Genomic DNA, 144,179 nt, shown 5'->3' with positions numbered 1-144,179 from the left:
GGTGTTGTTACCTGTTCAGACTTTTGAAAAGGAAAGACACATTCATGAAAACGAACATGACGGGAGACATAGACACGACCAGACTCTAAATCAAGACACCGATAACCAAGATGAGACGAGCTATAGCCTAAAAACACACAAGGAGAAGACCGAAAATCTAATTTATGAGCATGATATGGACGTAAAAATGGAAAACAAAGACACCCAAAAGTGCGTAGAAAATTATAATCAGGAGTGCGATGAAACAGACACGCAAAAGGAGATTTATTTTGAAGAACAGGAGTAGGCATGCGATTAATAAGATAGACCGATGATTCCATAGCATAGTTCCAAAAACGCAATGGGGCATTACACTGTCCTAAGAGGGTTAGGCCAGTTTCGACAATATGTCTATGACGACATTCAACTGTGCCATTTTGTTCATGAGTATGAGGACAAATTAATCGATGATGAATACCAATTGTTTGAAAAAATGTATTTAATTTACGATATTCACCACCCCAATCAGTTTGAACAGATTTAATTTTAAGAGAAAACTGACGCTCAACAAGTGTCTGAAAACGTTGAAACGTGGAAAATACATCAGATTTCGCAACAAGCGGATAATACCAGATATATTTAGTGTGCGCATCAACAAAGATAACAAAATAACGAAAACCATCAGAAGAAAACATTGGAGCAGGGCCCCAAACATCACTAAAAATTAATTCAAGTGGGGTAGAAGTTTTGTGACCCGTCGGTCGTAATGACAAACGGGATGACTTGCCTAAAGGACATGCTTGACATTGAGTAAAAGATCGTTTAGACGTACAAATAATTTTATTATCAGAAACTAACAAATTTAGAATGCGAGGAGTTGGATGACCTAAACGACGATGCCACAAGTCGGCAGTCGCGGAAATGCAAGGAGACCAAAAAGCTTGAGGAACTGACGTAGCCGAGGACTCGGAGAGAACATAAAGACCATCATGACTCCGACCGGAAAGAAGAACTTCCTTGGTGACGAGATCCTTCACATAAAACACAGAATCGTGAAATTCAAAATAAACATGATTATCACGACAGAATTTCTGAACAGATAACAACGGTTTGGTAATGTGAGGCACACGAAGAACATTAGTTAATGTAAACAAGCGTTTGGGGGAATATAAAGTAGTATGTCCAACATGGGATATGTCAAGGGCCTTACCATCACCAACATGCAAGAAATCATTACCAAGATAAGGAGCAGAATCAGTTAGAGTTGCAAGATCAGGCGTCACATGTTGATTCGCGCCGGTGTCGGGAAACCAAGTCGTTGCAGCAGAATCATTCGCAACAGCAAGGTGAGCAGAGGGCTGCTGTGTGCTGCTGCGAAACTGATAGCATTGAAGAGCTGAATGGCCAGGAGTGGAACATAATTGGCAGCGGACATGTCCAGACCACTGCCCCTGATTTGGCTGAAAATCTGCAGCAGAGGTGCGCCTGTTCTGCCACTGATTTTGCCTCCAATCTGCAGCTGAGTGACCTCTGTTTGGGGCCTGAAATCGGTTGGTGTTTGAACGCCAATTACCTCTAGAACGTCCCCTGTTTCGGCTGTGATTAGTCATGGCATAATAAGCAGAATTCGAAGGTGTTGGCAGCAATGGTGGCTGCTGCGGCAGAGAAGAAGAAGACAGCAGTGATGAAGAGGATGAACCGACAGCCATGGAGTGAAAAGAGTTCTTGTGCAGAAACTCATGGGTAAGGAGATGGCTATGAAGATCAGCATACGATAGCGGTTCAGCCTTGGTTATGAGACTAGTTACCAAGTCTTTGAACTCACCGCGAAGTCCACGAAACACATAGAGATTGAAATCTTCAAGGGACATTGGGCGACCAGCAGCAGCCAATTCGTCAAATAACGATTTGGCTTGCTGCATATACATACTAACCGATGCATCACCTTGCCGAAGGTCTTGAAAGGAGCCATGTAGTTGCATGATCCGAGAATTAGATGGAGAGGCAAGTGCCTTCTCAAGCGTGCGCCAAACACAATGTGAAGTAGAACAATCGACGACAAGATGCAGCACATCCACGGAAAGAGAGGAGAGAAGAGCACTCAAAATAAGTTGATCTTGTTGCTTCCAACGAAGAAAAGAGGGGCTGATGGCAGAAGAAGAATCAGCCGAAGCATCAATCATATGAGATGGAGGACACGGCAAGGAGCCGTCAACAAACTGAAAAACACCTTGACCAAGGAGATATGGCTTCATCTGCATTCTCCAATAAAGATAGTTGGTGTTCGTAAGTTTCAACGACACAACATGGTGGGTGTTTGATAGAGGAACCATTGGAGATTGTGTTCCCATAAGAGGCAGAGGAACGGCAGAGCCAGCAGCAGGAAGAGGGCTGGCCGGTGATGATGCATCACCGATGGAGGGAGAGGTTGGAGCAACGGCAGTAGGAGGAGAGTCCATGGGGGAGAAAATTAGGGCCGGCTGCAAAGAGAGAAAATATTAGGAGGCTCTGATACCAAGTTGAGAAATAATTAGGAGGCTTAACCTAATAGGTTAGCCAACCCTTTCTATATATATGAGTAGGGCAATATACAATAGTAAAGGTGGAGATTACCACATAAGAATATGACTACAATATTTCCTATATAATTACATTCTATAATAGATTCAAATCGAAAAAAATCCATTATAAATTAATTAAGGCCTATTAAAGCTTACCCGAAGGTATATTAATTCAAATTATAGTTATTCGTTTCTAACAAGTTTAGAACTAAATCAAACCAAGTCAATTGGTTTAGTTAGGTTTAATATTTTGAAAAAACAATTTGTTCGGTTTGATCTTTTGTTCCGACCAAAGTGTCTGAACCGATACTGCCCCCTAACTACAATTAGAATTCACTATTTCTAAGTGCTTTCACACACAAGGATAGTTTGGATGTTCATCAAATGAATTGGATGGTTTCGTTTATTGAGATTTTCAAAAGTATTTCACTTTATACACCCGATTTTGACGAGAATGATGCCCTAATGATAGCTAATGGTGGAATGGAAGTTTGAACTACATAGAACCTCCTAATTCTAAAGTCTTTGAAGTGTAAACTCACCTAACCACCCAACATCCAACCGTCCATCAACTTTCATAGTAGTAACCTCTTCTACCTTTCCTTTTTGGTTAAATAAAGTATAAGTACATTAAGTCGTGAACCTAATCTCAAACTGCACTTTTTTGCCGAAGTTGGCTTCTAAAGTATGTATTGATATCATTATGATAATGATGGCAGTATACTACCATCTATCTTCTCTTATATGATGAAACCGTGTTGAAATTCCTCCCATAGCTTTGTTGAGCTGATGTTGAAGTCCACTATATGTGTCATGGCTTTGTTGAGCTGATGTCGAAGTCCACCATATATGTGTTTGAGTAGTTTCACTTGACAGGAAAAGAGACGCAGAGACGGATAGCCATTACTATGCATTGGAGGTAAGAACTAAGCCCATTAAAGATCTTGTATGAGCTTGTATAAAAGCCTTGATAATTGTTTGACGAAGTCCACTGGTAAGGCAAGCTACTTTTACCAGGCCATTATCAGCCTTGATCGAGAAAGAAAAGGGAGAAAAAATCCCTAGCTGGTTGTCACCACAGAAGGTGCTTCTGGTATACATAATAACTTGGCCACAGATCTAATCTCGAGCTGCATTTTTTTCCCAAGTTGGTTGTTAAGCAAGTTAATAGCATAATTGTTTCTCACAGTTGAATATATGCAGCATGCAATGATATAGAAGCTCTGTTGAAGTCCTTTTCTCACAGTTTTGTTAGGTCGGTGTTTGGAGCCCACTGCCACTTCGCAATTATTCTGAAAGCTTTGCTGGATTGATGTTAAAGCCCACTGCATGTATGAATAGTTTGATTTGCAAGGACAAGAGAAATTGCCGGCACTACTATATATGGACTAGAGGTACAAAAGTTTGCCTTCCGAAAGATCAGCTAGATGAAAGCCAGGTATGGCGATGATACCAGCTGACGATACAAGAAAAAAAAGAAAAAGAAAACAAGCTTTTCCAAAATAAATAAATAAATAAAAATCTCTGCCTAGACGGCTGGAATTCTTTCAGCTATTCAATTCAAAACTGTCATTTCAAGATTTAAAATAAAATTATTTTATAAAAAATCGAATAGAATTTTGATTAGGTTACTGTTTAACGTGCTGAGTCCATTGAGTTTGCCCATATTATCTTCTTCTCTGTTTAACTTGAAACCTAACATCGCTCGACAAAGTCCTGGAATAACCCATCAAGCGGAGCTTAGTTTAATAACACTGCTAATGAGATATAATTCGTCCCCACATAATTGTTAGCCCAACTTAATTTATGTTTAATTTTCAAGAGAAAAGTTAATTTTCTGGAAACAAGTATCATTGCTTTATTGATAATTTATTTTATCGAATAGTGTTTAAAATTAGTCAAACCCTAAATGGGTTGTGGAGAAAGAAAAGCAAAAGGGAGTCTTGAAGTGGGCTTAAACATGTTCACCAACGTACCTGACAGACCATGATACATAGGCCAGTGGGTCGTGTTTTCCCGACCAAAGATACTTTGGGTTTAACCAAGCACCAACAAAGGTAGTCGGGAGGTTCCAAGTTCCAACCATATTGTCTGTCAATTGAGCTTAAAGAGTGAGCCCCAACTGGTGGCCTTCACCCGACCCATTCTCGAGCCACCAATGGGGCCAGCTGAATTTTAAGGCAACAATCCACAATGGATTGGTCTTTGGAGCTGAAATGAAGAAGGAAGACAGAATGGAATTTTTTTTTTTATTATTTACATGGGTGTCCGGGCCAGCTTGCGCGCACCACACCAATCCCATGGCTCGCTGAACATCCTACAAACCCAGTGAACATGTAAGGCACCGCGAGGGTGATAAGCGTATACGCTGAGACTTAAACCCAGGATGCAGAGGCAAGAAAACCCTTGCCACCGCTGTGCTACAAGCCTCGGTGTAAGACGGAATGGAATTTTGTTGTAACTGGTTAGGGTGTTGCTGCTTTCATTTGATTTTAGCCACACAAATAAATTTGGCTTTGCAATGAAATAATAATGAAGCTTGAGATTGTGTTGATATAGGACTCTTGGATTCGAAACTCTATTTCTAACACAATTTTGTTTACTAATACATGTTTGTTCTAGGTTGTGACTTGAATAAAAATAATTGAACGCAAAAAAAAATCAATTAATAGAAAAATATTTGATATTATTAGTAAATCCGATCTAATAGATCAACCTTGAAACCTTTTAATCTAATTTTTTGCCTAACACAGGTTTAAAATTAAATTATATGGAAGTTACTCTGACATGACCTAGTCAATTTGAAAGATTGGAAGACAACTGAGATGACTGATAAAAAGCATGATTTAGCTTTAAAAAAAAAAATCTAAATGACCTTTTTTCAATATTAAAATGTCAATGTATTTAATTGATTCAAGTTTCACAGCTAAACCTACTAAATTTGTTATACGGGTAATAAAACTCCACTATGTTTAAGATTATTTTTTAAAAACTATTATTTACTTATAATTATAAGATAACAAAAATATATACAAAACTAGATGTTGAGACATTTGTTTGAAAACGCAATATCCTGAAAAAAGATAAGCCAAAATAATTTATAAATACAAATTTAAAATCAAACAAATATTAAAAAATAAAAATGAGATAAAATAAAAAACATTAAAGAAAGAAAAACGAGGGGAGAAATGTTAAAAAAACATAGGGGGAATGTAATTAAAAAAATGCTATATTTTTCATTGTTTCACATGAATAGTTAAAGTAAATTGAAACACCATCTCTTCTATGTATACATGTGTGTGTGGAAACGTGTCAAACTCTGCAAGATACATGAAATAAGAAATTCACCATATTATTTTGTAATTATTGAATATCCTTTTTTATCTTAATTTTTTTAGTTTTTTTATGTATTATAACATATATGGGAATTTGAGAGGAAGAACAAGAGAAGATTAAAAAAAACATGTAAAATCGTTATTTGTTTTTAGTACTAAAAGGAAAATCTGAAAGATTTTGAAATCTTTAAGAATAACAATGAAAAACTTAGAGTTGTCGTGGTAAAAGTAGAATATTGATAATAGCTATTTATGCATTTGTCAGAAAGGATTTGCCATTTTCCAGCAACAGTAGTTCTGTCAGACAGAAATCTACTATCTTGTTTTCTTTTCAGCACTGTCACGCTTCATGTGGCATGCCAATAATGCTATTCTGCTTTGTGTTTCATGCAGGAATATTTTTGGACTCTAGCATGAAAAAAAATAGAGTGAAAAAAAAAAGTAAAAATAATATTTTAAAAAATAATATAACTTAAGTTTAAAAAGTAAAAGTTCTCGTAACCATATTAAAATTCTAATTATAGCACTATATATACCATTAAAATTTTTTTAATGAGATTAATCTAATAATATTAAAAAAATTTATCAATAATAACTGAAATAGTTCATATAAACAACCTAAAAACAAGTGAACTTTGAAATCTTTGGATGACTTGTATACCAATTTCTTTTATTATTTGTGATTTTTTTTTGTGTTATTAGACTCGTCTAGTCGATATCTTTCTAATGATATTGGTGTTGTCATCATGGAAGTTTCAGCATATTTCATGAGTATTTTTAATTTTTAATTTTTAATTTTTTTAATTTTTTTTATTCATAAATTACAATGAAAAAAGAGAAAATGATATTTTTAATAGTTTGTGGAAGATGAACAATGAGATGTTGAAACTTAGATGCCACTGAGCTTAAGTTTTGACATTTTATCTAAAGAATAATGATAAGGTTATGTCGTCACTAAGTTATGTTGTCACCAAGTAATTAATAAATAATATATATAAATATATATTATTTAAAAAGCAATGAGATGTTTTTTTGAAAAACTTTCTCGATGTAAAATTACTTACCAAACGGACCCCATATGATGTGCTTGTTTAATATTATTATAATTATTTATTTTTTATCCACCGACTAATTAAGATTTTGGTTATGCTTTGCTTGACTGACTCTTTCTTGGCTTTATCAATTGACGAAAGCTTTGATGAGCATCAGATGATAGAGACACAACAACCTTTTTTTAATTTAGCTCGTAACTTTTTCCCTCCTTCTTTCTGCTCCTAGTTTGATATCAAGTTCCACATAAAACTAATATTTGTTTAGAGTAATTCAAGTTCCAAACAGTAAAACCATTAATTTACATAATACAATCATAATTTTTGATGATGGATTTGGTTCTTTAGAATAGGACGCAGAAAATGTAAAACAAACCATCAAATCATGAAAAAGATTGCAAAGGCATCAGATTTTTACCCTTTGATTAGCGCTCTAACAATCTTAATTATGAAAGTTAAAAGTTGTTTTGTGCTGAAGTTTCGCAGCAATCCTTTCCCTATTGAGACCTACAGAAAGTCTAGCGGTGGTATCCATTTGGAAAAGGATTTGGAGCCATTGTTTAGAATTTAAAAAACTTTAAGCTTTTTGCTGATTTGGCAGCCTTTTGATCATCCTCTTGAAGAAACAATTGGAAATCTTTGTACTTTACGAAGCCCCGTGATCATTTTATGACTTGAATAATCGTAACATGTCAAGGATTGCAGGCAGGTGTCCAATTTCTTTCCCTGCACTCCATCTTCTCATACTGGTTGGTCCTAGCACTCTCATGTTTGGAGTAGGTAATAGATAGCTCGATATTATATAGAGGAAGCAAGGTGAGGAAGGTTACTGAATTTGGAAGAGGTTCCATGTGTAGAACAGATCATACTTTAAAATAGGTTAAACTAATCCTCTGTTATCATTTCCTTGTGCACTTTATCAAGGTTTGTCTTTGTATGATTGGAGGTTCGTTACTTGGATTTGCAAAAATCCTCCATGGCGACTCCCTTTTTGTCAGTTTGTAGCCCCTACAGGAAGCAAGGCATGAAGGGGTTAATTAATTTATCAGCAAGCATTATACTTTTTTCCATTTAGAACAGCTGACAGTCCAAGACAATGATTTACAGCATCGAGGGAGGGAGAAAAGGGGTTTGTAAATTGTAACGTTCTTGAAATAGGGCAGTGAAGCAAGTATACAGATCCCCCTTCATCTTGGAAGTGAAAAGGCCTGGAAACCGAGTAACCATACAGAATGGCAAATGTGTACAGCAGAATACAAGACAGAAGAGATTAATAGCAATAATCAACTACCGTGCTAACCCCATTTATTTCCTGCTTGAACTGAATGTGAGACACAGACAGTAGGGGTTGCTGAAGAAATCTAAATACATCAAAGAATGGAGGAGATAGCAAACCACCTGGAGATAAATCCAAAACAATCCACACAATGAGAAAACAACAACTACGTGGAATACAGTTTAGTTGACGAAATCCCAAGGGAACTGCGGCTGATGGGATGAAGTTTTGGTGGCTGTGGAGGATGTAGATATTGAAGGGACCGGCTCTAAAGCTGGAGTAGAATCAAATGTTTCCCATTGCGTGGTTACAACAACTTCCCCAGACGCTGAACGCCTTGATGGCTGCTGTTGTTGATGGATCGATAAATGTTCGAATGGGTGCCGCTGTTCTTCTTCTTCTTCTATTGGTATCAATGCGTGTCCATTGGTATACCTTGGTTGCCGCTTTTGAATTGAGGCTATTTTCTGTCCATTAGAATGTTTGTGTTGCTGCTGCGTTGGGGCGTGGTTTCCATTACCAATAGGCATGGAGGCCTTGATTTCGTCGGAGTTACCAGTAGGCATGGAATTCTTGATCTTCAACATATCGAGAGTCTCCACATACTTTTGCACCCTTTGAACCTTGGAAAATATTAAAGTTCAGCACCATGAAAAAAAATGTGTTTTATGCAGTAATCAATTACTGAAACCAGTATCTACTTTGAATTCAAGATCAAAGTTAATTACCTGTATTTTCCTTTGCAATTTGACATCGCCATCAGCCATAATTCCATCCAATTTCAACAATTGATTCATCAATAACTCGATCAAATTGAGCACACTTTTCTCTGCTACTTTCCCACCTTTAGTGATTACTGATTCAAAGGCTGAAACCTAACCAATTTGCAATGAAAAGATCAGTATCCACTAAACAAGAACTACCACTACATTTTCAGATCAAGCTGCGAGGCATAATTTCAAAGAATACCTGGCCGGCAAGCCGGTCAACTTCCAAGCTGATTTCTGATATGGATTTTGACGCCTTCTCCATCTTTGCATTCTTTCTCATCTCAAGAAACCTCTTCTCCTGACTAATCGGGTCCTCAACTAGCACCATTTTGGACCTGTCCTTAACTCCAGAAATATCAAGAAATGCTTTTGAATCCCTCTCTTTATCTTTGTAAATCAGCTTCTGATCTTGGTGATGCAATCCTGTGGGTGCTGACAACATTTTCTTCAACTCCCCTGCGTCCCAAAAGAACCAGAAAGAAACAAAAAAAAAAATCATCATTGAATCAATCTCTCTAACTACTGCAGACACCAAAATTCTGACCAACAACAGTTACAAAACCTAAATTCCCATCTGAAGTGTTACAAAAAGAACAAAAATTTAAGACTCTAAACAAGTCAAAAAAATGAAAAGAACAAGGAAAAAGGAAGGAAGAAAACTTACCAAATGTAGCCTGTGAGCTAATATTGATTTCATGATAAGCTGACCCATATTTAACCTTGATTCTAATTGTCGGTGGAGGGAAAGAGGTCCGATCAGAATCCGGGTCTCTCTTCTGTACTAACATTCCTCCTGGTCTAACCTCCAACTCACCACCACCACCGGCTGAGCCACCATTCATGTGTGACAGCCCAGTAGTTGCCTTAGCAGTCTTCATCTTCATCATTTTTTCTTCTACCTTTCTGTACCCGTCACAAAAAAATATGAAACTTTGAGACACAGAGAGAACACTAGCTAGATCTCTGAAAACAGTGAACCCTGACAACCTTTGCTAGAAACCAAAGCAACCCAATCGAGACAGAGGTTGCTAGACCTTGTTTCAGAAAGCTGTAACCCCAGCATTACACGAGGCCAATTCTAACAGCCACGCGTAGAGTTGTAAAACACTAACTAAGCTTGTGTGTGGGTGTAATTTCTACTCCAATGGCGTCTCTCAAAAGACAAAAAAAAAAAACAAGGGAGAAGAATCTCTAACAATTCTTGCAATTCAAGAAAATCAAGAATCTAAACAACAACCTTTGAAAGCAAGAAAGCTAAATGCAACCCCTCCCGGTCAGATCCCTCTTCAACAAAAATGGAACCAGATATTTTCAAGAAACACTTAAAAAAATATTGAAACAAGCCAGAGAAAAATGAATTCAAGAAATGGGATTCTTTCCTTCTCTCTAGAGATTTCGAGAAGACAAAAATTATACTACTACAAGCAAAGAAAATGGAAATAATGTAGAGAAAATTTATTAAAAAGAAATGAGTGGACAGCTAACTAAGCTGTTGTTGTCACCAGAGAAAGTGTATTTATATATAGAGAGAGAGAGAGAGGTTATAAATAAATATTAATCTATGTATTTTTTGATGATTATAAAACTACAAAAAGCCGCCAAAGTTTACTGTTTATGGTTTAAAGGTAAAAATCTTTTACAAAATTTTGGCCCCATTTCTTTTTACCAAATATTTTTTTTCACCAGATTTTAGAAGGCCGGCGTGTTATTATTCTGAATTCGAATTTAAGACTAATTAATTGTATGATTTTCTTTAAATATATTGATTTTTTTAGTAATAGAGAATCTATTAATTGAAATGTAAGATTACTTGCATAATAATTTATTAGAAAAAAAAAACTTAAATTCGATTCATAACAAAGATTCATTGAATCTTTAAATTAATTAAATGATTTGGTTAAAAAGTTATTAGTAAAAAAAAATAATTCCAAAATGTTATAATTAAAAGAAAACTATATACGAAAAGGGCAATGTCAAGAAACACGATGATAAAGTTAAGATTTAATGGGTTTTTTCCTTTGAAGCACACGTGTTTTTTAGTGGTATTAAGTACAATTATATGATAGAATCTCAAAATTTATGCAGATTTAGGTTTTCTGTTTATTTTTATATTTTAAAAAAAATATATTTTTTTTATTTATTTCAAATTAATATTTTTTTTCAATATTTTCTAATTATTTTGATGTGCTGATGTTAAAAATTATTTTTTAAAAAAATAAAAAATATTATTTTGATGTATTTTCGAGTGAAAAATACTTTAAAAAGTAACAACAACCACAATCTCAAAAATAAGATTTTGGTCGTTTATTGAACAGATTTACCATTATTTATATAAGTTTTTAAAAAAATAAAATAAAATAAAATTATATTTTAAAAAAAATATGATTGTTCTTATAACCTAGCCTGGCAAAGCCTCTAGTTAGTAAGGTATTGGGTTGACCTAATATCTCATTTGATATCAAAATGAAATATATGTAAAAAAAAATATAACTAGAAAAGGATAAGTTGTTATCTAGTTTTATAATAACTAAAAACCATGGTTATTTTTTAAAGATTCTAGGTGATGAATAATTATATAATATGAAAAACAACAATCATCATATATGTTATTTCTAAAATAAGTTGCATTATTAATTGTTTTTAATGTGTGTTCACATGCTAAGTTTTTCAATATAATATATGTTTGTTTGTTTTTTTATTAAAAGTAAAAAAGGTAAAATATAAGGTTATGATTCCAAACTTATATTTAATAACAAAACTTAACATGACTTTTAAAATATAAGTATTGAACCTGAAATAATGGTGAACAAAGAATAGGTATAAGCATATTAAATGTTATATTGATTGAAATTGACTTAAAAATCATAACATACATTCAATGGACCTATATGGGATCGCATTGATCTTGTTTTTAATTTGCTCGAATTATCACAAAAAAATATATTTAGATACACATTTAAATATAAAAATAAAAAATTCAAAAAACAAATAAAAAATAAATATTTACAATTAAAAATAAATGCTAAGTTTTATTGTAAATATTACATTTTATAATTAAAAAAAATTGTCTAGACAACTCCGCTTAGGGCAACTAAATAGATAATTAGAAAAGTAGTTCAAAGGAATATTGTCAGAAGCACCGTTAAACCCACATGTCTATATTCACACAAGACAGAAGAAAAAAAATCTTTGTTATTTATTTATGTATTATTTATTAAATAAAAAATTATGTACTAATTGCTTCTATAGACAGGGTCCGATATTATGATTAGAGCCGGTGACGTTTCACTGTTGCTTAATGTCCATGTATCAAGCACGATGTGTAATGCTCATTAATTAAGAAGGTAATTAAGAATAATTATCTTTTCATTATTCACTGCTTGTAGTGATTCTTCTGTGGTCCCTCCCTGACTCAATTAATAGGGTTTGAAATCAGTTGGGTTAACCGACTGGTGGCTTTTATTATATTAAAGAATCTAGAAATGCCACGACAAGAGCAATTCTTGAAACGCCGTCGTTTTTTATTCATTCATTCATCCAGACGCCATTTACTATTGTTCTTGTTCTTTTATTATATAAGTGAGAAGACTTTGGTGCAAAGAATTCAATTCTAGGATCAAACTAGATCATTAGCACGTCCGATGCGATAAATTAGATGAAAAAAAAAAATTTATTCAAGTATTGTTATCATTTTAAAAAAATAATAATTATGAATTTAAAATCTGATATATATTATATGCTATTATTTTAAAATATTAAAATAATAATATATTATTCAAAAAAATCATATTATTTATGATGAAAAATTAAGGAAAAATCAGCTAAAATGGATGACGTGGTTTTTTTTTTTTTTTAATAAAATGAATGGATGATGCCTTCGTCTCCAAGCCGAAGCCCTTATACCTATTTTTTTCTTTTAAAAAATTCAAGTTTACTATGTGAGGTTTTTTTTTTTAAAAATAATAAATAGTTATATTTTCACCTAAACAAACAATACGTCATCAAACAGGAAATCGAGGTACAAGATTTGGACTCTAAAATCCAAGAATTTTCTTTTTTTTCCTTCTAAAAACCCTTAATCAATATTCTAAAAATTTCAATATCCTTATTTCTAAGCAGAAAACCACCCTTTCTTGAAATTCAAAATCAAACAAGCGAAAAATAAACTTTACGAGTTTCAATCTATTTTTGTTATGATTTAAATATTTAAATTACCTTCATTGAATTTTTATTTTAAAAACAAACTCATTAATATCAAAATTGATTTTTTTATGGTTAGAATATGACCAACCAAAACTTAATAAATTTTTAATAAATCATACCAATGCATTAAAAGAAATTTAATAATTTTTTCTAAATATTAATTCCAAATTTTGAACCTAAAAAGTCAAACAAAATAACATTCTCCCTTAATGATAAAATCAATCCCTTAAATTTAACTTAATTTAAAAAGAAACCTCATCTTAGTCCACCAAAATTGACTCAAAATAGCAGCATAAAGTTTTTTTTTTCATATAAAGTGCATAAAAAGGACTATAATAAATAATAATAGTACAAACGTGGACCGTGTCAATATTCTCCGTGGAAACCAAGTTAAAAAACATGGTGCTTACGTCACACATAAGTAAATCACACGTGTCAATCATCGGTACAATCAAAACACCGTCCCAGAATCCAGGTTACTCTACGCCCTTTATTTTTCACTTGTCTCTCTTTTGACTTCATTGCCTGCCACCGACGCTTTTACACGTGAGAGTCACACGTTCGTGAATGTACAAGTGTCGATTTACTGATTTGTGATTTGTGTGACGGGAATAGATTCGGTGCATACGTATATGATTTTGACAATGTAACCTACTTATGCCTGCATTTAATTTGGAAGTGATGGAGGGTCTGTTTGGATTTGTCTTAATTTGTCAATATTAATTAATATTTGTCCATCAAAATCACTCTTAGTTTTAAAATTTTCAATTTTTTCCTAATAATTATGCATTTAGCCCTTTTAAAAATAAAATATTTGCTCTTTAACCTTATATTTTTTCATGATGGCACCCCCAATTAGAAGATTTCTAGTTCTACCCATGAATATACATGCATGCATGAATCATAAATAATAAAATATAATCTTGCTTTCGAGATTTATTTCCGCGATACTTCTTCATGCGTTAGTGATTAGTTAGTGAGTCGCTCATTTGATTAACAATGGGATTATGAAATGTCTTATTAGCTCTCTCTCTCTTTTGTTTTTAATATTGTAGATATATTTTTGGATATAATTTATAGATAGGTGGTCACTTTCAAGAATTAATTAATATCGATGCATTGTTTTAGGGTTTCGAGCAACTGGGTTTGAAGGCATGTTTGATTCGGGACAAGATGCCGACCAATTGGCATATAAAAACACGGTTTATCGGAAAATGCTCTGCTAGCTATCGGTTTTCATGGAATTTCTGTGGGGGGTATGGTAGAAAAATATATGCAGCACGTGACAGGGGAACAGAGACACTTTTTCTGTACTTTACAGAAACAAAAATGGTGACAAATATATGGTTAAGTTCCAGCCAAGCCACTTCCCTTTTTCATCAAGGCAGCGAAACTTGGAGCCATTGTGTTGGAATCTCTACCAAAGGAGTTAGGACGAAGAATTAGTGCATGTTGAATTATTCTTTCTTCAATTGACCATTTTAAACGTGATTCTTAAATCAGAATTTTGTTTGATTAATGAAAATCAAACTCCATGATTGATTATCTTTTCCAGATATAAAAAAAAATAAAATAATTGGGATATGTCCCTATATCTTTTTTATTTTGAATTTTCAGAAATTTACTTAATTTTTATATCTTTGTTTTTATTTTTCTAACCATAATTGACATGTTTTTATTTATTTTTATTTTTTTATTTAATTTGTCCCATGACACTGACCACATACAATCTAAAAGAAGTTATAAAATAGAAAATAGAATCTGAAAAATCCCATACGTTGGATTAGCTTTGAAGTCCACCGACAAAACTATATATTAGGATAACAATCTTGGAAACCCATTTTGTGTAAATTATATATTCTAGTTACTGCTGTAAATTAATGAAAAATCAAAACAACATAATAAGTTAGAAGATTAAAGGTTGATGATTTTTCTTGTTTTTTTTTTTTTTTAGGTTTTAAACTTTTGACAACGTGAAAAGGTTGATAAATATTTGTTAGAGAATAATATAAATCATATCTTGAGACCTCACCTAATAGTTTAAGTTATTGGGTTGAGATGGTTCTTTAACATTGTATCAAAGCTTTCATGATCAAATGGTCATGGGTTCGAATTTCACCATCCTCATTTATTTGATAAAAAATTGAAGTACAAGCTAATGTGAGTATGTGGAAGTTTCAAGCCCAAAAAAACTTTTATTTAAGGAAATGTGTTATGGAATAATTTAAATCATATATTAAAACCTTACCTAACAGTTTAAGCTATTGGTTTTAAATGGTTCTTTGACAATATTAACGTTAAAAATCTCAATTTATATATTTATTAGTATATTCACAAATTAATTCCAAAAGAAAGAAAGAATTTAGACAAAATATGGTCATAATTAACAAGTATTCTTAGACATTATTATTAAAAAAAGTAATTTTGTTAGACATTATTAACATTAATACCCTTTGATAAATCAAATGTTGAATGTTATGTAGAAATTTATATGACTGTATATAGCTCGTAGATTAATTATATCTGTTGGTATGTAGCCTTCTCTTGATTAGGTGGCTGGGTAAAGTTGTTGTCACTTGTTTAATAAATTATTTGATCTCGAGGACTTCAACGAATTTGGTTCTTTGATTTGGACCTTTAAACGACAATTAATAATTGGAAAATGTCAATTGAACTTCATGCTAAAAGTGGTTTTTTTTTTTTTTGTGTTACAAATTACATTTTGGTATAAAAATATTGAATTGATATTTTTTAGTATTTTTTTATGATTTTGATATATTGATATAACATAAAATTATTTAATTAAATGTATTTTTAAACGAAAAAACATTTTTTAATCTTGTTTATTTATGCAGTCATGAAGCACTTTTCAAAAAATATTGAATTTTATTTTTGCTTCAAATTAATTTTTTTAATGTTTTTGAATAGTTTTCATGTCAAAAATAAATTTTAAAAAATAAAAAATTATTTTGAATGATTTCCAAGCAAAAAATACTTTGATAAACAAATATTACCACAATATCAAACATAACATGTATCACAGTACAAAACACGCATTAAATGAATGTTTAGAATTGTATTTGCTTTTTTTTTTAAAGTATTTTTTAAATTATTTCTCTTTTAAAAAATATTAAATTAATGTTTTTTTAGTTTTTTTTATGATTTTTATGTCTTGATATCAAACAAAATATAAAAATATTATTTTAATATATTTTTAATTAAAAAACACTTTTGAATAATATTATATATCTCAATATCAAACACACACTAACTTGTAAAAGTTACTTTTGCGAACAAATAAATCTTAAAGACTTGACTCAGATAATAAACAATAGTTTTTTTTTTCTTTTATTACAAGCATTCAAATTGAAAATAATTTTATGATAAATAAAAAACTGCCTGCCGACTTTCATAAATGGCTCCCATTTGCCTATTGACATATATTTTCTGTTCCGGCAAGGGATGCTGGTTCTATCCCATTATTTTCACATAAAAAAATTAATTTATATTTAGATTTTGTTTAATATTATATTAATAGTTGTTTTTTAAATTATTTTTTATTTAAAAATTTATCAAAATAATATTTTAAAAAAATATTTTTTTTAACATCAACACAGCAAAACGATCTTAATAAATTTAAAAAATTATTTAAAATAAAAAAATTTATTATTTTAAAAACTTTTAAAATATAAAAACAAACACCCTCTTAATTATTTGCTTCATGATTGTTATGAACTGGTCTGAATATATTAGTCAAAAACCTCTATCGGAGGGTTAGATACTTCATTAGCGAAAATTAATTAAATTGGAAAATGATAATCCAACCACCAATTGAAGAACAAAAGACAAGATGTCAAAATAAGGAGCTAGTAAGGAATTTCGACAAGCTGGTAGGTGAACCGACAGCCAAAAGTTCGAAATAATGTAAAATCTGGCTCCATGAAATCTCTCGTTAAGCTATGAGTGATATATACGGAACACACACGTATCCGAATAAGAATCCGAACGGGGACTACTCTTCTCCACAGGATCGCCATGGGAGAGCATCAACTATGGGTCCGAAGGGGAGGAGCAAAACATTCTATTCCGAGCTGTCTATTTAAAATAGTCCGAGAAAGATAGAGTTGAGCAGCGAGTTAAAGGTCAACCCGACTTACCCTCATCCTTTCCGAGGATAACTCGTGATCCAGGCTTCTTCTCTCTCTCTTTGTTTTTTTTTTTTTCCTTTTAATTCAAATCATTTTTAACTCAAGATTAGTCAAGTTCTGTATCGATTTACTGAGCTATTTGAGAATGCATACATTCTTAGAACACATGAAAAGCTTTGAATTGTTTAGAAATTTGGTTGAAGTTAATTTTTAAAGTTTTTTTTTTTGTTTAAGAATGCAATAAAATAATATTTATTTATTATTTTTAACATCAATTCATCCAAATAATTTAAAAATTAAAAAAAATTTAAAAAAATCGAAATCTACTGTATAGACATAGTCTTCAAGCTGTCCTTGTCAAATGAACAGTGTCGGTAACCTTAACATCAGTTTTTAACAGTGATTCACCGATCTTTAACGATGATGACTCCGGTGGGCAAATTTGACCCAATCTTCTTGCAAGTTGGTAAGGCTTAGGGATCAGATATGAAGCCATAAGCATTACGGCAAAGGGCTCTAAACTTCACGTTCTTCAACCTTCATCTTCATCCAGACTCCAGAGCATACAACCCCACCATCTTATTACACAGAGGCTAAAACCTACGGATTTCAAAATTCGACACGGTCATGAATACATGTTTAAAAGGAAAATCGATCCAGAAATAAAAATATCTTGAATGATTAAAGTTCAGGAATATTTTTCGTGGCAAAGCACTCAAACTTGAATGGCCACTGAAAATTTCTGCTGCCGCATGCACCAGCAGCCATGGAAAGCTAGTTTTTATTGCCAATTAATGGGGTCATCAAATGAAAGAAGCGAAATGGAAATGATGCATCACATCATGTATGACAAGCACATGAACACTATTGTCGATAGGGGACATGTATGAACTATCCAGCAAAGTATAAGCTGTATAGCTGCCATGCACAACATTACTGTCTCATAAGTCAAATCAATAGTATTGGATAATCCTGGCTTGTCGAAGAGTGTTTATTTTTAATGTTTTAAAATATATTTTTTAAACAAATTAATATATATTAAATCTCAATAATAAGATATTTTTAATAAATTTTTATAAACTAAAACTAATCCGTTCTTAGTTCTGTTTTAAATAAATCATCTAAATTTGAATTAACATATTTATATATAAAACAAATAGGAATTTCAAACTTTGAGAATAACATGAAAAACATACTCATTTAACAACTAAATTAAACCTTAAAAAATTGATTTTTAAGTATCATAATTTAAAATAAATATGATATATTTCTATCAAAATACATTTGATTCTCAACATCTTACCAAAGAACTTCCTCAATAAAAATTGAATTATTCTATAATGGACACTATTATAGACAAGATTATTGTGTCATGATTTTTGGTATTTCGAGATGGTGATAGTGATTTATATGTTGATGTTAAATTAGTAGCAACATGGGGCCAATCTAACATGAATAATCATAGTCTAAATAATAATAATAATAATAATAATAAAAACCAAAATCATAATGGTATCATTTCATGTCGTTTATGGCATTTTCAATGGAGGTGGGATCAGTTCCTCTACTGTCCAGTCTAACTTGTTGGACTTGGTGCAAGTGGGTTATCATTGCCCCTGTCTGATCACCAAAATCTGTCGTTATATACCAGTCTGACCTGCGAGCCTTTGGATCTGCTGACTTTTTGTTTGACTGAAATATTCATGCATAATAGTTAAATTTGGATAGTCCAATAATAATAAATCTCCCAAGGTAAAAAAAAAAAAACGGATGCAAATTATTATTATTATTATTATTTCAAGCAATACTCTTACATTTCTTCCGTATTTTTATGTTCAGAGTTTATGCATGCTATCTTTCACAAGTCAAAAGCGTAGCTCCTCTCTAATCGAGTTTTTGCATTATTAAGATTAGATATTTCATTGAAATTAAGATTAGTATATTCATAACAAATACTTTTATTATTACATTTGAACCCCCTTGCTAGTTATTAAAATGTAGCCGTTTTAGAGATTGAAGATTCTGGGTAATAATTATATTGAGATCTTTTCAAAATAAATGAGGTTAATGACTTAACAAATATTTTTATAATGTAGTGAAATAAGTCTAAGTTCAAAGAAGGTTTAATCACATTAAATAAGAATAGTGGCTAAAAAAATTATAATAAAAAACTTGATTGTTAGATCAGGTTCAAGTTTATACAGAGGTTTTTAAGATTCAGTTTTGCACGGGTTCTCATAAAATTAAATTAGGAAGATTCTATTTGAGTTGATTTTATTATTTTCCCTCAAAATTTCATAGATTTTATGTGTTATTTTAGATTTTATATTATTTTTCTTTATATATAGGGATTATGATATTATTAGGTTGATTTTTCTACCATATAAAATGCATTAAAAACCTTTTTAACGTATTAATATTTCAAAAATAAAAAAAAGTTTTAGAAAATTTTATATTTTAAACCTATTTTATCTCACTTTCTGAAAATAATTTATTGAAAAAATATATTAAAAAATAATATAAATTATATTTTAAGATTTTATTTAACTACTAAGTTATTACGTTCAATATACAATGTAATGAGATTAAATTATAAGATTTACGGGTGATGAGGAATCTTGTCCCGAATTGAATTTAACAGCTATTAAAAGTCAATCTCATTTAACTATAAATTCAGATTTGCATTACTATTTGTCATTTACTTGTCCTTTCCATGGAATTTATTCGCAGGCTTCGCAATGCATTTCAGGCTACCTACTCCATTTCATGAGAGCAAAATCCTTTCTCAAATGGCTAGAGACAGGGCCCTGTGATATATTCTACTAGCTAGATTTGGCTCGAAGCCTAGAACCCACCCGACATCGATCATTGCTTTATTATTTTTGGGCTGTCTAAGATGCCATAGCTTTCAATAATTGGAGCATCAGTCTTCGAACACCATCTTCTTGGATTATTTGCAGAATCTTTAAATCAACACTGTCTCGAACTAACGAGAGTAATGGAGGTGGCATGTGCTGTGGATTCCCATTTTGTAGGAGATGATATTGGAACTGTTCCCTGTTCCTTCTCTTCTCTCGAGCCATAATTGCTCCATAATTTACTTTATGCTTAATGATTAATCCTTCTCTCTTCTTCGTCAAATGAAATATCAATAATAAATGATCTAATTATGGTATTTAGGCTCCATATCTCTGGTAATTATATGATTAAACTCATCAATTAATCTCTTATTCAACATGAATATAAAGCAAAAGGCTCATCAATTGAGCAATTTGTGATATCTTGCCAGTGCAGTCAAAAGAAACAGGCGTGGCAGTTGATTTTGCTGATCCTTCCATAGTTTATGACAAGGTGAAATAGGTTCATTTCCTTTCCATCTTGAATTTTTTTTCACATTATCATCAATAATTACTACTAATCATAGGCCTTTTTCTGTTTGGTAATTCTCATTGGGCAACAACATTTTGCATTCAAAGTAAGGTGTTCAGGAATTAAAAGTATGGTTGTGGTTCAAACTTTGAAAATGCAATAAAATAATATATTTTTTAATTTTTTAAAAATTATTTTTGATATTACACATCAAAAAAATTTAAAAACATAAAAAAATTTAATTTTAAAAAAAAATATTTTCCAAGTTTTGGTAAGCTAGAGACAGTAGGAGCGTTGTCTGCATTCTGTGACAAAGCCAGTATGCTGAGCAGAGGGTGAGCTAGAAACCATATAATTACTGTTGGAATTTGTTGATTGCTAGAATCTTAAGACCGGCTTTTTTTCTGATTTTTCGAGCAATTATTTCGTACCATGAAGATGCCTGTAGGGTTGTCTGATCGCACCAACTGTGTCCATTGTTTCTTTACTCCTTCAGCAAGCTGCCATTGCAGCTTCCTTCCATTACAACAATGCCGAAATTGTTGAATCAAGGTCAAATCCAATAGTAAGTGATAGAAAAAAGATGTTGGTGTATTGGTATCAAATCAAGTTACCAAGAAACCAAACCTTATGCATTAAGCATTATCTTTTGAATGTCTTTGACACACAGGATTTTCCATCAATGGATGCTATTCAAATTTCAAAGAACCTCTCTAACATGGGTCAAATTTATGAAGATATTGTGCTAAGTTTTTCCTCATCAATTATGAAGGATTAAGAATTTAAACCTTTCATATTTTGAGGAATTGATAAGATGCCACATTGTATAAATTCTGATACTGTAAGGCAAGAGGTCAAGTTCTAGGAGAAGATGGGGATAGGGTATACAGCATGGTCCTGCCAGGGCTTCCCTATAGTGCAGCCATTTACTTCTCTGGCCCAGGAGTGGTATGATTTCTGCTTCAATTTTCCCATTTTCTGTAATCTGTAAAGAAGGAATCCAACCGTTGTTCTGATGGCCTCAGGTTTACTCTATTAAACACGATATCAGTGATCTGAAGTGCCTCAAGCCTGGCCTAATCCTAGCTATTAGAAAGGTCATCCGACTGAAGGTCAACCAATCCAATAATATTCAATCCTTTCTTTTGAGAAATTATTGCATGAACCTCTATATACCGAAACAATGTGGCCGAATGGCGCTTCCAATGCCATTGTTTTGACTCAGCTTTTTGCCTCAGCCCATATCAAAGTACGGCCATTAATCTATGTCTTTGTTATCATGGAAGAATCTAGTGTATGGCTTGGAGAAACTCTTGTAAGCAGCCAACATCTTTCCCTGGCTTCTGCACCCTCCTTTGGCATAGCTTACAGAGTAGATAAAGAAACATGTCATCATGTGGGAAACATGCACATTCCACCTTGCTATCGACAATAATCAAAACACTAGCCAATAAAAAATATATATAGTAGAAAGGAAGCTTTATCTGGAAAACGAACAAAAAAAAAGGGGGGGGGGGGGGGGGGGAAAGAATAGTGGTTCAAAATTCTACAAGATTCCATGAAAAAATAAAGTCTAGATTGGAGCTCAAAAGCAACTAACATAGTGGTGCTCCTCTTATGGGGTCAGAAACCCATAGCCTTCTAAACTGCGAAACCCAGAAGCCCGAAACAGAGTCCTCTTCTTATCAATGCACTTCTATCAAGCTAGGTTTGTTTGAAGAGACCAAACCAACTTGTGTTCTTGCAAGAACCAAAATAAATTTAATGTTCTGGGTGGTTGGATTAGGTGGTAAGGAGAAAACTTATATAATCTGAAAGTTTCAAGTTTCAGTCCCGCTGCTATTTTTATTTTTTTAAAATAGTATGTCTGTCTGATTAATCGAAGATATTTAAGTTTTTGTCTTAACGTATATGCATAAATGTTTTGTGTGTTCGGGGGGCGTCCAAACACCTGTTTCTTTCCTTTTCTTTTAAGAAAAAAGAATTAGTAACCAATAAATGCAAGTTTCCATAACAATTCCATCCCTTTCCTCTTTTTGTTTCAGCAACGTTGACACTTTGTTGGTGTATTTAGGTTGACCTTCGAGAAAGCATCATGGGAATTTCTCTCCACAAAGTAAAACCCGTCCGAGGCCGACTAGTTTGTTTTCCAATCCAGCCTGTGTGATGGTGAAGTAACCAAAGGTGCTAAAGACAGGATTTAAATATATTTTACTTTGCATTGTAAAAAGAGGTGACGATAATCGCAAACAAGGACTTAGTTGAGGTGATTAGCTCCAAAAATTTGTATATAATAAGGACCTGCTAATCACATGATTTCACATTGCAACATACAGTTCTGAAACTTAGCTCCATGGACAAGTTGTTGAACCTCTCTATTTTCTTTCTTGCAGCATTGGTGCTGCAATGCCACTGCGCTGAAGACGACAGGAAGGTGAAAATCCTATCTTATTGCAGTTTAACACGAGTCAAGCTTTGATTTATAGGTTTACATTCTTGATGGAGATTATAATGCATTATGATTTATGCGTGCAGTCTCATGTTGTGTACATGGGAGATCGTCCCAAGGATGCTTCATCAGTCGCGTCGACACACCACAATATGCTAGCAGAAGTACTTGGCAGGTTTGTTATCATCATAGCGGACTAAGTTCTGAAGATATTCCGTGTGTGGAATTGAAACACAGATTAAAGTTTAATGTGGTTGATTTTATCACATGCAGTTCATCAGAGGCTAGAGAGTCACTAATTTATAGTTACGGGAAGAGTTTCAATGGATTTGTAGCCAAACTATCAGACAAAGAAGTTGCCAGGATCAAAGGTAATCACGTCTTAATGTTACAGGTCATGTCTGCATTTCATACTCATGTTTCTGAATGTGTCACAGAAATGGAGGGAGTGGTTTCTGTGTTCCCTAATGCCCAACTGCAAGTGCACACTACAAGATCATGGGATTTCATGGGCCTCCCTGAATCTCATCCCAGGTTGTCTGCTGAGGGAGATGTTATTGTTGGGTTGCTGGATACAGGTGACTTGTCAAACTCAGAATGAAACAGAAAAGTCCCTTAAAAATCCTAAAATTCAGCTTTAGTGAAAAATGGATCCGTTTCTGTGATTTTTGCAGGAGTTTGGCCTGATCACCAGAAAAATGGAAGGGTATCTGCCAGGGTGCAAACAATTTCACCTGCAACAAGTATAATCTGTCTTCCATTTTCTTTCTGTACTAATGTTTAATAGGTCAGATGCTGAAAAACGTTCCTTGAATTCACAGAAAGGTCATTGGAGCCCGTTTCTATGATCTGGAGAATATCTTTGATCCTAGGTATGATATCAAATCCCCGAGGGACACGTTAGGACATGGAAGCCATACTGCTTCAACTGCAGCAGGGATAGCTACGAGTGGAAGCTACTTCGGATTAGCTGGGGGTGTGGCTAGAGGAGGAGTTCCGAATGCAAGAATTGCTGTCTACAAAGTATGTTGGGCAAGTGGCTGTACCTCTGCGGATATCTTAGCAGCTTTTGAAGATGCAATAGCAAATCCTATCTGTTTCACTAGGGAGTGATTTCCCAGCTCCGTATTGTAATTTTTTCCAGTATTTGCAAGCACCATTGACAGGAGTTTTTCCACTAAAGTCGTGCTCGGAAACGGACAGATCTTCCTTGTAAGCGTTGCTTGATCCCATTTCTGACACATTAAATTCAACCTGTACTGCCATTTTTTTTTTTTCGTAATTCTTCTTTACGATATTTAATTCTTTCCTTCAACTCGTATTTGTAAAATTCAAGGGAAATTCACTCAACATTTTCGATCTCCACGGAAAAACATTCCCATTGATCTATTCTGGAGACTCCGCAAACTACACTGCTGGAGCTGATCCTGAAATAGCAGCGTGGTGCGTGCCTGGAACTCTAGCCCCTCTAATAACCAAAGGAGGAGTGGTCATGTGCGATATTCCTAACGCACTTGCCTTAGTGCACGGGTCAGCGGGTGCTATAATGCCCGTGTCCATAGATGAATCTATACCTTTTCCCTTCCCTCTTTCTCTGATCAGTCCTGAGGACTACTCTCAGCTTCTGGACTACATGAGATCCACACAGTAAGTCACTAAAAATCTTCAGTACCTTGAAGTACTAAACTGGTTTTTGTCAGGACTTTACGGATTCTTATCGAGATTTTATTCCTTTTCCTAGGACTCCTACAGCAACCATTTTGATGACAGAGCCAGTGAAGGATGTCATGGCTCCCTCAGTAGTCTCTTTCTCATCAAGAGGTCCAAGCCCCATTACTCCTGATATCCTCAAGGTATCTATTATTTCTCCAGTCTCTCACTAAAGAATATTTCTCAACAATGAAACACTAACTCTTGCTGTTTCCGGTGTTGAGAATGAAACTTTTCTGCTGAACAAAACACTGAAATTTTTACCTTTGTTTTCCATCGATGTTGAGATAGCTCCTCAACACAATAATGGTCACTTAATTCTGATTATTTTGCAATGGTACTCCTTGAGAAGCTGTCTAACTTAAGCATCTTGATTCCTGAATGCAAAAACAGCCTGACCTTGCTGCCCCTGGTCTGAACATCCTTGCTGCCTGGTCTCCCCTAGGAGGTGCTTCGATATCCCCCTGGGATGATAGGACAGTAGACTACTTTGTAATCTCTGGTACATCCATGTCTTGCCCACATGTTACTGGTGTTGCAGCATTTGTTAAAGCAGCTCACCCATCATGGTCTCCTGCTGCTATCATGTCTGCCCTCATGACCACAGGTAAATGAAAACTGACACTGAAAACAGTATAAAGAATTGGTGTTACCATATCCTGCGTGCGCGGTTTATTTGTCAGTAGGAACCTCTCATCTGACTTCTTTTATATAGCTACAATTATGGATTCAAGGAAGAATGCAGATGCCAAATTTGCCTACGGATCTGGACAGATCGATCCATTGAAGACACTAAACCCAGGGCTAATCTATAATGCAAGTGAAGCAGATTATGTCAATTTCCCACGCAAGGAGGGTGACAACACTACCCTTGCAAGAATAATCAGGGGAGACAATAGCACTTGTCCAAGCAACGAACTAGGCAAAGCATGGGATCTTAACTACCCAACATTTGCACTCTCATTGTTAGATGGAGAGACTGTCATGGCTACATTCCCAAGAACTGTCACCAATGTGGGCACTCCAAAGTCCAAACAGCACTTACTATGCAAAGGTTTCAATGCCATCCCAATTCACTGTTACTGTACAACCATCAGTTCTTTCCTTCTCACGGGTTGGAGAGGAGAAATCATTCACTGTTAAGATCACAGGAGCACCTATAGTTAACATTCCTTCAATTTTTTCATCCATCGATGAGCAGCCACAATCAAAACCCAAGTTTAAAGGACCATGGGAGGGTTCCACTTCCACCATCTATCACAAGAAGGGCACCTTTAAGAGCATGCAGAGGACAGATCGTACTGATGGCTTCGGCGGCTTGGTATCCAATAACAGGTTGGGTTATCACAAGCACTAAGGAATCTGAATTCCTTGCCAATCATTCAAAGAACGCATCATTATTCACCGTGACTTCCCCTCATGAAAAATGGTTTTGTCACCATAATAATATAAAGCTAATCCTCAAGAAGTGGTATAAATCCATCTGTACCAGGGTTCTCCATGGATCTCCATCAATAGATCTTGCATCTGTTTGACTACAAGTTTTCTAAGCTGTGAAATGTGTTGCATGGTTATGGTATTATTTCACTAGCTTTCTTGTTTTACTCAACAATTCAAAAGTTTTAGCCAGCTATCATGCTCTCCAGAAGAAACGGCATGACATAATTTTTAAAGAATCATATATCCTACTAAATTGGATGCAATATGAGCAACTGGCTAAGTTACATTCATCCACATGCAGTTTTGCACTTAAAAGAATCTCACTTCCATTGATATACAGAGGAGATCCAGCAAATGTTCTGTTGAAGTCAATCACTTTAGATTAGACAATGCTTCAATCTCGGGTTTGAAGCTTTAGCTAGGTAACTATCACCCTGTCAATACTAAGAAAGAGATTTTTGATGCATGGACAAGATATTCAAATCACAATCCAGTAATGACAAATCTCCAACAGACTGCCTTTCAGAAAAGGAGAAGGCAAAGTCAACAGACTAATGTGCATTCTACAACACCATTGTTCAGCAGCAGCATACAGAAAGAACAAAGGAATCCACAAACTTCTCTTGGATAAATGATCCTGGCATTACAAGAGCTACACCCAGGCCGGCTCATTTTACATCTTGAGTTACCTCCACAATACCAAAATTGGGTTTGTCTAAGAAGAATAGTAAATTACAACAAGATGTGCCAAAATTTCAAATGTAATCCCCAGATGAACCCAAGAAAAATTAAAAAAATTACAAGAAGTCGGGATCCTGTTTTAACACGGGAAAATATAAAACAGTATAAGTTGAGGGACCTAAAGTGAAAAGCTTACAGAGATTGCTTGATATAAAAAAGATCGTAGAGATTCAAGCAAAACATGCATCTGAATGGAAAATGTATTTCACACCCTTAGTAACATTCCATGCTTCAAGCAGCGTACACTTGTCCCCATGAATATGTAGAACCATCCCTTCAGCAGGAGCCACCTACAGAGTACAGATGGGAACAGTAAGAGTCAAGACAGTGTACATTTGATTAAATAAAAACTTAAACACATTCATAAGGCAAAGAATAATAAAAAAGATTGTTGAAGAAACACAGATGAAAGGCACGAGAGGAGAAAAACAGATTTATAAAGATAAAATGAAGGGAATTTACATCAGCCAAAACACTATTCCTTGAGCCATAGAAGACAGTCTCTCCTCCAACTAGAGGCTCTGAGGAAGAATCCATCTGGCTGTTTGGATCAGTTTTAGTTTTGGCTTTATTCGCACCACTTAAATATATTAAAAGAGTATAATGAGTGCACTTCCCATCACCCAGATTAACACTTCCATCAACATGTCATCCAAAGTGCTGACCAACCTTGTACCTGAAAAAGTAGCATGAAATCCCAAAGTAAACAGGAGGAACAAAGACTTGGTCTTTACTTCTTATAAAGCAATCAAAGTACAATAGAAGCATGCAGGCAATACAGATATTTCTACGCATAAAACTCAACTGGACAGCAACTAAACTCAATTAATTTTTAATTCTAAACTAGCAGGCTCATCATGTGAATGATAATCTTCCCTAAGACAATAAAGTTACAGCATTTTTTTAGATTGCTTGCAACTCATTAATAAGCCCCACATACAAAGTGATATTCCGTAAACAAATTCATAGCCCGTAAAAGTTTTATAACCTAGCTAGCAATGCGCAACAAAATATATATATATATATATATATATAGAAATAGCATAGGAACTACCATATATCTCTATAAGATTTGAAAAAGAAGAAATCTTGCAGCAGAATTTACTACACGAATTATAACTATTTCAATAATAAAATGGTCAAAAAAAGCAAGAAAGAAAAATTGCTTCTACAACCATATCCAGGACTTACCCTTCACGCCAGGATCAAATAATTCAAATATTCCTCACTTCATACAGCTGAACAAAGATTTGTTATTTTTAACGAGCACTGCAGATATCCAGTCCAGGCATGTGCTTCAGATAGAGACTATATTTGCTTACGGATTTTTCCTCTTTTCTCGAAATTTTCATGACATAACTCTTACCTTGTAATCTCAATTCACATCAAACCTGATCTTCAAGAGATCCAAAATCTATTACTTCTGATTGCACATCACCATGCAACCCAAGGGGAAACCTTCATTAATCACTCGAAAGGAAACTATGAACACCAAACAACATACCTTTTGAGCTCAGCTAGTCAAACTAACATCATATCCAAGCTCTTAAAACAACCAATAGAAACAAGTCCAAACTAAGATTATTAATCATATAATCATTCAACAAACTTAAACCCCACACAATTCATCTCAAAAATGAAGAAAATGGCTCTCAATTCTCAAAACCAGCTTCATATTTAATCCCTTCAACACAATCAAAGCTCAAAGATTTAAACTTTAACTAAGCCCCCTCTTTCTCATATCCCTTTCAATTTCACCCCTTTACAGTCAATTCCCTACCCCAACTACAAGAACCCATGTCAAAAAACCACTCAAAGAACAGAAATTTAAACAAAAAATCATTCAAACACTTAAAAAAACAAAGTGGGCATGATTGCAATTTCTAAATCTTGACCGTAAATAACAGAAATTTGTCCAAAAGAAACGATAAAACTTACAGTAAAGAGATCGTTCTCTTTGAGACGAGTAATTTGGAGATTCTTCTTGTGTTTAATGAGAGGCCACTTCGACTTTGATGATGTTTTGTTTTCTGCTTCTTTTCTATCTCCCATCTTTCCCTTTATTGTATTTCTTCCAGTTTTCTCTGCTTCTGCCATTGAAGGGCAGCTCCAGTTTTATGTACTACATTTGTTTTTCTATTTTGGGCTAAATCTTCATCAAAATGGATCTGTATTGGGCCACTCCACATTTTGAATGTCCAATAACCAAGCCCACAATAAGAACATTTTCCTTTTCCTTTTCTTTTTTCTTTTTTAACTATACAGAATAATTCAATTTCTATTTTTCCCTTTTAACCTTTTACTAGAACCATCTTATTAATAATTGATATTATCTAGAAAAATCATTCTATTTTTATGATAATGCTTAATGGTAAAGGTTTTTTTTTATTTGACAGCAGGGATATCCTTAAACTAGCTGGTGTTAATCAAAATTAAATATCATCCTCGGATGATCTTACAAATACCTCCTTACAATGATTAGTTATATTAAAAAAAAAACTAGTAAAATATTAGAGATACTAATTCTAAAGTTTGAACCCAAAACATTAATGAAAAAAGCATATCTTATAGGGAGTGTTTCGAGATGTGGTGCAAATCACGTTTCTAAAAGTTTTGAATTCATTTTTTTAAAATAAAAAAAAATTATATTTTCAAATCGATTTGATATGCTGATTGTCAAAAATAATTTTTTTTTTAAAAAAATTTTATTTTGATGCATTTATAAGTTAAAAGCATTTTGAACTGCCACCGTTACCATAATCTCAAACAGTAAATCAATCATCCATCACACCAAAATATTGATGAAAGATCAAATACAAGATAAATGTCTGCGTTATGCTACAGGCTGGGCTAATTCTTTGTCAACATAAAAAAAAGATGTTCATGCGATATAAATGTTTTAAAATAAGTAAGAAAATTTAAGAATTTGGTAATTGAAAGAAGTCAGCAATAACTTAAAAAGCAAACAAAAACAAAACACCATGAATCAAGCATTTCATGCTTACTCTCACACAATTAATTTAATTTAATTAAAAAATAAATTTTATTTTTAAAAAGCTAGATTCAACAAAGGTCGAAAAAACAATCTAAGTTAACCATTGTTACTTTCAAAACCACAAAAAAATCAAATAGAGAAAAAAAATTGATGGAAGAAACAAAAAAAAATGAACTTAAAAAAAAGAAGGAAAAAAAAAGAGCAAGTATAGGTGAATCCTTGTAAACCTGGAGATTAATTTCTCAAATTCGTAGCCTTTAAAATTATAGACTTGGGCTAAATTAAGAAGCTCAACACTCGCCAAATTAAATGTTATAGGATAAAATCAATAAATTTAATTTGATTGATAAAAAATAATTTCTTTTTAAAAAGATAAATTTAACAAACACCGAAAAAAAAAGCCCCAAGGCAACCCTTGTTATTTTTAAAAGAAAGATAAACCTCATAAAAAGTGAATAAAAAGAACATTGGAGGATGAGATCGCAAAAAAAAAAAAAAAGATTAAAAAAAAAAGAAAAAAAAAAAGCAAGCTCGAATGAACCTTTTAAACTCGAGTTAAACTCTCAAATCCACAATTCGTTAAATTCTTAATCCGAGATCAACCCAAAAGCTCAACACCTGAAGAATTAAATATTGGTGGATGAAGTCAAATAATTAATTTTTTAAAAAAAAAATCCTTTAAAGAAACCAAATTTAACAAAGACAAAAAAATAAAATACCATGGCAACCGATATTATTTTCAAAACGACTCAAAATCCCATAAAACAACCTAAAAATCCCATATAAAGTGAATAAAAATAACAAAATGTTGTACGATGAAAGAATGCTTTATGTACAACATTTTGTTATCTTTAAAATACTCAATTAAAAGCTACACACCTGATCAATTAAAAGTTAAATGATGAAATAAAAAAAAATTAATCTAAAAAACCCTTATGAGTTAAAAAGAAGAAGAAGAAGTAGCAATAAAGAAAATGATTGGATTTGATAGGAAAAGAAAACTTAAGAAGGATATAATTGTAAAAAAAAAATTGAAAACCATTTAAAATAAAACAAATAATAATTAAAAGAATGAGAATCAAATCTGACATATGAAAAAATCTATTGGGATGAAATTGAAAAAAAAAATCTTTAATTTCATAATTATTCTAAATAAAAAAAAAATAGTAATAAAGAGAATAGAAATGAAATCTTAGTGACAACAAATCTCAACGGTTGATTTGATTTTTTTGATGGCCAACACGAAAATTGAGTAGTGAAGAGGGAAAAAGAAAACAAAAGGCCACACGTGCTGAACCAGCAACAACTAAACCACACACACCCTTGTATATGGAGGGGATGCCAGTACACTTCAGTCGCCATCCTGAAAGCAATATTTTGGCCACAGGACGATGTCACACACATCGTCCGAATCTGGTAAACATTGTTCATTTGCTTCCTTCTTTTTTTTTTTTTTTATGAAATTACTTTGCTTCCCCTAATAATACCCATTAACTACTAAATAACCAAATGAAAAGCACAAAATAACCCCAAAATTAATGACTAAAAAATTCCTTGACCAAAGTTTTTTTTTTTTGTTATCAAGAATAATAAAATAATTATATTATGTAATAAAAATGCAAAAAAAACTATTTATAGTCATTTTTTCTTGTAATGGCTAGTGGGTTTCATGAAAAAAGACCCCCTTTCCTTAAAACAAAAGTTTAATGATTTTGCTTACTAAGGGCAAAAATAGTAGTTTCATTATGAAAAATATAAAGTAAAACCCTAATTTCTTTTAGCTTTTGTTATAATGGTTAACAAGCTAATATATTAATATATTCATTATGATTAATATGTTAACCTATTTATAACTTGACAACAAATATTAATCTATTGATGACTTGACAGCAGAAATATTAATATGTTAATTTCATGAATTGATGATTCAAGTAAATATATTACAATCAATATTAATTATATAATAAAATAGATAGGTGATTCAACATTAAAACATTATTCAAACATTCACATTTCACTTTTCATTATCCACCCTCTTGTTTATTGCTATTTTTTTTAGATCTCTTAAAACTTATTATTTGCATTTCAGTTATTAAACTTTATTCCCTTTAAATTCTATCCTTCTAAATTATTTTGGCATTATTTTATGTGTTTGGATATGTTTCTATTTGCATACTTTCGTGTACCTAATGTATAATTGAACATTCTAACGTTAGCTTAAAAATCAATATTTCAAATTGAAAGCTTAGGTTATGGTTTAAAAAATTGATAAAAAAGGATGAAAATTAACATAAAAAGAAAAACATAGCCTTTTAAATTTCACCATCCAAAAGGACACATAAAACTTCAAATTGATACCCTAAAGTTTCAAATTATTATTCTTTGGCCCCTATTATTTTAAGTTTTAATGTTTCAATCTAAACTTTTATTTTTATCATGTTTTAGTCTATGAATGATTATGGAGAGAGGAAAGTTATTGGAAAAAAAAGGATAAAGTGTTCATCCAACTATATTCTTACCACAAAAAAGCCAAACTTTTTGTCAATAAATTTATCTTTAATATAGGATTTTAATAGTTGTAGTTTTGCCCTTTAACATGCTCGATAAAGGTATATTAAGACATATAAATGCTATTTTAATTTAATTTGATTTTGTGTTTTTAAATTAATTAAAAGGTGGTTTATGATTGAAATATCTTTATTGAAGTTTTTAGAATGCTTTTAAAGGGTTTTTAGGTGAAAACAAGTTGCAAATTAGGTTTTTAATTATTAGACTCGGACTCTAATATTTTGATCATCGAAGGTGATTGGAAAATGCTCCAATGAAAGATTGTCATCTATTAATAAAAAAAAAGTCAGAGTGGATGACACATAGTCTATTTTTTTTTTTTAAAAAAAAAAAAAAACTCAATTAGGCACATATAAACTTCTTTATTTTAGGTTAAGCATGCAGTCTACCCCCTCTCTTTTATATTTTCATTAATTTTTTTAATTGAAATTTCTATTAATACCCTCTTTTATTTTTAAAATTATTTAGTTTAATTTTATTAAATAGTAATTAATCTTTTGAATTGTTTCTATAACTTCATAATACTTCAAAGAGATTATTATAAATTATTTTAGATAGATTAGTTGTAAATACATGATACATTTATAAAAATAAAAAATATTTATGCATAGAAATATAAATTAACCTGCTCTAAGATAAATTAAAAAAATATAAAATAAACAAGATAATCAAAGTAAAATATTTTCATTTGCATATATATTTTATTCCTTACATTTACTTTTCATTGAATTATTTTTATAATTTAAATTTTGATTAATACACTCTCTCTCATTTTTAAATTATTTAGTTTAAATTTATTTTTAAAAATAGTAATTAATATTTTGAATTGTTTATGTATTTTCATAGTACTTAAAATAAGTTGTTTTAATTTATCTTAAAATTTTTTTTTTTAGGTTTTAGTTAGATAAGTTGTATTTGCATGATTCATTTATTTAAATAGCAATTAATTTTTTAACATAAATAAAAAAGTAAAAAAGAAAACTAAAGTAAAATATTTGCATTTACATTAATCTTTTGCTTCTTATAAGGAATATTAATTTCATGTTTTAATATTTAATTAACATTAAATTTTTTTATTTATTTATCAATTTATATAGTTTTCATTTCATTTTATTAAGCGTAAAAAAATATATTTTTTATTTTTAAAACTTAAAAAAAAAACATGATATTGGAAAATATATATAGTCATAACATCAACACCTTTTTCTCTTACATTAAAAACTAACTTAAAATCCTACTTTTAACATAACAAGTGTGTCAACTATTGACATATCAGATTTCATTGTGTTTATTAATTATTATTTTTTTTGAAGAATTCATCAAAGAGAGAATATGATGAGATTGATAGACAATGGATGACATATACGAGAGAAGGGTGAAAAGAACTCCCTCATAGTGACATAGGCTCTATACAAAACTATAGTCTTTATTTAGATATCCGTCAAGGTATGCAAACTAAAACCTAATGTCCCTCCTCCTATATACTAAGATCAAAGGGCGTTGTGGATGAATTATTTCAGCTTCACACTTTCTTTGTACTATGTTAATTATAGCATTTTAAGAATTTCTCTTATAATCTTGTCCAAAGATTGGTAAACCTATTGTTGATTGAAACGTTTTATTTTGTCTAGTGAGTGCGAATCCAACAAAGATTGGAAAACCTATGGTTGATCAAAACGTTTTGTTTTGTCTGGTGGTGCAAATCCAACATTAGATGATAGGGCCAGTGGATAAAGTGGGCAATTAGCATGGCAAAATAAAAACAGAAGCAAAAATTTTGAGAAATAGTACACTTTTAAAAGTTATTGCTGAGAATCATTATAAAATTTTAATTAATATCATGGATTATAATTATAATATTTATTTAAATTTTTGATTAACTTGTTTATCAGTTTGGAAAGAAAATCACAAAATTATCAAAACTAGAGTTCTGAGAAAAGATTTTTAAAATGTAAAAATCCAATGGTCAGGGTAGTGATTTCATAATCACTCTAAGAAAAACAACATTCAGAAACTCCAATAAAAATCTAAGAGCGATTCAACGATTAGATTAAAAGTTCTGATTTTTTGAACTATCATTTTAATCTAGCGTGACCAAACCTTCTATTAGGTTTAGACATGTCCCATTCATTTATAAATACATTTACTAAGTTATCAACATAATCTATTTGTGGTGGATTCTCATCTAGTTATAGTAGATTCACACCTGAATACTCAGAATTACCTGTGAGAATTACTCTGTAAACAAAAACTTTTTAAGATTTTAATTGGAGTATGTTTTTAAATCTACAAGTTTGATAAAGATTTATATTTTTATTCAAAAAACATATTTGAAATAAAAAAAATTATAAAATCATAATTTTTATGTGAAATGATCAATTAGTTATATATTTGTATCCAACCAATTGATCGCGTTTTGAAAATGTGACATATTTAAATATTGTTATTTTAAAATACAACAATTATCTTATTATATTTAAAAATAATAATATTTATTAAATATCATATTTCAAAATCAAGATGAGATAAAAATGCGATAATTGATTCCTTTTTGTTCAAAAAAAAAAATTCTGATCAAATTTTTAATTTACTAAGCTAATTTAAATAAAAAATCCAACATCAAAAGCTGCAAGGTCCCAGACAACTCCTCCTACCTAATGGGAAATGTAGAGTGTAGACCCTACCCCACACAGACCAACCGGTCTGCGGTCAGCCACAGGTAATCATCATCATCATTAATCATCTTCTTACGTAACTTTAAGACAATCAAGTCTCTTCCTCCCTAATTCTCATTTACCAACCTCAATTTGGTCTTGACGAGGGCTAGATTAACGCTAGTTTTTCACCAAAACTATGATGGAATTAACTTGTTGACTCTAATCAAGTTTAATAATATTTATTTTTACTTCTTTTTAAACATAACCAATTATCCATATATATTAACTTAATCTTTAATTATAAGAAGTTATTCTGAAATATTGGATAAATAAACAACGAAACTGTTTTTTACCCCTATTTTAGATAATTTTTAATTCAAAATTTCATGTTTTACTATTTTAATACACTCTCTTGATTATTATATATATATATAAAATCAATGTTGGAAATGTTTGTTCATCTAACAGTCAATAAATTAATTAATATTTTAGTAATTACATTAGCAGATATGCCAAAGTTATACGTTGAATGCTATGTTGGGATTGCTAATATGTGGCCATGGGATACATTTATATATAGCAATGATACATTTGCAATTGAGTGTTATCAGTTTTCATAAAGGTGGATGTGCACCTATTACCCTCTTGAATCCCTATCCAAAAAAATTGAGAAATTTTCTTCTTAAATACATTAATTAGGTGTAAATGTCTAGTTAAATTTAAATAAAATAAGAAAATTTCTTTAGCCCATCATTCATTTATTAATGAATAAAAATATTTATATTTCAGTTAATGTTATACCTAATAAAGCTATTGTATGAATAAATTTAAATGCTAATAAATATAGTTACCTGATCTGATCTAAGATCTAAATTATAATTTGGGTGAGCCAATTCTCATGTTGGTGAGTTAATCTAAGTTTATTGTTTTTTAAAATTTTTTTGTTTAAAATAATGTTGTATTGCACAGAATTAGAATAAAAAATTGAAGCTATATCATTTGGATAAAAAATTAAAATGTTGTTTTCAGTTTTTATCTTGACAATTTTTCAAGTGATTTAAAATCAAACACTGCTCAAACCAAGTTTTAAATCAATTAATTAAGATAATCTTTGTATTATAATAACTTTTGTTTTTTGTCCAAACACATAGAAAAAAACCATTTGGTTAGTTAAATAGCTTTTATTTTTGCATTAGATCTCACATATAATTGTGTTTTAAACATTAGTTTTATAAAAACTAAAATAATATTTTTTTATTTATTTATTATGACCTAATTTGTATTTATTTTATATATGCAAAACCCATCTCCCAGTGGTTTTAATAATATATATATATATATATATATATATATATTTTAAATTACAACTAAAAGTTTTTTATTTTAATTTTTTTTAAAATTATAATTACAAAAATGACTGTAACATGAAAAAGACACTTAAAGATCAATTCATTGAAGAATGTTGAGTTTGATAAATATAAATGCTCAGCAAATATCCAATATTTATGTAGATTTTAAAAACAACCTTTACTTGTTTATAGCTCTTAATTTGAAAAATATGTTTGTTTTTCTGGAAAGTGGTTTCCGGAAAACAACTTTCCAAACTTTCTTGTATTTGTTTGTCATTAGAAAACTTGATTAATGAAAAATACTTTCTAGTCAAAGAAAATTTTGGCTTAGTTTACAGGAAAGCATTTTCCTGGAAATTTTGGGCGGAAAATACTTTTTAAAAGTTATGAAAAATTTAGAAATGTCATATTATTTGCTGATTATATCAAATTTGATCCTCAAACTTTTAATTGTTATATATATATATATATATATATATATTTTTTTTTTTTTGAATATATATTTTTCAATTTCATCTCTTAAAATTTAATTTTTATATTAACTTTGCTCTTCATTTTTATTTGCTTTTCCCTTATCTTTTTTTTTTTATTGAAATTTTTTATCTATCAAATTTGATCATAATTCTTTTGATTGTTACTTATTTTATTTGAAATAATTTATGAAATGTTAATTATAATTATTTTAATTTCTTCATTTTTTTTTATATTTTAGATTTGATATTATTTTGATTATTATTTATTTTTTTGAGATAATTTATAAAATTATATATTTTTTTTCAATTTCATTCTCATTTAAATTTTTAATTTGTAAGATTTGTTCCTCATTATTTTAATAAACTTGAGAAAAATAAAATATTAATAAGTTATTTTTCAGCTTATTTTTTATGATATAAAAAAAAATAAAAAATATTTTTCAATTTATTTTTCATTACATTACCAAATAGAAAATAATTTATTTTTTTAAAAAAGTATTTTTCAAAAAACAAACCGTCTAAGTGTTCATTTGTTTTCTTTAATCGATTGCTAATTCCAACTGTTTATTTTCACCAAAAAGAAATTCCAATTGTTTCTCAATGATAAAAAAGCAGAAACATTGTACAGGCAGAAGACCCACGTGACACAGTCTTTGCTCATTGGTCGATGTGACTATCTTTTAACGTGTCAAGATGTTATGGATCCTTTGCATAAATCATGGTACGATGATAGAGACATGTCAATTGTTAATGTCTACTTTCCATATTTCCTTTTTGTTTTTTAATTTAATTTTATGTGTTTCTAAACTTTAAAATATTTTAGTCACTAAGAATTTTTCCTTCTTTCCTTATCTATCGTTGATTTTTCCTTAATTTTACCAAATAAGGTTAGACAAGGCGATGAGGCTTCTAAATTTCTTAATGCATTCTTAATTAGTTTAGAATTTTTTTGTTTGTTTTGGAAACATATATGCCTTGAAGATTGATGAAAGATTAGAGAATTTGTGGTCATAGAATAAAGAGATCCATCCATCTATCTATCCATCCATTCATCAATCTTCAACCCACCAATCTGAATATCCTCTGCCGTTATGTGAATCTTACTATTCTAGGGTTTTTCACCTTCTTTGATTCTTTCCCGTTACACCGTTTTGATAACATATACCTCCTCCTTCTGTCCCTTCTCTCTCTATATGTATATAGGAAACACCTTCATGAATTTATTTCTTAACCATAGGACTTTAGACTGAATTTCGGTGTGCTTTTTCATGTTTTTAATCATCCCTAGCGTCCATTCTGTAATTATTTTCTTTGGAGTTTTGTTGATTGTTGTAAAATTTTCTTGAGCTCAAACACAAGATTTCTGGGATTTGGTGAGATATTGTATCATTTAAAAAATGATACCAGCTCTTTTTTTTTTTTTTAATTCTAACTTTAGGGTTTCATTGAGAATCCTTTATAACTTGGTTTAGATTTTCTATGACTATGTGAACTAGGAGGACATGGCGAGAGGAAAGGTTCAGCTGAAAAGGATAGAGAATGCAACTAGCAGGCAAGTGACCTTCTCCAAGAGAAAAAATGGGTTATTGAAGAAAGCTTATGAGCTATCAATTCTGTGCGATGCTGAAGTTGCAGTGATCATATTTTCACAGAAAGGAACACTCTTTAAGTTTGCAAGCACTGATCAGTATGTTTCCTTTTCTTTCTCCTTCCTTTATTGCTTTGACCTTGTTCTTGATGATGCATAATGTATAGAAAAGATCAGTATTATTAGCTAAAGAAATGTCTTTAGAGAAGCTAATGATCTGGCAGATGGATTAGCTAAGGAAGCTTTAGGGAGAGATGCAGAGTGCATATTGTATTAATTAAGATGGCTGTAAGCTCTATTGTTTTATTTGGCTCTCTAAGTACATGCCTAGAGGAGACTGACTTCAAATACTTAATAGAGTTGAAAATGGCATGAAAACTTTGCTGCAGCCTCCATGGCCTGTCACCTGCAGAATCTGTCATCCCATGTTTCGTTAGCTAGGTTCAATGGTGAAGACAGATGTATGTACGATATTGTAGGGGTCTTATATCGAGGGAAGCGATGACGTTTCAACTCATTAAATTGTACCATATAGATTTTACAGTGGTCCTTTCAGAAATGCATATCAAAAGGAAATGCTTTGAGTGCAAATCAGATGGATAGATAGAAAATTTTAGTCATCACTGACCCTCGATTTGTTTAACCTCTTCCTTTCTGATTTTTGGCATCTAGGGCTAAAATTAATGCTTTCTTGAGAAATGGACCATGGCTATTTGTTTGTTCTGAGAAAAAAGATAAGAAAAAAAGAAGATGGGTGCTAGCAACTGTACTTCTGGTTTTAGCCAATTGGTTTTAGTTCTATAAAAATTCATGTACTAAAGAAAATTCTTTTACATACATTTAATTTGTAGTTTAAATAAAAAAGAAATGTTCTTCTTGGAGTGTAGATAAAAATGGACAATAATTCAGGGAGAGATTTGTGTATTGAATAGTCTTATTATTGTATTTAAGGCTTGTTTAGTATTGTTTTGCAACCTACTTTTAGTTTGTTTTTTTATTCAAAAAACAGGTCGAAAATTAATACTAAACATGTCCTAAGTTCTAGATGGAAACCAAAGTGTAAATTGTGGAAAACTAACTTCATTTTACAATTGCAGCATGAACTCCAAAACAAAACTAACTTCATTATATACCTGTAATTTGTAGTTTAGTTGATGGTTTCTTTGGTTTTAGCAACATCTTATGCTGTGAAAGAATTTTGATGTCTTTGCTTTGTACTGTACTTTGTCTTGTGTGCTATAGCTAGTTCTTGTTTGTGTCATTGTGTGTGATATTGAAATGCTTGTAAGAGACCTAATCTAGTTGTCAACGTGTGTGTGGGAGGCACTACAATCTCTGAGCTAAAAGAATCTTCTTGTTTTCATCCATCGATCAGCTACTAGAGGCATGCTTTGTTGCAAAATTTTCTTCATGTGGAGCATCTATATGTGTTCGTACTAATTAATTATGTTGTGTTGAAGAACATTAATAAAAAAAAAAATATAAACCAATTGAAAATTGAAATAAGAAATTAATTATTTGTTAGAAATATTCAAGCTTGATGTGAGTTTAAAGGTATATTTAGCTATTATCACCGGCCAACTCTACAAGAAAGGTCTGGTCCTGTATAGGAAATTGTGGATCGAAGCTGTTAAGCTACAAAAAAGAGGCTTTGAAAAATGCTTGGTGGTGGCTCCACACGTTGTACCTCTCTTTGTTTGCTGCTGTTCTTGTTGCCTTTTCAACTTGAGAACCTGTTACTACAAGCTGCCTTGAGAATGCTAGTCATGATCCTCTCTGAATCGATTGTTGAAGAGGCCACTGGTTCTTGTGTTAGAATTTTCTGACCCTTACACTATAGTATTTCTTTTTCCTTGTAAGCTTTTGTTTTTGTTCTCATTTCTCTGTTCTCTTCTCCCATTGGGTTTAGATCCTTGAGCTACCAAATATACACTATCACACACACAACTTCTGCCCCTTCGATATTTGTTCATAAAAAAGTTTTGGTTCCATTTTTTTGAGTAATGCTAAATCTTATCAGATTTTCCTTCTAAAATCACTTCATAAAGGGTTTAATATATCGAATGAGTGGATCCTATATATACATCTAGCCATATATTATCGAGGTATATACTTTAGTGGTAAGTTGTTACGTTAGAAAGGAGGAGAGCTGAGATAAATACTAAGTTACAACGTGAAATAATCTGATCATCACAATAAAGATTAGCTTTTACATGGAAAGTAAATAAGTTTAATGTTCAATATTTATTAAAAATTGATCCCCTGATTTCTTAGAATACACCAAGAGTACATTACCACTTGCTAATATCTTTTATGTTTTCTGCAACGTAGGGACTTGGATGATATGCATAGGGAGGTTATCCTTGTAAAATTTAACAAGGAAACATAAACAATATGTGATATTCAAGTTATAGTCAAGATTTACTAGCATTATAGAGTGGTTCTTCTAGTTTTCTTGCCCCTTATTCCCTTAGAGATAAAGGAAACCTTCATGACTTGATGCTCACTTATATGTTTGGGATGCTTCAGGATACAAAAGACGATTGATCGGTACCGTAAAAATGCAAAGCAATTGCACACTGTCAGGATTGACGTGGAACAATATTCTAAGGAGGTTAGGCCTTTTATCACATGAATCTTTATATGTAATTAGATTGTTAAGACTGTGTGACTGTCTAGTTCGAGATATTGCCTCTTCCTTTGTCAATCACTATTTCTTCACCGTAAGTAATTCGACATGCAGCAATTAAGACAAGAATCAGCAAACATGGCCAAGAAGATTGAGATAATCGAGATTTTGCAACGGTGAATAACTTAGTTTGATTCTTCTTCTCCAAATTTTCTACATAGCGATTATGCCTGGTGTGTGTACTACTGGGTCTCACTGAACTTCTGAAATTTGTTTCTTAGAAAGCTTTTAGGGCAAGATTTAGATTCATGCTCTCCCGAAGAGCTCCATGACATTGGCAATCAGCTTGAGATCAGTTTAAGCAATATCAGGGCTAGAAAGGTATGTGTTTCTCTGAAGAAACTGTGTCAAATGTGGCAGACAAAAGATTGTTGGATAGCTTTGGACTGCTAATTAGGAGTTCTGGGTTTAATCAATAAACTCAAATGCTAACAAGTTTTTATATTGGTTATAATTCAGACTCAGTTATTCAAGGAGCAGATAGAACAGCTGCAAGCAAAGGTAATTAGAGGTGTTGGTTTAGCTTTACAGTTGTATTACAGCAATTTCTTCTAATTGTTTTCTCATTCCTATTTCAGGAAAGATTGTTGTTAATGGAGAATGCAAGGTTAACTAAACAGGTAAACGCTTGCTTTTCGGTATAAATATTGAAATCCCCCCATGTTGATTTCTCAACCCTTTGGCTACTAAGAAACCTCTAATGGGTCTTCTTGTCATCTGTCAGAAATTCTAATGGTTTTGTTTGAAAGTTTTGTTGATATTTTTGTCTTGGTGTTGGTTTAGCGTGATGCACAGCCATTGCAGCAATCAACTCAATCGAACCAGGTAGTGTCATACTTGAGCTCATGCAGCAAGAGTTCAGATATCGTGGAGACTGATCTGTACATTGGACAGCCACAGATGCGCTGGTTGTAGTTTTTCTCGTGCTTTTACAGATTTATAATTAAATATGATTGATTTTCATGTCGGAATGCTATTGTTGGCAACATCAAACAATTGTTCTTCCCTGTAATTTAGTGTATGGTATGCAATAAGGGGGACTTATATAATGCAATAAAATAACAACGATATATTGTCCTCATATATTCAAATTCTATTTACACTTGCTAGGCTCCAATTAAGAGGGAATTGTGGGCTCTATGTAAATGAAAACATCGCAATTAATCCAAATTCTTATTATAATTATTAAATTAATTAATTAATTTGTCTTTAAAATTCTTGAAAGATAAAATTTCACAGATAGTATTAAGATTTTAGGAACGATTACTGATTTTTAAAGAAAAATTCCGATAGTTAAAGCTTAAAATTTTTATTTTGAGGTTTCAAACTCAAATTTAAGGACAAGTGATAAAGACTTCCTTCTTAATTAATTGTGTAATTATTTACGATTAGAGATAATCAATGAAATTTTAAAAAATATTAGGATATCACTAAAGAAATCATTTGATGATCAATATGGGTTTGTTTTTACTGTTATTTTTTCTTGATTTATTAATTAGAAGGTCTGTTGACTTCCTCTATTATATAATAATTAAATAAATTATAATTATTAAGATCCAAACATATTTTATTGAATAAAGCTATTAATAAGACTGTCTCTCACTAATTGATTTGCATGATTTAGGCATGTAGACCATTAGCCCATCTGTACCCGATCGACCTCTTCTCTTCAATAATGGCTCCCTTCTGTAATCTATACCGAAGACTAAACATATCCTCTTCCACTCTAAAACCCTAGCCTATGTCCAGCAGCTCCAGCTACTTAGGCCCTAACCAGCACACATGTTTTATGGAGATAGAAAGGTCCATAATTCGGCCAATTATTTGGTGCATTTAATCGATGAACATACAAGACTTTTTGACATGCTACTGGAAAAACATGTATATATTTCTCCAGAGACTGGTATAAGACATAGATCTAGCTACATGATTCAGTAAAAATTACTTTTTAATTTGTAATATCATGTCTCGAGATAAAATCAAAATCTAGTATCATATTGGCAATTTCTCCGGATATCCAACGTCATCTAATCTAATAAAATGAATTTTTATCATGTTAATTTAACCTGAATTAATATGAAGATGGGTAAGGAGTTTATTTGATTCATCAGGATTCGACTTGACTTGTCGCACTTAGTTTTTAATATATATATATATTTCTAATTTTATTTTCCAATAACATATATGAAATCTTATAGTTTTATGCATGAATTTACAGTTGAGATTCTATTTTATGATTCATGTGGTTTATTTTTTAAGATTTAAATTATTCTTAAAACTTGATTATTTTTTTTAAAGGTTAGGTTGGGCAAATTCCCCACCTAACCCTAAATTAAAAATGCAAACGGTTGTAGTTTTAAAATACTCTAAGTTGGAAAAAGTTGGAACACTATCCCTAGATGATATACTTTTCTCCAACACAAATCAGTGTACAAATTTCTCCTTTTTTCTTTTTACCATAATCATATGATACTCACTCAAATATATGATACAAAATATAAAAGGATATTTAAAAGTGTGGAATTAGTTATTTTTTAAAATGTTTTTTACTCGGATATATATCAAAATAATATATTTTATAAAAATTATTTTTAAGATTAAAACATCAAAATAATCTGAAAACATTAAAAAATTAATATAAAACAAAAAAAACAAAAAAAATTGAATTTTTTTTTAAAATACTATTAAAATATTAAAATAAACATGCTTTGGACACATATGAATTAGGATTAATACTATAGTCGTTGTGGCCCTCAAAGCTGGACCACTTTGATTTTGGAAAATGTATTCTTCTCTCCCTCTTCGTTTTCTATCTTCCAATAAAATTAGATTTCAGAGATAGTGAGGAATATGATGCAGGGGAATCTGCCAAGTTTTGCGCAAAATTGACTCATCCCTTAAAGCATACTATAATATTGCATAGGGGGGGAAAGAACGGTGATATTTGGCAGCATTTGAAAAAATAAATCATTTAATTAAGTTTGTGCCTGCATGAAACTTTTTACTATAGGAAAATAAATCTACAATCGAGTAATAATTTTAATATAAAATTTTTTAAAAAATTATTTTAATTAATATATTTAAAAAAACTATTTTAAAAATTACTCTACCGTTGTAATATGATATAAAAGGTGACAGCCAAGGATTAACCTTATTAGAAACTATTTTAAAAACTAATTTCCAATTATAATATCATATAGAAGGTGACAGCCAAGGATTACCTTTGCTAGGAACAGCTCCAAAATCATTCAAGGGACCAATTGGTCAACCAACCATAGAAGTTTCCATCAATGACTCTCTCTCTCTCTCTCTCTCTCTCTCTCTCTCTCACACACACACACACACACACACACATCACATCAATCATCATACATGCAAATTTGATTTTAATTTTTTTTATTTTATTTTAAAATTTCATTTGAATTCTACATGTACATGACTGCATTTGCATATCTATATTAACTAGCACAGCAGGGAAAGTTTTTTCCCAGGCTAACATCTGAAAATATTAACAAAGCTAAAACTAGTGTGAAAAATATTTTAGTTGTAGACTAGTTACATTGTTCACTGTAATAATTTAGTGATATTTTTGTCTCTCCCATTAAAAAATTTACACCCAGCTATAGAAGGGATTAAGATCTATTCACATGTATATTAATCATTTTCAAACTGACTAGAGGTAAATATTTAAATACCATTTAAAGAAAGAATTTAAATAGTGGCATCAAGAAGCAATTTAGTACTTCTCAAATTGGTTTTTTTTTTTATTATTATCATATAAGTGTAGGGTAATTTTGTATTTGTCCAAAACATAATGAATAAAAAAAAAAATTAAAAGCACAACGAAAAAGAAAACAATCCAAATGGCATTGGAAGTCAAAAAATTTAAAATTGACAATGAGGGTTTTTTCATCCTTTCTCAAAGGTTTTTTATTTACATGTTTGATCAATAGCAATTTGGTATTTTGTCTAAAATACTTAGAAAAAAAGTAGGGTGCGTGTATAGCACCGAGAGGTTTATGGGAGGTGCCAATGTTGTGCGGCGCCTTCTAGCATCCAAAAATATTCTTTTATCGTGTTGTTGAAATTGTTAATGTATCATCTTTTTGTTAATGCGACGTGTGTCGCCAATGTTGATCTGGTTTGTAATTTGTTGTAACCCATTTTTGGGTCCCCCTGAAAAAATAAAATAAATAGCCAAAAGAGGTTAGAAAAATAACCGGAGGCAGAAGCGCCCGAAAAAAAGTCAGAAAATTGGTCAAGGAATTTAAAAATACAAGGATTGAATTTTTGACAGTATATTCTTGAAGGATGAAAGCCCTATTGAGAAGGAAAATTTGAATTTTGAGGAGAAAGCCCAAATTTGGATGTTTATGGACTTAATTGGTTTTTTATTTGAATTTATAGAAGATTTGATTGCAAGAAAAATTGATTTTAAGTCAATTTGGGCTTTAATTAGAAGAAATTTAAGTTATGGGGCCAAAATATATTTTTTAGGAATTTATTGGGTCAAATCAGGGGCTTAATTGCATAAATATTGAAGTTTAATGGCCAATTAGGGGCTTAATTGTGAAAATCCGAAACCAGGGACCAATTTGGAGAAGGCGCAAAGATAGAGGGGGCTGTTTGGAATTGATTCAGGGGCTTAATTGAAGAAATTGGAAGTTTATTGGTCAATTAGGGGTTTAATTGCATAAATCAGAGGCCAAGGACCAAAGTGAAAAAGGCGGCCAACAAGAGGGGCGGCGACCGAAGGTGAAATAATGGAGGACTGATCTGGATTTTTGGCTCCTTTAAATGAAACGGCGCGTTTTATCCAAAACGACGCCGTTTCATATATAATTATTTAAAAAAAAAAAAAAAAAGGGGTAACCGAACGGTGCCGTTTTGAACGGCACTGTTCACTGTCTTCTTCCCCCGAACGTTACAGCGGGAAGAAGAAAAAAACATTGTATTTTTTTATTCTTTTTTTGCAGGTCCCCCTTACCAACCGACAGAGACCCCACGTCGGTGGGCCACCGACAGAAACAATGGCCGACAACCCGCCTCGTGGCCGAAGCCGAGGGAGCCCCGCCGCTCCTCGACAGCCGCTCCTCAACCCGCTCCTGGGTCCACGATGAAAAGCCACGCCCATGGTTCTATAAATAGAGGACTGAAAGGGAGAGCACGGGGACGAAAAAAAAAGAAAAGGGAGGAACCCCGAAACAAAGAAAAAAAAAAACGAAGAGAGAGAAACCCTGTAACAGAGGAGAGAGAAACCGCCTGACCCGCCGTGAGCTAAGACGCCGCACCGCCTCCGCAGCAGCACCGCCAGCAAGCCGTCGTCTCCGCCGTGCCAGGTACGCTTCCCCCCTGCACATTTTTTTTTTTTTTGTTCATATATTTCGTCCCCCTGCATGCAGAGTCGTTCTGCATGCAGGGGACGGGGGGGAAAATAATTCCCCCCCTGTGTTGTTTTTTAATTCTTCTGGGCCAGATGGTGTCTGGCCCAGAACTATGTGGGTCGGGCCAGAGTGGTCTGGCCCGATCCGGTGGTATGGGCCAGGTCCGGCCCAGATAGAGTTTAATTAGTTTGTTGGGCCGATATCGGCCCAGTACACGATGGGCCGATATCGGCCCAACGACTGTTGGGCTGGGTCCGGCCCAGTTTAGTTTGGGCCGGCCCAGCCCCTTTTAATATATAAATATATTATAATTATATTATTATATATTATTATTATTATTATTATTATTATTATTATTATATTATTATTATTATTATTATTATTATTATATATGTGTATATATGTTATATATATAAAAAATATTTATATATATAAAAAAAATATTTCGAAAAAAAAATCTAAAAATTATTGTTGATTTTTCCGCATATTTTTATCAAAGTGGTTTAATAGTGGTTTGTATTTTTATACCGTAAAGATACAAAACCAGTGTTATAAATACCCGGTTTTCGTCAAAACATCAAAGATTTTCAAAATAAAAAATGTTTTTTGCTTTCAAAAAATTTCTAAAAAGTCCCTAAAAATGTTGCTGATTTTTCCGCATATTTTTATCAAAGCGGATTAATATTGGGTTGTATTTTTATACCGTAAGGATACAAGCTCAGTATTAAAATACCCGATTTTCGTCAAAGCATAAAAAAAATATTTTCCAAAAATTGTTTTTGTTTTTAAAAATACGGCCTAGTCTCTCCAATATATATATATAAATATTATAACATCATATTTTCACACAATAAAAAAAATTTCAAAACAATATATGTATTAACATGCATTTTGGCTTTAATAACCAGTTTATTCAAGCCATGAGAACTAGGCCAATATTTCAAAAATTCTAAAAAAATCTTTTTGTTTTATTTTAGTATTTGGGATTACGAATTTATACGTAAAACGTATTCCTAAATATTATTAATAAAATTTTGGTATGGACATTAGAACGGTTAGGATTTTACCTGATAAGATAAAAGACCTTCTTACTGAGGAGGATTTTTCTTGAACCATAGACAGACCAACGACTAGAAGTACAATAACACTTTAGTTTTTTTTATCAGACAATAAAACAATGCAGCTTACCTTAGGTAGGGCGTATTTGGGGTGCTAATACCTTCCCTTTACGCAACCAGTCTCCGTACCCGATCTCTGAGACCAGTTAGGTTTCCTAGTGACCAAAATACTAGGTGGCGACTCCAAAGAACGAAACCAAAATAAAAAAATTCGCCAGTCGAACTCGCAAGATGTTTTATTTTTTGGGGTGCGACAGAATGGCGACTCCACTGGGGACCTTGTAGACTAAGCTTTGTTTTTGTCTGATTTGTTTGTGTTTTTTTTTTGTGTGTTTATTGTTAATATGCCTTTCTGTTTATTTGCATATTTGTTTTTTTATTTTACGCGTATTATTTATACATTGTATACAATTGTCTCATGCATCACTTGCCTTAATTTTGAAAAGCACACACAAGCCTTAAGTTAAGTGGGGAAATTAGCGATTTACCCTAAGACTATTGGTCAGGGTTTAAAATGCGTGAAACACCCAACTCATATCTGAGTGCCTGTTTGGTAACGGTGGGCATACGTGTTCTTAACTGTTCCTTGCAACGCCCCCATACTTCTTTACGAAGAACGTCACTGGGCAGATATGAGACCCTTCAAGACCAGATAGAAAAACTACCCACTCTAACTTAATAAATAGAGCTTGTCCTTAGGTTATGTATCTTTTTGCAATATTATACTCATCGCGCATCACATTTTCATCACGCATTTTATCATATGCATTCCAGATCGTGAAACATAGGTCCCACATCCAGAGTCCACCAAACCCGGTCCAGATCAAGAATGGAAAACGAAGAAAGAGCTCAATTAGAGTCACACTACCAGACCGAGTTGGAATCTGTGAAAAATGAAGTTTCTCGACTGACCAATCTGCTTGAGCAACTTTTAAACGGGGAGGGAACGTCTACCCAACCACCTATAGGAGCACCATCAGTTCATGTTCCGGGGGCATCTCAGAACTTGGGGGCAGATTCAGTGACGGGGCAGCACTTTGCGCCTACCATTCCCATTCAGCCCCCTCAAGCTCACATCATTGTGGAAGGGCCTCCCGATAATAGGTCCACCGGATTTATGAACGATGACAAGATATCAGCCTTGGAAGAAAGGTTAAGAGCAGTCGAGGGAAATGACTGGTTTGACCCCATGCGAGCGTCTGAAATATGCTTGGTACCAAACATCACGGTACCAAAAAAAAATTTAGGATACCGGAGTTTATAAAGTACACTGGGTTGGAATGCCCAATCACTCACCTTCGATCTTATTGCAATAAGATGGCTGAGGTGATTCATGACGATAAGTTACTGATCTACTTTTTCCAAGACAGTCTATCGGGGTCAGCGCTAAGTTGGTACATGAGGTTGGATAATGCCAAGATCAAGAAATGGAAGGATTTAGTTGAGGCTTTCCTTAAGCAATACAAGTTCAATTTGGAAATTGCTCCAGATCGAACGAGCCTTATGTCAATGGAAAAGAGAAGCCAAGAATCAGTAAGGGCTTATGCGCAAAGATGGAGGGACGAGGCCATGCATGTGCAACCCCCTTTGATAGAAACGGAGATGGTGACTTTGTTCGCCAATACATTCAAAGCACCCTACTATGAGCATTTAATGGGTAGCTCATCTCAACATTTCTATAATGCTGTACGCATAGCGGAAAGAATAGAGCAGGGGATTAAAGCTGGACGCATAATTGAGCCATTGGAGACAAAGGGTTTTTTCGGAAGAAAATTGAAAGGTCCCGTTAACAACTTCGAAGGTGGGTCCAATGACAAGATAACGGATTCATATAACCCACAAATACCTACCTCCCATGTGGCCCACATAAAACTTTAACAAACCTTTTTCCCCTAATCGAGCAAATGGCCAGTCAAACACCCAAAACAACTACCAAAGACCAAACCCAAGATACATTTCAGAACAACTACCGCCATTACCCATGCCTCTAAAGGACATATATGCCAAACTACTGAGCATTGGACAAATAGCTCCTATCCCTACATTACCACTACAGCCACCATTCCCCATCTGGTATAAGCTCGAGTTGACTTGCGAGTACCATGCTGGTATTCCCGGGCATTGTCTTGAAACATGCTATGGTTTCAAGAACAAGTTGTTGAAGCTCATCAAGGTAGGATGGGTGTCATTTGAAGACGCGCCCAATATCAGTTCAAATCCATTGCCTGGTCATGACAAAAGTGATAGGGGATAAAGGTTTGGAAAACCTTGGTCAAGAGTCGTCAATAATGAAGAATGCCAGATCGAAGGAGAAGACAAGGAAACGCAAAGTGGGGAAGGAAGATGAAGCATTGCCTCGGTTGACTTTCCACACACTAGAAGAAGTTTCAGAACGGGTTGACCCAAGAACTTCTCGTAGTTTTCAAAATGTAAAAACAACTTTATTTGCCTTAGCATGCTTTTGTCCTTTGCTTTTATTTTCTCTAGTGAGCATTCAGAGCTCAGAGCTTATTTTGTCAGCCAGATTTTTGTGTTTGTCTTTGAGCCTACCTTTTCTTTAAATAAATGATGAGATTATGCACTTTTGGAACAAGTTGAGTGGTTACAAATAAAGTATCATAAAATGGTTTAATATTGAAATTTAAGAAAAGTTACCCTTGAAATACAACCTCACCTCTGGATAACATAATGAATTGATACATCACCTGTAAATTTTCTTTCAAGATAAAAATAGAGTTTATCAATCCTAAATAATGTGCATTTTTGAAAAAATACATTATTGTCCTTTCACTCTCTAAAGAGTTTTTTGTTGGTGGTTTTATTTTTTAAGTCGGAATGAATTTCTTCTCTATATTAAAGCCAACAGTCGTATATCGCACCCCTACACTGGGGGCAAGACGAGATGTTTTATGAAAATTTTTACATGTTTAAAATTGGATATGAAAGCCTATTGATTTGAAAACCAAGCTAAAGCATTTGACAAAAGCATGACAAAGAGGCAAATACAAGTCGTACATTTTTGAGAAAAGGACTACTTGGAGAAAGTCAACGACTTCTTCTCCAAGAATATGATAGGCAACACGAGAGATGAATCCAACATACGACTTCAAAAGCAAAGTTCATGTTAAGAGGGGGTCTCATGAACTAGAAGAAGAGGATGGGACCTATGTTTTTCAAAAACCAGGTATGAATGCATGCATTGCATCTAATCATAAATCATTGCATATATGTTTTTTTGGATCGTTACAGGAGGAGATCTTAGCGCGTTCCAACAAGATTATGGACTAAGAAAGAATCATTGAGTTGATTGTAGAACAACAGATAATGGTTTTCAAACCCTGCTAGCAGGAAGAACGACATCGATAGCATTCGGTAAAAAGGAATCGCCAAATAGGATTCCAAGTTGTTGAGATCGCCAGAAGGGATCTCGTATTTCGATGGAGGTCGCCAGAAGGGACCTCATATTTCAGCTTTGAATAAAAGGAATCACCAGATGGGATTCCAAGTTGTTTGAGATCGCTAGAAGGGGTCTCGTTTTTTATATTCATCAATGGAGGTCGCCAGAAGAGACCTCAATTTTCAGCTTTGGTATAAAAGGAATCGCCAGATGGGATTCCAAGTTGTTTGGCTAAAGGAGATCGCCAGAAGGGATCTCATATTTCGATGAAGGTCGCCAGAAAGGACCTAATATTTCAGCTTTGAATAAAAGGAATCACCAGATGGGATTCCAAGTTGTTTGAGATTGCCAGAAGGGGTCTCGTTTTCGATATTCATCAATGGAGGTCGCCAGAAGGGACCTCAAATTTCAGCTTTGGTATAATAGGAATCGCCAGATGGGATTCCAAGTTGTTTGGCTAAAGGAGATCGCCAGAAGGGATCTCATATTTCGATGAAGGTCGCCAGAAGGGACCTAATATTTCAGCTTTGAATAAAAGGAATCGCCAGATGGGATTCCAAAGTTATTTTGAGATCGCCAGAAGGGATCTCGTACTTCGACATTCATCAAGGAAGGTCGCCAGAAGGGACCTCATATTGAAACCATTTCTTAGAAAAGCATGGAGTTTACAAAATTCTTTCCCTTGGGTTAGTCACTCATACGATGAGACCATCATTTTTCTTGGGTAGGTCACCCGTACAATGAGACCATTATTTTTCTGGGTAGGTCACCCATACAATGAGACCATTCTCCATCATTTTTCCTGGGTAGGTCACCCATACAATGAGACCATCATTTTTCTTGGGTTCGTCACCCATACAATGAGACCATCATTTTTCTTGGGTTCGTCACCCATACAATGAGACCATCTTTTTTCCTGGGTAGGTCACCCATACAATGAGACCATCATTTTTCTTGGGTTCGTCACCCATACAATGAGACCATCTTTTTCCTGGGTAGGTCACCCATACAATGAGACCATCATTTTCTTGGGTTCGTCCACCCATACAATGAGACCATCATTTTTCCTGGGTAGGTCACCCATTACAATGACCATCATTTTTCTTGGGTTCGTCACCCCATACAATGAGACCATCATTTTTCTCGGGTTCGTCACCCATACAATAAGACCATCATTTTTCTTGGGGTAGGTCACCCATACAATGAGACCATTATTTTTCTGGGTAGGTCACCCATACAATGAGACCATTCTTCATCTTTTTTTACCTGGGTAGGTCACCCATAAGAATGAGGCCATTCCTTCCCCTGGGTAGGTCACCCAAAGAATAAGACCACTCTTCATTTTTCCTTGGGCAGGTCACCCATCACAATGAGACCATATTTCTCTGGGTAGGTCACCCATAAGAATGAGACCATTCTCTATTTTTTTTTTTACCTGGGTAGGTCACCCATAATAATGAGGGCCATTCTTCCCTCTGGGTAGGTCACCTAAAGAATGAGACCACTCTTTCCCTTTTTCCACTCGGGCAGGTCACCCATCATAATGAGACCACACACGCATTTTTTTTGTATTGGTTATGGGTAAAGGAATCGCCAGATGGATTCCAGGTTAAAGGAGATCGCCAGATGGGATCTCAGATGGATTGCCATGTTGATCAAACTAAAGTAAGAATTCAGAGGATTGCTGGATAAGGACCTCGAAATGACTAAGTTTTTGATCATAGTTTTTGGGCTAAGGAGGATTGTTTATAAAGGACAAAGTTTCAGATCAATCAAGCTTCGACCAGATCAGTTTCGGGAGTTCCGTTTTAGGTTTATCTTTATAACACTTACTGCGCAAAAACCCATGCTCCGTAAGTATTATAAAGAGGGGGCATCTGTTGTAACCCATTTTTGGGTCCCCCTGAAAAAATAAAATAAATAGCCAAAAGAGGTTAGAAAAATAACCGGAGGCAGAAGCGCCCGAAAAAAAGTCAGAAAATTTGGTCAAGGAATTTAAAAATACAAGGATTGAATTTTTGACAGTATATTCTTGAAGGATGAAAGCCCTATTGAGAAGGAAAATTTGAATTTTGAGGAGAAAGCCCAAATTTGGATGTTTATGGACTTAATTGGTTTTTTATTTGAATTTATAGAAGATTTGATTGCAAGAAAAATTGATTTTAAGTCAATTTGGGCTTAATTAGAAGAAATTTAAGTTATGGGGCCAAAATATATTTTTTAGGAATTTATTGGGTCAAATCAGGGGCTTAATTGCATAAATATTGAAGTTTAATGGCCAATTAGGGGCTTAATTGTGAAAATCCGAAACCAGGGACCAATTTTGGAGAAGGCGCAAAGATAGAGGGGGCTGTTTGGAATTGATTCAGGGGCTTAATTGAAGAAATTGGAAGTTTATTGGTCAATTAGGGGTTTAATTGCATAAATCAGAGGCCAAGGACCAAAGTGAAAAAGGCGGCCAACAAGAGGGGGCGGCGACCGAAGGTGAAATAATGGAGGACTGATCTGGATTTTGGCTCCTTTAAATGAAACGGCGCGTTTTATCCAAAACGACGCCGTTTCATATATAATTATTTAAAAAAAAAAAAAAAAAGGGGTAACCGAACGGTGCCGTTTTGAACGGCACTGTTCACTGTCTTCTTCCCCCCGAACGTTACAGCGGGGAAGAAGAAAAACATTGTATTTTTTATTCTTTTTTTGCAGGTCCCCCTTACCAACCGACAGAGACCCCACGTCGGTGGGCCACCGACAGAAACAATGGCCGACAACCCGCCTCGTGGCCGAAGCCGAGGGAGCCCCGCCGCTCCTCGACAGCCGCTCCTCAACCCGCTCCTGGGTCCACGATGAAAAGCCACGCCCATGGTTCTATAAATAGAGGACTGAAAGGGAGAGCACGGGGACGAAAAAAAAGAAAAGGGAGGAACCCCGAAACAAAGAAAAAAAAACGAAGAGAGAGAAACCCTGTAACAGAGGAGAGAGAAACCGCCTGACCCGCCGTGAGCTAAGACGCCGCACCGCCTCCGCAGCAGCACCGCCAGCAAGCCGTCGTCTCCGCCGTGCCAGGTACGCTTCCCCCCTGCACATTTTTTTTTTTTTGTTCATATATTTCGTCCCCCTGCATGCAGAGTCGTTCTGCATGCAGGGGACGGGGGGGAAAATAATTCCCCCCCTGTGTTGTTTTTTTAATTCTTCTGGGCCAGATGGTGTCTGGCCCAGAACTATGTGGGTCGGGCCAGAGTGGTCTGGCCCGATCCGGTGGTATGGGCCAGGTCCGGCCCAGATAGAGTTTAATTAGTTTGTTGGGCCGATATCGGCCCAGTACACGATGGGCCGATATCGGCCCCAACGACTGTTGGGCTGGGTCCGGCCCCAGTTTAGTTTGGGCCGGCCCAGCCCCTTTTAATATATAAATATATTATAATTATTATTATTATTATTATTATTATTATTATTATTATTATTATTATTATTATTATTATTATTATTATTATTATTATTATATATGTGTATATATGTTATATATATAAAAAATATTTATATATATAAAAAAAATATTTCGAAAAAAAAATCTAAAAATTATTGTTGATTTTTCCGCATATTTTTATCAAAGTGGTTTAATAGTGGTTTGTATTTTTATACCGTAAAGATACAAAACCAGTGTTATAAATACCCGGTTTTCGTCAAAACATCAAAGATTTTCAAAATAAAAAATGTTTTTGCTTTCAAAAAATTTCTAAAAAGTCCCTAAAAATGTTGCTGATTTTTCCGCAATATTTTTATCAAAGCGGATTAATATTGGGTTTGTATTTTTTATACCGTAAGGATACAAGCTCAGTATTAAAATACCCGATTTTCGTCAAAGCATAAAAAAAAATATTTTCCAAAAATTGTTTTTGTTTTAAAATACGGCCTAGTCTCTCCAATATATATATATAAATATTATAACATCATATTTTCACACAATAAAAAAAATTTCAAAACAATATATGTATTAACATGCATTTTGGCTTTAATAACCAGTTTATTCAAGCCATGAGAACTAGGCCAATATTTCAAAAATTCTAAAAAAATCTTTTTGTTTTATTTTAGTATTTGGGATTACGAATTTATATGTAAAACGTATTCCTAAATATTATTAATAAAATTTTGGTATGGACATTAGAACGGTTAGGATTTTACCTGATAAGATAAAAGACCTTCTTACTGAGGAGGATTTTTCTTGAACCATAGACAGACCAACGACTAGAAGTACAATAACACTTTAGTTTTTTTTATCAGACAATAAAACAATGCAGCTTACCTTAGGTAGGGCGTATTTGGGGTGCTAATACCTTCCCTTTACGCAACCAGTCTCCGTACCCGATCTCTGAGACCAGTTAGGTTTCCTAGTGACCAAAATACTAGGTGGCGACTCCAAAGAACGAAACCAAAATAAAAAAATTCGCCAGTCGAACTCGCAAGATGTTTTATTTTTTGGGGTGCGACATAATTGATGAACCTTTTTCTCTTCTCTCTGAAAATTACATATTGGCCCTTTCTATTGTTTGTATTTCAACTTTAGTCTTTACACTTTTGATTTTTTTTTTATTTTGATCTTTTTGTAAAAATTTTATTTGTTTTTAATTTCATTATTCAATCTCAATTTACCAAATATTATATTCTCCAATTTGATTCTCATTTTTTTTATTTTTAATTTTTTTTCCTTGGTTTTTTTTTATATATAAAAGTTTTGTTGATTTTAATTTCATCATTTAATTCAAAACTGATGGTATTATGTTTTTTCGATTTGATTCTTATTATTTTGATTTCTAATTTTTTTTCTTGATTCTTTCGTAAAAGTTATTATTCTTTTTAATTTCACTCGTCAATCAATATATATATATATATATATATATATATATATTTTTTTTTTTATGTCAATTTTAATCTTTTTTTTTTAATTTTTGATCATTTAATTAAATTGATTTTTTTTACAACTCTTGAATAATGTCAGTTTTGAAGGAGAATATTTTAAAGTCATGAAAGAGGTTTTTTAATTCTCTAGTACTATTAACTTGTAATTTTCATCAAACACCACTATGATCATCATTTTATCATTAATATAACCATTGATTTATCATATCATTATACTATAACTCTCCATCACAACCATTTTACCATAATCTCATCCTAACAATCTAATACAACAACTATTATAACAATAACAACCGCCATTATTAGTATTATTATTGTCATTGTTGTCACCATGACTAACTTATTATTAAAATAATTATCATTTCATCTCTATTTTCACATCATCATTATTATAACAATTATCATCTTATGACCATCCATCATTATTATTGATAATACTAATATCCTAACACTACATTAACTATAATAATCGTTAACGCTACGATCATAATTATCAATACCACATTTATGACAAACATTGTTATTTAAAAAAAAAAACTTATTTAGTAACCTCATTCAAAAAAAGATTAATAGAAAATATTAGATATTATAAGTATTTTTTTGATATATCCAAACAACAGAAAATAACTTAATTTTTAGAAAATTAGTTTTTATAGAAAAAAAATATATGATTCGAAAAACAAACGGATTACATATATGGCAAGCATGACAATGCATTAAGTGTTCTTCCATTCTGATTATGCATGATTTAACTTGAAAAACTAGGTGGTAATATTTATGGGAAGTGGGTAGGGTTTGTTTTATATATAATTAAAGAAAAGGTTATAACTCAAAATTCTAACAGAAATTGATATCAATTAAGTTAATTCAATAATACTTACAACATGATACACTTCAAAGTATTGAATTTACTTTGTGCTTTTCTACTAAAGTGTTTCCTCCCCTATTTTTGAGAATCTGTTAAAGGGTTTCTTAATATATATATATAATACATGATCTTTTGGCTTACCCACGTTGTCTGCATTACAGTTTGGTCTCACAGCCACAGCTTTGAGGAGGCTATAAAGTTGAAGTGTACATGTGTATGTCTCGGGTCCACGCAAAACCATCTTTTCAATCAATGGCATTTTTCACTTTTCTGCACTTTTACAAGCTCAAATTTCCATGAAGAAATCCGATCCAAATCTATCCTGAAAAGTGAAAAAAGTACTTGTGTTTAAAGTTTTCGATCGATTTCGTTTCTTTTCTTGACCTGGCTTCAAAATTTCTTGTTCACAAGTGCTTTCTTTGCTTAAGGTAACTCCTGTAGCTAGAATCCCATCTGTAAAAATCAACTATAATAGGTTATAACAACAACAATCATCAATCAAGTATATACCTGACAATACATTTACAAACGTAGTTTGATTAAAAAAATTATTAGGTTTATATATTTTATATTTTTAACCACACAATTATCTTATTTTTAAAAATTTAAGTTGTTGGATAAAATTTTATTTATGAATTTTATATTAATATATCATCTCAAATCAAAATTCTCTAGATTTGAAATTTCTATAGATAAAATAAAAGTGTTGAGATTTGAATTAAAATTATTAAAGTTTTAATATATATCTTATCAAATAATTATTTTAATTAAAAAATTTAAGTTGTTAAATAAATTTATTAATACATAATAATCTTTACGTTAACTTTTTAATACGCATCACTACATGGGTACTCGAATTCATTAAACTAGTCAGTTATATATTATTAATCCGGATGATGTTGCGGTAGAATAATTTTCTTCTATATCAAAATGGAGATCACACACAGCAATTAATTATATATACGACAACAACATAAGGGCAGATTCTTCCTTGTTAATTAGTAACCTGTAAGATCAACTTTATATAATTGCTCTTTTAATTAAGTTGGCAATAAATTATATGATACGGAGTTTCTTCCATGTCGGCAACGTTTGTTTTTGGGGTTGAGGGTATAAATTATACCCATGGGAACTCAGTCAAACAAAAAAGTATGGCTGGTTTTCAATTTCAGTGGACTTATCTGAAAAAAGATAGCAAAAACAAAAGGAGGATAAAAGGCAAGTAACGATAGACTAAGAGTGAAACATCATAATCATGGACACCATGATGATCCATCTGATAATGACAATCTGAAAAATCACAGGTGAAGGTACAAAACCGTATATTACACCATTACAGGACCACTACTAAGAACCCGATCTGTTTTAAGATTAAAAAGAACATCATCAAATAAAGGAAAAGGTGATCGATATACTATACAATTTACTTACCGGGGAGAGAGAGAAAGAGAGAGAGAGAGAGAGAGAGAGAGATGGATGGAGGGAGGGAGAGAGGAACGGAATCCTCTGTCAATAGTTGCTGTCTTTTAAGAACCAATGAGATAACAAGTGTGTTGTTGTCGGATAAAAGAGTCTAAATCTCCACTTGTAGACCACAAACCTCTTTTTTACAAGTCCCAACCTTTAGTTTGGACCCCCCCTAACATATAGCATCTCATCACGTGAAGAACCCATGTGACCCTTCTGCTCTCTTGTCTCTCTACCATCACTTGAATCCATCCCCATAACTCTACTCGAATATTGTCTAATATTGTCTAACTTATGGTAATTAATCGATCCACTTCGTTATTCACCATAAAAAATCATAGCCGTTTCATGTATTAATGTGTCCATGATGTCCTTCTCCACTTCCATTACAATCCTTTCACCTTCTTCTCCGAATGCAATTTCACTTTGATCCTTCAATTGGGCCAAATCTTTGTCTATTAACCCATCAATGTCTTTGAGGTCGAGGCAATCAGCGCAAGGGAAGCTCCTAAGCTTTGTGCATAACATTTGAACCAAATGCGACCCATTCATGTGACTAATTCGATCCTGCTGACTGAACATGCCTAGCCTAGTACTACTCCAAGGTTTCATGTTGATGTCTGGACGCAAAATGTCGACCAAAATTTCATCAACAAGATTGAACAACAATTTTCGATTGCTTCGACGGTTTAAGGTGCGATTATTCTCACAAGTACTGGTAACATAGCTAGGAGTGGTAAGATGTTCGAGGTAGTAAAAAGTTGAAGGGTTTAGAGGATGAGAAGGAGAAAACCACCTGGTAAAAGACACCGGGGTATCTTTGTCTACACCTGTACGTTTTAGTATTCTAGTAATGTACTCATATTCTTCTCCTGATGCTCCATCTCCGGTAGGGATAATATTGGTGGCGACACCGTTATTGCACCTATCCTCATTGTTATTTTCTCGGGAATCGAGCCTACGCGTCGCTTGTTGTTGTTTGTACGACTGGCTCGAACAACTAGATAACTGTGAGCTCCATTTCGATTCTTGAGCAACATTTGATACCTATGTTTATAACATAACACATGCAAGAAAAGTAATCTAATTATTTCCTTGAAAAAAAAGCAAAATGTGTATATTATAACTAAAATTTTGAAAAAGGAACGGGAAAGTAGTCATGTAGCACCTGTTTTTGAGGGATTTTTGTCGCTGGAGGAGTAGGGTCTTTCTTGACAGGAAGGAGAGTTGGGAGACAGATGTTGAGTTCATTTGATAATGGGGTTTTCTTGCATTTCTTGTCAGGAATATTGGTTCTTGTAACTGATTTTGAAAGTACAAATGGATCTTCCTTGTTGGTTCTGATAATATCTGATGATTTTAGAGGTTTCTTGATGAGTCTTGATGGTGGTGGATCAAATTTTTCTTCAGTCCCTTTCTTGCAATTCTTGGAAGGTCTCTGCTGATGTTGATGGTGGCATTGATCCTGCAGGAGGACCTGAGGCAAATCTGGCTTTGTTGAAGGTTTGGTCTTTTGAGACAGAAGTAGTGATGGTTTTTGAGAATGAGAATTATTATTGTGGTCCTTGCAAGGTAGAGTTGTGATTGGCTTGTTTTTGGGTTCCAAGAATTTGAGTCTTGGAGAGCAAGAAGTTGTGGTCACAAAATGGTTTCCTGGACTATTACCTGTAACATCAACAATTTTTGTGCTACTTGGAGCTTTGGAGAGAATTTTCTTGGACTTGTATTGACTAATAAGCTCAAGCTCTTGATCTCTTCTTCTTGTTTGCTCTCTATTTCTTACCGTGTTTGTAATATCCAAGCCGACTTTCCTGCTCACACTTTCTTTAACTTGCTTCACAATTTGCCTTGCATAGTGGCCTGGACTGCTGTTCTCTTCTTCAACTTTGAGCTCTATTCTTTTCAAAGATGAGAGACGAGAGAGCAACAAGTCTTCACTTACATTTTCTTTGTTGATTTGGAGTGACAAACGGTGCTCTACATCTGATCTTCTAGCTGACGATATTCTTGGTGTCTCAGGCAAAGAACGAGTGCCTGAAAAATCATGTTCCAAACAACTTCGAGGGCTACTTGTTTTGCTATGGAGAGGACGTGGTTGTTGAGGTCTGCAATGTTGGTAATGAAAATGGGATTTTGGTGGAAGGTTTGGTGTGCCAAGAGTTGATGAAGAAGAATGGCTTGGCGAGTTGGTAAGATGATCAGGTAGAAGATCAAGCCCCATAAGTCTAGCTACCAAATTTGGTGTCTTGGTTCCTGGAGAAGAGCTGATCTCTGATGAAGACGAATCATTTGGAACTCCTTTTGTTTTAATTTGAATAACAATCTGGATTTTTCAAAAAGAAAATCACAATCGATATCATCATTATTATAATCATTACTGAATAAAAAATCTTAGGAAAAGAAAAGGGTGATAAAGCTCCCAAGGAAAGAGTTTTTGAAAAACAAAATTCTAGGTGGCTAGCTAGCTAGCTAGATAACATAATAAAACTTACAGGGATATTGAGATTTCCGTCTTTTGACGACAGCAATGGAGGCTCCTCTTCCAATTCCAAGCTATTCCTTGGTGCTTCAGCACCTAAGTCAAACAAAATTACATTACTCAAAGTTTCTCCAAAAAACAAGAAAAGAGAAAGAGAAATGGTAAAAGAGCTACGTACCTTTTGGGATTGGATGATCCTGCGGAGGAAGTAAAGACTTGGGCTGAAGAACGTTAGAAGACTGTTGTTGAAACTGATTTAAAGCAAATAACTGAAACACAGCACACATACAACCAGTAGATAAATTAGCAGTATCTTTCTCTCCCTCTCTCCCACCTTCACGGCCACCACCACTACCACCGCCACCTTTCTTCAAGGTTTTACCACCACCCCAATAATACCATTCCTTTCCCATGTCTAGTAAGAGTTTCTCTTTTGCTTTGAATGTACACAAGAAACAAAGATATGGGTTGGTCTAAAAAACAAGAAGATGAGGGTGATGATGATAAGAAGTAGTAGTAGGAGTAGGAGTTTTAGATTACAGAGATCGAGAGAGAGAGACAGAGAGAGAGATAGGAGCTTGAAATGTTTATAGTTGGCAGATTGAACTTTAAAGAAGCGGAAAAAGCGGATCCATGAAGCATATAAAAATCAAGTCTAAAAACAACTTTTGATTTTGTTTTAATTGTATTTATTTAGTGATCCCTCGACTTTATACATTGTCTTACTATGGTCCTGCTTCTTTTTCTACTTCTTGATCCTTAAGAAATAAATCATAGTTATTCAACCCGTCGGGTTAGCTTAGGAAGCCCTTTACCAGGATCTAAATCAGGACAAGATTTGTTTTGATTGAAATCGAGGCATGCTTTAATTTGAACTGAAAAAAACATTAATTATGTCAAATTAATTATTTGATTTATGATTTGGTTAACTCCACTAAACTTAATTTAAATTTAGTTAATGATTGTCGGATGAGTTAATTTGACAATGTTCTTTTTATATATAAAAAAATATTAACTTAAGTTGTTTTAATGATTCATAATTTTTTTTTCTGAGTCAAATTTTGTGCATATTTGACATCTATGATAAAAATTGTAGTTTTTTGGTAATAAAAATATTTTCTTCTTCTTTTGTTTTTTCAACAAGCAGATGTTTTTTTTTTATCATATTTTTAATATTGGTTATATATATATATATATATATATAAACATATTATGAAGGTATTCTTTTGGCCTTCATTTTTTATGTAACGTCGTATTTCTAATCCTTTTCTTTTTAGAAAATCTACCGATCGAAGTATCAAAGGCGAACGGCCGGCTCCCAGGCCAGGACATGTCTCGCAGCATGCTTGGCGTACCCGAAGGGTAGAGACCAGGTGAGCCTAAGTGAGTCTAAAGACTCCTCCCGAACCCTTTCTTGTGAGCTACTGCTGTAAAATCCAGATTGGCAAGGACCCAACCAACCTGAGACTTGAATAGAGTCAAGTTAAAGAAAGAAAAAACCCGAGTAATCTAATCAAGAATCTAAATTGACCCATGATTTAGGTGAATTTGATGACTTTTTAAATTTATTTTTTATAAAATAATATTGTTTTAACCTATTTATTTTAAAAAATTAAGGGTTAACTTTAATTGATCATCTCGATCCTTGTCCGAGCTTTGTCACATGTTGACCTTTTGGTTGGGTTATATAACTTTGCTCTTCGCACCAAAACAAATGAAAAAAATAACATTGTTGATAATAAAAGGGACCATACTTTCAACAATTGTGAAATGCAAGGCACATAACTTTGCTCTTAGCACCGAACATGATGAATTGTATGACAACCCATTTCTATTTGAATTTTGATTGAGGAATTAAAATGGCAACAAAATAGAGTTTTTTTTTTTTTTACACAATAAATGTTTTTAGTAAAGTAACACAATTGAAAAAATAATTAGAAAACTAGCACACTTTAACGAGTCGCGGATAACATTTACAACTCATTTTTCACAAATATCATTTGCGACATGTGAATTGTAGATGACATCTACGACTTGTTTTAAATTAGAGTATAGAGTTGACGCAGTTTTCAAGTAATTCTTAGAGAACTACACAAGTATCACAAGCAGATGATCTATCTAAGTTAGGTGGTAATGCTAATAGACAAGTGTCGATGCTGGAAATTGTTAATATGAAACCTTAGTTAGGTATGATATCTATTCTATATTGTTATGGAAAATTAGAACCGAGTGATGATGAAGATGAGTGTTACATTGATAGAGTTGTGGTTGATAAGGAAGATGGAGATGATGATTTAGTTAAGCCTGCTAATCAATACATGACACCTCTTGCTCCTGAATTTAAGGTTGTTAGTGTGGATGATCAATATAGATACAATAATTGAGCTGATAGTCGTAAGCATTCGAGCATATTAGTTGATGAATTGGAGGTTAGGAAAATATTTAAAGGTAAGTTTGAATGTGTTAATACAGTAAAATGATGACATATAAAGAATTCTTTACAATACAAAATTCATTGTTTAACAAAGTTCTATGTTCAATTGTAGTGTGTTCATAAACCAGTTTGTAGATAGTATTTGCATGTGAGGTATCGCCAAATATCTTATTCATGGAAATTTCTAAATTATAAAGGCTACACACATGTCAAAATCCTCTTGTTCTGCAGCATTATTATCATATCGACTCAAATTTAATTGCCGAGGTAATTTTGATAATTGTGAAAAGAAAGTTAAGTGCGAAACAATTCATGATGCTATGAAGAAGAATTATGGGCATAAATTCTCTTATTAAAAAGTGTGGATGGCCAAACAAAAAATATTAGAGAGATTATTTAATATACATAAATAGTCATTTTAAAATTTACCTAGAACTTGATAATAGTCTTTGAACCGTGTTAAATTCCTAATTATTTTTTTATTTGTGCTATTCTACTAATTAAATTTTTTTTTTTGTTAAATATGCTAACTTATCAAAATACTCAACAAAATGGTGTGTTTATGGGTTTTGAAGATTGTGCGTGTATATATTTATATATCATAATGTTTTTTTCTTTCTTTGTTTTTCTTTTTTTGGTAATAATGTTTCATAATATTTATTTTCTTTCTTGTTTCTCTCTTTTTATCTCAACACACTCACTCCGAAGTTTACAGGGTCATCTCTACTCTCTGCCCCCCCTCTCAGTTTCATTGGGAATAGAGATTTGTTAACACATGCAAGAAGATGACGATATGGCCACGCACCTCTCTCTCTCTCTCTCTCTCTCTCTCTCTCTCTGGGTATCTCTGGGCAGCTCTGTTAACAATTTGATTCCCATTACAGCACCCCCACCTGATGTTTTAAATATACTCCATGGAAGGTGGTTGACTGGGGATCCGCAAAATTACCCTTCAGTTTGAAACTATGACGTTTTATCTTATTATTAATTATTTATTTTATTAAAAATAATTATTTATTCATTTTCATTTTATATATAATTTTAACACTTCTATTAAATATTCTTAAAATTTTATATTTTAACGGCTTTTTTTTTCCCTGTATTTTTAACATTCTTTTCATTAAAAATTAACCTTTAACGTTTAACCTGAACAAAATACAACTTAAAATTAATTATATTTCCTTGCATTTATTCATCTAATGAAAAATGAATAAATCATAAGCAACAATGAAAATTAACATGTTTGATAACAATGATCTATTCAATAATCATATATAAAAGTCACAAAAAAAACTGTAAATAAATTATAAAAGATTAATATTTATAATTAATGGATGATGTTACAGAAAAATAGAGAAAAGAAACCGATTGTACTTATTGCAAAATAAATAAACTAATCCCTTGAATGTCTCTAATAAATCAATCCCAAGATCTGTCTCAATGATTTTTGTGTGGAAAGTCAAGACTTCGATACTTGTAATTGCACTTGTTTGGTGTGAAAAAGCTCTCCAAATATGTTCACGCCAATTAATTTGCGAGTATTCTTATCAATTTCAGTGATGTTAGTTTTCGAGATTAAACGAAATTGCAAGTGGCACACAACTCTCTTATCCGACTAGTTGCTCACTTATTGTTATTATTATTATTATTATTATTATTATTATATATTTGACAAATTTCAACTATTGTTTGAGTTGAAGATCTAGAGAAAACTTGTAGTAAAATGTAAAAGAACAAAACCATATCTTTGTTTTGACAAAAAAAAAATAAAAAAAAAAATCAACTAATTAATAACTAAATTTTTACTAGAACAGGTCCAGGTCAATCGGGTCATCAAATTAATCTAAATTTTTAATTGAATTAATTATACTTTTTTATTTTTATTTTTATTTTTTTAACATGAACTAGTTTAGATCTATAATTAGCCGGGTTTCAAGTTAATTATCCATTTCAGTTTGGGTTTTAAAACAATAGTAAATATATGTCTATAAATTTATAATGTATTAACATAGTTTTTAAGTTTTCTTTTATAAAGTTCAAATTCAATAACTATTGAGAGAGCAAATCATTATCAAAGACCATTATTAACAAGTTGATAATATCAATAAACTATAACGCATTAAAATAATTCTCAATTTGATAGCAATTAACAAGTTTGGCCCATCATGTGGATTGGAAGGCTAGTTCTTGGATTGACTAATCCTGGATGGGTCAACTCTATTGCTTCCTTAACAATTTTAATGACCAGAAATTAATTAATTGTGCTTTGAGAGTGGAACAGCATGAATTTGGGATCAAACATTATTCCTACCACTTATTTTAGTATCTACAACTTGTCGCCCCCAAAAAAAAAATCCTGGGCGTGCGGCATCGGCTGGCGATTATTCATCCTGTTTTGCTGATTTGGTTCGTTGGAGTCGCCACCTAGTAATTCATTGAGGGCTACTAGGAAACCTGATGTATTGGTCTTGTCAGAGATCGCGGGTAAGGGACTGGTTGTGGTTAGGGAAGGTATTAGCACCCCTAACACACCCTACCTGAGGTAAGCTGCTTTGTGGACTTGATGTGTTAAAGAAGTTTTAAAAATTCTGTTCTTTCATCGAATTTCAGAAAATACAACTTACATGTAAGTTCATGATTCTTTATCCGTGATTAAATCAGAATATTAAATTCTTCTTTATTCTTGCAATTTTATCATAAAAAAAAATTCATAAACAAAAATACACACCACATTCAATTTCAAGCTTCGTGGGCTGGGCTTGTATTGGTCCAGCCACAAGGCTGGACTCAGCCCAGCCGCATGGGCTGGGCTGATGTTCCAACCCAAAATGCAACAGGACTGGACTCAGCCCAGCCGCATGGGCTGGGCTGATGTTCCGGCCCAGAGTGAAAAGGGGCTGGACTCAGCCCAGCCGCATGGGCTAGGCTGGTGTTCCAGCCCTCTGGTAGCAGGGCTGGACTCAGCCTAGCCGCATGGGCTGGGCTGATGTTCCGGCCCAAAACGCAACAAGGCTAGACTCAGCCCAGCCGCATGGGCTGGGCTGATGTTCCAGCCCGCCCAAAACAAAAAAAACATTTAAATTCCTTTTTTATTATTATTCAATAACATGCATAAAAAAAATACAAACACACACAAACATTCTTTTTTTTATTATTATTATTTATCACTTCCTCTTTTCTTTTTCTTTTCTTTTCTTTTCTTACATCCACATTTACATAAAATACAAACTATATAAAAAAAACTCAAAATTACACAAATATTACATTAAACAATTACTATTACAAAAAATTAACCCCAAAACCGACTGAAATTACAGGGATAGCCTTCTGCCGCCGGAACAGTGTTCAGCTTGATTTCTGGGAGCAGCAACAGTGGCGGCGCGTGGATCTCACGCGCCGCCAAAAAATCCAACAGCAGGGGGTTCTGGATCGCCTTCTTCCCCTCTTCAATCTCCTGCTGCCCTTGAGAAAACTCACCACCTGCAAATCCAAGAAACGCAAATGGCAGTTGATTTTAATTAAATTTTTTAGATCCGCTTCTCTTCTCCTTCAAATCTGCTTCGGATTTTGCTTCTTCTTGTCCGGTCTGTTCTTGTTTCTTCTTCTTCTCCGATGGCAGATCAGTCGTGGAGGAGGAGAGTGGCTGATCGTCGGTTGGCTTCTGTGGGCGCCGTGTCTGGGCTGCTATGGGAGGCGATGAGATCTGCTGCCGGCCGGTTGTTGTGGAAGAGATCGAAGGGGAAAACTGACACCGTTGATGGGGAAGGAGCCGCTGCTGCTGGCCGGAGAAGGAAACCGTGGGTCTGAGGCGATGGGAACAGCCCTGCCCGTTCCCTGGTCGGTGGAGAGGAGCTGGGTCCGTCGGCTGTGAGCAGAAGCTGCCGCTGCTGGAGGAAGAAGGTAGACCGCTGGAGGGCAGATCCTCCGGGGGGAAGAAGAAAAACAAAATCAGAGGCAGGGGATCGTCCGGGCAGTGAGGTTCGGTGAGAAAAAGGGAAAAAATTTGATGAGAGGCTGTTGTCTTGGTGATCGGCTGGGGAGAGATTGAAGAAGAGAAAAACAAATGAGTGGCTGTTTGGGGGGAGGGGCTGTTTGGTTTCCTGGCGCCAAGTTCTTGGCTGGCCGGAAGAGAAAAAAAATCAGCTCCTTCGGGGCTAGAGGCGGCGGCTGTTTGGCAGGTTTAAGGAAGAAGAAAAAAATCAAAAGGTGGGGGACATCCGTGGGTCTCTGCCCACTGCCCTCGGGTCTTCAAAAAATTCACCAATCCTCCTCCCTCTCTGACATCGCTGGGGATGAGAAGAAATAGGGGCTCTCCTCATCAGGAGGGGCCTCCATGTCGGCTGGAAACAAGGAAAAGAAGACCATGGGTGGGGGGCTAAGTCCCTAATTTTCAGCTAAAAGAGAGGGATTAAATGGTATTGGGCCAGGGGGAGCAGCTGCTTTCGGGTGAAGAGAAAAAAAAGTTCTTAGGTTGCCTCCCTTTCCAATATTCAAAACTCCCTGCAAAAATATTATTTGGGTCTCAAAATTGGTCTCTTAACTTTTTTTTTTTTTTCTTTTTTTTTTTTTTGTAAAATTTGATTTTTCTTGTTTTTTTGTATTTTTTTGAAAACGAGCAATATCAACATCGACTCGATGAGGAAAATCAATGATTTTAAAAATGACGCGTGAAAAGTCGAACGCGTTCCAAAAACCTTTGAAAATTTAAATTCTTTTTTTTTTTTAGACGACGTTGAAAATGCTAAAAATGATGCAAATATATTAAAAACATATTTTTTTGGATTTTTGTTGTTTTTTTTGCTATTTTTGGATTTTTATAAAAAAGGTGGGTCAAAATTGAGTTACAACACAACTCATTACAACCTTCGAAAGTTCTGCAAGGCTAGTTGCATATATTATCCTTGTACTTTGGCAAAAAAAAAAAAAAAAATTTGCAGCTCATCATGTTGCGACATAGTCATGTGTTACGCAGTACTCTGAACCAGAAAGTCAGGAATCATTTTGCACATTTTAGTGTGTAAACCAATACAATTAGGTCCAACAAAGTACAAAACATTCTTCACTAAAAGTTAAGTAGTTTTAGAGAAAAACTTGAGTCGTAAAGATTCCAAAAGAAAAAAAAAATTACAAATGATATGATCAAAATGTTCATATATACGATTATATATATATATATATATATATATATATATATTTTAAAAAAAGTGCTTTCGAATTGCTGGGGACCGAAATTGATACACATTTGCCCATCATGTGGATTGGAAGGCTAGTTCTTGGACAGATTGGCGTCCATGTCCTTGATCAGGGGCCTCTCTCTATATAGGAACTGTGAACTGTTCAATAAAAAAGCTACCTCACCGAGGTGAGGTCTTATCAGTGTGTAGCTTACAGACCCTCGATGCAAAGGGCTATATATGTAGGACCACAGAATTATGCCTTCAAATTATTTCTGTTCTTGCTTTGATGTGTTACGACTCACCAGCTTGTTATGATCATACATGTCCTCGCTACGGAAATCGATTACAATATGTCCTTTTATTTTGAATTAGTGGTGAGAAAGAGTTAATGAAACAAGAGATTTCTCTTCTTACAAAAAATTCCAACTAATTATTTTTTTTGGTTTTAGATTAGTGCCTACAAGACATTTTTCCCATTTTGTTTCTTAGTTAATTATTTCAAGATTTGTTGAGCTGCGATTATGAATTTGTTTTTAATTTCACCGAACATTTACGAAAAGAAGAAGAAGCTATGATAACTCAAATTCATTTGAATTATTATTCTCTTCCCTCCAAGAACCCTAGTTGAGAAAATTAAAAGGAAAGAAGTTTAAATTTGATTAACATACCGTTATTTTGAATTTTAGATGTTTAATTTATAATCATCACATCATTCACAAATCCCATAATTAAAAAAAAAAAAACTTGTAATTAAATTGGCCCATACCAATGATAATTGACAGAAAGATGGACAGAAAACAAGAGTTAAACCCTATGTGTAATTAATCCAAGGACTAATGAACCTCATCACCAACCAAAACAAAATTCACAAGCATATAGAGATTTATTTTCACTTGCAGCCGTAGCATGATGTATCCATAATAGGAAAATATTACTCATTGTTGCTGATGAGTTCTTGAAAACTTCATATATCTACCCTCTTCGAAGCTTAAGTTGGTAGATTTTCACTGGTGTGAAATTAATACTGGACAACATAACCAAATGATGAACACTGAGATTTGCTACCACAAATGAATGCATGAGTCATGATATCTAAGCAGTAACACATGCTAGTTTAGTGCTTCACCAAGAAAAAAAAGAAAGAATTATAGCAGTACTGTGACTGTGAGGACCAGAAGCTGAAGCTGAATTAATTAGGATTATATTTATATTCAAATATGCATTTACTTTACTTCATTTATGTGACAGAAAGTGATTAATATTGGTAGGTAAGCGATCTCTGTTGGATTGGTGTGGTGGATTCCTGACCTCTTGCAGACATACGTGTTTAGAGGGAGGAATTAATCTACCAGCATAAATTTTGAATGGAAACTGAAAGCAAAGTATGGTGACCCTGTGAGTTCTTGACCCACCATTTATTGTCTACATAATTCCAGTACAGCTCTGCACATTTTTCTGCCTTGTTCATTGTTGTTTGGCTTCATCTAGTAACTGACAAAAAATACCCGAGTCTTGAAGTTAATTACTAGGTCAACTTGTGAGTCACCAGCCCACCTGTTTTTATTAAAATTACAATGTGTAATGTCTTAGAAATCTAGGTCCAAAATATCTTCAAATAAAATAAAAATAATATACAACACATAAACTATCAAATATAAGAACAAATGGAGTATATGGTATGTAAGATTGAGTTGTAATGTTTTAGAAATCTAGGTCCACTACCGGACTAGCTTGTAATATAGTTTTTTTATGTTGTTTGATTCATTTATAATATCTGTATTATTTAATTTTGATGGGTTGAATGGGATTAGATAATATAAATTTAAACGTGTATTAGTTTTTTTAAACATTCCTTGGGGGGGATAGCAAAGGGACAATTTCCTTTTCAGCTTGTAATTATTCACGGGTCCAGTTTTATGGATAGCTTCGAAATGATCTCATTTTCCAACAGAAGACACCTGATTATGACTCAATTTTTTTTCTTATTATCACCCGTCTATGTCTTTGGCTAAAAGCTATCCATTCAGATTTTCCATACTCCCTTTCAGATCTGATCAGATCGGCAGATGGCTTGCTTCGGTGGTCCAATGCTCACTCTTTCAGGATTAAAAATATATGGTCTCCTCCTATGATTAATAGGCTCAAATGGAATGTGGACGGCTCTTCTCTTGGTAAGCCAGGCCCCTCTGGAATAGGTGGTGTGCTGCGAAATCATCATGGCCATGTGCTCGGTATGTTCTCTATTCCAGTTGGTATTTTAGACTCTAATATTGCTGAGTTAAGGGCTATTGTGAAAGCCATTGATCTATCAGCATCTAATTGTCATTTACACCATCAACACCTCATCATCGAATCTGACTCTGTCAATGCTATTCGCTGGATGAATAATCCTCTCAGTCGTCACTGGAAGCATCATAATTTGTTCTCCTATGTTAATAGACTGAAAGCATATTTTGTTTCAATCACCTTCTCTCATATCTTTCGTGAAAGTAATTGCATGGCAGATGGTTTGGCTAAGCAAGGAGTGCGGAGATCAAGTGAATTTGTTGCCTGGCTTTGAATCCACCATTTTTCTATGGGCTTGCTATTGTTTCTTCTCCCATTATGTCTTTGAGTATTTTCTGTTTTGTTTTGTTGAGGAATGTTTAGTTTCAGCTCATTTGGATGGATTTTGTATGGTTTTCTTTGCTTTGGTTTATCTTAAGTTGCGCTTTATCCTTAATATGACTTTATGCCATATTAAGATATTGCGTAGCTTTTGTTCTATTCCCGTCAGACTTTGACGCTTATATAATATACACATCTTTCAAAAAAAAAGAGAAGGGCTTTGTTGCCTCATCAAAACAAGGAATGTGAAACCGGCCTTTATTTTGGGAGGTTAGTACATACGTTAGTTTTGAAACATAAAGAACAATTTAGGACTTTTGGCTTCTAATCATTTAATCAATTTACACAGAGCAGAATAATTCAGTAACTTTTTCATTAGGGCAGGACAGGTTTGGTGTAAACAGGTGTAAGTTTAAATGCCAAATCAGAAATTGCTTGCTTTATTGTACATGAAATTGAAATTCCACGCACCTTGCACTGTTTCTTGACCAGCAAAGATCATAGAATTATGCAAAATGTCCATGCATGCTGCTTAAATCGTTTGATTTGAAGTTCACCAGCAGCATTGGATTAACCCCATGATTATGCTTAACAATTTATAGGGAATGGCATTTCGAAAGTTTGAATTTGAAACAGTATGAGTTCTTGTTGAATTTGAAACAGTATGAAGAACAAAAACAGTATGGCAGATTTACAGATTATGACACCATGTATATAAAGACGAATGGATCAATCAAGTCTGGTGTTGTACAAACATATGCAAGTAATGTCAATAACATCCATGGCAGAAGCAGATACGGACATTGATGATATCATGCACAGTGAACACTTCCACAAGACCAGTTAGGTCACAGTTCCAGACAAAGCCTAAGTTAAAAGACATTGATGCATGCCCGTTGGTTTGTGCGGTGGTGCCCCGTACCCCGCATGAACAAACAAAGCACAAAAGTTAAAGAAGACCTTGCCTTATTCTCTGTGGAAACATGGCATTATTTTTGCAACAGTAACATTTACGAGATTCAGAGTAATAGATGTTTATCCTAACTCGATTTTCAGTGATTACAAGAAACTCAAAACTTTAGAAGTTGTTCACGCTCTTACATTTTACCATTGTTTAATTTATTTATTTTCATTTTAATTCTTAAATTTTTTTTTGAATGATTTCATCCTCTTATGAACAAATTGAATGATAATTACTTCAAATTTATTGAGGAATTGCAAGACTAAAAGAAAGATGATCAAAGTGAAAAAAAACATAGAAAATAAATGATGATTTAAAATTAGATCAAAAAATTTACTATGACATTTCAAATTATAAACTTTTGTTCCCATATTTCTCAAAAATTCAATTTTAATTCAAAACTTTATTTTCTTTATTTTTTTACTCCTAGTTTGAGGGAAGAGAACGCAAGTCCCAATATTTGATACCAATTTCCACCACTAAAAATATTGATTTTAGTGTTAATGAGTTCTATTAAATGAGAAAATTTTATTCTAGGTTTTCTTTACCCTTCAATTTGTTTGAGATAATAGATTTGATCTCAAAAAGGTTTTTGATTTTTGGTTGATTTTAGATTTTTAAGTGAATTTTTGAGATGTTCGAGGTCATATATGAGTTTATCAAAGTATTTATAATATTTTTATGATATTTTGTTCAAAAATAAGTTTCTAAGTTAAAAAAAAAAAATCAACCTCAATTTCTCAACTACCACTATAACCAAATCTAGGGGAAAACAATTCATGGGTCCTTTATGTTTTAAAAAACTTTTGGGTTGGATGACATCCCATCCACCCCATTACTAGGAAAAAAATTAGGACAAGCACACGGCCTTGGGTTGCCAAGCTCAATAGTGTCTAACCTCTATTTTTATATAGTTTTTTTTAATTGATATTTTTTTTTAACTTGTTTTTTTTAAATAAATTTTTATTTTATATTTAATTTAATATCCATTCCTTCTAATTTTTTTAGATTTTTATTTAACCTTTTTAAATAATGATTATTTTTTAAATTTTTTAAGAGATTATTTTATTTCATCAATATTTTTTATTTTATATAAATAAAATATAGTTATTCTTGCATAATATTTTTTTTCCCTTTGATTTTATTCCATCAATTTCCTATATGTATCTATTTTTATTATCACTTTACTAAATAAAAAATCAATTTTAATAAATAAATTCATTAAACATAACTAGATAAATAATTTATATTGCGAGATTAAATATTTTTATTTAAATTCATCTCTTTATTTTTCCATTTTTATCTTTAGTTAATGACTTATTTATTTATCTATTGACACTCAATTTATTTAATTAAATCCTTGCATAACCTTTTCAATTTATATTTAGAATTTTTTTAATGTCTATTCATTTCCCATGATTGAAATTAATGATTTTTAATAGGTTTTTGGACAAAGTTATTAAACCTAACCCAACTCATGACTTCGATCATAAGTTGGGTAGGTTAACCTATGTTAACCTAAATTAACTTAAAATGATGTTGTTTCAAGTTTTTTTAAAAATGTTAAAACAATGCAACAATGCTTTTAAAAAAAAGAAAATCAAACCATGTCGACTGAATTGTTGGTGACCTGATTACCATCTAGTTTAATTTAAAATCCATGTCATATATCAAATTTAATAACACTGGTTTTGGATTGTCTGAGGGCAATTTTGGTTATACAAATATATTGCTGACCGAAGTGAATGATAAGATTTCAATTGTTCAATCAAAGCCCACATTGGGCAGAAGCAGCACATGTGAAGGCGAAGGGGAGTCTAGAGATTTAAACGTACAGCTATAGCCAGAATAAAAGTGAAGAACAACAAATGTTTACTTCACATGGGACGACAACTATCAAAGGAATCTATTTGTAACACAAGAGAAGCAGCAGTGGGAAGTGGGATCAAATACCACTTCTATATCAACAGACTCTATACAAGTGAAAGAATACACGGGGCAGAAAATATTAAGCAACATGTAAAGGGGATAAGGAGAGTCTAGAGTTTCAGGTCACAGCTTCGGCTTGTCAAAGAGTAAATAACAAGAAATGTTCATGAGCCATACTTCCTTGAATGAGGAATTGATGGCAAGGGTAAGGGGCAATGTGAAGTTCAAAAGGTCAGATGGCATTTTCTATATCAAGAAGCTATAGCCAATTGAATAAATACACTGGGAAAAATCAACCAGCATATATGGAACAAAGAGCATGCTTGGTGGAGCAAAAGTAGAGGTGCTCACAGTTTCAGTGTAGGAGAATATGAAATGTTGTTTCTAACTTCTGCCATCGACATCGAATCCTGCCACCGTCCAGCCAGGTTGGGCAAATCCTCCACCCTTGGGAACAGCCCCAATTCGCCTCCCCCTTCCTTGGAAATGGACTTTCTTCTTTCCCCTTCCTTCTACTTCGACATTAGGCTGTTGATTTTGCTCATTCATGACTTGGACATTTCCCCCATTTGCGTGATGAGGAGCGTTCTCAGCGACTCCAGCACCAGTTTCTATTGAAAATGGAATCGAGGCATCTTGAGCTGGGTTGTTCGGTGCAGGTCCCATTGGTTTTCCATCCCATGGATAACCACAAGTGCAAACTTTCAACAATTTCTCTAAAACATGCAATGTGTATATCAGTATATGCCTATACTAGCACTCAGTGGAGCAGCATGATGTAATGACAGTAAATGGAACATCCACAAACATTAGCTCCTTAAGGGCACCCACTTTCAGGACACGCCTGATGTTATGGTTTTACTGAGTTTGCTTATACGATCTCATGCACATCCGAACATTTTCAAAGCCTATATTATGTCTCAATTGAGTTACTAGGCATATATTCAAATACAATTTTTTTTGTTACCTGAATCAGATGTCGTTTCTTAGCCCATTTGTTATCATCTTCTACACCAAGAAAATAACCATGATCTTGCACTGCCCCAATTGCCAAAGTAAGTTACGCACACACATAGGCCAATGCCTTCTTACACATGCACAATGCAATCCCAAAGAAAGAGCAGTATTAACTAATAGTTAGCCCATGACAGTTAATAATCAATGTGAAAGTATACCATGATAGTGCTGTCCAAGCAATTAACTACATTTATTGATAGATAATTAGATATGACCGATAGTTTTAGAAATAGAGTTTACATGAGGAGGAGACATAGATGCTCTACTTGGGTTTAGGGCTTCCAGTCGTCTTTTTAATTTCTTAATTCTAGAAAACTGAGAGTTACTGCTTTCTTGAACCTGTTAAGAGATAATAAAATAAATAGAGAAAACCTAACAAACAATAAGAAGTAGTGAAGTTCAGAACTTCATTCAGAGATGATCTTACCAGATGATTTAAGTCTTCACACTTCTGCTTAATTTCTTCCTCGCCCTTCACAACTTTTGTTGCTGCTTCCAAGACGCCGAGACTCTAGTTGGGTCACATTGCAGCGTCTGCTTAATCTCCCCCAGACCCGTGAGAATTTACTGTGACAGTATAGCTGCCAAGTAACCCAAGTATCATGGTAGACCATGGAAGTATGGTTATAGTCCATTCCATTAGTGAAATCCATAGCTTACAAGTCTTTTTCATGCCAGTAAATGAAGAAAGTTTTCAAGGACTACAAAAACCCTTAAAATAGGCAGGACTTTCCGTTACATTAGGAAAGTCTTTCTAAAACCAATTGATTATTGGATTACACCAACTTAACTATCATTACCAGGAGATTCCTGAATCCGCTTTCAGATCACATTCTAATCTCCAATTAAATAGAATGAAAACAGAAGATTGATTAGATATAATAGCTGCAAACAAATCTCATGACTGTGATCAAACAACATTAGCTTTTTCTTTTTTTTTGTGTTTGCTTTTTGTTATTTGATTTTTTTTTATTTTTTATTTTTTTTTATTTTTTTTTCTTTTCATGTATCTTGTTTTTGGCTACCTTCTGGTTAGCCCTTTCAATATATCGACTTATTCCAAAAAAAAAGCTACGTCTCATCTCTTGATGAGTTCTTCTTTCAGAAAAAAAATGTTATGATGATTCACTTTGGTGCTGCTTACAAGTGGAGGTTGGATTATCTGAACTATGAATAAGAAGTCGAAGAAGTAAAGACTCCCTAGATCCGCCTCTTATTTAACTATCTTCTCAAACTAGCTAGTTTGTTTGGTATCTATAGATACCTCCTTTCCAGCTCATACATAAAGGTTATCCTTGAGTTAATTTGCTGCTAACTGAAGACGGGAATGGATGGCTGAGGGGACAAAAAAGATCAATTCGGTTTGAACGCTCATCTTGGACGGCTGGTAAGGCTGACAGAGACCGTTTCATAGTCAGAAAATTAGGAGCTATAATCACGAGGATGAGAGAATTCAAGGGATTCGGTTCTTAGGTCCATAGTTTAGCGATCCATATAGGAAACAACATCTGAAGCTAGATAGACGTTCATTCCAAAGGAACTACGGAGTTCAGGGTTCGCGTACCCTAAACTAGCTGGTCTAGAAACTATGAAGTGGTATTTGTATAGGGATAAGGATAAATTGGATAGAGAATCAAGTGAATAAACTAACTTTTTTAGCTTACCCTTCATAGAATGACTATTTATATGGCTTACGCTTATAAAATGAAGCCTGCCAAAAAAAGAAATGAAAGAGTGAAGGAAAGGGAAGCTTGGATTTCGAAAATGGAGCAGGTTGATTTCCATGAGAAGACGTTGTGTTAAGGTTACCTATGGAACTGACAGGAAGGGGGAAAAAGGTGTTGTTGATGAGCTAGACTTGATCAGGCTTACTGAGGGACTCAGCGTCGTATCCACGTGATGTTCCTTGGATACCAAGGCTAAAAGCCAAACGATTGGAGTGCTTTTTTGGGCTAAACCTATTTTAGAGAGTTCTTTGGGCATGTTTGTTTGATAATGGACAGAATGAGCTTTGTTTGCTGTTTTGCTGAGACTAGGCTAGGCCACGTGAAATGACCTCACTCGTCAAATCATCCTAGAAAGCTCTCCCTCGTCAACAAGCTCCACATTTAAAATATCTATAACCAGTTGGTTGAACTAGATTGGTACTTTTATAATATTCTATATAAAAAAGAATTACTCAAATTATATATAATGATATAATTGAAATTAAGGTTATGGATTTCTTTTATAGATATATTTATGTCTTATCAATAAATGCAAAACCTCTTGGATCTCTCTTTTTTAGAAGATGAAGAATTTAATGGAATTCTTTCTTTTCATTTCTTTTCCTAGCTTGGTGTAAAACCCTTATTCTCAATACTTTTTTACTATCAATTGACAAGAGTTATAGAGACAAAAATAAGTAATCTAACCCCTTTGATTATTTCACATATTTTGATATACAAGGCTTTAATCAATGATTTTGTCAAGGTGACTCCTTATATAAAATCATGAAAAGAATATAAATCTATACAAATAGCCCATAAAATAATAGTTATCATAAGTCTTAAGTTCATATTCTAGGCTTGGTTTGTCTTATGGTCTCTACCCAAATAGATATGACCCATAATCCATTGAACCTGCAGCTAGTTCGTCATTTTTTCTTTATTTTCTAATCATTTTTTTTAATCTTCCCACCAATCCTTTTAATTTCTTTTTTGCAACAATATATAATCTTGATTCTTTACCTTGATGCCTACAACTCAATTTGTTTTATAGTGATGATAATAATCCGTGAAATACTGTTTTTTTTTCTTTTTCTTGGGTTGTTTCTAAATGGCACCATAGCTACATGAAAGACCGTTTTCTTCCCCTAAAAAATGCTAGTTTCATCATCAGAGCCCAGCAAGCAACATAATTCTATCCAAGACTACCGAGATAAAATGCCACTCATGTCAAAACAACACTCCCACTAGGTAAAGGAATTGACTTCCTAATAGCCTTCTTGCTCCTTGTTAAGATGCTAATTATGTTGTTTGCTGAGCCCTCATGATGGAACTGATATTTTTTAAGGGAAGAAAGCGGCCCCCTTCTCCAGTAGAGTGGGTAGCATCAATTTACCTCGTGTAGTTATGATGTCATTTAAAAACAACATAAGAAGAAGAAAAAAAAACAATATCACATGGATTATTGTTATCACCGGAAACAAATTGAGTTGTAAGCATTAAGATAAATGACCAAGATTATATGTTGTTGCAGAAATGAAATCAAAGCGATTGGTTGGAAGAAAAAAAAAAAAAGGAAGCATGATGTTTGGTTGAAAAATTAAAAAGAATGATTAACTGGTTATAGATTCATTGGATTATGAGCCAAAACTCTTGGGTAGAGACCGTTAAACATCATTTTAATAGACCAATACTAGAATATGGACATAGACCTTTTGATAATTATCATTTTATAGGTTATTTATATAAATTCATATCATTTTCATGATTTCATATGAGGAATCACCTTGACCAAAATCATTTATTAAAACCTTATAGATCAAAGTATGTGAGAGGATCTAAGGGGTTAAATTCGGTTTTTTTCCCTACAACTTTTTATCAATAAATAACAAGAAAGTATTGATATGGAAGGTTTAGTGCCAAGCATGAAAATAAATGGAAAGAAAAAGCTCCAATAAATTCCTGAACTCTTTTAAAGAGTAAAGATCCAAGAGTTTTTGGGCTTCTTGATAAGAAATAATCATATATATATATATATATATATAATAAGTTCATAGCCTTGACTTCTATTATATCATTATATATAATTTGGGCTTTTCTTCTCTATATAGGATATTGAGTTAACTACTTTAGTCTAATCCTAATCGGTTCTAGATATTTTGGAGGTGGAGCATGTTAAGAAAGGAGCTTCTCAAGATAATGTAATAGGTGAGACCAATCAAACAAATATCATGTCCAATATCAAGATTTGTTTGCAACTATTATAGCTAATCAATCTCTAGCTTTCATTTCATTTGATTAAAAATTGAAATGCGATCTAAAAGCGAATCTAGGAATCTTTTGGTAATAGTAGTTTGGTTTGTGAAATCCAATAATTGATTGGTTTAAGAAAATTTTTCTCAACTTAGACATTGTAACCGAAAGTCCTGCATACCTATAGGCTTTTTACGGTCCTCGAAAACCTTTTTCTTTTACTGACTTAGAAAAGACATGTAGGCTACAAATCCCACTAATGGAATGGTTTCCATGGTTTATCAATCTACTGCTTTCATTCTGTTTGATTGAAGACTATAATACAATCTCAAAACAGATCTAAAAATTTTATAGTGGTAGCTGGGTTGGTGAAATTCAATAATTGATTAGTTTCAGAAAAGTTTTCCTAATCTAAACATTGTAACTGAAATCCTACTTAAAACCTTCTTTTACTATCTTGGGAAAGAACCATATGCTAATATGAATCTCACTTATGGAATGGGACTATAAACATTCTCTCATTGTATAATATGATAATTAGAGTTCTTGGTATAATTCAAGGCAACCATACTGTAACAATAAATTTTCGTAGGTCTGGGGCATGAGTTGATAAGAATAATTTTTTTTAATGGAGGAAACTACGTACAAACTATCAATGGGCTTTCTAATTTATGGTCTTCTTTGTCTTTTTTTAGTGGGGATCTACTATGATAGACACCTATTGTATGTAGATGGTTTTTATTTTGTGTGTTTACATGTATCACTAGTAGTCAATAATCTGCACAACATATCAAATGAAGAAGGAAATACAATTTGCCAACAACATTAATGTATGAACAACCACACATCTCACAAACTTCAACTGTGTGCAGCAAGAAAATCATGAGACAAATTCTACATTTCCATATCAAGGAATTGATTACATGCAATGATTCCAAAATCAACAGATACTTGTTCTTGAAAAGCATTTCCCCCTATAGCAAAATAGAGGTTGCCTTTACTTGTGAAATCTTTTTTTTTATTTTTCAGAAAAAATTTCTAAGAAACATCAAACTAAAGAAAATGTGTTTACTAACTGCGAATGAAAATTTTTTTTTTTTTTTCTGAAATTTGAAAAAAACACCAAAAATGATTATTTCCCAAAGTCTCCAATATAAATAAGGGCCTTATTTATATATAAATAACATGTTTCTTTGATTTTTAATGAAAAATCTGTTTAGAATAAATGTGAAAACTAGAGATGGAGATTAAAAAAAAAAAAATTTTTCTGAAAGTAATTACAACCAGAAATGCCTTTGATTTTTCCTATTCCTTTTTTTGGCCTTCTTTTAAAGAGCTCAGCCGATGTTTGAAGGGATGGAAGACAGAAAGGTGTTTTCATTTTCTTTTGCCTTTTGCTTATAGGAAGGCACCTCATCAATTAACATTCATTTTTCATCTAAGAAAATCAAAGAGAGAAATAAAAAAGAAAAAGATTCAGTGAAAGCATGGCCTTTTTAAGGAGTTCGGCCCTAACGTTGTTCAACATCGAGTTCTTAGCTCAAATCTTTATCCCCATTGCATCAGTCGTGTTCAGTGAAAGCATGATACAGACATGCGAGATCATTTCTAATGAAACAAAAGAAGAAAAATATGCAGAATACAATGCAATGCGACTGACGAAGGAACTGGTTTTCACTACTGCATCACATCACATTCTTCCAAATACCTCAAAAATCCATTTCCACCATCCCAAAATCATGCTACCCATATTACTCTAAATCATTCAAATACTACTTTCATTACTAACAGTAAGAACCAAGTTTTGACAACGAAAAGGGACAAACCTTCTGAGCTTCTTCCTCCTTCAACCTCGCAACACGAATTCTCTCTGTCGACATCTCTATCTTCTTCCTCATGTGTTCAAGCGCTTAAGCCTATCCACACCCCCATCATACACAAAAACCACCAGCAATGTCAGTAGAACACCAAATCCAAGACTGAAAAACTAGAACATTGCCGCATACCAACCTGCTTTAACGTAAGATTCGCTAGCTTTATCTCTACATCACGAATCTTCGAATAATTTTCTTCAATATATCTAACATCGACAAAAAAAATTCATAAAACAAAATTATATATATTGTTCATTTTTTAATTCTTAAAATTGAAATTTACTGATTCTCTCTACATCACAAATCTATGAATAATTAATTGTCTTCGACATATCTAACACAAATTAAATAAAAAAAAATCATCAATAAGATTTCAGAACTTCTTTTATTATTTTCTTTTAAATTCTTAAAGACTGAAATTCACTAATTCTTTTTCTGCGTCACGAATCTTCAAATAATTTTCTTCAATATATCTGACATTAAAAAATTTAAAAATATTTATCAAACAAATTCATAAATAAGTTATTGACGACTGTGATTCACTGATTCCAGTAATTATTCTTGTGTTTTTTTTTCTTTCTCAGAAACAGATTAAATCACTAGATAAACTGATTATCGAAACTACATTTTCTGATTATCAACACATAATTACAGATCCAAATAAACGAGAAGCGTAAAACTTACTTCCTTAATTGAAGTTGCTCTTCTTCGATTATCTGAAAAATAACAATGATTCACATTAAAATAAATAAATTCAGTAATAATTACAATAATAATCGATAGAGAGAGAGAGAGAGAGAGAGAAGAGTGAGACCTTCTCGGTGTAGGCAATGACAGGAGCTTCTCGAGGAAGACTGTCAGGTCCGACCTCTGGTTTAAGCATCGTCGACGGATTTGGAGATGACGACGACGACGACGGCATTTCTGTTTCTGTTTTGAAACAAATGTGAGATTTTCAGCGAAAAAACCGAATGATTATCTTTTTTATTAATAAAAAAATTGAATAATTATCAATAAAACAAACTCTGAATTACAATCTACGGATTAGTTTATGTCTTAGCTCTCGACGATTTTAGGATCATATTTTTTTTGAAAGAAGCTGTTATTATTAAGTAATGCAAAATTGTGCAATGCAATCATTACACAGAGAAAAAGTTTGCTGAAATAGCTAGCAAACCTATTTAACATAAACCCTACAAACTCAATAAAAAACCTTCCACCATCTGGTTCCTGCATAGGAGCCAAAAGAATTCAACATAATCTGCATTGGATTAAACAAAGTACCGATAAATTATCTATGAGGGTCATAGCCAAGCCACAAAATCAGATATTCTGTGCACTCCTTGTTTAGCGAGATGATCTGCCATGTGATTGCTTTCCCGGTAAGAATGAGAGTAGGTGATTGAATCAAAACATGAAGCTAGCCTCTGAGCTGAAGAGAAGAGTTTATGATGAATCCAAGGCCTATTATAAGAATTATTCATCCAGCTAATGACATTGGCAGAATCAGATTCGATAATAATATGTTTATGATGTAAGAAGCAGTTAGAGGCTGACAATTCGATAGCTTTGACTACTGCTCTCAGCTCAGCTACATTAGAGTCTAAGATCCCAATCGGCATAGAAAAAATACCTAAAAGTATTCCATGATGATTCCGCAAAACACCACCTATTCCGGAGGGGCCAGGTTTTCCGATAGAGGATCCATCAACATTCCATTTGAATCTATTCGTCATAGGGGGAGACCACATAATACCAATCCTCAACTTTTGAGAATTAGTCCAGTCGAAGCAAATCTGAGGAGGAGTAGGGAAAATCCGGTTCAATAGCCTTTAACCATAAGCAAAGCCGAGTAACAATAAGAAGAACAAAGTATCATAATCTGGGACTTCTGCTTAAATATTACATCATTGCGAAGAAGCCACATAGACCATGTCGCAGAAAGAACAACATCACCCATACTTTTTTCTGAAAGCCATAAACCAAAGAGTCCCACTGAGAGAAGAGATTTGCCAAGTTCCTTGGACAACACCAAGCTTAGGATCATATTTCATATCGATTTAATGCATTTTTTCATATTTACTTTTTATTATGTGAGTGAAATGTTAACAACGTGGTAGTTAGCATGGTAGTTGTGACATGACTATTACGTGATGATGATAATAATTATAATAATATTAAATTGACAATAATTATTATTTTATTAAAAATAATGATAATTAAAATAAATAATCATATACGATGTTATATAAATTTTAAATATACACATAAAAGTTATAGAGCTAAGAGTGATATGATTGTGGCACCAAAATTAACAATGAATGTGATAATATTAAAATGGAAGGGTAGTTCATGCCTTCTTAATGGTAAAATTTGGTCAGACTTGTAGAATTAATTTTTTTAATTTTTTTTAAATATCAATAAAACAACACTAATTTAATTATTATTTTAAAATTTAGATTGGTTCAATATAAGACTTAGGCTGATTCTTGTTTAAAAAAAATAATCTCAGCTAACCTCTTAAAAAATTCAAGTTAATTTAGGAACTTGATTGACTCATGTTTGACTTAGTCAAAATTCAATTATCAACTCATTAATTTTTTTTTTTATCAAAATAAATTTATTTTGATTTTTTAAAAAAAGAAATTAGATCAATCATTCTACCACTTAAACATTATCCTAAATCTAACTCCAAGATCAAGTTTTTAAATTTTTTGATTCGAACATTATCCTTTTTTCAAATCAATACTAAGCTAGATCCAAAGCTATGATTTTTTGGTATATTCTGGTTTTTTTTAAAAAAAAAATAATGCATATTCTACTTCTTGATCCTTCTATTATAATTTCTTGATCATGCGCTAACAATGCATATTCCTTCGTCCTATCTTTGTATAAACACAATCGATGTTAGGGGCAACACACTTGAAACCCTTCAGAATGTGAAGACCATGTATGTTCGAGATAAAACAGTGATAGCAAGCATGGCTAGAAAAGAAAGTTTTCGCCCTTGTGACCTTGAGGCTATATAGCTGTGTGCAAAACAACTCGAGCACGGCTAGCAAGTCAAGAAACGTCAAAACACATGAGTTTTGATAGTGGAAGTTAATCTGATCATGTTGAAAATAGATTTGAGATCATTGATTTTATAAAATAATCTAATCTACAATGCTTGAGGGGATTGATTATTACAACCTTTGATGTTCATGAGCATGAAAGAGAAGAACAACACGCGGAAACCAAAGGTGTTATGCAAAGATTTCAAACTACAACAACTTGACACAAGAAAGAACACGAGGGTTGATTTATGTATCTGCTTTCCATCCTGGGGAGACTTTCCCTAAAAGTTTCAGGACGGCTTCTTTGGTAGGTAGTGCAGGGATTGCACCTCTCTCTGTTACTGTGACAGCACCGCAGGCATTTGCAAACAAAAGAGCTTCCCTTAATAGCTTCTCATCCTGCAGGAAAGGAGGGAGGGGAAAAGGTTCGGTTAGGAGTTACTATAATGACAAATGGAGTCCACACAAATGGTGTCTGGAGTCTCGGAGAAATACAGTGAAATTTCATTCTGTTTTGTAGCAAAGGAACATTTTGATGGAGTCCACACAAATGGAGTTATTATAATGACAAATGGAGTCCACACATATGGTGTCTGGAATCTCAGAGAAATACAGTGAAATTCTATTCTGTTTTGTAGCAAAGGAACATTTTGACTACAAGGTTGTACGGAATCTATAGGAAGCTGTATTGATTCAGAGATTTAAAATTATCAATGGGATAAAAAGATTGAGCCATTCTGATTCTGTATGCAACTATATTTACCTCGAACAGATTTAGGTTAAAAGCTAGGTTGCTCAACATCCCACCAACAAACGCATCGCCTGCACCAGTGGTGTCAACAGGCTTCACCTTAACACCAGGAACACGGCCTTTGAATTCCTGAATTGGTTTACAGTTTATGTCAATTTGTAGTGCCACATTGAAATATCAGATCACATCGCATATGAAAATAACCATCTACAAGCAGCACTGCAGTGATACTTCCATTTAATACAGCAGATTTTCAAACTTTTTGACGACCGCACATAAACCACCTAGACCTACAAGTAACTTTGCATTAGATGCACCTACACATCCAGAAGGATCCGCACATTCATTCAGGTCATTTGCTGTGTAAGAGATTCTGACTTGAGTAATTGCATATCGTCATAATTGAAGAAATTCAGCAAAACATTTCTCTATAATATCATCTGGTAAGACATTGATGACTGATGTTTCTCGAGAGAATATAACAAAGGTTGGAATAGAATCAATTATTCATATGATTCCATAATTCAAATTCTGCTAACTTATCCAAGCACGATAACCAAGACAACTAATAGTTTGCTTTTTTCTAGCAAAGGCTTCGTTAGCCAAGGTCCTTAGCTAACATGAACTAACATTCCAACAACAGGAAAAAAATAGAGGGGGTGGGGAGCAGTTTAGCAGGAAGCCTCTTCTACAAACACTAAAGGGACATTTTTGGAGTTTGTCTGGGATATAATTGTGGATAGATTAGAATCTAGATCCTGTCTTTAGTTTGATAATTGATGGTCAACATGAAGGTTTATATTTATATATACGTGACAATAATCAGTAGGTTACCTTGGTGTAATACCGGCAACCCTCTGACCCTTCAGTTACAATCAGAAGCTTCAGATTGGGATGAAAAAGCTTGTCCAAGACCACTTTATCATCAGTATGATCATCACATCCAGTTAAGAATGTGATTTCTTCCTCACTTATCTGCAATTTCATATAATCAACCCAAGGAGTTCCAAATATATTACCATGAAAGATCCGCAATTGTTTCACTTCAGAACAATAAAATTGAGCTGGTGTATATGCGCTTGTGCAACAGCAGGTTTCAACTACACCTTAATAACATCAGCTTGTTCCCATATGCTCATTATGCCTTCCCTAGCAGCCTCTGCTGATGGCCATAATGCCAATCTCAAATTTGGATCATAAGAAAGGATGCTGCCAGACTTTTTGGCAATTCTCATCGCTGCAATATGGCTTGACCTGCAAGGTTCTGAAATCAAACTAATTGATCCATAATGAAAGATCCTGGCCTGCAATCAATGCAATTTTGGAAGTGAAATTTTTTCAAATGGATATCTGCCAGAATTTGAAAATCTTGTGGAATGTGTCCTAACATGCTACATCTTTCTTACTAAAACCAAAAGGAGAAAACAGACCTGCTCAAGGAGGTTTATATCTAATTCTGATTCTTGAAGAAGCATGTCTGCACTTGGATGACGGAAAAATAAGAATTCACGCTCACCATCAGCTCTGAGCGTAATAAATGCCAGAGAAGTCCTCGCAGTGGAATCAAATCGCACACCAGAATTATCCACATTATTTTGTTTCAAAATGTCAGACAGCATGTACCCAAAATCATCATCACCAAGCTGAGAAAATATGCCACAAAAGTTGAAATTAGAACCATGCCTAGATAAAAAGCAGGGATTCATGGAAACCAAAACCGTTCACAACTTTAAAAAAAAAAAAAAACAGGGGACTGAGATCCTGCAACGTACAGTTTACTGTGAAATTACAAAATTCCATTTGGCCAAAAGTTTAACCAAATTCCAATTGAAATGAAATCTTTATGATAAATCAATGCAATTTCAATTTAAGTTCCATTTACCCAACGCATCAAAAACACCAAATGAAATGAATTAACCAAGTGTTTGGCATGTGCAACGCAACAAGTCATTCCATAAATAAGTACCCCAGAACCATATCCAAATGCACCTTGCCTATAAAAGCTGATGAACCACCTAGTTTTGATATGCCAACGGCCACATTAGCAGGAGCACCACCAGGAGCCTTCTTGAAAGTAGATGCTTCAGCCAGTGAAACCCCACCAACTGTTGGTACAAAGTCAATCAACATTTCCCCGAAACAAACAACTAGCGAGCCATTTGCTCCTTCTTTCATATTCAATGCATGATTATTAGAATCACCTACAGATTTTCAATTGCTTGATATCAGTACAATCTGCACATCAATAACTACAAAATCACTCAGCAAATTGGAGTCAATAAAAAAACTATGCCTCCCTTTGTCATTCCCAAGACCAAAAAAAGCTCTTTAAATCAGATTCAGATTGAAAAACAATTCAACTAACTGTGAATTAACACAAATTTTCAATCTTGATTAGATCACAAATCAATAGTCATTGATAAATTCACAAAATCAATCCTATCGTTTTCAGGGTTGGTCCACCTAAAGCACTATAAGCTAGTATACAGTAACTCATTGTACAAGATAAGAAAAACTTTCTACAGGACTCAAACAGAGACAACAAACCAAAGAGGAATAAAGAAAGATCTATGAAAGAAAAAACAAGAAACCCAAGATCAAGAATCACACGCACAAAATAAAAAGAGAAAAACACAAAACCAGCTCAAACCCAATAAGAAATCATTGAAAAGAACATCAAAACAAAGAAACAACAAGCATAGCGTTGATCAATCAACAAAGCAACAACTTTAAAAGAAATGAAACAAAAGAGACTTACATGGGACATAATCCTCAGCCATTTTACAAGCGTTAAAAGCAAGAATCAAGAGAGAGGAGGAGGAGGAGGAGGAGGAGGAAGTGTGGTGCAGTGTAGGTGTCTTATAAAGAAGAGGAGAAGAGGAGTTATGGGAGGAGATGACGGTGCTTGCTTTGTTGGAGACCTTACACTATCCTGAAGGATCGTTCCACGTGACAAGCTGACAAACAGAGCTCCAAACTCCTCTTTCTTTCTTTCTTCCTTCCTTATTTTTTTTTTTTTTTTTAACCTTTTAATTATCACTCTTGGGATGTGTAAAAAGTTGTTTTTTTAAAGTATATTTTATTTTAAAATATATTAAAATAATATTTTTTAAAAAAATATATATTTTTCTACAACAACACTCAAAATAATTCAAATACATAAAAAAAAAATAATCTTAAACAAACAAAAATTTATTTTTAAAAAAAAAATTATTTAAAAACGCAATTATAAACTACCTCAATACAATATATAGTGGAATATGTACTTGGTACCCCAATTGAAATGTAAAATTCAATTTTTCACCAACACTTAAATAAACTCTATTCATGTTTGTTAGACTTTGCATTGATTGATCACACTAAGATATTAATTATGAATCATTGGATCATTAGGTTATTGTATTGAATTGCTGATTAAAAATATTATAAGAAATTAAAATTAATTCAAACATTTTTATTATATCCAATCAGGTTTTTAATTAGTTATAATCAGGTTTAATTGGGTTAATATTTTAAATAATAAACCTAATCCAAATCTACATTCCGAAGAAAGAAGGTGAATCTTAGCATCATAATTAGCTGGGAAGTATCCGAAGAAGCATTTTTGCAAATTCATAAACTAAAAGAAAAGCAACATTTTTGTCTTTTGACCTCCGTCAATGGTTCACAAAAATATCTGGCCGGCCACAAGCAGTTTTTTAAAGAGGGATTTTACAGTATTCAGAAAAAATAATTATTTATATATACTATTTTAAAAAATAAATAAAAATAAAAGAGAAACAAGAAAAAAAATTCAGCTTATAGATAAATTGTTTTTTTTTTTTCATTATCTATCTATGAATCAGCCTAAGAAATTGCTACTCATAATTATTCTCCTAGCACCATGATTTTTTTTTTTTTAATTATTAAAAAACTATTTTAACTCAATAACTTAAGTTGTTAGGTGAGATTTTAAGACATAAATTTATATTATTCTTAATACACCCCCTTCAAGTGAAAGCCTTTGGGCTTGAAACTTGCACATGCCTACATTAATTATCTTATGCTTAATTTTTATCAAATAAATAAGGATGGTGAGTTTTGAACTTAAAATCACTTGGTCATCAAGGCTTTTGATACCATTTCAAAGAATTATCTCAACCTAATAGCTTAAACTGTTATGTGAAATTTCATAATATGATTTATATTATTCTCTAATACACCCTTTAAATGAAAGTCTTTTGGGCTTGAAACTTGCACATGCCTACATTAATTATTTTATGCTTAATTTTTATCAAATAAATAAGGATAGTGAGATTCGAACTTAAAATCACTTGGTCATCAAAGCTTTGATATCATTTTAAAGAATTATCTCAATCTAATAGTTTAAACTGTCATGTGAGATTTTATGATATAATTTATATTATTCTCTACCACTAATCAGAATTTACTTTCAAGAAATTGAGATTGAGATTAAGATTAATGTTAATCACCAAGTAATGATTATTCTTGGCATTTTATTCCAATTTACACATATTATAGGCATAATTGATTTCCCTACTATGAATTTATTAGGGATCAAAACTAATTTATGCCATCAAAACATGGAGATTATAGGAAGTTTTATCCAATCCGAGTAAGATCGATGAAATTATTTTCCCTTGACATAAGATATAGATTACCAGTAATCATGCATCAATTTGTTCTTAGGATAATGGGATACCTACTGAAATTGGGATATTTCTCAGTAAAATGAGACGACCCTCTCTACCAATTGGAAATTCAATTCTCAACATATATATATATATACCGAGGAGGGTGACTGTTTTTGCAAGAAGGACATGGATGCATGAAATTTGTTTGTGGATATGCTGTATAGAAGACATGAACAAAATTAATAAGACATGAAATGGTTGTTGTCGTCATCATCGTTAAGAAAAACTTTATCTTAGAATTAGCCCTAGCTAGACGACATGGGGAAGTCTGTAAATTTGAAGTTAATTTCTTTGACTTTTACATCCATGTTACACATATGATGATGTCGTTCTTTCTTGGATTTTTGATAGAAAAGTCAATTAATTATGTCTGATGAAACAAGAGCTAGCTGTAGAATTCGAAAAAGACTCATCAACAAGAGCTCATCGTTAAGAATTGAAAAGCAGATTTCAGGGTGTTTGGAAGTGTGGTAACGGTTGCTTTTCAAATAGCTTTTCGTGCCGAAAAGCATACCAATATTGTTTTTTTATTTTTTAAAAATTATTTTTGATATCAGCACATCAAAACGATTCAAAAAGTACCAACCGTACTCAATTTTAGCAAAAAAAAAATTAAAATTTTCTGAAAAGCAGGTTTAACCGCAATATCAAACGGGCACTTTTCTAGCTTTTGATTCATATTATTTATAATTTCAAGTACGAGCAATGGTTGGGCCCCTCCAAAGTTTCAAAAGATCACTTTAGTCCATGAAGTTTAAGCATATTTGCACATTAAGCCCTTGAAAATTACCGTAGTCCTTCCAAAATCTTAACTCCAATAACTCAATTCACCCTCCAATATCACTGAAAAAACAAATTTCGACCAAAAACTTTTTATTTATAATTACCATTCTAGCAACATCTACAACTACGACAATCTCGGCCAAGTTGATTGAATTTTATTGGAGTTATTTTTATATGGTTTAATTTTAAATTCGAAATAAATAATAAATTAAATCAGGAGATTTTAAAATTAACTTGTTGGACTAAATTAAAAAACAATATTAAATAGTTCTCTACAACTTATATATTTTTTATTAGATTTCAAAAAAAAATTGATTCAATCCACAACATAACATGTGCATATAAACTAAAAAAATATACTTTTAGAGTCAAAATCCAATCATTGTTATTAAAACCAGACCGGAGTGGTAGGTTCAAATGATGAATTGGTAAACCAGGGATTCAACTGATTCGGTTATGATAAAAGACTATCTATGTAATTGAACCCATTAAACCGGGTGGGAACCGGTAGGTTTTTTCATAGAATCAGTGGCCTGAATCGGAGTGAGCCGTCGAGATCAAAACTGAAAGGTTAAAGGAAGAATTATGGTGGAACATTCAAAACGTTGTTGAGCTAAAAATCAATCTCAATCAATTCGCTACTGTAATGAATGGCAGCCCGAACCCACAAAATCTGTCATGGTTAACAAGTCCTACCTAGTCCTTTCTTTTGTTTTTTCCCCTGCAGCCTAGCTAGCCTCTCATTCTATACAGTTATATTTATAAGAAAATAATATAAATAATATATTAATACCTCATCTAATAACTTAATTAAACTCTTAAACATAAATAGTTTTTTTAACATGATATGGAAATTTTTAAATCGATGAAGATATAATTTTCTACATGGACCAATTGGTCCCGAGTTTGGCTAGATACTTTTCCAGAGGACATGCTTTGACAGAGCTTTATTAATAACATTTAAATCAAGCAGTACAGATAGCCAAATCTCAAACAGTTCCAAATCATGCTTTAATTAGAATAAATACTGCAATGTCGTTAATTACTTGAGCTAATTAAACACGCTCATGTTCATCAAATTAACATCAACAATTTTGGAACCCATTAATATCTCATCATACACACACACACACACCTGTAAATGCATGTTGAAGGACTTATAATACTTCACGAGAGCCATCTTGGAGTAGGGTTGCTCTTTCCTGGAACGTTAGTCCTGGCATCAAAGGCTTGTTCTTGGTAAACAAATTGATGGTGCCTGTTTGCACAAGAAACATTTTTTGTGCCAAAAAAAAAAATTGTTTTAGGTTAAGTGAACAAAAAGTTACTTCTATATATATCATGCTCAAGTCAATTTTTTGTAAACAAAAGCTTCATTGAAAGTCAAAATTTACTTATTAAACCATGTGATAAAATTAATTATAAGTCAGGATTAATTTAATGCTGTTATCTTAAGAGTTAATTAACCAGTATTGTACTTAATAAGGTTGGGTTAAATTAAAGTCCTAAATGTACATAAGCTTCCACACACTACAAGTACTTGTAATAAGTTTGAGACTAAAGCTTTTAGGGCTTGGGAATTTTATTTAATTAATTTTGAGAAATTAAGAATTTATTCTCTAAATATTAATTATGAACACTTAATAACCATGCGCGCGTGCATATACATATCCTACATACATTAAGTGGCCATTTAAAAATGTTGATGTAAGTTGTGGTTGTCCGCGTTATCAAAAGGATCCTAAAGAAGTGCTCGGGAGTGTAATAGTAATTATGATTTAAAATAATATATTTTTTTTATTTTTAAAAAATTATTTTTCACATTAACATATTTTATTTTTAATAATTTATTTGTGATTCAATAATATATATATAATACATCCAACATAGTTCACTAAATTAAAGAGGAAGAAGAAAGTGGCATACCCCATCTGTAAAGTGGGTAGAGGTTCAGAATGCTTATATCCATCCGCCTTGCTATGGTCTCCTACAACTTGAATAGCTGGGAGACGCAGAACAACTTCCTCTAGCTGAAATTTCAAAAACCATCAGCAAACTTAATTAACCAGCTTAATCCCCTCCTTGTATGAAGACAATAAACAGCTTCCATGCATTACCATCATACACAATTTGGATTACATTTCATGTGACTTGTATGTATGTGCAAGGTCGAGAAATTAAGAAGAATACCTTGGTCTTGAGCTGTTTGTTTTCCTCTTCAAGTTCTTGTTCCTGCATCATAAGAAAGATGATCAAATTTTGTAACAATGATTCTGTTTTCAGTCCACCACAGCTTGAGCAAGTCTTTAACCGCCATTGTCAATTGCATTAAACCTTCTCTTCGATTTGATCGTGACACTTCCCCAGAGAGTCAAATTAAGGGAGGGTGAGAAGTTTGCAGAGGCTATTAAGGCTGCCATAGATGTAGCAGTTGATGGAAGCAAAGTTGGTGGGGGGAGCAATGCAATCTTACCTTTTGGCGTAACTCTTCCATTTTATCAAACATCAGTTGTGTCTGCATTGATGAGGAGAAATTAAGAGCATTGTTATGGTCATCTTTAACGATTTTACCATTTGAAAGATGATCTTTATTAAATATTATAAAGAATAGCTAGCTCTAAAAGGCCAGCAAGGAGATCGAAAGGGAACAATGTAGGCCACTCTGCAGCAGAAGTCTTAAAAACCATCATTAGACAGGAACACCAAACGTAGAAAACAATGCTGACTACTTTCAAAACCTAAAAAGAAAGAATATGTAACCCTAATTGCCAAAAAGTCACCTACAAATTAAGATAAGAAAATCTATTGAAGGTAAACAGATAAAAATATAAAATAAATATATTTTTCAAACAGTTCTAAAATGAATTTTTATCCTTTCAAATTAAGATATATAAGAGGATTCATTTCTATTTCAAGATAATAATAAAATGACTGTATAATAATTATAATATTTCAATAGCAACTATATCATCAACCTGAAGAGTATTTTGGTACAAAATACTAGCAAGTAGATAACATTGAAGAACTTTGCAATGGTCCATAGAAAGTGAGCCCAGCCCCTGAGACTTGAGATAAAAACTGGAGAGATTTTAAACAGGGGCGAACAATTCACATAAAAATTGTATCATTTTTTAGCCAATAAATTCACACCATTTCACACTAGTTTTTATAATTGGTAAGAAATTATATAAATCTTTGAGTTTAAACATAATGCATGTGTAAAGGTATGTACGTACCTTCCTTTGCCTAGCTTGTGAGAGAGTTTTGTCAAGCTGTTTCTCAATCTTCTCCAACTCTTTAAATGCAAGTGGTTCAAGATCTTCTCCAAGAAAATTCCTGAAGAAGAAACATATTTAATTCTCTAATTTATTAGCATGTTCTAAAAATAAAATGGTACAAGCTATTTAATATTCACTTCGCCGTGGGTCGAATATTATTTTTTTCTTTCTTAAAAAAAAAGTGTATATGCAAACCTTTAACACGTGTTTTTGTACATAAAGAAATCTCAAGCGGAATTCGAAAAATTCATGCATACATCTAATTAAATAAATTGAAAACCATTTATGCACAAAATTATGACCCGGGTCATGGACTCAATTGGATTCAATATTTTTTTATAGTATTTTTATTATCTAAAATACACATCTATAAAATTAAGAGCCATCAAAATATTAAAGTGATTGGAAAAGAAAATCAAACCAAAACAAATTATATTGTCCAACTAATAATCAACCAAATATCAAGTGATAAAATTGAAAAACAAAATAAACAAGAAAACTATAAAAAAAAAATGCAATTTTAATGGATAAAAATAAAATAAAATAAAAACTTAGTCTATCAGGATAAGAAGGACCAGAGCTATTGGGCCTCCATAAAAAGGCCCAGGGATGCAGGCCTAGAGTAGCCCACACGCATGTGCCTTATTGTTAAAAAAAATTTCTTGAAGAGCGGACAACAAGTTGTCCACCCCTTAATGCTTTGAAAACATTGTTTGAATTGCTTAGATTTTGGCAACCTTCGATAGTTGGAAATCAGACCTGTCTGTTTCAAACCAAGAAAAACTCATTTTCAACTTGGCAAAATAAAACAAACAAAAAAAATACTCTAAACACCTTATAAAAACATATCAATAGCCCCTAACAACCCAAACAATAGCTTTGAAGTCCGGAATTAACCTGAAACTAAAAAACTTTTTGGATTCAAATCTATCATTTCACACAAGTTTAAGAGAAAAAAAAAAAAACACCTTGCAAAAGCTTTCTCCATAAAATACACACACACACCAAAATCACTTGTTTTTGTTATCATAATCTAGCCGCTTTCTCTCTCATTTCTCAAACTAAGGACCAAAAATAAGAAAAATAAAACTTGAGATTAAAATTGAATTTCAGAAATTTTTAAGGATTGAAAGTTTATAATTTGAGAAGTTGAAGGACCAAAGTGTATGTTTAGCTCCAAGTTTAGAGAAATCATCTATTTTGTCGTGTTTTTCATTTTATTCTCTTATATTGAATCTTTCATTTCCTTAGTAAATATGCCTAATTGGCCATCAATTTGGGTCTATAAAGGTGTAATCAAAGAAAAAAGTAGAGGAACTAAAAAAATCATTGTGGCAATTCATAGTGATTTGTTTCTTGGTAAACAGTAGCATGAGAAACAATTTTTTTTTCACATTTTTTAGAGTATTTCTTATTTTACTATTTATATAAAATGGATGTAATTCAAATTCGTGACCTTACTCCCTCTATTCCTTCTAGATCCAGTACAGAGCTTAAAGGATAGAAAGGGCCTCAAATTCAATCAAACCCCACTTAGGAAAGAAATATTTGCTTCTCTCCTCCCTCTAGAAACGAGATTGTATCTACCATTAAGTATTTTTAGTCGCATTTTAAAATACTTATTTTTATTTTATTTTATTTAGAAAAAAATGAAGACATTAAAAAATAAGATCACCTTTGAGAGCGTTGAAGAGTCTCACATTTTGCCCTTAACCTGGAGACCTCTTGGTATAAGTTCTAGAATTGATCAAAAAAGAAGAACAAATTAATGCATTTAAAAAGATATTGTAACAAAAAAAAAAGAATTAAGTTCATGAATAAGAAATAAGAATTGTCAAATTAGTCTAAGGATTAAAATAAGATGAATAAAACAAACATGTGAGCCTTCTTCAGGAATGTTGATGTCTTGTGTGTTGTAGCAACATTGTCGATATCGCTGAAGGATACTGTTCATACTGATTAAAAAGAAACAAATAATAAACCAATATTAAATTAATTTATAAAAATAAGTGGAAGCAACAAAATTAAGAAAAAGTATAAAGAGAAAAATCATTCAAATCCTCTTTCCTTTATTTTTCTTCTTTAAGGTTACACCACCTCTTTGCTAATTAAATTGATACACTAAAAGGTTTTGTTTCATGTTTAATTAAATAAGGCGGCATTAATTTCTTTTTACTTAGCATGTAGGGACTTTAATTAAATTTTTTTACAAAAAAAAATAATTATTATATTTAACTATTTAACAAACACAAGCATCATTCGTAAACACTCAGGTATGTATAAGATTTTTTTTTCTATTTTGAATAATAACTAAAAAAGGTTTTGTTGTTTCTTATTGTCTATATATAATTAGAATAAGAGTCAGTTATCAAAATAAAGAACTTAGAAAGAATTTTGCTGGAATAACTTTTATATCATTTGTCTTCTTTTTACTTTTAAAATATGAGCACAAAATATTAAAATATCTATTTTATTATGATTAAAAAGATATTATTTATAGAATAAATTACTCCACACGAATCAATAGAATTTAGAAATTTCAATATAAATAGTTTAATTTAAAATAGTTAAATTAAAAAGTCTTTCTAGAAAGATCTATAAAAAAATTGATAGAGTTTTATTTCTCAACTTAATTAGTAGTATCTCTAGAGTCCACTTCTACCTCATACTACTATGAGTTAAAAGGAAAATGTAAAAACTACCATCATAGTAGCCCAAGCGAGATTTACTATATTCATATGAATTATGTCTTTTATCTGAAGGAATTTTGCTAGTATTGTTCTTTTTTTTTTTTCATTATTTTTCACTAATAATAGTCACTAATACAAATAATAGTCACTAATAATAATATTTGTCATCAATATCAATATTATTATCGATGGTGCAGAGTTAAAAAAAAAAAAAGATTTTGTCCAATACCATTAATGAAACAATCCAAAAAATCCAATTCATTTAATTAGAACCAATTAAGTATAAGAAATGCGTATATGATTACTGGTAGAATCAGGAAATATTAAGCACAAACAAAATAAGCAAAGATGCTATTGGAAAATTACGAGTCTTTTTTCTTCGTTGCTTGTATTAGGGACAAATTCAACAAGTTTTATAGGCAAAACAGAATAAGGTATTTCATTTTTTTTGTTGATTAGATGACACCCAGATTTGGGATAGGAAAAAAAAGATTTGTAGTCCCTTACCTTACCACTCGATCATGCCACCAAATCAATATAAATAAATAAAAATACCCTTTTTTTTTTCTTCCTATTCTTTTTTTGGTACTTGTATCTTGAACCTCTTTTTCATAATTTAAATTCCTTTTCTAAAAAAATTCCTTCCTTTTTTGTATATAGTGATTAATATGATTATGACACCAAAAAAGATAAAAGGTTGTAAGAAATCCTTTCATGTCCTATGTTTTTTTCCCTTTTTTGTACTTTAATAAATATTCATGTTTTATTAAAAACAAAATAAAGTAGAGTTTTTCTGTTATATAATGAGAAGTATGATTTCATCCCATGCGATTATGTTAGGTATTGTTTGATTACTACATTGAGATATAAGAGATAAAAAGACAATTAATGGGATATGTCTTCTTGTACCTTATTTTTTAAAAATATAAAAATTCACTCTAAAATTATCATAAAGATAAAAGATAGATTTATTTTATATCTAGATTTATTTTATATCTTTGTTTGTCCCTCCAATCAAATATGTTTTTGTCTTTTCTATATTTGTCATTTCGTTTCTAGAATACTAACCAAACACAACCTTAAATATTAATATAAAAAAAAGTGCTAAATTAGTTTACTTGTAATGTTATTATTTCAAGTTCAAATCTAATAAAAGATAGGGAAAAAATATTGTGAAAATATTAATTTAAGTATGCGTAATATGAATAAGAGTTAATTAGACAGAGATTTGGTAATTAAATTATATTAATTGGGTCTAAAGGTATTTTTTTTCAAATGTCATTAAGTAATATTTGAAACAAATGTAAAGATATATCACAATTACCACTCAAAATAAGAAAAATTCCACTAAAAATATATACTAAAGAAACTATAAAATGTCATTATAATGTATATCTATTATAACATTTAGTTTAGTAAGTTTTTTTTTAATAAACACCATTAAAAGTTAATTTTATTATAATGGTTGATTTAAACATAATTTGTTTTCTCAAAATAAATTTTTACTAAAAAAATTGATATATACCTAGTAATAAAAGTTCCAAAAAAGTGTGAATATAAATTAATGATACTTGCATGAATGAAATGTTTAAACGTAGTTTTTTTTATAAATCATTCATTTTCTAACATCAATAATATCAGTACAAAAGAATGAAAAATAACGTAAGACCAAAATAAAATAAAAAAAGATTTATAGGAAATTAACTAATGATTAATTTTAAAAAACTTGATGAATTATAATTTAACTTAAATATTTTTGGATTTTACACTTTATATTTGTATCTAGTTATTTTTAAACATTTTTTAAAACTTTTTTTTTTTGTATTTAGGTTTTTATGAGGTATACAGTAATGAAAATATGGGACTAACATTTGTTTTAGGGTTCATTCTAAAAGAGCCTAATTTTTATTATTTTAAATTTTACCAATATTAATATTTTTCTCAATCAGAGGTGAGGTTGAATTTACTTATTAGTATTGATGATTTATTATAATGTTATTATTATTTTAAATGCATAGTAGTCAATTAAGATTTTTAAAGAATTCATAATTTTATATATAATTATGAATTTAGTAATTGATACACACACACACACACAGACAACACACTTATTCATTCTTCACTGGCTCCTAGCTAGTGATAGAGTTGGGTATGTTCCATTGGGAATTTGAAGGACAAACAACAAAAGCTTTTGCCATGTTACTCTCATGTGCATCATCACTAGAAGTCAACAGAGGAGAAACAATGCTCCAAATTTAAAGAACTGTTCAAATCATAAAGCAATGACATCAGAATGCAGAGGCAGATTAGAAAAGGAAGGAAGAACTATTCAGACACATTACACAATCACATCAAATGCATGCCCAGAACCTGAAGGATGGTGATGATACTGTTCGTGGCCAGAAGATCTCACTTCCTACCCACAGCATATATAATACTAAGAGAAAGATACCATTAATGTTGTCAGGAAAGTAATCGCACCAAAGCCATCGGTTCACCTCATCCAGGTTTTGGCGCGTCATTACCTTGATTCTTGAGAAAGATCAAGAACAATATAGACGAGGAATTAAAGATGCCATGATTTGACTCTTCCATAAACTCCTAGTTTTGAATCTGGCTGGACACATGTCTCAGTGGAGACAAAAGAGAGACAGAAACCCTAGACACCCCCCCTAACCGAACCTGTCAGTCTGAGAAGACTGTAGAGGCGTCATGGATAACAAAGGACACACAAAAACGTGTCGAGATAGCATTGGGAATTAAGTAGTACTTGAAAACCCCAATTTAAAAGATTAAAAAAAGAAAAAAGAGAGAAAGAAATCCGATCTCCCTCCCTTGTGGATCCAAGGAACTGAGGAAGTCTGTGTGTTAACCAAATCTCCCTCCCTCTTTCTCTATATCATTTGTGCTAAAGTTTGGTGAATGAATCTTGAAGCAAACAACAGCAAGAAAGCAGGAGAGGAAGATAGGAATATAAATAAACGAAAAGGTGGGGAGAAAGATAAGCTTACTCAATGCTACTAAACTCAAAAAGCTTGCCATGGCTAGAAAAGATGATAAGAGCAACCTCAGCATCGCAAAGAAGCGAGAGTTCATACGCTTTTTTGAGCAAACCATTTCTTCTCTTGGAGAAAGTTACCTGACGATTGATCTTGTTCTCTATCCTCTCCAAAACCACCTTTCCTCTCCCCATTTCTCTGGCCCTCTTGAGGAAGAAAACATAAGAACAATAAACAAATTTAAGAAACAATGAATTATCATCTCCCTTTATTATCTTTAATATTTATCTTTTATTTATCTGCCCTCTAATTACATCACTGTCAAGCTAGCCCTTCAAAAAGTTCGCACAATTAGGTCGTGCTGGGGTTAAAACTTGTATGGGAGTGAAACACAAACTTTATGTTAATGGGTTTTTTGCTATAAGAGGAGAAACTGAAAAATAAGGCTGAGTGTTTTACCACTCTTAATTTGTAACAAAATAGGATGGTGATGACTGAATTTTCTTTTCTTTCTCTCTTTGTCCACTAGCTTCTTACAGTTTCCTTTAGTTTGTTAGCTTCATGTATGTTTATCCGTGCACAATATACATAAAAATAGGTGCAGTGGAGATAAAAGGATAAACTAATATGAGAGCAGTTTAGGGGTTTTTTCCCAACATGATAAGAGAGAAAATCTTTAGTTTACCCTTTATTTGGTGAAGAAATTCATGTGTCAATGGTTTTTTTTTTTGAATATCCCTAAGAAATGAGATTGAGCTCAGTCCAGAGATTTTTCATTAAATTAGTTTTCATTTTTTTTTTTTTAGGTGATTTTGAAGTGTTTTCAGATTACTAGATAATTTGGTGAGATTTTTATGATGTTTAAAAAGTTTTTTTTAGATAAATATGAGTTGAAAATGAATTCTCAACCAAAAAACCCCCTCCTCTTGATTTTTCTTATCATTATAGCGGTGGTTGAAATCTAAGTTATAACTTAGAAAGTGATGCAATGCTTGTTACTTATTTTAAAAGAAAAATAGAGAGAGGCAAACGATCCCTTGAAAAAAAAAATTAGTTCATGCATTTTGTTTTTAAGAAAAAAACTTAGGTGTGTATGTCATTAGGCTTAAGCACCTGAGGTTTTTTTTTTTAAATTTTATTCTTTAATTTTAAATTAATTTTTATATTTTTATCATATAATAAAATAAAATAATCAAATTTAGTGGATTCTATGCTCGAGTTATAAATTAAGTTAGTTTAGTAAGGTTAATATAGGTTGTTTATTGTTTTCTTTTAATTTTTTTTTAAACATGCCAAGACAACAAAGTTACTTTAAGGGAACTTTTACGTTTTGAAACTTTGGTTAAATAAAGAGTTGTATTGGAAGTTTTTGAATTTTACTTTTTCAAAAAAAATGAAAAAAAAAAAAAAAAGATGGGCTGAATTGAAGAGGGACAGAGGGAGAGTCGTGAATGTCTCTGTTGTTATTCAGTCGTTTTCTAGTGTCACTTCCATATGGACAATGGAGGACATACGTAGGGCAATCCCGCGTGATGTCTCTTCAATTTCTCCTTAAATATTAGTGCTCTTTTTTTTTTTTTTTAACTGATTTTATTTTTATTTTACTGGTTTCTCTCTTAACTAGTGTACAACCATGGAAATTATGAGAAATATGTGTCGAGCTTTGTACAAAAGGGGGAACTTCAAAGGTGAAAAAGGTTGGAGGTGCGTGTCTTCTTCCCATTTCTGGTCTTGTATAGTACTGCCCCAGAAGACAGAAGTTTGCAAGCTTTATTTTAGCCTCTATGAATTCATTATGCTCCCCTCATATAACTTTAGTTTAAATTTTCCTGATTTTTCATTTTTAGTTTTCAAAAGTTCTGATATTCTCTTCTTTTTTTTTCATTGATAAGGATGTTAATCAAGACGAAGAGAGTGTCTGGGATAAAGATATAATGAGCTATAATTATATTTTTTTTAATGTACAACTCATTTAATGCATAAAAAACAACCACCAAAAGCAAGTTTTCTTGTTTTTTCTTATTTTCTGCGTGGGTTCTATAGAAAACAAATCATATCTCACCACACAGCTCTATCCTGTATCCTAAGTCTTCTCTTTGAATAATTTAAAAGCATATTTTCCATGATGATTTGATAGATTTAGAGAGATTTCAATTTTTGTGGATGCTACCCTCAAGATTTTAATACAGAAAGTCAAAGGCGAGAGCATGCTTTCTTAAGCACCTCGTCAATCCCTTGAGATTGTTATGATATTATCTAAAATTATTAAATAGCCTACTTCTTGAATTTGTTTATTATAGTTTTGTTTTAAAGTGTTTTTATAAGATCATGATACCATGCGGGGAGGGCAAATGAGAAAAAGATTAAAAAAAAAAAACAAAATGAAAAAAATGGTTGGATTTAGTTTAATTTAATAACATTTCAATACTTTTCTATCTAAAACATTTATTTTTTTTCATGTCCCAAATAGACACAAAATAAATTTGTTTTTTGAACCATTTTAAATTGAATTTTATTTTTTTTTAGAATAGAAAATACAAGAAAATATATTTTTAGATTAAAAAATGGTGGGGTGAAATAAAAAATCAATTATTAAGAGCTAACTCAATAGAATAATAAAAAAAAGAAGTTAAAAAAGGAGAATTAAACTGAAAATAAAATAAAAAAAAAAAACATAATATTAAAGTGGATGTTTACATATAAACTAATAAAAATATTCTTATCTAAGAAATGAAAACCTAGTTTGATTTATAAAAAAAAAAATTAAAAATAATATGAATTGTAACATAATATTAAAATTCTCAATACTTTTCTATCTAGAACATTTATTTATTTTTTGTGACCCAATTAAACATAAAATAATTTTTTTTTGAGCAATTTTAAAGTGAATTTTTTTTTTTTTTTTAGAATAAAAGATACAACAAAACATATATATTTTATCACTTTTATTTTGAGACGGTAATTAAAAGCTATCCAAAAAATATTTCTCGTACCATATGCAATGACAATCCATTACTATTTTACCATACATTGATGAGAAGTGGATTGTGAGTGAGAAAGCACATATTGATGTTTAAAAAAGTTAGAACATGATTTTGCTCCAATTTTTTTTTTTTTTTTTTTTTGTGGCAAACAGAGATGCATACCTCTACTAGCATTTCATGATTTTGTTTTGCTTTCATGACAGCGACTCACACATGGCATTTAGCCCTGAGATGTGAACTTTTTATTCTTGATTATTGTTATTATTATTATTGAAAAAAAGTACTTCTCCATAGTTTATATGCCGCCATATGGTTTTTTTATATAAAAAATAGCATAATTATCAAGAATATTTCGTAAACTAGCGAAAAAAAGATGGAAAATAACATCTTTTTTGGTTTGGCTGCATCAACAAAACACAAAAACAGAAACTATTCCCTTAAATCTTTTCAAACATATACATTTACATAGAGAGAGAGAGAGAGAGAGAGAGAGAGAGAGAGAGGGTGATAGGGTAGGGCAGGACGTCCATTTCACATTGATGCATGCACCTGGCAATCAGGCCTGGCCATAGCTTCTGAAATCTTGTTAAGATGCTGCTGAACAGGGCTTATTCTTCGACTTTTTCCTTTTTTTCTGGAACCGGAAGGTAATCCTTCTAAAAAGAAGTAAATACCCAAATACTGCTCTTGAAATTGCAGTCTGAACATGTACAATTGTGTAAATACATGACCTTCATGATGATGCTACTACCACAGGCCACCCCCTTTGCAGATCGTGCCTCCTTGACCAAATTTACCACCCGTAAAAAAGGTTAAAAAAAATATTAGCCAGGCCTAAATCCAAATGCCTCGTACACGACAAAAGAAACCTAAACCCAGGTAAAAACAGAGAATTTAATGTAAAAGGGAAAGATGTAAAGCAAGTATCTGCTTTAAGATGTGATGCATTGTTATTCAACCCGACCAGAACTAGTGGGTCAAGCCGGTGATATGGCTTTGTAGTAATGGTGTGGTTGTTTTAAGAATTTTGATGCCCAGGTTCGGGGTTGTACAATGATATTAATTATATGGTTGATTTTGTCTCCAAGTCGTTGGAAGTGTTTAATTTGGTAATTGGTTTAGAAATTTTAAAATTTATTTTGATTAATTTTAGGGAAAGGTTTGCAAATTGAACTTAGGGTTACTTTCTTTGAGATAAAAAAAATTGAGAGTTCTTGTTTTGGATTTGATTTTATAGCTTTTGTCAAGCTCCACTATGATCTATTTAAAAATATAATTATAGTTGCTTTTTAAAATATTTTTCATACTAAAACGTATAAAAAAGATATTTTTTTTATTTTAAAAAAATTATTTTTAAGATCAGCACATCAAAATGATCCAAAATATAAAAAAATTAATTTTTAACAAAAAATAATATATTTTTTTTGAAACTCGGGTATAACCGCGTTTCCAAACATTATCAAATCTTGCAATTTGTATCCACCATCTACGCCCAATTTTTTTCTTGAATTTTTTACAAGGTTTCGATTGTGTTTGTTTTTTTTTATATGTTTTTTATTTATGCAATTAGCTAAAAATACACTCAATTTTTTAACAAGCAAACCATCCATATGGAAAATAAGAAATTGCAAAAATAAGAGGTGTCCCTCTTTACTCATTTCATTTTTCCAAACATAGTGATTTATATTTACTAATAGATTAAAAATATATTTTTTTTTTTGTTAAGAATTGAACTTGCTTACAATTTTTATAAAAAAGGTATTAAAATTAAACTCTTATCTTTATTTCGACAATCAGATTAAGAAATTATTTGTTTCTGTGGTGGAAACCGTGTCTTACAAGATATGGTAAAGTCAAGTCATTTCGCTATAGAAGATGTACTTGTAGGGTTGGATGATGAGGCCGGTTATGATCATGACCTTTAGAGCCACAGCCCAGTGTTCATGGAAAGGGTATGATTGTAAGGTCTTAAAGAAGCAGTACCAAACTGCAACCCAGGTTGAAGTTTACGGGCTTCATCAATTTTACTTATTTGGGCTGCTTGATGTCCAAGACCTCTAACAAGGCCTGCCTGTGAAAACCTCACTCTTTGCTCTTTTAGGCCCATCTGACTGAGATTTTTTCTCGAAGGAGGCGTTTTATTCTTGGACTCCTCTGGGCGTTCTCCACTTGTTCGAGAAAGAAACTTGAGTGGGTTTGTACAAAGCCCGGTAAAGTTTTGCATTTATTAACTCGAGAAATTATTTAAATTGGGTTTTATATTGAATTAAATCAAGAATTCACCTAGTTAAACATAATCAATTTAGTATGTTAAATCAAGATTCAATCCAAACTAAGATAAGATTTGATTTAATTTTTAAAAAACAAAATTCTATATTGTTTTAATTTTTTTTAAATAATACCGAAGAAAAGAAATCAATTTAGTATTTTTTTAGTTTTTTTAAATCAATTTATTATTATTATTTTAATTCAGTGTGTTAAATAAAATCAAGATTCAATCCAAACAGTAAATAAATCAATAAAGAAATAATGAAAGAAAAGAAAAATTATCAAACAATTCAGTGTTAATTTAATTGAAGGAAAACCATGAAAAAAAGAGAGTCAAACTTAACAAAAAAAAAAAAATAGAAGACATTAGCTTAAAGAAATAGGGGAACCGGGAGAACCTAGTACAATCTAAAAAATTACAATTTGTTAAATCATAGATCCAAGTTCAATCAATAAGCTTAAATGTCATTCAATTTAATTTTAAAAAATGAAACCATTGAAAAAATTATTAATAAAAAAACTTGTAAGAGAAAAAAAAACAATAAAAAAAGGGATAAAATCTAACAAGAACAAACCTAATGAGGATGAAATCCAAAATAACAATATCGCAAACAAAAAAATTGCAATTAAAAGAATTAGAACTAAACTTGTAAGGTTAAAAAGTCACAGATGATGAAATTAAAAATCATTTGTAATATAATAAATTATTTGTAGATTAAAAAATGGTGGGGTGAAATAAATAAAAAATTATTAAGAGCTAACTCAATAGAATAATAATAAAAAAAGGAGAATTAAACTGAAAAAAAAAAAAACATAATATTAAAGTGGATGTTTACATATAAACTAATAAAAACATTCTTATCTAAGAAATGAAAACCTAATTTGATTTATAAAAAAACAAACATTAAAAATAATATGAATTGTAACATGATATTAAAATTCTCAATACTTTTCTATCTAGAACATTTATTTTTCTTTTTACCCAATTAAACATAACATAAATTTTTTTTTTTGAACGAATTTTAAGTGAATTTTTTAATTTTTTTAGAATATATATATATTTATTTTGAGACAGTAATTAAAAGTTATCCAAAAAATATTTCTCATAACATATGCAATGACAATCCATTACTTATCATACATTGATGAGAAGTGGATTGTGAGTGAGAAAGCACATATTGATCTTTAAAAAAGTTAGAACATGATTTTGCTCCATTTTTTTTTTTTTGGCAAACAGAGATGAATATCTCTACTAGTATTTCATGATTTTGTTTTGCTTTCATGACAGCGACTCACACATGGCATTTAACCCTGAGATGTGAACTTTTTATTCTTGACTATTATTATTATTATTGAAAAAAAGTTTTTTTTAAAAAAAAGAGAATTAAACTGAAAAAAAAAAAAAAAAAAATAATAAAAAACAAGACAACATTAATTTTTTTAAAAAAATAGGACAAACCTCTTAACTCTTGTCTAATTTTTAAAAGTTGCATCCTAAAAAATTTTCAATTAAGAAATATAACTCTCAATTAATTTAATTTTAAAAGATAAGATTGGTAGATAAGCATTAATAAAAAAAAACCTGCAAAGGTAACAAAAAAATGAGGATGCAATTTAATGAAAAAATAAAACATAATTCCAAATAAAATAAATATCAATTAAAAAATAAAGACTAGATCTTAAAATTAAAAAAAATAATTGGCCATGAAATTGAAAACATATGTAAAAACAAAGTAAACCTGGAAAAACATCCTAAACATGATCAAATCTTGAAAAACTTGCAACTATAAAACCTAAATACGGGTCACATCAAAAAGTTTATTATAAATCAATTTAAAAATATAAATTTAAAAATCTTGTCAAATAAAAAAAAATAATAACAAAAAAAACCTCGAGCGAACTCATAATTAACCCGAATCAACAAATCAAACACATAACCTAGGACATGAAATTGAGATGACCTATAAATAGGAAAGAGAAAAAAACACTGGTAAAAAAATATTAAAAAAATTACTTTAAAAAAGATGAAAGTCGATCAGGGCTAATCCTTTAGATCTATTACTCGAGTTATAAAATTAAGGTGACTCCAACAAAGGCAAATTCAAAAACACAAAGAAGCAAGATTGTTAATCACACAAATATTGAGGGATAAAATTGAGAAAAAAATCAATAAAAAAAGCAACAAAAAAATAGCAATTAAAGAATTATGACTAATTTCGACATAAAAATTAAATGTTTTGGGAAAAATTAAATGTTTTGGGAAAAATCAAATGAAATTAAATGTTTAGAATAGAATTGTAAGAAACAAATCCATTAAGAAAAATAATTAAAAAATATAGCAATTAAAAGAATTAGATCCAAAATTGACCTAAAATTTAAATGAAAATAAATGCTAGGGTGGAATTGAAAAAAAAAAACCAAATCAACCAAGGAAATAATTCAAAACAAAACAAGTAGAAATTAAAAGAATAAAGGACCAAATTTAAAAAATCAAATGACTAGGGATAAAGTTGAAAATAAAATCCAATTAGAAATAATCAATATAAATAAAATAATTGTAAATAAGAGAAGAGAGACTAAATCAAAAGAAAATAAAAATAAATAGAATGGCTAATATAATTTTTTGTGTGACCAACACGCAAATATGATAAAAAAAAAGAAAGAAAAGAAAGATAAACAAGGAAAGCAATTTTGGGTCAAACTTTGCTGGACCACCATATACCCGTCATCTAGAGAGGAAGGGGATACCAAGACGAAGCAAATGATGTGGCAGAATTATAATTACAGCTACCAAAGCCAGCTGTACATGCCGCTTAAATATGGCGGAGTGGTTGATCCGTTAACATGTGCGAGACATGCGTTAATAACTTTTTTATTTTTTATTTTTTTGTACAAAAATAAAAAATACCCTTATGACTAAGCAATATTAACAAACAAATTATTATGAAATTACAACAAAGCCCCTAAAGCTAAGGCTAAAAAATTCTAATTATAAGGGTAATGCAGTAATTTAACTGTTTTATAAAATATAAAAATACAAAAATACTTTTACGTAGAAAAAATTGCATTACTCTATTAATTGATTACATTAATAATTTTACTCTAGATCATAAAATATATTTATCAAAATAACTTGATATAATTTTCAAAAGATATTTATGTATGAAAAAATAATTTTATCCTCAAAACTAAAACTAAAGTTAAAATAATTAAGGTTAAACTAATAATTATATTATTATAAATAATAATATGTGTGTTTTGGGGCACAATAATATTGCTAGGGGTTTATTTATTTTATTTTGATAACAAGCAAGATAAATAAAAAAATTTTATTTTTGAAAAATTAAAAAGAGGAAATAAAATAAAACAACAGAGAAAGGAAGTTCACAGTGTGTTTGCGTGTGTAGTAGTACGAGTATGACTAGATAGGAAGCGAAGATAAGTCTTTTAAAAGTACATGCGGCAGTCAGAGATATCCTCGGCTCTCCTTTTCTTCTCAGCTCACTTCCCAAAATCTTTTTCTCTCTTATACAAAGTACTCCCATTCTCTCTCTACAGTGATCACTGCTGACTACATTTGCAAGGGAAGAAAACACATTGAGAGAAATTGTCAATCAAGAATCAATAAAAATGGCTTCCTCTACTTCTTGTTTGAGACTTGAAAATGTTATCTTTTCATCAACTAACAGAAAGCTGAGGCAAACTAATGCAAATGGCAGTGTCCTCCTCTCTTCACCTATCCGTTCTCTCTCTCTTTTATCACCATCTCCTTTGTTTTCACCAAAATTTGCTCTCTTAAAAAATTTACTTTCAGTTAGTTCTTCCCTCTCTGTCAAAGCTTCCTCTTCTACTGCCATTGCTGAACCTGAAGGCATCAAGGTCCTTCCTTTTCTGTATTTTGTGCACATACAAATGTATGTTTGCTTTATATGGAAATAAGTAACAAATGGGTATTTGATTCTTGTGTTTTGCAGATTAATTCAGTGTCTACAAAGCCAATTGAGGGTCAGAAGACAGGGACAAGTGGTCTGCGAAAGAAGGTAAATTTCTACTTCTTTTTTCTGTTTGGTTACTGAGAAAGTAGAGAAAAGAGATTTAGAATTCTGGGTTTTATGTGCTTTGTTGAATAAAAATGAGTGTAGTTTGATTTAAAATTGATGGGCAGAGGTGATTTATTCTGGTTTCAAATTTATGTTTTTGTAGGTTAAGATTTTCAAGGAGGAAAACTACCTTGCAAATTGGATTCAGGTTTGGTTGTTTTCTTTTACATGTTTTTTGGCATTAAATTTTGTGTTGTGTCATTGTTTAGGGGGTATTTGATAAAGGTTTTTGGTAACGTTTGAATTTTTGTATGTGCAGGCATTGTTTAATTCATTGCCACCAGAGGATTACAAGAATGGAGTGTTGGTCTTGGGAGGGGATGGTCGTTACTTCAACCGAGAAGCTTCACAGGTGATTGCTGTTACTTAATCAACCTGTCATGATTAGTTAATAATACCTTTTATATGTTTAATTCTGTGGCTCCTTCTCTGATTATTGGAGTTGTTTGGACTTAAAATGTAGATAATTATCAAAATTGCTGCTGGGAATGGTGTTGGTAAAATCCTTGTCGGCAAGTAAGTATCACGATTGATCCTTTTGTTGTCAGATGGAGGAAATGCTAATATGCAAAGTAGGATTGATGTATTAGATGAATGATATATGCTAGGACTAATTGTTTGAGACTGATTTTTATCCACTGTGATAGCTGCTTTTGACTAATAGAACCAAACTTTGAGTTGATAACAAATTGTTTTTTCAAGTTAATTAACTCCATAAACCCAGGATGGTTTGATCGAGAATCATGTTCGTAGTCAATCGGGCAGAAAAAATAAGGTTGAAATATTAATCAATTATAACTTAGCTAACTCTCTTTTATCAGATGCTTTGCTTGATAATCATTTTGGAGAACTTCAAAGAATTATAGTATTTTCTTTCCATCTGAAGTTGTAAATATGAAATACTTTTTGGAATCTTGATTCATGTTTATGCAATTTTGGCACTGTTTATGGTGTTATTCCAACATTTCAGGGAAGGTATTATGTCCACTCCAGCTGTTTCTGCTGTGATCCGAAATAGGAAGGCAAGAACATCTCATCTATGCTTTGACCAGATATTCAGCATCTCATTTCAATGCCTTAATAAATTTTCCCCTTTCCCTGCCTAACCTAGGAAATAAATCTGCAGGCCAATGGTGGATTTATAATGAGTGCAAGTCATAATCCTGGAGGGCCTGAATATGACTGGGGTATCAAGGTAAATTGCTAATTCTCATCTAATACTCCTGCTTAATTATAGTTTCATCATGACTCTCAACCCCACTCCTATCCTTTTTATAATCTGTAAAAAAATATGGGAATCAAGCACGATGAGCTGATATGCATAGTGCGGCAAGCTTCACTACTTTTTTGTTAGCAAGCTGGTAGTTGTCAGTTCTCTGTTTTTTAATTTATTTTTGCATTTGTCATACATGTTGATGATTGAACCATCCTGACATGTTCTGGTTTGCAATTTAGTATCTTGTTAACAGAGATCTTATTTTTCCCATCACATATTGGTGTTTTAGTTGAATGAACTGACCATGTTGAGTTACTTTCAAACTGACTGGTTGATGAGGCTTCCTTCCTTTTTTTTCCCTTACATTTCCCAGTTTAATTACAACAGTGGGCAACCTGCACCTGAATCCATCACAGACAAGATATATGGAAACACCCTTTCTGTAAGTATCTGGCTATTTCTTTATCAAAAAAGTATCTTGTTATTTACTTGTAATTCTTTATGTTCAGCTATTCATCTTTCTTCAACATGGTTATGTTCTTCTAGTTTTATATCCTTTTTGAAGAGTAAAAATGTAATCATTGCATAGGTTTACCCCTGTACACTAGTTTTTTATTCAATTGTAAATAATGTGCTCTGACTATAAGTCTCTATTTGAAGTGTAAATGCTTTAGATGAAATATTTATTTGTTTCCTAAAGCAGACACCAACCTTGGCAATTTCGAGCACTACCACTTGAGTATGGTTTTTTCTCCTCTGTGTGAATGAACAATCCAAAATTTCACAGCTATAAACCTGTACCAAGATACAGGATCCTTACACAACCAATCTGTGTTTTCTGATACGAACCTTTACCAAGGTTCAGCCTTTTTGCTATAATCAACATGAGGAAGTTTCTATAATACTTCTCCAGGTCAGTTATGCTAAATAAAACTGAAAAGACCAGCAAACCAATAGGTTGCCTGGTTTAGGATTTATAAGCTAATTGCTCATTGATTTTATGTAGACTCGGTCAATTTGAAGTATTTCTGTGTTTATTAGTATGGATGTTCTGGTTCTTTTTCTTTGTTTTCTTTTGCTCATTTTTAACTTGCTTAATATTCATTTTTTCTTGTTCAAAAAATGCTATAATCTTGTGATTTTCATAAGTGAAGGTTTTGGTTTGCAACTGGACATTGTCTCACCTCCATAATTATTTAGACGTGCATGCTTGATTATTTGACTTCCTATAATTTTGTGGTTCCTGCATGAATCTGAAATTTTGTGAATTCTATGCAGATATCTGAGATTAAGATGGCAGACATTCCTGATGTTGACCTTTCTACTCTCAGAGTCACAAAATATGGAAACTTTAGTGTTGAAGTAGTAGACCCAGTTTCTGATTATTTGGAGTTAATGGAGGTTAGAAACAAAAACATGAATGTGCATCTTTGGATGATCGTTCATTTGGATTTTGTGTCAGTAACTGTATGGATTATTTTGCAGAATGTATTTGATTTTGAGCTCATCAAAAGTCTCCTTTCACAGTCTGATTTCAGGTACATTTATTCACTGCTAAGTGACATTGCCATTTTTTCTTACGTGTTCTTTCATGCATCTGATAAATGAAGAAGATCCTCTATTCCTTTTGGCTATCTTATGTTATGTATATTCCTCCAAGTATTAACTTATGGATGAATTAACCTGAACTGATGTTCATAACTTCTCAACTTGGCAATAAAGTCTCCCCTGAACTATTTGCAGTCAATCATGTAAGCCTGTTTTCACTAGATCACTATCTCTGTTGCTACTTTCACAGATGCTGTGTTTCTTTTGCTTCTAATATGAAGACTTCTCAGCTAAAATATTGTATTTGCCATCATTATCATCTGTACCTTCTGTTATTTATTTTCCCTACACAGAAGCATGCACAATTGTTTTTGCTTGTGTTTGTGTGTGATGCAAGTTCTATACTCTTGCATAATAGGCATTGTTGAATCTTGGATTCATATGCGGAAAGCTATCTTTCTGGGTCTTAAAGTATATTTTATGGTATTTTACTTTCAGGTTTATATTTGATGCCATGCATGCTGTTACTGGGGCTTATGCAAAACCTATCTTTGTGGACAAGCTTGGGGCCAGTCTGGTATTTTCTGGATGAGACATTTTGGAAAATTTTTTTGAACTATCCGATATTTCCTGATAACATATGTTAAGTTTTGCATGTAGGATTCAATTTCAAATGGAGTGCCTCTGGAGGATTTTGGGCATGGCCATCCAGATCCTAATCTTACGTATGGTGGCTATTTAATTCCTGACCATATAGCAAGTTGTAATCATTTGATATCCTATTAACCATATCTTTTACTCTAAAACAGATATGCCAAGGACTTGGTCGACATCATGTATGCAGAGAACGGGCCAGATTTTGGAGCTGCAAGTGATGGTATGTCAGATGAATTTTGAAGAAACAGACACGCTTCATTTTTCAGGTGTTTGATGTGCTATTAATTGCTTGAGTGAATGCATGCATGGATTCACTGGCAGATGAGGCCACACCGAGTAATTCCATTTGGTTTTTGAACTAAATTTTCATCTGAAAGTTAAGGGTTTCCCTTTTTTGGCATCGACTAAGTAAAATTTCAACTGCAAATAAACTTTAGGTTGTAGCCATGGTTTTTATTGTTTGACAAAATATTGGAATGATGAACTTAGTAGCTGTACTGACAACTTAAGTTACTTTGCCCTTTTATCAGCCTACAAGCATTGACCATATAAGAATTGTGTATTTTACCTGTCAAAGCTATAAATTAAATTAAGTCTCAAACATTGAAGGGAAATATAAGTTTTTAATCCACATATGAATAGCTAATTGCTGAAATTTATCTTTCAACTGATTTTGCTCATTTTGGAGAGATACCAAGTACTAAGCCATAAGTATTTCTAATTAACAAGTCCAGTTATGCAAGTGTATCAGGAAGCACTCTTTTAGTAAATGTTGTTACTGATAGCAAAATCCATATGCGTTCAGATCAGAATTATATATACTGATATGTGTATGCGTTCAGATCAGCTGTGTGCATCTGTTGTTTTCACTCTTTTACATTGAAATAAATGAGCCAAATTTGAAATCAACCCTCAAGTTACACTGTTTAACACAGTGACACTTTATACAACAAGATCATTTTGAGTCTCGAATTTGTTGATGTTGTTGTTTCAGTGGTTTTCACTGCTATATCCATAGATGATATAATGAGGAAACAAGTAGTCAAATAGGAAGAAATTGTGGAAAGTTCTTGAGGGGCTGGTGCAAATGTTGAATGAATTGGTTTGGGTGGTGAACCATATTATATAGTTTCTGCCAAGCTTGGGACACAACAAATCTGCGGAGGCCAACCTTGATAACATTAGTTGAATTTAAATCAAGGTTTGATCCACTCCTTAGCTCACTATAGGATGGATTTTGATTAAAAATAAACGAGGTTAATATGAGCAACCAATGCTTGGTATGTTTTTTTGCTGCTATATGCTAAAGAAGATTCATGTAAAGTACTTTAAATCCATACAACAAATAGATAGACCAGGATCTGTAAATCCTGGGCAGGAACTTCGTTTTGGTCCTTGAAGTTTTGGTAAGAGTATTTGACAACATTGGTGTGGGGGCAGGTATACCGAAAAAGGTGAAAATGAAAACTTAGGCTGCCAAATGTCTTTCATAAACACTATGTGGGTGTATTGCTTGTATCAGATGACTGAGTAATTTGTGTTCTTATTGAATCATTTGGCTCATCTTTGAGCTCCATATTGTGATTAATCATGATATTGTTATTCCTTAATATTCCTTTTTCAGAAGTAACTTTTCTTACCATTATTCAGGAGACGGGGACAGAAACATGGTCCTAGGTAGAGGGTTTTTTGTCACTCCTTCAGATTCTGTTGCTATCATTGCTGCCAATGCGCAAGAAGCCATTCCATACTTTACAAGTGGCCCCAAGGTAGAAAATTCTGTAGATGTTTCTCAACCTCTTTAATGTCCAAAGAAACAAGAAATAAATGTCTTGTTTCCAAATTTCAGGGTTTAGCTCGGTCCATGCCAACAAGTGGTGCTCTAGATCGTGTGGCTGAAAAATTGAATCTTCCATTTTTTGAGGTCAGGCAACCCTTGAACGAAATTCTAGTTTCAATAAACGGGGAGACCATAGAAGGTAGAATAGGGTTTGCATTGATAGAGATGCTTTTCTCCTGACAATCTTTTATCCTGGGTTCAGGTCCCTACTGGTTGGAAATTTTTTGGGAATCTCATGGATGCCGGAAAATTGTCAATTTGTGGTGAAGAAAGTTTTGGTACTGGTTCTGATCACATTCGTGAGAAGGATGGCATATGGTAAATGTCTGAGATGCATCCAATGAACCTCTCACATGTACCAACATTAAGGCTTTTCCTGCCAATTAATGTTAAGAAAAATAGCCTTACATGTCCTCCTTAAAGCTGGTTATAAAATTATACTTTGCTACAGAAGGTTGTCTGCAGTTTTATGCTTTTTGTCTCATGACATTCCTTAAACCTTTCTTCATTTTCTTATCATGCCACAGTCATCTAAGCCTCATAATTTATTACACTAGTAAAAATCTCTGTGGTAATTGTCAAACATTGTACTTCATATCAAAATGAAAACCAGAACCAGCACCTTGATCGGGTTGGTTTATATGTGAAACAATCTTCATCTTGCCAAGGTCTGCTTGATCGTTGGGTGTTTATTACCCTTGATGGATCGTTTCCAATTATCTGGCTGCATCCAATAGTAACAGATTGTCTGCTACTCTGCCATGAACTTTGGCTGGGTCCAATTGGTAGGGGTAGAAGGGCTGCCGTATAATTGTCCTTACCTATTCCTTCTGTGAGATTAGAGGGTCTGGATGGAAGTGGTAGATTAACTGCTTTGCTGATGGAACTACAAGCTAGTTCAAGTGGTTCACAACCTAGGAGCTAAATTAGAATTTAAACAGTTGTTTGATATTATCTTTTCATAGGAATGCTCTACTTCAAATCCCATACAGAATAACAAATCTATCTAAATGCAGGGCTGTTTTAGCATGGCTTTCAATTATTGCATACAGAAACAAAGACAAGAAACCAGGGGACAAGTTAGTATCTGTTGCTGATGTTGTGAAAGAGCATTGGGAAACCTATGGAAGAAATTTCTTTTCTAGATACGATTATGAAGTAAGCATCGTCCAAATCTTTTGTAGATCATGGTATAGTCGATGCTTTGGATACAGCTATGGACTAAACTTCCAGTGTCTAAGTAGAGGTGCGTACTGGGTACAATTCTTTAATTTATGTAAATTCTTTTTCAGGAATGTGAATCAGAAGGTGCCAACAAAATGATACAGTATCTTAGAGATTTGGTCTCTAAGGGCAAACCAGGTGACAAGTATGGTAAGTTTATATTTGATCTCCTTTTCATTTAATCACCGCCTGCTATCTGACAATCTCTGAGCATTGTATTACAATTTGCTTTATAGGAAATTACACCCTTCAGTTTGCTGATGACTTTACATACACTGATCCTGTAAGTTAAAACTCTGCATGTTTAACTGATCAAATTTGATCAGTTACGATTTCACCAAGCACCTGTAGCCTGATATCACTGCCATGTTTAACTTATCTTTTATGTGTTTATTATAGGTGGATGGAAGTGTGGTATCAAAGCAAGGCATCCGGTTTGTTTTCACTGATGGATCGAGGATCATATTCCGTCTATCTGTATGCTCAATTGATTATAGTTTTCTGTCAGAATTTGAAGCTTCATAGGCTCTGGTTTTTCTTCTAACTGGAACATCTACATCTACAGGGAACTGGATCAGCAGGTGCAACTGTAAGAATCTACATCGAACAGTTTGAACCAGATGTCTCTAAACATGAGATGGATGCTCAAATAGCCCTAAAACCATTAATAGGTCAGTGCTATTTTTTCCTTCCAAGTAAAATGCTAATTTCTCTGGTATTACTAGAATATGTATTCATGATATGTTTTGGATTGTTTTAGATCTGGCATTGTCTGTATCAAAGTTGAAAGACTTCACAGGAAGGGACAAGCCTACAGTCATCACTTGAAATTTAACACCAATTGGGAGTCTCAAGAATCAAGTCGTATGCCAAGTTATGCTTAATGGCAGGTCGGGCTTTCCATCCTCTTCTGGCTTTACTTGCCATACGTATTGTTTCTGATCAATTTCGGTTGTTCTTTAGCTAGTAGTGGCATTATGGTTCAATAAATCTCTCCATGTAAAGAATGTAAAAACATATATATGCAAATAAAATCTCTTGCTTTCGCTACATGCCCTTGTTAACCTTCATCTCTCCCTTGTTGATTTGAGGTCATTATGCATTGATAACAGTAGAAATGTAAGACATAAATATCAGCTAGACGCAAACAGAAACCTTGTCTGGAATATGGTTCATGTAACCTTCTTATCTGATGCCATTAGAACACACCCTCTCAGGCTTTATGTAAGTTTCCTGTTACTCCTGCCATTCTAAAATCCTCCAAATCAATGTCAACTTATTCTCTGACTTTTTTTCCACCTGTATGAAGATCCCACCAATCTACTTTGGAGCTGTCTAGATTTTTCACATTTGATTGATTCTCTCGTTTGCTCGCTGTCTCAGCCGACAGTATTTTGATCTTTACGTTTACTTTAGTTTCACTAAATTGCCCCTCGAATGTCACTGGAACTTGGAACCCTTTTAGGTCGGAAATAGGAAAACAAGTTACAGGAAATGGGAGCGAGTGGAAAGTACCAGACTAAAAAGGCTGGATAGAGAGAGAGAGTGAGTAATCGGCACATCTCTTGTCATTTCATTTAGTTTCATCCATCTGTTTCATGACAACAAGATGCAACAGTATATCCATGACAAGACAATTACAAGTTACTGGCAGATATTGCCGTGAAGATGTACACACCAATTTGCCTCTATCTGATAAGCAATTCCCCCTGAATGCTATGTCCATGTAATGAATTTGGCCCAATAACTACCAACGATGAAGATCTTTAGTATTATGTATCATCCAGTGACCATTCTTCATGCATTTAGATCGATGATAGAGCTTGTTGCATGGTCGTGTCGATCCCTTTAAAAGACATGATCTTGTGGTGTGTTTATGACAATCAAAACAGCTCCTTTTAATGTCAAGGTTGATCCTACAGGTCTGCTTTTAGCTGATCAGATCATCATGATGAAACATCCAATGGCAGGCCGCGACCGCCTTTTGTGGGAGCCTAGTGTACAACTAAGACAAGCATGACCACAATATGCCTATAATGGGGAAAATTTGTCTTAAACACTTGGTCTTCTTTAAAATGCAAGCGAACACTCTCCAGCAGCTCCAATTGGTATAATGGCACAGCAGGCACTCAACATGAGAGAACATGCTGGGACACTATTTTTGTCCTTCTAAAGTTCAAATGCAGCGTCATCCACTTCCCTCTCATAAACTTTTATACCCTTTGTTAGGATGTGACATTATCTAACTGCATTCTCATCTCCACAGACTAACACTTCAAAGAGGGACCCTAGAAGTGCTTTTTCAGTAGGAGAGAAAACTTGAGATGCAGGCTTTTCTTAATTTCTTTTCCCCCTCCTTCTTTCAACCCGGAGCAGCAAAATGTTAACCCTAAAATCCCTTGGCTTCTATGATGTTTCTATTAAGGACCCCATACTGTGAATTTTCTGCTGTGGAGCATTTTAATTGAGGGAGGATTTGGACTTCTTAATCCCATACTTATAAGCCTATTTTTTTGGTTATTTGCTCCTTGGTTTGCCCTTCAATGGACACTTAAGATTCCAAGTGAAGCTGGAGCAGGTTCAATTGAGTTTCCTTTGGCGAAGAGAACATACTTTCAGGATCATTACAATGGAGCCCGCCTTTTTCTTCAAAAATCCAAAACCAAAATCTATCTGGATTGTCTCTGCTCCCCATTTCTAATGTGATTTAAGTCCTCCACCAGACCCACCAACAAATAATTGTACAGACAAGGGAAAAGCAAGCAAAACTTGTAGTGCATGTTATAAGAGGATAGAACTGTGTTAGTCCTAATTGATACACACACTTACGCTATAGTTACTGTAATAGATCCAACCTTGTTGGGTCTATCAGTTTCATAGGATTTGCTCTTGAAGAGAGAAAACTCAATTTGCCCCACCTTTTTATCTGCATGACATTGTGACAACTCCACCATCATGCTAGTTGCTTCTAGTGATGGACCTTGATGTCTCCTCTTTCTTTTCCACCTACTGTCCTCTGTCCTGTAGTGAACAATTTCATGTTTGGCGAACTTCTCTCAACTCTTAGAGAGTTTTTTGATCACCACAAATTATATAAACCATTGTCGAGAACATTACAACTAAATATATCTCTAGATATGATACAAAACTATGCTGCCAACCCTATAACATATTGCAGTTGAAGGTATTTTTGGTTTGCTGATTTGACTTTACTATATCAAAAGCATTATGATGAATGTGTGTTTGATATTGCACTTATATTTAAGAAAAAGCTATAAATTATAGCATTTTTTTAATCAAGATTTCAAGAAATTTTTTTGTGTAGGATTTATGTAATACCAATAGTGCACGTTAATTAAGTAAATATTTTCAATCCGTGATTGAGATAAAACATAAACCACACCACACCACATTGTATAAATAAACAAAGACTAAAAAGCCTTAAAATGCATCAATTTAATGATTTTTAATTAAAAAAAATAACAATTCATGAAATCACTTTGAAGTCTTCATGTCATATCAAATAGGGATAAAGCCGCATGCTCTTAAAACTTGACTAAACCATGAAGGGGTTAATGATTTTCTTAATAACCTTTGTCTTCTTGAGCATTGAGAGTTAATCAACATGCTAATTTGAAGAGTGATTAACTTCTCCACAGGATCTTGTCGGTGATACGTAAATCCCAAGTGATTAATGGAGATTTATCATCAATTATGAAGAATAATGTCATGATTTTAGGTTTTAAAGTAGTTCATATCTTACAATCTATTCCTTGCAAAGAAAGAGTTGATTTCTACTACCATTCATTATTGCTCCCATACTTCTACTTTATTTGCGACCCTTGTTGGCTTCAACTTCATTTACTAAAAATTAAGAAGAAACAAGAGATTTTTGTTATGTATTTACTCTCCAAGCATCCCTTTTCATGGCTTGTCCAAATTGAGGGCTACTTTTTTTGTATTGTTTTAATGGGGGGATTAATTGCTTTTATACATTTTTTAGGAGGTAATGGTAGCTACCTTGCTACACTTAAATAGTAATAATTAAGTCAAGGCAATTATGCACTCCTCCACTATCAAATACCATTCATCTTGTCGTGCATGTCTTTGGCAATCCATTTTTCTATATAGTTCTTGATTTCCTTATTTATATTTGACTTTAGGGAACAATTATAATTTATGCATACAACTTTGACTTTATGAATTTTATTAAATAAAATCATTCTCTCCATGACTAGTGTTAGATTAATTAGATCTTTAAACCTATGTATACCGTTGGATCTTAATAATATATATTATCTTAAAATATCTAATCGAAAAGGTTTGAACTAGTGCAAGTGGAGAAACATAAAGCCAACATATTAAATTATTACTTGGAAAAAAGATAATCCTAAAATAATTGACAGTTTGCTTCTTCTTTTTCTATATCCATTTCCTTTTCCCTATTTTTTATATATAAATTAAAGAAGATTGGACTCATGAAGTTTTAATCTCTAGGGCAAATATACATGTAATCACCACCAATTTTGTTTGATTTTTTTTAAAAAAACTCAAAATTAATTTTCTTAAACTATGAAACCCTAACCTTCACGATTAGGGTTCAAGAATCAGCATATCTTGCCTCCATTCCGATTACCCCCAGGGTGGTATGTGCGTAAAATGATATATAGGGGTGGGATGTTGATAAAATATTCTTAAGAATTTTATTATTCATTTAGCTCATCCACATTAAACTATTATGTTAAAACCCGAAATTCGTTATGTAATATATCAATGTGAGGTCTCTATATAATTTTTTTGAGCTATTATATCTAAATATTTGTACTATATCATTCGCTTATATTATGTTGCGAATCAAATTTATTTTTTTATGTAAATAAAATATTTAGATATTACTAATGTTTTTTCTAATTAAAAAAATTTAAAACCATACGAGAATTGATTCGATGTAACTTAGTCATTTTGGCATGTCTAAAAGCAATTCAAATAACCAATAAATATATAATTTAACTCATAATAAATATTTAAGATGAAATCGATTTGTTTATTAAAATAAATACTTTGATGTGTCCAAAATAAATTAGTATTTTTTGACCGTTTGACTCACAAAGCCATAAAAATATTATAAAGAAAGGGAGGTAATAATCCAAAAAATTATACTAAATTGTTAGTGTATGCCGTACGGTACAATTCAAGCCTTTACGATCTTATTTATTTTTGTGTTTCAAAAGTATTTTTAAAAAAATTGAATTTTTTTTTTATTTTTTCTTTACTTCAAATTAATATTTTTTGGTGTTTTTTAAATTATTTTGATGCCCTAATTTTAAAAATAATTTTTTTAAAATAAAAAAATATATTATTTTAATACATTTCTAAGTGGAAAAAAAAAAAAAACTCGTATTTTGTTACATGGTAGTAATACTATTGAAACATCATGTAGGTTCATAAAATCTTCCCACTTATTAGATATGTTAATAATGGAGATTTGCTTAGTGCTTTACATGCAACTCTAGTCAACTGAAAAAAAAAAAAAAATACACCATTATTTTTAAGTTCAAACAGTAGATGTGACTATGCCTTAGTGCTCAACACACACTCTTCCATTCTCTTTCTCAATGAAGAGACTATCTAAAATTGTGTCTCCTTATTTATTTATTTTCTTGGGAATTTCTCCTTTCTGAACATTAACAAGACATTCTAAAATTTCGTGTTTTTTATGGATGATTCTTTAAATAAATTTTAAAATAAATATTAAGAGAATCTTTTTTATTTTCTCATAATTATTGATACAAGACTAACATTAATTTCTTCTCTCCTTAATTCTAACACACAAAATTAATTATTGTGTTAATTTCAACACAAATTTCAACACAAATTTGATTGAGTGCTTTGTGGATTTCATGTGAAGTCTTCTGAGACAATTGTTTTGGACTTCAAGGACATTTCCGGGCACATTGTATTTAGCATGTACTTCGATGGATTTTTCTTCTTTTCTGCCATGGAAGTGGTGCTAGGAAGTTGTTGGGACTGCTTTCTCATGTTGAATAAAGCCCTTGTTGATCATGGAATTTCTGACTCGCATATCATATAAAGTGTTGAAACATGGCAATAAAAAGCATATATATCAAATCGGGTCCCAGGAATAAAAATGGGCAAAATCAGGTGCTAAATAAATCATTAAATTTCTTGACATTTTCCATTTCCTAAAATGCTTGTGGTTATTAAACCAAATGCCTTGGTTTTAAAATGCCTTCTTTGTATCAATTCTTACAATTTTCTTTGACAATGTTTTTCATGGTAATTTGATGATATTACACACAAATTCTTAACAAATTAATATCCACTTTGTTATTTTTTTTCACATTAAATTTTATCACATGTTTTGAGATTTGAATTTCAATCAACCCATCATATGCCATACGACGTCTATTGATTGAGTGTTTCAATGATAATTTTTTAAATAAATTGTATTTTATTAAGTATCATTTAGTTATTATCTCGTAACAAAGTAGATAAAGTTGAAGAGAATAATATATATATATATATGCTTCATATGAAATTATAAAAATTTACTTCAAAAGAGATAATTTATTTTATATTTTTATTTTTACCTCTATCTCTATCTCATTAATTGAATATTTATATTTTTTTTATATTTGTCTATCATGTTATAAAACGCTAACCAAATACAATATTTAATGATCTAATAATTTCTTATATTTTTTTAATACTATCATTATGTTAAGTTAATATAATTTCTCCCTTAATTTCAATTAAGCGAATGGAATCTAAGTGCTTGCAAGTAGCGATTGCAAAAGTTAAACAAATTAAATTAAGGAGTACCGTGGAGGGAAATACCATCATACCCAGTAATCTCCGTTGAAGTGTCACAATTGTTTTTTTTTTTTTTTTTTTTTTTTTTTTTTTGTGGTGAGATTAAAAATAAATAAATCTCTTACAACTTGATTTACTTTTTTTCCTTTCTTTTGTATGACATATTGTAGCTTCCTTTGGCAACTAGTACGATGAGTATAGGTCTCCTTTAATTTTATAGTTTCTTTTCTTACCATTCTTAACCATAAAACAAAAATAATAGTTTACCGAGTGTTTTGTTTTCGTTATAAAAATTACATTTCAAGTTAAAAAAAAAACATAAAAAACATTTTAAAATGTAGCAAACCGCATAGAAATGAGAACTAAAAATAAATAACAAACAGCTGAATTGAAGATTTAGGTGAAAATTATTTGTTGCAATACGTACCTTTTTGAGGGGCACACTTTCTTGAAAAATTAACATTTTCTTTTTAACTTTAAAATCTATAAGCAAAATCAAGAGGGAGTGCTACTAATGAATGCGCATGTCCATTTACTCCTGAACTCGAATCTCCGAGAGACCCCGCCAAAAAAGAAATTGATGGTACAAATGGAGCCAAAGGCGAGCAAATATTGGTGGATTATTAAAGGAAATTGAACTATGTTGTCCTTAAAATGACAGATTTTCTTTTTCTATTTATGGCCAAAGAATTCATTTATGGTGTTAAATCAAATTTAGTTGAGGCTTGCTTTAGAGAGGAAAATCATAGGCTCCCTTCATGTGAATGGGATTTTTATGTCTAACCCCCCGAGGCACTATCCTACTGGGAACTTCAATCAATTGACCTTAATTGCCACCTATAACCCACCCCACTGGGAACTTTCAGAATTCCTAATGTTTGACAGAATTTGTGGTGTTTCTTGTTTCAAATTCAGACTTAGTACATGTTTGGTAGGAGGGATCAAAGGGGTAAGAATTTACCCTTATAATTTTTCATCCTTTTACTTATGTTTGATACAAATTTAGAAGAAGGAGAAGTTTTCAAGAAAGTTGATGATAAGCCATTATGTTTAGCTAGAGATTTCAAATCAAATCCCAAATATTTAGAAGAAGGTTGATAGGAGACGCAAACAAGATATAATAACGTAATGCATGGGAGTAGCATGCATACATGCATGAATTGGGTCTTAGCAATGTGCATGGACTGAGTCTTAGCAATTGGAGAAATTAATTCTTGATGTTATCTTTTTGTTGCATTTTATTTCAGTAGTAAGAGGAATTCATTTCTATTATTTCATTTGTTAGGTGTCGGTTACTGTCAGTGGCCTTATGATGTTTCTTTGTCTTTGGCTTACTCTGTTTTTCAGTCTCATGCATATGATATGCTCTTTATATAACTGTGGATTATCAATAAGGGATAGAATTCCAGTTAAACTACGGTACATCCTCACCCAAAGAGAATATTTTCATGAGCATTTTTATTTACATTTAAACAAATTCTATTTTTGATATCAGAGCTAGGTTTTTTGTGGGAACCAACAAAAAGTGAATTAAGCATTTGGAGTCTGGGCTCAATACAGTTCAGGAGGGATTACAACGAATGGAGTTTGGTATGAACGACAAGATCTACCATTCGGAGGAAGCTCTCAATTACCTTTCAAATGTGTTGCTCTCTAATCATCTAGAGCCCTCAAATCATGGCAATTACCACCAAGAAAACCAAGATGAAGGCCGGAAGACCGTCTCATCCAAATCAGCCAAGCTAGAATATCCATGCTTTTTTGGAGACGATGCAATGAAGTGGTTCAGTTGAGTGGAACGATTCTTCGAATACTAGGGCATGAAAGAGAACCAAAAGGTTTTCATGACTGCTTACCACCTTAAAGGAAAGACTAATCAATGGTGGCAGTGGCTTCAAAAGACATTACAAGAAGAAGGACATGTGACTTCATGGGAAACATTTGAAGAGGAATTATAGGCTCACTTCAGACCATCAAGATGCGAAGACTTTGTTGAAGCTCTCTCAAGAATCAAGCAACTAGGAATGTTAAGAGATTATAAACATGAATTTAAGAAGCTAGACAACAAGGTGCGTGGATGGATGCAAAGAGCGTTGGTGGGGACATTCACGAGAGGTTTGAAGGCTGAGATTTTTTATGGGATACAAATGTTTAAACCATAGTCCCTTAAGGAGGCCATTAATTTAGCATAAATGTGAGATGAATAGCTTACATGACAGCAACGGTTCACGTGAACTCCACCTATAAGAACTCTAACTTTTCCACAAACCACACGTGCAGCTCCTGCTTCCCTTACTGTTCTAATTAAACGCTTAACATGGGAGGAAATGCAAACAAAAAAAAGAAGGTTCAAGGTCTTTATTTCAACTACAATGAATGTTTCATAGTTGGACATAGATGTTAAAGACCACAGTCATTACATTTGGAAGGGCATGCAGGTAATGTGGTATGTGAAGAAATTATTGACCAATAGACATGGGAAGAAGACCAAAGTGGAGATGCAAGGGATGTATAGGAACTTGGAATCATGTTGCAAGCATTAATAGGATGTTGAGTCTAAAAACCATGCGCATAACAATAAAAATAGGCCTTCATGAAGTAGTGGTTTTGGTTGACAATAGATCAACAGATAATTTCATCAGCAATAGTTTTGCAAACTTGCTCAAGTTGCCAGTCATTCCTACAAAAGCATTTTCTATTCGGGTGGCCAATAGAGAAAAACTAAAGTTTTCAAGAAAGTTAATGATAAGCCATGATGTTCAGCTAGAGGTTTCAAACCAAATCCCAAATATTTGGGAGGATGTTGATGGGAGACACAAATAAGACATAACAATACTAAACCACGCACCAAGTTACAATTTAGCTCTGCCTATCATCTATAAACTGACAACCAAAAAGAAGTGGTTAACCGTTGTTTTAAGAAATATCTTCGATGCTTTATGCATCAATAGCCATGCAAATGGAGCGCCTATCTTTCTTGGGTTGAGTTATGGTATAATACAACGTACCATGCCTTAACAAGAATGACTCTATTTTAGGCATTATACGTGCATCCACCCTTTTCATTCCCATTTTATCATAAAAAAATTTCTTCCATCAATGAAGTGGATGCACAATTAATAACTGGAGATGCAATACTACAATAGCTCAAAGCCAATTTGGAAGCCTCCAACAATCATATTAAAAAAATGGTTGATCAAAAAAAGAGGGATGTCACGTTCAAAATAGGTGAAATGGTGTTTCTCAAGTTGTATCCCTATCAGCAACAATCAATTTTTAAACATGCCCACCAGAAGCTTGCCAGTCAATTTTATGGGTCGTATCCTATGATACAAAAAATCAGAGTGGTTACTTACAAACTTCAACTTCTAACGGGAACTTGCATTCACCTAAAATTTCATGTTTCTCTCTTAAAAAACTTTATTGGCGAGCATTCACCGTCCTTCACTAAGTTTCCGCCCCTACCTGATGAAGAAACGATCGTACTTGAGCCCCAGCACACTCTGGATACTCGCTAGATAAAAAAAGACAAGAAGTTTGAAGAAGAACACTTGGTTCAATGGAAACATTTGCCAGCTGAAGAGGCCATGTGGGAGACGCACTAGTCATTGCTTGAGCAATTTTTTGATGTGGACTTTGCGGACAAGAGTCCACTCAGTGGGGAAAGTATTGATAAGCAATGACGTTTAGCTAGAGGTTTCAAACCAAACCCCAAATATTTGAGAGGAGGCTGGCAGGAGACGCAAATGGAACGTAATGATGTAGCGCATGGGAGTGGCGTACGTGCATACGTGCATAAACTGGGTCTTAACATCGTTCATGGACTGGGTTTTAACGGTTGGAGAAATTTATGCTTGATGTCATCTTTTTGTTGCATTTTATTTTAGTAGTACATGGAGTCCATTTCTATTATTTCATTTGTTAGGCATCACTTAAAACATTTGCCAGCTGAAGAGGCCATGTGGGAGACACACTAGTCATTGCTTGAGCAATTTTTTGATGTGGACTTTGCGGACAAGAGTCCACTCAGTGGGGAAAGTATTGATAAGCAATGACGTTTAGCTAGAGGTTTCAAACCAAACCCCAAATATTTGAGAGGAGGCTGGCAGGAGACGCAAATGGAACGTAATGATGTAGCGCATGGGAGTGGCGTACGTGCATAAACTGGGTCTTAACATCGTTCATGGACTGGGTTTTAACGGTTGGAGAAATTTATGCTTGATGTCATCTTTTTGTTGCATTTTATTTTAGTAGTACATGGAGTCCATTTCTATTATTTCATTTGTTAGGCATCAGTTATTAGTAGTGGCCTTAAAATGTTCCTTCATTTTTGGCTTACTCTTTTAGTCAGTTTCATGCACATAGTCTGTTATTTAAGCAACTATGGATTATCAATGAGGGATAGAAAAATTATTCCAATTAAACTGTGGTACATCCTCACTTGAAGAGGGTATTTTCATGAGCATTTTTATTTACATTTAAACGGATCCTATCAATTAATCCCAAAAAAAGATTAAATGTTAACGTTGTTTAGGGAGAAATGTTGGAATTAAATCCTTATGGTCTAAGGATTTGATCACGTAGTAATTGTTGGTTTTTTACCTGACATAAAACTTATTAATCCTTGTTAAAATTAGTTTCTTAATTGATGTAGGTTTTTTATTGGATGGTTAGAGCTTCTATTTCTATAAATATAAGAGCCTAATCTTGTGTCTCTATGGTAAAAAAAAAAAAAAAAAAAAAAAAAAAAAAAAAAACATTCTTAACTCTCCTTTGAACAATTTAAAATCTTACGGTCAAAACTAGTAAAATTTAAGTTTTGTCTCTGCAGAATTTTTTTTCTAATCTTAGTCCCATTCAAAAAATTTATGGCTTAAGTTGCAACTTGAATTTTAAATAATTAATTGTTTCCGAGTCAATAAAATAAAATATAGTATTGTAATTTTTAGATATTTAATTTTTCAATAAGAGAGAAGAAAGTTTTAAAGGAAGAAAAATTCTGGGTCATACCAAACAAGAATTTAGAGAGGTTGGAGAAACGAAAGAAAAATGGCACGACAAAGTTCGGCAAAGGAAAATGAAGGCTTGCCCTTTAGGTTTACTACCATGGCTAGAACGACCTAGCATACGTTTTAAGCATATTTTATACAATAATTATCTACATTTTGCTTGGCATCACCCATTGCTCTGGGAAAAAAAATAGTTAAAATAAATATTTTATGGTTTGATAATTTTGTCAATAAGGGATGCCTGCTGCTGCTGCTTCTTCTTCTTCTTCTTTTTTTCTTAAAGTTGACATGATCAGTAAACATGTCGGGACACTCTTTTCAATCAATTTTGATAGAGTTGAGGACGCGATTGGTGCGATTCTTAGTATGCGTTCCCAATAATGTTGCTATTGTATGACAATATATATAGTCTTGACATTGATTAGAACCACATGTTTTTGTACAAAATTTCAAAGGTTTAGCCCTAAAATTCGTCTCATTGTCTGCTTTCAACCATCAATTTTATTCATGTGTTTCCAATTCAGTTTATTCCTAACCTTATGTTATCTAATTTAAATCAGTTAAAAGCAATTACTAAAACCCATTTAAATCTCTCTCTCTCTTCTATATATATATATATATATATATATATATATATTATTTTATTATTATTAACGTGGGTATCCGAGGCAAGCTTGGATCTAAACAAATCCTACGAACTCTAAAATTAAAAAATATGTAAACCTTTAGTATTATCATCATTAACAATCATAGAACTTGAAACATGAAAACTCTTATATTTAACTAATATAGAAAAATAACGACACGTAAAAAAGAATGGGTATCCAAAATTAACATTCATTAAGCTTTGATAAGTTGTTTTAATTGATTTAAATTGGATAACACAAAAGTAAAACGATGAATTGAAAACACACGAAAAAAATTTACGACTGAAAATGAAAATAAATACAAGAGCAAACTATAAAGAGCATCATACTATAAAACTAGGTTAAAAATCAAATTTATGTTAATAAGAAAAGCCATATGCTCTTTATTGAGTTTCGTCATGTATAAATATAATAAAACCATCAAACCCACATTTAATATTTTATGGGAAAAAAAAGCTATATATGCTTTAATCCAATCGTTGTTATTTCATTTCACGAATGAATAGGAAATATATATTATTTTTTATTAAAAAAATGCTATTAATTTATAATTTTTTAAGCTCATTCTCCATAAAAAGTTAGAATAAACAATCAAACGTCCCTTCTCGAGTAACAGCAAATTTGACCTGATTGGCCTCTGATTATCTCCGAACAAACTAACAGGGAAAGAAAAATTGCAATTTACAATGTCCCTTGGGAGCTATATATGCTTCATCCTACAGGCGTTGGCCTCATTTTCAAGAAATATAAAAGAGGAGAAGATCAAACACTATTTGCAAACAAAAAAGGAGATTTTCTTAATAAAATAGTATAATTAAAAATTTATTTGTAAAAATAGCTAGGTGGTTTTAAATTCATGAAAAACAACCCTGCCAATTCAATTTAGAGATTAACGCAGGCGACAGATTTTTCTTGGATGATATAATCACATCAATTTAATCACTGATTATTTACCCTTGGTAACTCTCTACCTCTTTATATAGCCCTAGGACATCCTCCATCGCCGTATCGACAACACCTTACCAATCCTAGTAGATGCCGATTGCCGACTACTAGGCTAACCAGTCCTTGCTCCTAGTAATTATAGCTTGCTATTTCCATGACAGGAGAACCCCTTTACTCTTTAGTCTGTGTCACCATAAGACTGGAAGATCTTTCTACCCAAACAGGAACGGTGTTTCTTTAATCTGTCTCTTTCCTTTTACTCCAATGGTGTATTTGCAATGATTCTGTTTAGCCATACATGCTGCAAAAGCTACTCCTTACAAAGTACTAGGTTGCATATTCAATGTTCACACCTTCTTTTCTTGCCAACTCCCTTCAATTATCCCTGACATATTTCATTAGTGCTGTGTAAGCTTTTAGTTCTATTAACGATGGTTGTTTGCTTCAACTCTCTACTTTGTTTCATGGTGAATCCATGCCCGATGTTTGGATAAGACAGATATCTTGATGCCCCAAATACATGTAGTCACAAAGAAGATTTTAAAAAATTAATTAGTTCGATGTGGGTATGCATGTGAAGCTTCTGCTGGAGCTTGAATTACTCAAGTTACATGTGTGGTTAGTATTCTAGGACAAAAAGCTGAAAGTATGTTTTGTTAAAAAGACAGAGATAAAAAAACATAAAATAAATTTGTTTTAGCGGAGAAATCTGTGTTTGCAGGGCAATTAAACAGTTTGCCTTTTCCTTTTGTTTTAGTGTTTTGATGCACTAAGCAGTTACCGAGCTGGTGTTGCTCCCAGATAAGAAAGCAGAGTGGTAGCGCAGGACAGGAAATGATGGGTCTAACACAGGTCCAAGCACTCTCTTGATACAAGGCAAGATAAAGTGCCCTGCTGACACGATCATAGAGCATCCAAAAAAAAAATAAAAAAAATGAACACGATTGGGAAGAGCTTTCCTGGCAGCTATAAAAAGGACGCAAGTCCAACAAATTGGAATATCACCTCATTTTCTCATTGAGTAACTCCCTAAACTGCAAATCCCCCCCTCCCCTGAAAAAATAAAAATCCACACAAGGCATATAAGAGTGGGGGAAAGACAGGGAGCTACAAGATTCCAACATTTGGGCTCGGCGATTCCCCCAATGAGAGCGGTCTTGGCTTTTCTTTTATCATCATCACACTTCTCTTTCGTTTCTCTTGACTGGCTAGCAGCTACTCTCCCTGCCACTTGCATATATATATATCTTGCCTTGCCATTTCTTCGAAGCTAGCCATCACACCAGTCACAGATTCGTAATGCAATGGCAATAGATTGCGTCAAAACCATGCCTTCAAAAACCACCCATCATCACCATCCCAAAGACCAAGATCAATGCAAAGATGATAGCAAGTCTTTAGTGTTTGATGCACAAGTTCTTAGATACCAATCAAGCATACCTCAACAGTTCATTTGGCCTGACCATGAAAAGCCTAGTGCTAATGCACCTGAACTCCAAGTTCCACTTATAGACTTGGGTGGTTTCCTCTCTGGTAGCCCTGATGCTGCAGTGGAAGCTTCAAGACTTGTTGGTGAAGCATGTCAAAAACATGGTTTCTTTCTTGTTGTTAATCATGGAGTTGATAAAACACTCATTGCTCATGCTCTTAATTACGTGGACAACTTCTTTGAATTGCCTCTTTCCGAGAAACAAAAGGCTCAAAGAAAAGTTGGCGAGTCTTGTGGATATGCTAGTAGCTTTACTGGCAGGTTTTCCTCCAAACTTCCATGGAAAGAAACACTTTCTTTTAGCTATACAGCTGAGAAGAATCCATCAGAACATATTGAGCAATATTTTCATGACAGAATGGGGGAAGACTTCGCCAAATTCGGGTATGTTGCAAAAGCATTTTCCATTCAATTTGGTTATGTTCAATGTTGTTTATTAGTATTCACGTTTCTTAAAACTAAAATTCATCTTCCTTGTGCTGTCATCAGAAGGGTGTACCAGGATTACTGCAAGGCCATGAGCACTTTGTCACTAGGGATCATGGAGCTATTAGGAATTAGCCTTGGTGTGAGCAGAGCACATTTCAGAGAATATTTCAAAGAGAATGACTCAATAATGAGGCTTAACTACTACCCTCCATGCCAGAAGCCTGAACTTACTTTAGGAACTGGTCCTCATTGTGATCCAACTTCCTTAACCATCCTTCATCAAGACCAAGTGGGTGGTCTTCAAGTGTATGTAGACAACGAATGGCGTTCGATTAGCCCCAATTTCGACGCTTTTGTCGTAAACATTGGCGACACCTTCATGGTAAGATACTAATCCGCACCGAGCTGTGTTATAAAGTATCATCATCTAAGCGAAACGGTGCTGTCTATGTGCTGTGATGATCTCATACATGATAAACAGATAGAATTGTCTCGTAGCTACGTGGACACTTGTTTAAATTATTTCCAAATTTGCGTTGATGATTGATTACAAGGACTGATACTTAGTGGGTTTTTGTTGCCTTTCAGGCTCTATCAAATGGTAGATACAAGAGCTGTTTGCACCGAGCAGTGGTGAACAGCCAAACGCCAAGAAAATCTCTTGCTTTCTTCTTGTGTCCAAGGAATGACAAGACGGTAACTCCACCAGAGGAATTAGTGGACACATGCAATCCAAGAATATATCCAGATTTCACATGGCCTCTGCTGCTTGAATTCACACAAAAGCATTACAGAGCTGACATGAAGACACTTGAGATGTTCACAAATTGGCTTCATCAAAGAAATGGTAGCTGAACAAGTGGGTCAAGTTATGTGTCGCATAAAAAGACATAACTTGACGGGAGGGGAGTGGAAAGGGAAAGAAATGAAGCTTGAAAGAGATGGGGATTCTGATGAGATTTGGAGGGGAACAACACTACATGAAGAGAGGAAAAGAAATTTGAGACTCTCAAAGGACAACTTTCCTTTATGCCAATAGGTCTGGTTATTACTAGCTAGCTTGTTTATTGGCCATGAACAAAAGGTAAAATCCACAGACCAGTAAAATGTTGGATTGGCTAATTGCTTTTTGTATTTTCTTTGATAATGTAAAAAGGTTATCACTAGCATCTATCAATTATCCAAAAAAAAAAAAAAAAAAACCTGTTTTATGGGCATTTGAATTCACCATTACCACATGACTTGACTTATTTTTTTATTTTTCTTTATATAGAACTCACATCAGCTAATTAATATTGTTTGCACATGGAAAAAATCTTATTTATAAAAATAATTTGTTTGATAATACGGTGCTCCATGAAAATATTTTAAAATAATATTTTTTTTTATTAGCATATTAAAATTATTGAGAAATATTAATTTAATATTTTTTTAAAATAAAAATAATTCAAAAGGCCGACATAATCGCTACAGGTGCTCAAAATAGCAAAGCTAACAGTAGTCTTTGTAAATAAATAAATTATTCTTTCTTTAATTTATTTATTTTTCTTTCTTTGTTGATGCATCAATTCTTTCAGAGTGATAGCAGAATCAGCCAAAAAAAATTTTCCAACGTGCACGCAAAATTACTTTCCCTGTAAGCACCAAAAAGGCCTTTTCATCAAGCATGTGGATGCCAAGGACTGAATATGTGGGACAAATTGACAAGTCCCCAAAAAAAAAGAAAAAATCAATACCACAAAGATATGTAGAGAGGATATATAACCTCCCTAATGTCAAGAATACAAAACAAACCGAACAAATTATCAATTTGGTCCTTTTTTATAACAAAAAATTACATTTTTCTTTTTAGATTGACGTTGAAAAGCTAATCCTGTGCGTTAATTAGTAAATTAAATATCATATAAGAAAGAACAAGAAATCTTATAGTACTCGAAAAATAACTAAGAATATTCTATTAGTTACTCCTATAATTTACTTTAAAAAACTAAAACTGAGAGAAAAATTCTACATAGAATATTCCTATCACTTTTGAGTCATGAATTTTATTATTCTTTATTCTTTTAGTGTCAATCTCTTTCTTTAAAGTGAGTATAAAGAGTAACCAATATGATATATTTAGTTTCTTCCTTAGCAACAAGAAATTTTATGATACTTAAAGCTATAATTAATGAGATCATATTAATAAAATCCACTTTATAAAAATAATAGATACAAATATGAGAGAAAATATCAAATAAAAATATTCTTATTTACTTTTGATGTGTTCCACTTGTATCTGCTACTTCATTTGATTTCTCTCTCAACAACGAAATTTTTATGATATTCAAGCTGTAATTAGTGATATCCTATCATTGAATCTACTTTATAGATAAATAGATATAAGTATGAGAGAAAAATATTAAATAAAAATTCTTATCACTTTTGATGTGTTCCACTTGTGTCCCCTCATCCCTAAAATCTTATAGGGATGGTCAAATTGGATATGAGTACATTTTTTCATAAGTCATCACACATTTTAAAGTTAGTCCCCCAAATATCAAATGATTAACATTGTAGTCCCTACATGAAACCCTTCTCAATTGGATCCCAAATGTATCATGTAATTCTCAACTGAAACCCCATCTGAAATTATCACTCTCCTTAAACAAGAAAGATTAAATGATATTGAAAACGGTGTCATCTCGTTGCGTAAATATGCAGTTGCGATTGCAAAGATTAATGGAGATGGATGTAGAGTGACACAATTGAAGAATATCTAATACTTCTGGATCTTAAATGAAACTTTAAAAAAAAAATTATTTTCGAGGTCTCTTTTCTTTTTCTTTTGAAGATATTATTACTGCATATGATTACAGCAGTGACCTTCAAGTAATATTCATGTACTAAATGATTCATTTACTTCATTTAAAGTTTCCAATTAGGCCCTACGTGAGGGGTTGGATCAAGAAGCTCCACATAAATCCAAGTGAAGAAATGGCGCACCAATTGAATAATTCAGAGGAAGAGGTTGCTTAGATTGACAGAGAAATTCCCTGTGGTAATTTAACTCTGAGGCTCAGCTAATATATATATATATTAAATCATGAGTGTTTGATTATTTTACATACAGTTCGACTAATTAATCCCTTGATATCCTTAAGTTGATGACCAAATAAAATTCTAATAATTCTAAGATTTTATAGTAATTGAACTAATAATTTTTAAAAAATAAATTTAAAATCTAATCAGTTAAATTATAACTTTCATAGTTATATTTTTTATTATATTTTATTTTTTGGCTATTGTTGTCTTCTCTTGTTTCTGGAAATTTGGAAGTTTTGCATCATAGAATTGAAAGGGAATACTCGCAACATGTGTCGTGGTTTTTGTCTTTAAACGGTGCAACATTCTTTCTGGCTAATATTATAGGACACTGCCAGCATTTTTCAAAATGAAAAATGTCTACATAATTACATTTGGTTAATATTTGATGATAAAAAGAATAGTTATAAAAATACAAAATATACTTAATTAAAAAAAATAGAAGTGAAGATGAAACTAAAAATAATATTTCGTATTTTTAAAACCAAAAAATACAAGAATATATGTTGTTTTTTTAATTCCAAGATAGTAACTTGTTAGATTTAGGGTAAGGAAAGCAAGGAAAGGAGACATCATAAGAAATAATCTATAAAACTTAAGGGTAAGATTTTTATTTAGATTTATTTATTTTGAATTCACGGAAAGCTTGAAAAGAATAACTGGATGAAATAAATTTACTTTGAAATTATCAACAAGGTGTTAAAACATAAATTACAAAACAGTCCTAAACTGGAGTTCCCATGGTACTATCACACAGTTAAAAGGACACTGTCATCATTTTACTAATAATTCTATGCGTGGATGTTTGGATTGCCTCGTTATATGTTCCCACTTGGTCTAACGTTCGGAGGCCGTGTCAAATAGATTGATACTGGGTTATTAGCAAATTAAAATATTTTTTAAAAATAAAAAAAAATTATTTAAATGTTATTAATATATTTTTTTAAGAGAAATTATAAATTTAAACTCTGATGTATATTGGATGATATTTTTTAAGATATTAAAAATAATGATATATATATATATAAACTGTTAAATCTATTATTTATGTTATAAATTGTAATAACTCATAAAAAAATAAATCAAAATAAATTATCAATTCAATTTTAAATTAATCTAATGTTAAATGATGAAAATGAAAAAAAAAAATTCAATTAAAAAAACAAAAAAAATCTAAGTCAACCTGAGTTAAATAATCAAACTCATAAATCAAGTCAATGAGATTGAGATAATTTCATAGAAAATAGATAAAAATAAATACAAAAACTTAATTCTCAATTAATTCAATATTGAATGTTGAATTTGAAAAAAAATTAATTTAAAAAAACATGAGTAAACCCGTGATAATCTATCAAATTCGCGATTTGGATTATAAGAGAAGATAACTTCATAAAAAATAATAATAAAAATTACAAAACCCAATTCAATTGTATATTTTAATATTAAATGTTAAAATTGAGAAAATAAATAAATTTATAAGACCATTTATAATATAAGGATAAAAATCATATAATTTTATCTGAAATAATATTTGGAACAACAAAATAATCAAAAATTCTAATATCATCACGAAAAAAGCCTCAATGACAATTGATGACACTTCATTATTCAGACCAAGTTCTTAACATAAAAATCATGGTTTGTTCATTATAGTAAACTTATTATGATACATTGATAGAATTAGAAATATCATCAGGTCATATTTAATAATATATTATATATATATATATATATATAAACAATATTATTTATTTTAGGTAAGGTATTTCAGGGTTGCTAATACTTTTTTTCTGCTCAACAATTATTTACTTTAAATATCTAAAAAATCAACTAAAATTTCTAATATTCAAAAAAACTAGATGACCTTAAACCAATCAAAAACCATTCCAGAACATGATGAAAGGAGCAGGCGTGAGGAGAGTAAGACAAATGTAATCCCATCAAAAAATACTCTCCTCTCATTAATCGACATTTCTTGTGATTTCTTTCATGGACACACCCACTTACTTGCCCCTTCTTGTTGATCTGTACTGTTCTTGTTTGTAGTTATCATTCTGCATTACATCGCAGTATTAATTGCTAGTCTCTTTGCCATTGAACGGTCGACACCTTTCTTGATTAAACGTTTAATTTACTTATTTAAACACTTTTTCCAGCCATCATCCTCCATTAGATCATGATATTGTTCGTCTTGTAGCCACTTGATTACCTCACACGTTTAACTTACTCGTTTGTACACTTAATTAGTTATCTTGACTAAACAAGTATTATCATTAACAAATCCTATGATAAAAGATAAGAGCTTAAAGCCACAATTTGACATGTGGATTACGAGTCCCATAGATTAATCTTCTGTCAATTTAACTTTATTGTCTCCCAATTGCAATCGCTAGATGTGTGGTTTTTTTTTTTTTTAATTTATAATCTTTTGTCATTCTAACTTTGAAGAAATTTTAAAATACTTTGATCCCTCTTCTTCTTGAACTTGATCAAATAAAACATTTTACTTGTCATGAGGCATGTAATTAATTGGATTGAGAGACAAATGGTTTGATTTGGCCAAATTATTGTCAAAATTGAAGAACCAAGTGCAATTGATTTTAGCCTCATCAATAACTTAATTCAATTCAACGAAATTCAATATTACATTGCAAAAATATTAGAAAATATAATTTAAGTTAAGGTGTTATAAATTTAAATAATGACATAGATGTAGATCAAGTAATTCAGGATATTTTATATGTATTTAATATTATGATATGTAGTAATTTTCAAAATATATTTTGTTTAAAAATATATTAATATATATATTATATATATTATTTTTTTATTTCAGCATATTAAAATTATCAAAAACACTAAAAAACAATCAATTTAATATATTTTTAAATTAAATATATTTTTAAAATACACTAAAATAAAATAAAATAAAATGGACAATACTTGTAAACACTCTCTCTTCTAGTCGAAAAGGACAATCAATTTATTTGCTCATTCACACCCACACGTATATATATCCATGCAAACACAACTTTTTAAAATTTATTTGAATTCGGTGAGGACAAGCATTGATTGTTTTTATTATAAAACGTGTCATTATATCAAGGTGAAGAAGAATTAAGTGCTGAGAAATTAAGGTGACACTTACAACAATGCTCACCCATAAACAACAGGAAAAACAACAAAATAGCTGTTCAAGGGTTTCCCCACTAATTATTTAATTATAAAAAAACAATAATCACACGCTTTTAATTAATCCAATCAATGCTTAAAAGTTTGTCTTTACGATATCTCTATCAACCACTTAACTATATATGCCGTGGGCTATGCCCCATTTAATTTCTCGTGCTTGCTGCTTGATTAAAGAAATATATTTCTCGTGTAGTTTTTTTCACTTAAAGACAGGATTAAATTAATTATTTAAATAACAGTGAAAAATGAAGTTTGATTTTATTAATCTAATGATAATATTTATAAATAACCAACATTACTTGCAAGATCAACTCACTTCTTGGCCTGTTCGAGTTGGCTGGTTTGGAGCCATTAGGGAGTTGATGATGACGAAATGCATGATCAGATTGAGTTGGGATTCATAGTTTCGGATCTTTGGAAATAATAATTAATTGATGATTTAATTACTTATGATCCTCCTCTATAATTACGTGCCAGCATGTCCATCACACAAATTAAAAATTATGATTAGTTTTCACATACACATAATCTTAATTATTTCTCCTATTTTCTTGTCGTTTCTTTTGGAATTTTAGTTTGGTAGTGAAATATGTGGAGATATTGTCGAGGGCAAACGACGAAATGAGATTAAAACAACTTATGTGTACATGCATGAACTACCAAGCCTAGAAGAAACTAATGTAATTATAGAATTATGGTACTTGAATCATATAAGGTTTATTTATATTTTAAATAGAACACAAAGTAATATTAAACATTAAAAAAGATAACAATAAAAAGTTTTAAGAATTTGCATAACCATTCTTGTTATATATATATACAATAAACTATGTTAATTTAATCTTGTATGGTAGTTTGACATGTTAGATCTTGGATTTATTTTCTTAATTGTCACTAGTTTGAGTCATCTCATGACTACTGGAGATTTATATAATCGTTAGGATCCACAGGATTAGTCGAGATGCGCACAAACCGACTAAATACCACATTAATAAAAAAATATATAAATAAACTATGTTAATTTCAATGGCACATCTATCTATAATTTATTCGTTTTGTTATCCGTAAAAAATTCTGTTAATGGGCCTGCTTCAATGGGTTACAGGGCTTGCATGAAATGGCTAGGCACCAATTGTTTTAGTTGAAGCCTATATATTCAAGGCCCATCCTCATTCTGAATATTGTAGCATACAGATATAAATATATTATCTCCATGTTTTTTTTTTCCCGGAGAGTAATAAAACACAATTTCATATAAATAACATATTAGTTGTTAAATAAACTTATACCATATATTTTAAAAAAAATACACCAACGACCTTATATTATATATATTACTTCGTCTTTGATAAATATATGTATTAAGAGAAATAACTTTATATATGCTTAATCAATCATCATTATTATAAATTAAACTTAAATTATAAAATAAAGTTAGAAATTAGATTGGTTTTTACAAGATTTGTAGTATAATATTGTATAAGTAATTATTATTATTATTATTATTATTATTAAAATTTAAATAATTTGTTTTGGTATTTATTAAGTAACTAAGTGAAGATTGGATAGTTAGGCTAAGGGATTTTTAAAAAAGTAAATAAGAGTATTGGCCTGTTAAATTCTATAGAATTAACTGAAAGTAATATAGTTTTTAGACCCGACTATGTTCATGACTCAGGTTTTGGGTTTTGATCGGGTTGCTCGAGTAATTTTTTTTAAAATCAAAATTCAACATGTTGCAATTAGTTTTTTGACCAGGTCTTGCCTGGTTAACCCATGAGGTTTTTTATTTTCTTGTTTTCTTTAACCTGGTCCAGTTTCAACCCTGAATTAACCGGGTCTCGGTTCAGCCTGCCGGATCAAATTTCAAAACGGGAAACCAGATCAAGAGTTTATCAAATTGAGTAAAAATCCAATAGAATTGAGTGATTATAATAATTGGATATTCAATGAGTTTAATGAAATTGTCATTCCGGCTGGAATTTCTCATTACCAGGTCTTGGAGCTTGTGGGAGAGTTTGATCTGGTAACTTTTCTCGTGCTTCTCTCATTCTGTTATGATTCATGCACTCTTTTCTTCTTCTTCTTCTTCTTTTCCTCTATTTTTCCATGAGTGGCCTTCGCTATTCACTGGTTGCTATTCTCTTATGCAAGCTGGTTAAAGCAATTAATAGTAGCAGACACAGCCCTAGCCCACGATGTTGGCCTATTGGGTTAGCAATTTCTTAAAAGACACGCCTAGCTAATTAGACTCCAGGTTGGTAATGGAGCGGGTATGGAGTAGGTATCCAGACTATTAAATTTGTAGGTGCTTCTTTTTTTTTTTCCATGTTCTAAATACCATATAAACTGAACTTAGATTGGTGGTATAGAATTTTATTGGGATATGGTGCTAAGAACTTTGCTATGAAATCAGAGCAGGATTCGATGGACTTGCCATAGCTTGATAGGATTTTCTACGAAACATCAAGACTGCAGCGAATAGGGTATAAAGTTTTCCACAGTAATCAGTCACAGCTATTGTCTGTTGAAGTGAGGCCCTAGAAAATGAGCAGTGTATACGTCGTGAAAAAGGAAAAACTTTTGGCTCAGTCAAGAACATAACTGATACAGTTTCCCTAGGTTTCAGTTTTCTACCATAAGTTTACTATTGAAGATATAAATCTCTGCCTCCTTGCTTTGATCAAACATGACATTTTTTTCCCCCAACGAGACATTTTCATCTTGGCACTCAAGATCTCATATGGCCGCATTGACAATTGTTTGCACATTCTAAATTCCAGGGTAGGTGTTCTGGCTGTTCCTTTTGGCAGCAAAATCTCTCATTGCAGCCCAAATTTTGCTTTGCTCCTCGGTGAAGTGTTTCCGGTGGAAAATATGGAACTTTTGCTTGCGGGTTCTCATCCTATCTCCATATCTAAGATCTGAGCTGTGCAAGAGGGTGGAAGGCCTGGAAGACTAGTTGATATATATAATCAGAAAAATTCCTGAGCTTCAAGGAACTGTTTTAAAGTCTTTCAAGGAGGGCTCTCTTTTGGGGAAATTCCTTGTTGGGTTACTTTTATGTGGTAAAGACAATTTCTCTGTCATTTAGAGCTTTAGGAGTAAATTATGTGATTGTTGCTGTGATATGTGTTCTCTCGCAGAGTATTTGACACCGCCAGCCGAAGGTATCCTTCCCCCTTGCTCTTCTCAACAATTTCAAGATGGGATTCGCTTGTGGCCTCTTTATTACACTTTTAAGCTTGCAAGTCAATTATGCCCTAGAAACCATTGGAGTTACTACTCTTTTGGTGACATTTTGGTTCTGTAAAGTTCATTTTGAGTCACAATACTAGTTAATTATGCTTTTAAGCTTCACTTGTTCTTTGTTTTCACTATACATAACTTCCCCTTCAGTTTTGTTAGAGTGTAACTAGTTTATACCAACCTCTAGGGAAAAAAAAAAAAAACATTTCAATTCAAAAATTTAAATTATTTAAAATATAATTTAAATTATTTTCTAATAATATAAAGAATAGGTCGGCAGAACAGTCATGGCGGAGGAAACAACATCAAAGAGTAGGTCGGCAGAACAGTTCTGGCGGGAGAAGGGCTTCCAGCAGCTGTAGGTCGGCTAGAAGAGGGCAGAATCCTTGCGGTGAGCAAGAAAGAGGAAGTGTCCTACAAGAGAAAGGAGATGGAAAGTTTTGAAATAATAAGAGAAATATGCATCAGAATACAAAAACATAGACGGGCAGAATTCTAAGTTCTGACTTGAGGAGTTCTGAGATTATGCAATGCTTACTAAGTTATTTGGTGGCTAAGACTCTTAATACAGCATCTATCTCAGACATAAGAAACATCGTTGTTGAGTGCCTGCAACTAAAGATTGAACATCTCCTCATCTTCAGTGCCAGCTGATCTTTCAGAAATGCCGGAAAACTTTTGTCATATCGGGAGGTGGAGTTTGCGAGGGGGTGTCAATGGGCATTCACCTCAGCCCATGCCTCTCTTTCCTGGGCTCGGGCTTATAGGTTTAAGCTTATACACACCCTTAACCATGAACTTCTTGGTACGAGCCCTTTCTCCATAGGCCTGGAGGTACCAAATTTGTTGAGAAAAAGTAAATAAAACTGAGGAAGGATTGTATATTGTAACGTAGAATTCCTTTCAGCAATAAGGATTTATAGCTGGATTTGGACTAAATAGAAGTAACCTCTCTTCTTATAAACTAATGCAGACCCTTAATTTATCAATCAAATCTTTCAAAAAAAAGATAGCAAAGTCTTTTATTTGGAGAAAGCGGAGTCCCATAAGATTAATTTACAAAAGAAATTAGAGATGGAAGTTCTAAAAAAAGGTGAGAGAAAAGTTCTTGCAATCCGAATATACATCTTATTTCTATCTTGCTCTAGGGATGAACTGAGGATTGGAGGCTTGTTGGCAGTACAGGACAAAGTTAGTACAAGAGCTTTTCTCCATCATCGGAATGTTTTGCCTGCCTCACAAGCTTCATGTGTTTTTTGCAGCTCAAATTTGAAAACTGCATAGCACCTTTTTATACACTGTAACTTTTCTATGAGTGTTTGGATGAAAGTTGTTGATTGGTGGGGTATTCAATGTTGTTTACAGAGAACACTTAACTCGCTGCTTCTGCAGTGGCCTGAAATGGTGCAAGACAAATTCCAAAGATCAACTTGGAGACTAATTTTCAATAGTACTACTTGGAGGTATTTGGTTGTTGAGGAACAAAATTGTTTTCGAGGAAGGAACTATGAGCTTGTTTGATTGTTTCTCCACCATCCTTCATCAGGTTGCTATTTGGTTGCATACTTTGGATTCAAACTTCACTTATACAAGAAATGACCTCTTAAGATCTTTTGATGATATCAAATTGTGGTGTAATAAGAAATCTTAGGTGGTCTCTTTGTTGTTTGCTGTAGTAGATCAATTTTTTTTTTTTTTAATTTTCATAAGTCTTTTTTTTTTTATCCTTGTATTTCACTTTGGCTATTGGCTTTATGGCCTTTTCAATATACTCTCGATGATTTAAAAAAAAAAAAAAGCAAGATAAACACTTATGCAAAAAGTTCTCATTTTAGGAATAAATAACTCGTGGGAGGGACCTTACAATATTCTGCGTTTCCCAATCTAAAATTTTGTGTGAGCAGAGCAATATGGAAGACCTTTTTTGTGGATTACAGAACCCTCTCTATCCATTGGCAGCTGACACAGTTGCAGAAGGTAAGAAATTATGATGGCACACATTAAAAAGGTTTGGCGATGCACAAATGTATGGCTTATTTTGGGCAGTGATACCACAATGGAAACACAATGGCCCCGCTTGCAGCACGATAGAGTTTCTTCTCATATACCAGGCAACATGAGTGAGTAGAGAATCTCCCACTAAGGAAACTGAGATAATACATTTGTATTCCATTGATATTTTTCAATTCTCGATTTCTTACATCTTATCGAAGGATTTTTAAGATATTGAACTTTTTTGTTTTAACGAACCAACTTGATGCTCTTACTGATTTTCTTGCGAGATGTTGACATGTTTTCACTTTCCCCACTTGGTGCTCCAATGATGTTACGAATTAGGTCTTCCTTGTTTGAAGTTGAATTTAGGGTTTGTTTGGGAGAGAATGTGGTTTCTTTTGGTGCTTCCAGGATCATCCCATCATTCTATAGTGCGTGTAGCCTAAATCACCATGACATGGTGCTGGTGATATTTTTTCTTCCCTCTCTTTTATTTTTTTCTCTCCTCTTGGATTCCATGTTTGATTTTTCTTTTCCTTTACAACATTTATGTTTCTCTTTTTATCAATTTCAATCCTTATATTTTAGCTTACATTAATAATAGAACTTTTTGTAAACTTGATATATGTGTGAATCTACAGTGCAATTGGGTCTGAAGCTACAAAGAATGCAGTAGTGAATTGCCTAGCTAAAGTTTTTGTTAATAATAGAAATTTTTGTCAAAAATGATGTATGAAAATGGGGCTGTATAAAATTTGATGCAATTGAAAAGTGGTCTAACTTTGTGACAGGTTCCTTATTTTCTAAGCTTCACGGCAAGGATTGGGTTTAGCTTTTTATTTCTTTTTGGTCAGTAAATCACTTCCATTCAAAAAAAAAAAAAATTGTTTTGCTTCATAATTTTTTATTTGGAAACTTTGAAGAACAAAGAGGATCTTCATGGCAAGAAGAGGGGAGAGACAATCTTCAATTAATTCATCTAAAACCAAAACATTTTATGGAAGTATCATATTTAGTTCTTACCCTCTCAAATATTTGTTCCGACGACAAACATTTAACCTTTTACATAACTAGCATTAATATTCTTAATTAGTTAATTAAAGAATTTCAGCACAAAATAATAGTATATTTATAAAATTTCAAGCTCAAAAATATTTTCCTTGAAATTATATTAAAGAATTACACCTTGCAGTTTATATTTTTAAATTAAAATAATTCTTGTATACATACTCTTCTAACCTACTAAAAATAATCATTAATTTGGAGTGGCTCCCTGGTCATTTCCTAAATTCGTAGTCAAGAGTAAAAGATTCAAAGCTGAAGTTAAAATTCTAGGGTATAGGCCATATTGGTGTCAAAAACAAAAACTAAATTTATCTGCTAGGCAGAAAATTAAAAGATATGGTCGGGATGGTTTACCCTGTCAAAATTCTAGGGTTTAGGCCATATTAGTGTCAAAACAAAAACTAAATTTATCTGCTAGGCAGAAAATTAAAAACTCTCTTGATCCACATCAGATATGTTCCAAAAGTATATTTATAACATCTAATTAATACTTTTTCATGATATTTTCCTGGTGGTGATGTTAATATATATTGATATAAAAAAACCAGTTGCGTAACAGCAGAAAAAGCACAATTAATCTGCTGCTGCTAAAACTATTTCAACCATTTTCATCTTTAACTCAAGAACCTGACATGGAAGAAGCTGAAAATGACTATTCTGTCTTAAACCCTACAAGAGAAGCATGGAAAGCCGATAACAAGGGGAAGAAATGTTAAAAATAGTATACAATAATGGTGCTATCAATTTGATCAGTTCTGCTTGTCAACATGGTAATCCATCACAAAACAGTCCTGCCATTTCTCAGAGATACCATATCTCGAGAAATACCCCAAACTTACTTTCAAAAACCGAAAAACACTGTTACAGACATCAGCTCTATTTTCCCTTTCACCAAATTAAATTAAATTTCCCGAGAAAATAACAAAAAAAAACAAGAAGAGAGACCTGATTTGATAGATAAAAAAAGCCTTAGCCAACTGCTGGAAAGCCCCCCCTGCAGTAGCCGCCATTTCCCCCCTTGAAATCTCTGAACCAACTTTAACCTCTCACATTCAATGCCTCAATTTTAAGGTATAAAAGTACATGGAAATAAAAAATTGTATCGCAAAATGCCCCACCTTTTGAGAGCCCCCTCGAAAGAAAATCCCACATCACATAATACCCATGGATTAAAAGAAAGATCTGGCTTATAAAAAATAATTTTTTTTTTTTTTGGTAA

General features: G+C 32.5%; 11 protein-coding genes and 3 long non-coding RNA genes across 22 annotated transcripts in view; 6 read left to right on the top strand and 8 right to left on the bottom strand.

Moving 5' to 3' along the window:
- Positions 1-8,194: 8,194 nt before the first annotated feature.
- On the bottom strand, positions 8,195-10,470 carry LOC118060654 (BAG family molecular chaperone regulator 2). Its single transcript, XM_035073917.2, has 4 exons — positions 9,635-10,470; positions 9,170-9,426; positions 8,929-9,075; positions 8,195-8,823 (listed from the first exon to the last, which is right to left on the bottom strand). The coding sequence occupies exons 1-4, from the start codon at positions 9,855-9,857 to the stop codon at positions 8,383-8,385; spliced, it is 1,068 nt and encodes a 355-aa protein (XP_034929808.1). The 5' UTR covers positions 9,858-10,470; the 3' UTR covers positions 8,195-8,382.
- Positions 10,471-20,319: 9,849 nt separating this feature from the next.
- Positions 20,320-22,009, top strand: LOC118060576 (dihydrodipicolinate reductase-like protein CRR1, chloroplastic). Its single transcript, XM_035073810.1, has 7 exons — positions 20,320-20,373; positions 20,616-20,672; positions 21,139-21,255; positions 21,361-21,432; positions 21,537-21,638; positions 21,716-21,802; positions 21,977-22,009. The coding sequence occupies exons 1-7, from the start codon at positions 20,320-20,322 to the stop codon at positions 22,007-22,009; spliced, it is 522 nt and encodes a 173-aa protein (XP_034929701.1).
- Positions 22,010-23,043: 1,034 nt separating this feature from the next.
- LOC118060577 (cucumisin-like) lies at positions 23,044-26,206 on the top strand. Its single transcript, XM_073403532.1, has 11 exons — positions 23,044-23,124; positions 23,226-23,314; positions 23,413-23,510; positions 23,577-23,717; positions 23,814-23,845; positions 23,965-24,162; positions 24,476-24,786; positions 24,881-24,992; positions 25,243-25,456; positions 25,565-25,722; positions 25,820-26,206. The coding sequence occupies exons 1-11, from the start codon at positions 23,044-23,046 to the stop codon at positions 26,204-26,206; spliced, it is 1,821 nt and encodes a 606-aa protein (XP_073259633.1).
- A 560-nt stretch (positions 26,207-26,766) lies between these two features.
- On the bottom strand, positions 26,767-29,144 carry LOC118060701 (uncharacterized). The gene is made up of 3 exons (XR_004689484.2): positions 28,969-29,144; positions 27,493-27,706; positions 26,767-27,320 (listed from the first exon to the last, which is right to left on the bottom strand). It is a non-coding gene; the product is annotated as an uncharacterized lncRNA (long non-coding RNA).
- Positions 29,145-37,895: 8,751 nt separating this feature from the next.
- Positions 37,896-42,432, top strand: LOC118060658 (MADS-box protein AGL42). The gene is made up of 8 exons (XM_035073921.2): positions 37,896-38,445; positions 38,569-38,759; positions 41,190-41,274; positions 41,404-41,465; positions 41,571-41,670; positions 41,809-41,850; positions 41,928-41,969; positions 42,133-42,432. Exons 2-8 carry the CDS (start codon positions 38,575-38,577, stop codon positions 42,262-42,264), a joined length of 648 nt encoding a protein of 215 aa, XP_034929812.1. The 5' UTR covers positions 37,896-38,445; positions 38,569-38,574; the 3' UTR covers positions 42,265-42,432.
- A 3,865-nt stretch (positions 42,433-46,297) lies between these two features.
- Positions 46,298-54,143, top strand: LOC118060662 (uncharacterized). Its single transcript, XR_004689480.2, has 2 exons — positions 46,298-46,688; positions 53,952-54,143. It is a non-coding gene; the product is annotated as an uncharacterized lncRNA (long non-coding RNA).
- Positions 54,144-58,335: 4,192 nt separating this feature from the next.
- LOC118060668 (uncharacterized) lies at positions 58,336-61,535 on the bottom strand. Its single transcript, XM_035073929.2, has 4 exons — positions 61,155-61,535; positions 60,990-61,072; positions 59,666-60,820; positions 58,336-59,544 (listed from the first exon to the last, which is right to left on the bottom strand). Exons 1-4 carry the CDS (start codon positions 61,387-61,389, stop codon positions 58,816-58,818), a joined length of 2,202 nt encoding a protein of 733 aa, XP_034929820.2. The 5' UTR covers positions 61,390-61,535; the 3' UTR covers positions 58,336-58,815.
- Positions 61,536-73,973: 12,438 nt separating this feature from the next.
- On the bottom strand, positions 73,974-82,032 carry LOC118060670 (uncharacterized). 6 transcript variants are annotated; one of them, XR_012171387.1, is made up of 8 exons: positions 81,749-82,032; positions 81,619-81,650; positions 81,071-81,140; positions 80,887-80,976; positions 75,529-75,682; positions 75,342-75,440; positions 75,052-75,168; positions 73,974-74,800 (listed from the first exon to the last, which is right to left on the bottom strand). It is a non-coding gene; the product is annotated as an uncharacterized lncRNA (long non-coding RNA). The 6 variants fall into 6 exon arrangements; XR_012171385.1 differs by having other exon boundaries at positions 75,052-75,440; positions 81,749-81,864; positions 81,969-82,021; XR_012171386.1 differs by having other exon boundaries at positions 75,052-75,440; positions 81,749-81,864; positions 81,959-82,003.
- On the bottom strand, positions 76,177-78,338 carry LOC118060579 (uncharacterized mitochondrial protein AtMg00170/AtMg00620; the record flags this gene model as incomplete). Its single annotated transcript, XM_035073814.2, is given in 2 exon segments — positions 76,177-78,240; positions 78,243-78,338. Coding segments are annotated over 2 exon segments (231 nt in total), but the record flags the coding sequence as incomplete, so codon positions are not given.
- A 2,018-nt stretch (positions 82,033-84,050) lies between the features above and the next one.
- LOC118060695 (probable fructokinase-7) lies at positions 84,051-87,744 on the bottom strand. 2 transcript variants are annotated; one of them, XM_073412863.1, is made up of 7 exons: positions 87,500-87,744; positions 86,731-86,976; positions 86,172-86,384; positions 85,848-86,045; positions 85,576-85,716; positions 84,754-84,870; positions 84,051-84,389 (listed from the first exon to the last, which is right to left on the bottom strand). In XM_073412863.1, the coding sequence occupies exons 2-7, from the start codon at positions 86,914-86,916 to the stop codon at positions 84,237-84,239; spliced, it is 1,008 nt and encodes a 335-aa protein (XP_073268964.1). In that variant the 5' UTR covers positions 86,917-86,976; positions 87,500-87,744; the 3' UTR covers positions 84,051-84,236. The 2 variants fall into 2 exon arrangements, with proteins under 2 accessions (XP_073268964.1, XP_034929848.1); XM_035073957.2 differs by having other exon boundaries at positions 86,731-86,942.
- Positions 87,745-91,206: 3,462 nt separating this feature from the next.
- LOC118060661 (agamous-like MADS-box protein MADS3) lies at positions 91,207-99,872 on the bottom strand. The gene is made up of 8 exons (XM_035073924.2): positions 99,198-99,872; positions 95,373-95,451; positions 95,172-95,233; positions 93,455-93,554; positions 92,692-92,733; positions 92,409-92,450; positions 92,145-92,248; positions 91,207-91,476 (listed from the first exon to the last, which is right to left on the bottom strand). The coding sequence occupies exons 1-8, from the start codon at positions 99,377-99,379 to the stop codon at positions 91,386-91,388; spliced, it is 702 nt and encodes a 233-aa protein (XP_034929815.1). The 5' UTR covers positions 99,380-99,872; the 3' UTR covers positions 91,207-91,385.
- An 8,026-nt stretch (positions 99,873-107,898) lies between these two features.
- Positions 107,899-117,508, top strand: LOC118060656 (phosphoglucomutase, chloroplastic). Of its 2 annotated transcripts, XR_012167524.1 has the most exons (23): positions 107,899-108,316; positions 108,412-108,477; positions 108,641-108,685; positions 108,797-108,889; positions 109,001-109,053; positions 109,508-109,559; positions 109,664-109,732; positions 110,127-110,195; positions 111,032-111,154; positions 111,239-111,291; positions 111,800-111,878; positions 111,962-112,026; positions 112,111-112,178; positions 113,609-113,727; positions 113,808-113,882; positions 114,001-114,116; positions 114,815-114,956; positions 115,091-115,172; positions 115,259-115,305; positions 115,422-115,499; positions 115,588-115,693; positions 115,783-115,912; positions 116,945-117,508. XR_012167524.1 is itself a non-coding variant. In XM_035073920.2 (22 exons), the coding sequence occupies exons 1-22, from the start codon at positions 108,068-108,070 to the stop codon at positions 115,848-115,850; spliced, it is 1,917 nt and encodes a 638-aa protein (XP_034929811.1). In that variant the 5' UTR covers positions 107,900-108,067; the 3' UTR covers positions 115,851-116,072. The 2 variants fall into 2 exon arrangements, 1 of the variants encoding a protein (XP_034929811.1); XM_035073920.2 differs by lacking the exon at positions 116,945-117,508 and having other exon boundaries at positions 107,900-108,316; positions 115,783-116,072.
- Positions 117,509-129,478: 11,970 nt separating this feature from the next.
- On the top strand, positions 129,479-131,598 carry LOC118060709 (gibberellin 20 oxidase 2). Of its 2 annotated transcripts, none has more exons than XM_035073973.2 (3): positions 129,479-130,330; positions 130,439-130,757; positions 130,964-131,598. In XM_035073973.2, exons 1-3 carry the CDS (start codon positions 129,762-129,764, stop codon positions 131,228-131,230), a joined length of 1,155 nt encoding a protein of 384 aa, XP_034929864.1. In that variant the 5' UTR covers positions 129,479-129,761; the 3' UTR covers positions 131,231-131,598. The 2 variants fall into 2 exon arrangements, with proteins under 2 accessions (XP_034929864.1, XP_034929863.1); XM_035073972.2 differs by having other exon boundaries at positions 130,436-130,757.
- Positions 131,599-143,790: 12,192 nt separating this feature from the next.
- The window catches only part of LOC118060671 (uncharacterized), a 3,952-nt gene continuing 3,563 nt past the window's right edge, over positions 143,791-144,179 (bottom strand). The window contains exon 4 of the mRNA XM_035073930.2: positions 143,791-144,179. This exon is cut by the window's right edge and continues 1,486 nt beyond it. The gene's annotated coding sequence lies outside the window, so the exon portion shown is untranslated.

The sequence above is a fragment of the Populus alba genome, chromosome 12, assembly GCF_005239225.2.
Source record: "Populus alba chromosome 12, ASM523922v2, whole genome shotgun sequence".
In the NCBI taxonomy this organism is placed as follows: Eukaryota; Viridiplantae; Streptophyta; class Magnoliopsida; order Malpighiales; family Salicaceae; genus Populus; species Populus alba.
The sequence above is the reverse complement of the archived record's forward strand: the minus strand, read 5'-3'. Positions and strand labels throughout refer to the sequence as shown.

Bases quoted from the DNA above. Each gene is read 5' to 3' on its own strand.
- LOC118060658 (XM_035073921.2), top strand. From the start codon at position 38,575: ATGGCGAGAGGAAAGGTTCAGCTGAAAAGGATAGAGAATGCAACTAGC. The intron at 38,760-41,189 runs GTATGTTTCCTT...GGGATGCTTCAG, and splicing joins AAGTTTGCAAGCACTGATCA to GATACAAAAGACGATTGATC. The intron at 41,275-41,403 runs GTTAGGCCTTTT...TTCGACATGCAG, and splicing joins TGGAACAATATTCTAAGGAG to CAATTAAGACAAGAATCAGC.
- LOC118060661 (XM_035073924.2), bottom strand. From the start codon at position 99,379: ATGGGGAGAGGAAAGGTGGTTTTGGAGAGGATAGAGAACAAGATCAAT. The intron at 95,234-95,372 runs GTTTGTTTTATT...GATCAATTCTAG, and splicing joins TTCCTGAAGAAGGCTCACAT to AACTTATACCAAGAGGTCTC. The intron at 91,477-92,144 runs GTATGCCACTTT...TTGTGCAAACAG, and splicing joins CTACCCACTTTACAGATGGG to GCACCATCAATTTGTTTACC.
- LOC118060654 (XM_035073917.2), bottom strand. From the start codon at position 9,857: ATGATGAAGATGAAGACTGCTAAGGCAACTACTGGGCTGTCACACATG. The intron at 9,076-9,169 runs GTATTCTTTGAA...CAAATTGGTTAG, and splicing joins TTGACCGGCTTGCCGGCCAG to GTTTCAGCCTTTGAATCAGT. The intron at 8,824-8,928 runs GTAATTAACTTT...ATATTTTCCAAG, and splicing joins AATTGCAAAGGAAAATACAG to GTTCAAAGGGTGCAAAAGTA.
- LOC118060709 (XM_035073972.2), top strand. From the start codon at position 129,762: ATGGCAATAGATTGCGTCAAAACCATGCCTTCAAAAACCACCCATCAT. The intron at 130,331-130,435 runs GTATGTTGCAAA...TGCTGTCATCAG, and splicing joins GAAGACTTCGCCAAATTCGG to AAGGGTGTACCAGGATTACT. The intron at 130,758-130,963 runs GTAAGATACTAA...GTTGCCTTTCAG, and splicing joins ACATTGGCGACACCTTCATG to GCTCTATCAAATGGTAGATA.
- LOC118060695 (XM_035073957.2), bottom strand. From the start codon at position 87,521: ATGGCTGAGGATTATGTCCCAT. The intron at 86,385-86,730 runs GTGCATTTGGAT...ATATTTTCTCAG, and splicing joins CATCAGCTTTTATAGGCAAG to CTTGGTGATGATGATTTTGG. The intron at 86,046-86,171 runs GTCTGTTTTCTC...CATTGATTGCAG, and splicing joins ATATAAACCTCCTTGAGCAG to GCCAGGATCTTTCATTATGG.
- LOC118060656 (XM_035073920.2), top strand. From the start codon at position 108,068: ATGGCTTCCTCTACTTCTTGTTTGAGACTTGAAAATGTTATCTTTTCA. The intron at 108,686-108,796 runs GTTTGGTTGTTT...TTGTATGTGCAG, and splicing joins ACCTTGCAAATTGGATTCAG to GCATTGTTTAATTCATTGCC. The intron at 112,027-112,110 runs GTATGGTGGCTA...ACTCTAAAACAG, and splicing joins CATCCAGATCCTAATCTTAC to ATATGCCAAGGACTTGGTCG.
- LOC118060576 (XM_035073810.1), top strand. From the start codon at position 20,320: ATGGAGGTGGCATGTGCTGTGGATTCCCATTTTGTAGGAGATGATATT. The intron at 20,374-20,615 runs GTTCCCTGTTCC...TTGCCAGTGCAG, and splicing joins TAGGAGATGATATTGGAACT to TCAAAAGAAACAGGCGTGGC. The intron at 21,433-21,536 runs GTGCTAAGTTTT...TGATACTGTAAG, and splicing joins GTCAAATTTATGAAGATATT to GCAAGAGGTCAAGTTCTAGG.
- LOC118060668 (XM_035073929.2), bottom strand. From the start codon at position 61,389: ATGGGAAAGGAATGGTATTATTGGGGTGGTGGTAAAACCTTGAAGAAA. The intron at 61,073-61,154 runs GTACGTAGCTCT...TGTTTGACTTAG, and splicing joins GGATCATCCAATCCCAAAAG to GTGCTGAAGCACCAAGGAAT. The intron at 59,545-59,665 runs GTGCTACATGAC...TTATAAACATAG, and splicing joins CAAAAATCCCTCAAAAACAG to GTATCAAATGTTGCTCAAGA.
- LOC118060577 (XM_073403532.1), top strand. From the start codon at position 23,044: ATGGACAAGTTGTTGAACCTCTCTATTTTCTTTCTTGCAGCATTGGTG. The intron at 24,163-24,475 runs GTATGTTGGGCA...GTAAAATTCAAG, and splicing joins CAAGAATTGCTGTCTACAAA to GGAAATTCACTCAACATTTT. The intron at 24,787-24,880 runs GTAAGTCACTAA...TCCTTTTCCTAG, and splicing joins GACTACATGAGATCCACACA to GACTCCTACAGCAACCATTT.